The 138,605-nt window shown below is 54.9% G+C and overlaps 2 protein-coding genes and 1 long non-coding RNA gene across 16 annotated transcripts; 1 reads left to right on the top strand and 2 right to left on the bottom strand.

Annotated features, from left to right (window-relative positions):
- The first annotated feature begins 18,113 nt into the window (after positions 1-18,113).
- Positions 18,114-33,922, top strand: LOC139178245 (uncharacterized). Its single transcript, XR_011562688.1, has 3 exons — positions 18,114-19,135; positions 19,500-19,582; positions 33,818-33,922. It is a non-coding gene; the product is annotated as an uncharacterized lncRNA (long non-coding RNA).
- A 32-nt stretch (positions 33,923-33,954) lies between these two features.
- AHDC1 (AT-hook DNA binding motif containing 1) lies at positions 33,955-98,737 on the bottom strand. Of its 6 annotated transcripts, none has more exons than XM_019980327.2 (7): positions 98,700-98,737; positions 97,907-98,004; positions 54,983-55,160; positions 49,611-49,722; positions 49,442-49,479; positions 44,131-49,041; positions 33,955-34,388 (listed from the first exon to the last, which is right to left on the bottom strand). In XM_019980327.2, the coding sequence occupies exon 6, from the start codon at positions 48,965-48,967 to the stop codon at positions 44,174-44,176; it is 4,794 nt and encodes a 1,597-aa protein (XP_019835886.2). In that variant the 5' UTR covers positions 48,968-49,041; positions 49,442-49,479; positions 49,611-49,722; positions 54,983-55,160; positions 97,907-98,004; positions 98,700-98,737; the 3' UTR covers positions 33,955-34,388; positions 44,131-44,173. The 6 variants fall into 6 exon arrangements, with proteins under 6 accessions (XP_019835886.2, XP_070631668.1, XP_019835887.2 ...); XM_070775567.1 differs by lacking the exon at positions 98,700-98,737 and adding an exon at positions 98,249-98,651 and having other exon boundaries at positions 49,611-49,841; XM_019980328.2 differs by lacking the exon at positions 98,700-98,737 and adding an exon at positions 98,249-98,651 and having other exon boundaries at positions 49,611-49,827.
- Positions 98,738-105,943: 7,206 nt separating this feature from the next.
- Positions 105,944-125,954, bottom strand: FGR (FGR proto-oncogene, Src family tyrosine kinase). 9 transcript variants are annotated; one of them, XM_070775526.1, is made up of 14 exons: positions 125,749-125,954; positions 122,479-122,640; positions 118,049-118,111; positions 116,849-117,081; positions 116,273-116,375; positions 115,406-115,504; positions 111,761-111,864; positions 111,154-111,303; positions 110,318-110,473; positions 110,023-110,202; positions 109,174-109,250; positions 108,785-108,938; positions 107,815-107,946; positions 105,944-107,706 (listed from the first exon to the last, which is right to left on the bottom strand). In XM_070775526.1, exons 4-14 carry the CDS (start codon positions 117,066-117,068, stop codon positions 107,498-107,500), a joined length of 1,584 nt encoding a protein of 527 aa, XP_070631627.1. In that variant the 5' UTR covers positions 117,069-117,081; positions 118,049-118,111; positions 122,479-122,640; positions 125,749-125,954; the 3' UTR covers positions 105,944-107,497. The 9 variants fall into 9 exon arrangements, with proteins under 9 accessions (XP_070631627.1, XP_019835835.1, XP_019835856.1 ...); XM_019980276.2 differs by lacking the exon at positions 122,479-122,640; XM_019980297.2 differs by lacking the exon at positions 122,479-122,640 and having other exon boundaries at positions 116,849-117,078.
- Positions 125,955-138,605: the final 12,651 nt, after the last annotated feature.

The raw sequence follows: 138,605 nt of genomic DNA, 5'->3' as shown, positions 1-138,605 counted from the left end.
TAGGAAAATCCCACCTAAAAACTCGTACAAAGTGTATCGAGAGGCGAATTCTTCTTGTTAGAGTTCAAATAACCAGGATCTTTGGTAGAATGAATGGGCCAAACCTATAAAGTTTCTGTGGACACCCCTAAAGTTACTGATAGTTTTGTTCCTTCCCGGCCGGTCTTAGGCCGGCCGAAAGTAGGGTGGGGAGAGTGAGTCACAGGCTCTCGCCTGCCGCCAAGGGTCCTTCTGGGGTGAGGCCCGGGGTCCTGGGATTGGGTGCTGGGTGTGAAAGGCCAGGGTCAGGTGAGTTGGACCCTGGTTCAGCCGCCACCGCACTCTGCGACCTCAGGCAACTCTCTCAACTTACCTGGGTCTCAGTCTGTCCTGCAAAGTAGGAGCAGTCACGTCTGCCTCTTGTCCTGTAGTGTTTGTTAAGGATTCATGCTTGAGTGGGTATATGCGCGTCTTGCTCATCATAAAAGGTTGCAGGCCGGATTCACATTGTACCTCAGTTAGTTCTCTAGAGCAACTCTTAAAGGCAGATACTGTCCTTATTTTGCAAAAGATAAAACTAAAAACGCCATGACTTAACGCCTGGCCATGAGTCGCCCAGGGAATTTGAAATGACCCTGGGACTCAAACCTGTATATTTTGGCTTCCATTTCTGTATTTCTCCCTTCCAGGTCTGGTGTCCCCTGAGAAAGACCTCTCCCCCAACTTGTTAGCATTCCAGGGAGATTCTTGAGGGTGCCCTCAGCCAATCCCTCATGTCTCTGGTCACCATAGACTTAGGTGACCACTCCCCAGCTCCGAGGTTCCTGGGAAAAATAAGCCACTCCCAAGCTCCGAGGTTCCTGGGAAAAATAAGCCAAGGGATGTACCCGAACTGTTTCTGGGGGCCTAGGAATCAGGAGGTGGGTAAAAGATGACAGGTGGGTCAAAAACCCAGGTAGAATCCTGAGTAAGGACACAGAAGCTCCAAGAGGGGCAGTCTCCATTCCAGGACTTAGGTCCAGGTCTCTCTGCTCTCCGAACAGGGCTCTTTTCACCGCAGGATTGTTTTTCTCGGAACGACTGCCTTGGCTATAATTCCTAGTCCTTTTCCCTCTCTGGAAAGGAAGGAAGCCAAAAAGGGAGTGTGAGGGGGGAGCAGCCTAAGACATTAGAAGGACAGAAACCACCAAGTGGGTGGTGCCCATAAGGCCCCAGTGCCCGCTGAGTCAGTGACCTCCAGGCTCAAATTGGGCCATGTGGTCTGACGACCGATGACTATTTAAATCCTGACTGTGGCCACTGGGTGCTGGGAGGCAGCAGGTGCTATGCAGAGGTCAATGACTTTAGGGCAGACTAACCTAAGATTAGGAGAAGGCAATGGCACCCCACTCCAGTACTCTTGCCTGGAAAATCCCAAGGACGGAGGAGCCTGGTAGGCTGCAGGCCATGGTGTCGCTAAGAGTTGGATAGGACTGAGCGACTTCACTTTCACTTTTCACTTTCATGCATTGGAGTAGGAGATGGCAACCCACTCCAGTGTTCTTGCCTGGAGAATCCCAGGGACGGCAGAGCCTGGTGGGCTGCCGTCTGTGGGGTTGCACGGAGTCGAACACGACTGAAGTGACTCAGCAGCAGGAGCAACCTAAGATTGAATCCAAGCTCCACTACTTTGTAACTAACTCTCAGCCTCACCCAGGTCTTCTCTAAAATGGGGACAACATAGCAGTTGTGAGGATTCAATAAGTTACTTGTGGAATTAATGAGTCATGTGTGTAAAGTGCCTGATAGCTATTTATTCATTCATGGATTCATCCATTCAGTAAAAAAATGATTACACATCAACCATGTGTAGGGCAGCCTGCCAGCGGCGTAGCTACAGTGGTAAGCAAACCAGACTCATACCTTCATGGGGCTTACAGTTTGATGAGGAAGCAAGTTGTTAAATGATCAGACAAATCAAAACTTATGATAAGGAATAAGGAGGCAAAGTACAATGTGTTTATGAGAGTGAATGTCAGGAATTGAGATGGGGTCTCAGGAAGCTTCCTGAAGAGGTGAGTCGATGAATGGGGATTAACTAAGCCGCAGATGGTTGGAAGAAGTGTTGGAGGCCAAGAGAAAGCGTGCTGAAAGTATCTAGGCCCAGGCCCATGCGTGTGAATTGCAGCATTGGGGACAGAACTCTTGCTGTGGGCCTAAACAAATAAGGTGTTACAGGGTAAGGCAACTGGCTTTGAAAGTGAGGCCATTCTCCAAGGGTCTCTGTTCTTTTCTGGTAGTGCCTGAGTGTTGACATCAACCTCCCGGGCTTGAATCTTGGCTCTGCCATCTCACCTTGAACCATGTGACCTTAAGCAGTCACCACACCTCTCTGTACCTCAGCTCCTCTTCCAGTCAGTGGGGATAGTGGTAGAAGGGCTTAAGGTGAGGGAGTGAGGATTCAGTGTAGAAATGTGTATAAAACACTCTGGCAATAGAAGGCACTTCACAAATGATGTTTAGCCTTCACAGCATGGAGGGAGGTGAGCCTAAGGCAGCATATCCAGTAGATAAATCATGCTAATACTAATTAGCAATTAGTATTAACTGATTAATACTGATATTGGGAGAGAGCTGATGCAAGCACCTAGGCACCAGGCAAGTTGTCATCTGACCTTAATTGTCATAAAAGACTTTGGAGCCAGGCAAGCCTGTGTTCAAATCACATCTGTACCATTTCCTGGCAGTGTGACCTTGGGCAGGTGACTCCACCTCTCTGAACCTCGGTGGTTTCCTTGTCTGTAAAATGAGGATGATAATTGCTCCTGATTCTCAGAGATGTGAGGATTATCACAGCTTTATTTATCTCAAATGCGGGGACTTCCCTGGTGGTCCAGTGGTTAAGAATTCACCTGCCATTTCAGAGGACATGGGTTCAATCCCTGGTCAGGGAACCAAGATGCCACATGCTGTGGGGCAACTCAGGCACAACTACAGAGCCCACATGCTCTGGCACCTTCACATCACAACAATAGATCCTGCATGCTGCAACTAAGACCTGAGGCAGCCGTAAATAAATATTTAAAATGTGTAGTAATTAGCATAGTGATTGGCACATAGCTGCAGTTGTTGAATGTTCGCCTTAATAATATTATTATTGATGTCAGGAGTTACTGTCTGTACTAGGTAAGATTCTGGTGCTTTGCTTGAAGGTTGTCTGGCAACAGGAGACTTCGTTTCTCCTTTCAGGCAATGGAGATAGGTTACTTTCAGAAGGGGAGGTGCTATGCATCTTAATACTAATCTTGGGACTTACCTGACAGTCAAGGTACTGCCAAGGGCATGGGTTCGATCCCTGGTTGGGGACCTAAGATCCACAAGCCACATGGTGCTGCCAAAAAAAAAAAACAAAAACCATTACTGTTACTAATAATAAGCACTAACATTGAGCATTTGCTATGTGTCAGCCATGGGGTAAGTGCTTTACTCATACATTCTTACAGCAGGCCTGTAATTTAGGTCCTGTTATCATTTTCCAAATGAGATAAAGGAAGCACAGAGAGGTCAAGTGACTTACCCAAGGCCAAACAGTCAAGAAACAGTATGACTGTATTGCTGTTTTGGGAGAGGGAGGTGGGAGCGGGGTTCAGGATAGGGGACACAGGTACACCCACGACTGATTCATGTCAATATATGGCAAAAACCACTACAATATTGTAATTAGCCTCCAATTAAATAAATTAATTTTAAAAAAGAAACAATATGACTGCAATTTAAACCCAACCTTGGAATTTGAGAGGGCTTGGTGCTTTTGAGAGGCAAGCCCTCTCTCTAGTACCCAAGGAGTTCTCACCTGGAATGATGAAAGAGTTAGTCCCAGGTTCTGAAGACCAAACCCTGTTCCTTTCCCACCAGTTCTAAAAAATAACCCCTGCCTGTTCCCTGTCCTCGGAGGCTGATAAGATCAGGGAACCTAACTTCTCCCTCTGCAAGGGGAAGCAGGAAGACACATCGAGTCACCAGAACTGGATTTGAGTCCCAACTGTGCCACTTAATGGTTCTGTCCTAGCCAAGTCACACCCTGTCTTTGAGCCTCAGTTTCCTTGTCTATGAAATAGGGATGATAATAGCTCCGCCTCCAGGGCTGTTGTGAGGAGCAGAAAAAACAAGTCCTGTATGAACTATAAAGTACTCTTCAGCACAAGGCTTCCTCTCCTTGTTGCTATGGGGATGGTGAGCACTCCAGAAAAGCAGTCACAGCCAGTATAGTGCATAGCAGGCAGATTGCCATCTCTGGAAACAGTCCTGGATTCGAGTCCCAGATCTGCCTCTTACGCCTGTGTGACCTTGGGGCAGTCTTAACCTCAGTTTTCTCATCTATAAAATGGAGTGAATCGTACTGATCTTGTAGGGCTGGAGGGAGGGCAAGCACAGTGAAAGAAGGCACCAAACGCCATGAACCCGTGCCTGGTACAGAACTGCCAGAGCACAGGGATTCAGAGCAGAGGGACCACGGAGAATCACCCTGACCCCTCCACACAACCCCTGCCTGAGGGCGAGAGGGTGGAGAGGACTGTGCTCAGAGGCAGAATGGTCTCCAAGCCACTGCCCTGCCTGTGGCATCCTTAGCTCAGGCTGGGTCCACTGCATCTCTGTCTGTCTCCCGCCCTCCCTCCCTCTCGTCAAACAAGTTCTTCTCCACTGAGCAATCCCAGGGGGCCCCCGAACCTCGGTTCCAGCCAAGCTTGCAGGCTTTCCCCGCCTCCACATCCTGAATCCACAGCCTTTGCATTTGCCATTCCTTCCACCTGGAATGCTCTCTCCTCCCCGGAGCGACTTTGATGGGGGAAGGTGGGGGGAGGGGAAGGGGGGGCGGTGCTGGAAGGGAAGGATCTGGAATGATGCTCCCCCACCACCTCACTCCCCTTGCCTGCAACCCCCACACGGCAAGCCTGACCTCCCCCCCTCCCAGCATGGGGGATGAGACAGCGCTGGGAGGGGGAGGAGGAGGGGGAGGACTCAAGTGAAGGGCCCTCTGTGGGGTTTTTCACCTGCTCAGAAGAGGCAGACGGAAATGAAAGCTCTAGAAAAATGCCTGCCGCTCTGCTCCCGAGGCCCCAGCTCGGCAAAGCCTCCCTGCCTTCCCACTGTGCCATCTTCTCTGCCTCCCCCCTCCTCCTGCAGGCAGGTGCCACACAGTCAAGGAACACGGGTGGGCGGGCAGGCCAGAAAGCCTTGAGTTCAAGTCCCATTCCTGCCGCTTACCCAGGGAGTGGCCTCCACAAGCTGTTTGGCCTGCTTACACCTCATTTCTTGGTAAAAGGAGACAACAATCCCTTCTCAGGCCGCTGTGAGGACTAAACAGGGAAGCCAGGTGAAAGTGCCCAGCACAACCAAAGCGCTCAGCAATGGAGTTGGTAACAGTGATGGCAACACACCCAGTGCCCACGTGTGCCTGGCACAGCTCTCAGCACCTGGCAAATATTAGTCTATTTGATTCCTGGTGAGGTGGATCCCATTACTGTTAGGGGAAGCACACTGACTGAAACGTCCACCCTGGCCAGGCACCATAGTAACCATTTGCATGAGTTGTTTTATGACAGGAGGTCCTGGTAAGGAACACAGACCTAATAAGCCACCACCAACCAACCGGAAGAGTTCAGGAAAGGTCAAAAGGAGACACCACATGTCTGACCACCTCCCAGAATCCTTCTCTCTGGCATCCATTTGGCTGAACAAGGCGTGTACCACCAGGAAGGACTCTGACTCAGAATGATTGCCTAAAGACAACCCGGAAACTAATCCCATCACCATAAAACCCGAGACTGAGAGCCACATGGCAGAGCAGTTGTCCTGGCTTCCCTTACCTTACTGCTCTCCACCCGGGTGCCCTTTCCCAATAAAATCTCTCGCTTTGTCAGCATATGTGTCTCCTTGGACAAGTCATTTCTGAGAGTTAAACGAGAGCCCAGTTTTGGGCCCTGGAAGGAGTCCCTCTTCCTGCAACATTACTATCTCTCATTTTACAGATGAGGACACTGAGGCACAGAGAGGTTCTATAATCTGCGCAAGGCCACACAGCCCACGAGAGGCAGAGCTTAGCTCTGTTCTTACCCTTTGCACTCCGGTGCTCTCAGTGGTGGTGGTTTTATTTGCTGTTATCTGTACCGACTCTATGCCCTCGGTAAGTACATGTTATTCTTTTCTTTCCCTCCCACCTTCAAAATCCTGCCTTAAGTTTCTCTCCTTTGTAACGCCTTCTAGTCTATTCATTTAATGAGCCTCTACTGCTGATGGCTCTTGCCAGACAGACCTGGCAATCCAGGGATCCATCCACCCAGTCTCTGCCCTAGAGTGACTCCCAATCTAGTGAGGGAGAAAAACACATACATAAAAGCTACACATACATAGGACTTCCCTGGTAGTCCAGTGGCTAAGACTTTGAGCTCCCAACACAGGGCCTGGGTTCTATCCCTGGTCAGGGAACTGGATCCCACAGACCACAACTAAAGATCTGAAAGAGGCCAAGTGCCACAACTAAGACCTGGTGAAGCCGAATAAATATGTAAATAAATATTTTTAAAAATATAAATAAAACTCTCTAACAGCAAAAAGAAAAGTAAAGTATTAAAAAAAATACATTATTTGAAAAAAAGAGAGGAACACCAATTGCAGCAGGAGCTGGGAGCCCACAGAAGCATAGAACTTAACTGGAGGATTGGGGCAGGCTTACCAGAAGAGGAATCATTTGAGTGGGGTCTTGAAGGGTGGATAGGAGTTCCTCAAACAAAGTTATAATATAGAGACATAAAAAAAAAAAAAATAGAGAGACATAGAATATGATGTATAGTGCAAACCCTGCAAAGGAGATTGAATCTATAAAGGCTAGATACTAACATGCTGGGGTAAGTTCTATGCTAGGTCTTCTGGGCACCGCAGATACAGAGGTGGAAAGAAATGCCCCCAGGGAGTTTACAGACTTAGAATCAGGGAATAGAAAGCAATAAGTAAAGCAAAAACAGCAGTATTAAAGAAGAATCCAGAGAGGCTTTGGGACTACCAAAAAAGAAACCTAAACCTGTCAAGGGGTCAGTGAAGGCTTCCTGGAGGAGTAGTTGATGCCTGTGCTAAGTCACGTCAATGGTGTCCGACTCTTTGTGACCCTGTGGACTGTAGCCCATCAGGCTCATCTGTCCATGGGATTCTCCAAGCAGTACTGGAGTGGGTTGCCATGCCCTCCTCCAGGGGATCTTCCCAAACAGGGATCAAACCTGTGTCTCTTATGTCTCCTGCACTGGCACGTGGGTTTTCTGTCACTACGACTACCTGGGAAGCCAGTTGATATCTAGGCTGAGATTTAAAGGTCAGGGCCAAGGACTTCCTTGGCGATCCAGTGGCTGAGACTTGGTACTCCCAATGCAGGGAGCTCGGGTTTGATCCCTGGTCAGGGAATTTAATCCCAGAAGCCACAACTAAGAATTCACATGCCACAACTAAAATTCCGCATGCCGCAAAGAAGATAGAAGATCCTATGTGCCACAACCAAGACCCAACACAACCAAATAAATAACTTTTTAAATTTATTTTTTTATTGAAGGATAATCGCTTTACAGAATTTTGTTGTTTTCTGTCAAAGTTCAACCTGAATCAGCCATAGGTATACATATATCCCCTCCCTTTTGAACTTCCCTCCCATCTCCCTCCCCATCCCCCCTCTAGGTTGTTACAGAGCCCCAGTTTGAGTTTCTTAGCCATACAGCAAATTCCCCCTTGGCTATCTATTTTACATATGGTAATGTAAGTTTCCAATAAATATTTTTAAAAATAAAAAAAGGAAAGATCAGAGCCAGATTATGTCAACCTACCACCATCCAGCCCATATGTAAATTCAACATAAAAAACGAAGGTAACTATAAGAGTAAGGAACTCCAATAAACTTCAGATGTTTGCCATGAATACTATTTAAATGTTTTTTAAATTATCAAACATCAAATCATTTTTTTAAAATGTTTTTAGTGTCCCTGCTTTGTTGGTGTCCTGAATACACGTTGCTCTGCTAGTTGGGTAATCGGACAAGGTAATTGGCCAGAGGGAGTCAGCCAGGTGAAGAGCTGGGGAAGGGTGTGGCCGGCAGGGGGGAATTTCTTGTAAGTACAAAGGCCCAGAGGCAAGAGAAAGATGGCGTGTTGGGGGAAAAAGGAAATCCTTTGATGCGATCCGGCAAATGGAAAGAGGTGGGGGATGGAGAATTGGACTGGATTCTAAGGGTGCTGGGGAGGCACGGAAGGGTTTTAACTGGGATGTGAGGTGATCAAATGTTCCTTTTGCAGGATCACCCTGAATATTGCTAGAGACCTTTTGATGGTTTGAAATCATTCATGCAAGAGACACCAAGTACCCAGGATGTTTCAAGCACTGACCCAGGTCCTGGGGCTGCAACAGATAATTAATTAAGGGTTCCGCAGGCAGAGCAAGACCTGGCGGGCACATTGAGTGCCCCGCTACGGAGGAGTCTGAGTGGATAGAGGCTTGGAGTGTGGAAGTGTATGGCTTTCACAAAAAGAAAGCCAAGCCCTGGTGCTGGATGACGAAGCAGTGAGATGGGAGATGGCGCTCAGGGAACTTGCAGGGGACTTGTAGTGGAGAGACTACAATGTCTAGGAGAGGAGAATAAAGGAATGAAAGCGGGAGTAGAGGCAGTGGGTTAGGGGTGAAAACTCCTGCTCCGTGTAACCTCCCTAGAAAGTGGCCAAGTGGGCAGAGGGCAGAGGCCCTGGCCAACCCCATCAGCCCCCCATGCTTCCTGAGCTCTGCTGAGCCCTGCAGCTCATCTCCTCCTGGCTCCAGAAGTCAGACGAAACCCTGAAGGAGAGCAGAGGCGGGTGAGGAGGGGGTGGGCGGGAAACAAGCCCAGGCCTCTCACCCCAGCAGGGCCTTCCTTCCCAGCGGCTGGAGCCAACCCTGCTGAGGAGCCAGAGGTTACAGGGAAGGATTAAGGAGTTGGTTGCTTTTTTACCCAAATTGTGGCTGCATTTCTCTCTCTCTTTTTTTTTTTTTTAAAGAAAAATGTTCCTGTACACGCACCCGGAGGCTTTTGCAGGAGGCGGCTGTTGGAGAACTGGGAAAACAAGCCAAGAAACAAGAGAGAGGAAAAAGACCACGCCTCGCTTGGCAGATTCCTAATGGCCCAGGAGACCTGAGGCTTTACAGTGGGAGGCCGGTGGGGGCTGGCTCGGGTGGGAGGGAAGGGCAGGCCGAAGGACAGCCACTTGCTGGCCAGTGACCTTGGGCGGGATGCTGCCTGCTTCCCTCTGGTGAGAATGGGGAGGAGGGGGCAGGGGCCAGGCTGGCCCGCTAAGGTCACAGGAAGGCCCCTTCCAGCCTGAAACGCGATCTCGGGATGTGGGGCCTGCCAACCTGCAGCGACCCTGGGCCAGCAGAGATGAAAGGCTGCCTGTCCCCGGCTTCCGGACCCCCGGGGCCACAGTGCCTCCAGCTTGAAGGGCAGCAAAGCGGCTGCAGCTGGCTGAACCCGGTTACTGGGCTCCCCCCACCACCACTACCACCACCACCACCCTCCCCCACCACCTGATGTCCTTCAACCCTCCCTTCCCTGTTTTGCAGAGGACACTTGGAGCCCAGAGAGGGCTGGTGACCTGCCCGAGGTCACACAGCAAGTTGGAGGCTGAGCCAGGACTCACCACAAAGTCTTTAGATTCCAAGGCCAGGCCTCATTCCCTTTCCTGGAAACTTGGCTGCCTGGGGGGGCTTACCCTGGGGAGTTGGAGAGACCCAGGGTTAGGGAGGACAGTTGGGAGCTGTGTCTGTTTGAAGTCACAGCTTAATGTTGATTAAAGTGCCTTAAAAAAAAAAAAAAGACGAAAGGAACATTCCCAGCCCCTGCCATGAGCCTGGACTTGCTCTGCTGGCAGGGGAAGGAATGGTGGCCAGCTGCGGCCTCAGTTCCTGCTGCTCCCGCCCCAGCAGACAGAGGGACAAAGGCCTCTTCTCAGCCTGTCCCCTCCAGCCCCCTGGATCAGAGCAACAACCAGGAGGCTCTGTCACTGACCAGCTAAGTCCCTGTTTCTCTCTAGATCTTAGTGCCCTTTCAGGAAATGGGGGCAGAGTATCTGCCTGACCTACTTCTCAGCACCATTTTGAGGTTTCAAAGAGGGAAAGTTAACAGAAATACAAACCTCTCAGCACCTCCATCTGCCTAAGGGTAGGCCACCTCTGAGACCCCTCTCCCTTACCCTTAAACTGGCCAACCCCAGTGCTCAGCGGGGACCATCCCTCACTTTGGGGAGCCCTCTCTCACCTCCAGACTGTGCTGCTCCTTCAAGGTATTTATCCCTGTTGTAATTAAATAATTAATTGTGTAATTGGATCTGTCTCCCCATTAAAAGGTGAACTCTGTAATAATAATAGCTGACACAAAATGCTTACCCAGTGCCAGCGACTTCCCATGTATTAACCCATTTAATCCCCGTGCTGGGTACGGTTAGTTTTCCCATTTTACAGATGAGGAGACTGAGAAAAGGAAAGATAGAGTAATGTACCTGAAGTCACAAACAAACTGGAAGCTGAGCCAGGACTCGGTCCAAGAAGTAGCAGAACCAGGATTCAGATGCAGACCCCAGGTTGGAATCATTAAGCCACTAATGAGGCTAGTTCAGTTTGTTCCTTGTCCATCCTAGCTCCAGAATACCTGGCATACAGTAAGTGCTCCATATGTATCGGGTGAACAAGGGCAAAAGTAAGTGATGAATGCATTCAGGTATTTGGAAAAGACTAAGTGGTATTGGAGAAGACTCTTGAGAATCCCTTGGACTCCAAGAAGATCAAACCAGTTGATCCTAAAAGAAAATCAGTCCTGAATATTCATTGGAAGGACTGATGCTGAAGCTGAAGCTCCAATACATTGGCCACCTGATGTGAAGAGCTGACTCGTTAGAAAAGACCCTGATGCTGGGAAAGATTGAAGGCAGGAGGAAAAGGGGACGACAGAGAATGAGATGGTTGGTTGGTATCACTGACTCAATGGTCAAGTTTGAGCAAGCTCCCGGAGATGGTTAAGGACAGGGGAGCCTGGCATGCTGCAGTCCATGGGGTCGCAAAGAGTCAGACAAGACTGAGCGACTGAACACCAACAAGAGCACCATCCAGGGGTGAGTTTTGCAGGTGACATGTGTGGAGCAAAGCCCTGATTAAGGGAGGCGGTACCCAATATATTGTTAAAGACCTGTTATTAAGCTTCTTTCTGGAACATAACAGGCCCCAAACCTGGGACATCATCTGTGATTTCTCCTTCCACTTCATCTGCCGGAGCCATTTAGCCCCCAGGTTCTGCTTGCCATCTCCCAGTGCACCCCGTCTTCTCCATCTTTCAACCCCCATCTTTTCCTTGGATTTTTGTAGCAACTCTTACACAGGGTTCTCTGTCTCTAATTTCTCCTCCTTTGAGCTGGGGACTTCCCTAGTGGTCCAGTGGTTAGGAATCTACCTGCCAATACAGGGGACACAGGTTCCATCCTTGGTCCAGGAAGATCTCACATGCCATGCAGTAACCAAGCCCATGCGCCACAGCTACTGAAGCCCTCACACCCTGGAGCCTGTGCTTTGTGACAAGAGATGGCACCTCAGTGAGAAGCCCGTGAACCGCAGTGAAGACCCAGTGTAGCCAAAAATAAATAAATAAAGTTTAAAAGTGGTGAAAATGAACTCAGTCATTTAGGACTCTTTGCGACCCCATGGACTGTATAGCCTACCACGCTCCTCCATCCACGGGATTTTCCAGGCGAGAGTACTGGAATGAATTGCCATTTCCTTCTCCAGAGGATCTTCCCAACCCAGGAATCGAACCTGGGTCTCCGGCATTGTAGGCAGACGCTTTACCATCTGAGCCACCAGGGAAGTCACTTAAAAGTGGTAATAAATAAAAACAGAAAGCTAATTGTGTGTCCCATCCCTCTTTACTCCCTCCCTCACTAATGAACCTTGCATGGCTCCCCACTGCTCTCTGGATAAAGGCTGCACTTCTCACCAAGGCTTCTACCACCCAAACCTCTGCCTCCCCCAGCAGTCTCCCCACCCCCCAGTCTCACCGGCTACCCTTCTCCACATGTCCTTTGCCCAAACCACTCTACGTAGAAGTTAAGAGCATGGAAGACCTAGGTTCAAGTCTGAATTTTGCCATTTACCAGATGTGGAAGTTTGTAAATAAATCAGTTCCCTTCTCTAAGCCTCAGTTACCACATCTGGGAAAATGGGCATAATTATAATACTTCTTCATAGATTCATCATAAGGATTAAATGAATAAATAGGGTGCTGAGCACAGCACCCAACACTCCCAGTAGTTCCCTTAATTCTTACCCTTTCCTCTGCTATAAAGAGCATTTCCTACAGTCAGTCTTACTATTCTTTATGACCCAGCTCAAATATCACCTCTTGGAGGAGATCTTGCTTGATATTCACACTCTGTTCCCCAAGTAAAATCAGCCTGACTTTCCAGGCTCACTTGCACTTTGCACCTCTGTAAAGCACTTGTAATATGGTTGCACCCTTTCCCCCATTACCCCTAGAGTTCCGGGAGAGCAGGAACAACACCTTCTTAACTCTAGCCCCTGCCTGGAGTGCAGCTCAGAAAGTGTAGGTAATATTGAATGGAGGCACCACTTTCAGCGCCTTTCTCTTTTTTTTTTTGGTTGCGCTGGGTCTTTGTTGCTTTTGTGTGGGCTTTCTCTATTTGCAGAGAGTGGGTGCTACTCTTCTTTGGGGTACGCAGGCTTCTCCTCGCACCCACTACTCTCTTGTTGCAGAGCACAGGCTCTAGGCACACGGGGGTCTCAGTAGTTGCGCCTCTAGGACCATAGAGCCTGTGTTTAGTTGCTCTGCAGCGCATGGAATCTGCCCAGACCAGGATTCGAACCTGCGTCCCCTGCACTGGCAGGCGGATTCTTACACACTGCACCACCAGGGAAGATCCTCGGTGCCCTTCTTGAGCGCCTTGCAGGCAGGAGGCCTGAGTGATGCTGGGACCTGGCTGCCTGAGTCCCACTTCAGCTCTGGCGCAGGTATGTTGGTATGCGGGTGGGAGTGGAAGTAGGCAGAAGAAACCCCTGACCTCTGTGCTCTTTCCTCCTGCCGGGCCTCTGCAGTCCTCTGAGGGAGGACGAGATGGGAGGAGGAGGGGAGGAGGCACAGGTGCTGAGCAGGGGTGAGGTGGGGCTATAGCCAGAGCTGAGGCGTGAGTGGGAGCTGGCAGACTCCAGCTGCTCCAAGACCAGGGCTGGGCCCAGCAGGACAGAGCCTCACAGCCCAAGTCCCCACCTGCCATGCCCCGCCTCATCCTGGCACCTGCATGAAGTGACTTTTCAGGTTGTAAAACTACATCTTGATCTGCAAGGAAGCAGAATCCAAGCCTGGCCTTGTCTAGTTGCTGAGCAGGGAAGAAGGCGAGTGTTCCCTTTTATTCTCTTTTTTGTGTGGGCAACCCCTTGCAATCCCAGACACATCAAAAGAGGTAGCACTCTGCAAACCCAGGTTAAGGTCAAGTTATCCCCCAACTGTTGCTTCAGTTGCTTCTCCTGCCACTCCCCCTATTCAGAACCTTCCTTTCAGGGCCTAGCACCCTCAGGATAAAGTCCCAACTCCAAACCCAACCCATAAAGTCCTGGGTAGTCTGGCTTCTGCCTCCTCTTGCACTTTTTCTGCCTCCATGTCTTCTGGCCTTTTCTCAGTTTTTTCCAACACACCTTGCCCCTTCCTTCCTCTGGGCCTTCACACACACTGTTTCTCTGTCTTGAATGCTATTCCCCATGCCCTGATAATTCTGTTTCATGTTGAGTACTTTTGATGCCTAAGAAATCTTTGCCTATCCCAAGATCCTGAAGGTACGCCCATTTATTTTCTTCTAGGAGTTTATAGTGTTAGCTTTCTCATATAGGTCCCTGATTCATCGCGGTGTGTTGTCAGGTAGGGGCTGAGACTCATTCCTGCTCTAATTCCTAGTCATTTTTTCATTTTTTTTTATTTTTAATTTTTTGGCTGCCCTGGGTCTTTACTGTGGTAGGCGGGGTCTTTCGTTGTGGCATGCAGGCTTTCTCTAGTTGTGCTACAAGGGCTTCTCACTGCAGTGCCTGGGCTTTTCTTGTTGTGGGGTGTGGGCTTAATTCGGAGAAGGCAATGGCACCCCACTCCGGTACTCTTGCCTAGGAAATCCCATGGACGGAGGAGCCTGGTGCGCTGCAGTCCATGGGGTCGATAAGAGTCGGACACGACTGAGCGACTTCACTTTCACTTTGCACTTTCATGCATTGGAGAAGGAAATGGCAACCCACTCCAGTGTTCTTGCCTGGAGAATCCCAGGGACGGGGGAGCCTGGTGGGCTGCCATCTATGGGGTCACACAGAGTCGGACACGACTGAAGCGACTTAGCAGTAGCAGCAGTAGGTTTAATTACCTCATGGCATGCGGGATTTTAGTTCCCTGACCAGAGATTGAACCCATATACCCTGCATTGGAAGGCAAATTCTTAACTTCTGGAACACCAGGGAAGTTTCTCCTGCTTATTCCTGACAGTTGAGCTTATCCCTCACCTCCTCTGAGAAGACTTCCTTGACTGCTCCAAGACTAGATCAGTTCCTCCCACTCCATAGCCCAAAGCACCCTCTATTTTATTGCAGCACTTTTCACAATTGTAATTAAGCAATTATTTGTGTAATTAGTTGTTTAACATCTCATCTCCTCTTGCATGCTGTAGCTCTCTGAACTCAGTGCCTGTGAAGGTCTTCTTTAAAAACTTTGTATTGAAATAGACATTCCGAAAACTGCGCATATAGAAATATGCAGCTTGATAAATTTTCACAAAAGGAACACACCATGTAACCGGTACCCAGACCATCATGACACTAAACATTTTCTGTACCCAGGAGTCCCCGCATGTCTCATCCAGCTATGGCTGTCTTTTTTCACCCCTATATTCTTAGTACTCAGCACAGAGCTTAGCATCATTAAGCTCTCAAAATTTTTGAATGAATTAGTTGGTGATGCTTAATTCTCCTGCGAAGAATTAGACATGGAACCTGATCTCAGCTCTAGCTCCAGTTCATTGTGACCTTGAGGAGGTCCTTCTGCTTTCTGGGTCTCAGTTTGCTTGTTTATAAAATGGGTGGGTTGGGGGGATGGAAGGAGGTTGGATAATAATCCCTTTGGGACTTTTCCAGATATGGCATTTGAGGCAGAATTAACCCCTCAGGTTCTGACAATATATCGTCAGGGATGATTTTGGTTTCATGCCTGAAAATGAGGGCCTGGAAGGATTAGAAACTTGATCCAGATGGAGCATCAGGAGCCTGGGCCTAAGAGTCAGAAGAGCTAGGTCTGGCCTCTGGGTGACCCTCGGCAATTCCTTCCCGTCCCTGGGTCTCCTTGGTTTCTTCACTTAAAATGAAGAGTCGGTTGGCCTCCAAAGCTTGACAAATGGTGATGCTGGCTCCAGGCCTCTGAGCACCAAGTTTCAGTTCCTGGAGCACAGGAAACTGGCTCCGGGCTCCTCCCTTGCCAGGCACCATGGGGGGAGAGGAAAGCACACAATGTGATAACCACCCTAGCAAAGGGAACGCACAATCTGGCCGGGGGACCCAGTGTTCAGCCAGGAACCAAATGGAAAATGGGCTGATGGTCCAAGTGATTCTCTCTACGTGTGGGGCTGGAGGGGAGGAGTTGGAGTGTTCCCAGTAGGGGTAGGAGACCTGGGAGTGGCGGTAAGGGAAGACAGAGATGGCTTCTTGGGGGAGAAGCCTTTGGAAATTGGCAGGGCAGCCCAGGGTGCTTCCCAGAGATGGGAGGAGGCAGGAAGGAGGAAATTGGGTCCAGGTGACCACAGAGCAGCAACTTGGCCAGGGAGTGGGAGAGGCGGGAGCTTGGGCAGCCACCCCACAGCTGAGTCTTGAAGGGGAAGGCGGGGGCGGGGGCGGGGGGCTGTTGCCTCTGCCTCGGCCCTGGGAAAGCGCCATCTTCTCAGGCCGCAGGCTGCAAAGGAGAGCATGGCTGTGAGCTCAGGCTAGAGGGGTGTCTTTTGGAGCTATCCCCCAGGGCCCTGCCCAGCTATCCTAGAGCTGCATAAAAAGCAGAGTCCAGCTCCTTCCACAGGGCCTTCCCTTCAGCTTGGATCTCATTTCTGCCTCTTCCTGGCTTTACAACCAGGGGGCACTCAGAGCATCTTCCCTGAAGCCCGTTCCTCAGATAGATGACTGAGGCAGAGTGATTGGGAGCCAAGTTAAGGCACTGAGTTCTGCCTCTGCAAATGGTAATAGGCAGCAGAGCCTAGAGTTAAGAGCTTGATTGCCAGGGTTCAGCTCCCAGCTCTGCCGCTTGTGGGCTGTGTGACCTGAGGCAAATCCCTTAACCCTTCCGTGCCTCTGCTTCCTCATCTGTAAAGTGGAATGATCATACTACTTAAAGCATAGGGTTGTTGTGAGGATTAAATGAGACAGTGGGTATAAAGCATTTAGATATAAATCACTGCCACCTCCGAGGCAGCAAAACGAACAGACTTTGGAGTTGCTCCTCTGGTCCAAGCCTCAGTTTTTTTATCTCTAAAATGGTGTTAATAATGCCTGCCTTTCAGGTCATACGTGAATATTAGTCAGGATGAGCCGACCCCTAAGAAGAGTATACTGGAAGCCTCTCTCTCACATCCCCTCCCTGCCTCACCATCAGCCTGTTCAAGCTCTGTTCATCGGTCCCCAGCAGCAAACAGCTGCTCCGTGGCCAGCTCAAAGGCCTAGGAATCTACCCTTGCAGTGGGGTTTGGTTTAGGCTAGGGCCATTCAGGCTCTGGGACCTCGTTCAAGGGCTTTGGGGATCTGGGTACCCAGAGGTGGTCTAGAGGGGGTGGAGGTGGGCTTCAGGTGGGCATGGCCTCTTGACCTCTCTCTGACTCCTCCTTCGGTGAGGGAAGGAGCCAGTAGAGGAGGCTGAAAGTAGACCCTCTGAAATGTGGGGGTTCCTACTTCCCTGGTTGCCTGGGCCTAAAGATCAAACTAATTAAGAAGAAATGACAAAGCCTATCGTGGTCCCTTGGGAAATAGTAAGACTCTCTGCTCTCCATTATCTTCACAACAGCCCTGCAAAGCAGGCACTATTGAGCCCATTTTGAAGATGAAGAAACTGAGGCTCAGAGAGATAAAGTCACCTGGGGGTCACAGAACTATATCTAGGGGCACAGCTGAGATTCAAAGCTGGATCTGTCTGATCCCAAAGGGGCTGCCAGCCAAAGGATAGGAATCCCAAGGTCACCAGCACCTTGGTGACCAACTGGGGCTGGACGAGGGGCCAGATTTAGAATGGGCATGGTGTGGCCCCAGCATGATGACCAGATCCACTCAGGATAAAACTGTTTGATTTACCCTCAGAAACCTGTCTGTGAGCCCACTCACCACCCTCTAGTAGCATTCTTTTTTTCTTGGCCATGTTGGGTCTTAGTTGCAGCACGTGGGATCTTTTGTTGCCACACGGGATACTCTATAGTTGTGGCCAATCTCTAGATGTGGCACATCCCGCAGCATGTGGTATCTCAGTTCCCCGACTAGGGATCAAACCCAGGTCCACTGCATTGCAAGGTGGTTCTTAACCACTGGACCACCAGGAAAGAGCCAGTAGTAGCTGTCTTACTAAAGTTATTTATTCTGTCTACAGACATTTGCACACCTCTTCCATACATAGAGCCATATGCTCGGCCCTGGGGACCCTGGATGAATCAGACTTGGAGATTGCCGGCTAAGTGCTGCTAGTCTGCAAGGAAAGTCAGAGGCATGGCTAGAAACCATACTAGGGCAAGGTGGACTAAGGAATAAGCACTGAACTGTGGCCCCCAGCTTCCTGGGTTTGAGCCTCAGCTCTCTCTCTTATTACCTTTAGAAATGGGGCAAGTCACCTAACTTTTCCAAGCCTCAGTTTCATGTGTGTAAAGTAGAGATGATGATAAGATATTTTCTTTTAAGATATCCATGAGGATGAAATAATATCATGAACATGAAATGCTTACATATATAAAGTCTAGCATATAGAAGGACTTCCCTGATGGCTCAGCTGGTAAAGAATCTGCCTGCGTGTGGGAGACCTGGGTTCGATCCCGAGGTTGGGAAGATCCCCTGGAGAAGGGAATGGCTCCCCACTCCAGTATTCTGACCTGGAGAATTTCATGGATTGTATAGTCCCTGGGGTCACAAAGAGTCGGACACCAGTGAGTGACTTTCACTTTAGCATATAGAAAAAAGCATCCGATGACTATTAGCTGTCTGTAATTAAGTGGAATGGGGGTGGAGAGGAGAAATCTGTTTTTGTTGGGCAACAGGAATCAGGAGAGGCTTCTTGGAGGTGGGGACATCTGAGTTGGGCTCTGAAGGATGACTTCACCTGGAGAAGTGGGGGAAGACACGCCAGGGATAAGGCCCCAGAGACCAGGAGGATATGACCTGTTTGGGTGTGGCTGGGCAGAGTCAGCTGGGAGGAGTGATTGGAAATGAGGCTGGAAAGGCGGTTTCAAGGGCCTCCAGTGCCTTGCTGCCCGAGTTTGGACTTTAAAGGGCCGGGGACAGAGCAGGCCTTTAAGAGCTGGGAAGGGACATGATTGTGCCTATTTTAGGAAGATGATTCTAACTGTAGTGTGGATGGAGCATGAACCGGAAGGGGAGAGACTGGATGTCGGGGAGCGAATCTGAGCGTGTGCCCCGGAGGTTAAAGTCCCCCAGGGGCTCCCCCAGCAGCCTGCAGATCAGGCCCTGACCTCTTCCTTCCTGACTGCCCCCAGGCCCCTTCCTCTGCGTGGAATGTCTTCCCCCCTCCCTTCGTGGGCTAATTCCTTGTCCTCCCTCTGGTCTCCGTCTAGCCATGCTTCCTCCTGGAAGCCCTCCTGGGCACACCCCAGCCAGGCCTAGATTAGGTCTTCTCCTCTTGGGGACTCGTGACTAAACTCTGGCTGAGCGACCACCTGCTCAGGGACCACCAGGCCCAGCACATAGGGGGCGCTCAACCCTGAGCAGAGGAAAGACGGAATCTGTGAGTGAAGGGACAAGCCCGTTAGGGGGCAGGTGTGAGAGTCAAGTGAAAATGATGGGGCCTGCGGTGCAGTGAGGAGCGAGAAGCATTGACAAGACGCACGATTGATGAGAAGTGAGCACAGGGTGAAAAAGAAAGAGTTGGCGATAACTCAGAGGTTTCTCCCTCTGATAGCCTGCTGCCTTTCACCAAGAGAGGAAACATGGGTGGGGTTAGAAGTAGGGGAGGAGGGGCAGGCCAGGGCGGAAGATGGGCCCCCAGTGCTGGCTGCTCCCCGGAATGCCCTCCCCACTGCTGGGTCCCCATCAATGTCTGTGACTTGGGCGAAACGTTGCCTCCTCAGAGAGGCCACTGTGAGCCCCTCTAGGGAGGGTGGCCCCCCCTGTAGATTACTCTCTACCAGCATACCCGCTCCATGCCCTTCTAGCCCTCCGCAGAGCTGTCATCGGCTATCTACTGATTTGTATTTTGTTTGTAGTGCGTTTTTCTCAATAGATGGGAAGTTCCTCTGTCACCTTGTTGCATGGACCACGTTGCATCTGGCAGGCTTCCTGAAACACGGTAGGTGCTCAAAACAAGATGTTTTTTTTTGGTACGAATAAGTGAAGGAAAGAAGGAAGGCAGGCCTTGAATGCCATGATAAGGAATTTGACTCTTGGCCTCCAAGAAATGGGGAGCCGTGGAAAGTTCTTAAGGGAGGCAGTGTCAGGATTCAGCTTGTGTTTTAGGAAGCTTGCCCTGGGGGCAGTGTGGAAGACGGACTGGGGAGGGAGGGGGACGAACTGAGACAAAGACAGTACCCAGGCCCAGGCTTGGAAGCCCCCATGCCTGTGGGGGCCCTGGAGACCCTCCCCGTCCTTCCCCACCCCCGGCCAGGCCTGTTGTCTCTGAGCCCAGCGGCAGGCGGGTGGTGGGAAGAGCAGGGCTGGCAAAGCTGACACTCACTAATCACGGCCCTCACCCCAGAGCCGCACTGACTGTCTGGTCTCCATGGAGACAAGGCAACCTCCGGCCACTTGTTAATGGCAGCTCAACAAGGCTGCAGCAACCGGGACGGGCCTGACCAGCGTGCCCCAGCCCGGCACCACCTGTCCCAGACTGGTCTGCCGCAGCACACCCCAGGGGCGCCCGAGTTGGGGGACAAGACTGGAGGTCTGGTGGCTGGGAGGCCCCCCGCCCCTCCACGGCCCCACCTCCCTTGGCACTGCCAAGCAGGGAGAGGGCAGAGGCAGCCTTCTGCCCTGGCTGCCTCCTCCGCCAAGCTGCTGGGAAGCTGAGCTCACGCAGGTCACCCAGGCAGGGCCAAAGGGCTGCAGGGGGATGGTGAAGGGAGTATGTGGGGGGGACCGGCCTACATCCCACACAGGAGAGGAACGGACAGGGCGCTTCGCTTGCCCTGACAAACCTCTGCTCTGCTAGCCTGAGGCAGGGACCCGATTGGGAGCCATCTGTCCAGAACCTCTTCTCTGGTTTGCTGTCACTACATCTGAAATCTGAAATGCCACCATTAGCAATTCACTCCTTCAGGAGGCTGTGTGGCATAGCGCGCACACACACACACACACACACACACACACACACACACACACACACAAACAAAAACAACTCTGGCTTTGCAGTCAGGCAGGCCAGGATGTAAGGCCTGGCTCCGTCTTGCCACCTCTGAGCACTGACCTCCCCATCTGTAAAATGGGATAGTAATTGCACCCCACACAGACTCACATTGAAAGGCGCACACGTCTCCGGGCTTACCCTGATGTAACCTGGAAGGCTGAGCATGATACCTGTGAACCCTCCAACTCCTAGAGGCCTTTCTTCACTCCCACAGCTGAGCTGGGTGTCTCCTCCCTGGCCCCCAGGACTAATACCACAGCATTCACCCCACTCAGGTAACCATGTGTCCCACCTTTGTCCTCCCCACAGATTGTGCTGTTGGGCAGAGTAAGCAGCAGGAGTTTGTCCAGTAAATAAAGGCGGCCGGGTGGGGGGGGGTTGGTGGGGGGCTCCCTCCACCTTTTGTCCTCCTCCCTCCACAGGGGGTGCTCAGCCCCTGGAGCACTGCTTGAGAGTCTCCTTCCCCCTTCCTCCCCCGCCGCTCTCCTTCATACCTTTGTTTGTCCATCTGTCTGTCCACCCAGCCATCCTGCAAAGATGTGGGAGAGGGCCCAGCTGTGACCCCAGCAAGCAGGTGAGGCAGAGGCCAGATTCCTCAGGTCAGATACCTGAGGCCCACCCACAGCTGCCTGGACCTTGCCACAGCTGCCGCCCCCAGCCACTTTTCTCCTCCGTCACTCCCCAGGCAACATTCCAAGCTGAGAGGGCCCTTGGAAATCATCTAGTCCAATGCACTGCAGCCAGATGAAGAAACCAAGGCCCAGAGAGGACTGGGGCTTGCCCAAGAGCCCAGAGAAGCTCTGTTTCTGAGCTGACAATGTACCAATTATGTGGGCCTGTTTGGGAGGTGACTTTTGGCTCTCTTGGCCCTGCTGACAGCTGTGTTCCCAGTGGCAGCTGGAATGCTGGTGGGAGGCCTGTCTGGCCTTTGCACCCTGACTCCCCAGGGCAGAACCAGGTGGCTTTGGGAGGTGGGGGTGGGGGGTGCTCAGGGCTCCGTTGGGAGGGTAAGACGATTGGTGGGAGGGTAAGACGATGGGTGGGAGGGCCTTAGAGGGGCAGCCAGGATACCAGGGAGGGTGTGGGATGTCTGGAAGATAAAGGAGGCAACATCGATTTTAGAGACTAAATCAGAAGCCTTGAGCTGCTGTCCCAGCCCTGCCATATTCAGGGTGCATCATTTGACCTCCCTGAACCTTAGTTTTCTTATCTGGAAAATGCTGCTACCTTTGTAGAATGAAAACGTCCTGTCAACGGTGACAGCAGTACAGAGGGGAGGGATGTTTAACTGCTGGACTGAAAAGCTAAGTGTCTGAAAGGGGAAGGGACTAGCCCGAGGCCAAGGAGTGAAGCTACCTCTCCCTCCCCTGAGTTCTCTGCCCTGCATTGGATACAAGGTTTGGGAGCTGGAAGAAGCATACAGAGCAGACTGTTCACTCACTGAAGGAGGAGGAAACGGGATCAGAGAGGGGGAGCAAGTTCTCCAAGGTCACCCAGTGAGTCTGGGGCCAATGTAGGCCCAGAGCCCGGGCTGGGCACGAAGTCCCCCTGCCCAGCTGCCTTGCCTACTCATCCAGCCCCCTTGGCTTTTGTCTCCCCCAGTGAGTGGGCGCAGAACGGGCCCAGCTTCCTTCCTGCCGCCCTGCCCGCCGTCTGCCACGTTGGCAGCCGCCCGCAGCCTTCTCGCCCCTGCTGCTGTTGCTGCTGCTACGGCATCAGCCGAGACCAGCCCGCCGAGAGAGTTTGCCCAGAACAGCCAGGGCTGCCGGAGCTGGGGCTCGGCTGGCTTACTCTGCCAGACAGGAAGGAGCGAGCCAGCCGGCGGAGGGAGGGAACAAGGGCTGAGCCAGCCCCCAACCTTCCCAGTCCTTCCCCACCCTCACCAGCCAAGAAAGGGAGGCCAGGCGACTGGGGCTGCGGGCCTGGGGCTGGTGTGTCTGTGTGTGGGCTTTTAGCTGGGTCTCTCCGTGGCTGCGTGCATGCTTGTGTGTGCAAGCGGTGGGGGGCATGTGGGGGTGATTGGTGTGAGTCTGTTTGCCTCAGTGTGTGCAGGTGATGCTGTGTGGGGTGAGTTTGTGCTGGTTTGTGAGACACGGGGTGTGGGGGGGTACCACTGCGTTGTTTGTGTAAGCACGAGGAAAGACAACAAGACGACAACTGTCAGTGACAAGGAATTGGTGTGTGCATAAAAGGCTCAGCATGCGTGTCTGAGTCTGTGTACTCACCTCGTGTCTGGGTGTGTTGGCCCCCTGTGAATTTGTTATTGTGTCCAAGAGGATAACGATGATACTGTGAGTCTGAGCTCCTCTGTGTTTGCCCAGGGGACAGTGTCTGTGTGTGTACACCAGAGGGATGCTTGCAGCTGGGATTTGAGGCAGGTCCCAGGAAGACACTGTGGAACAGAGAAGGCTGGCCCAAATGTCCAGGGCATGGGCACGGAGTGTCTTTCTGTGCCCGGCAGGCTTTGTAAGCGTGGTTATCTCTGGTCACGCAGAGGATGACCGTGTGTGACTGTCGATTGCTGGGCTGTGTGTGCAGAGAAGAGGCGGCCCGGGTGTTGTGTTCCTGGGGTTGCATCCGCAGGGGCCGCAGCAGCCATGGTGGTGTGGCGGCTGTGTGGTGCAGGGAGACAATACGCTACGGGTTTGCACTTGTTTCTCTGCTCGGCAAGGCCCTGTGTGTGACTGTGTTTATGCGTGTTTGTGAGCACCGCGTGCTGGAAACGGCGTGCTTCGGGGTCTGTGGGAAGCTGAGTGTAGGAAGGGGGGAGCACATGGCTGTGTTTGTACTTGTCTGTGAGCCCGGGGTCAGATGCGCTCCATGTGCTACCTCCTGTGTGCACAGGTGGCCGCTGTGTCCAACCGTGTCTTTGTGTGTTTCGGGTCGTCTGAATGTGCACAGGAGGAGGACATGGCGGGGATGGTTTGAGTGCGTGCCTGTGCAGGCCCCTTTAACGTGGCAAGTCGAAGAAATGTCGGCCTTCTTGGCAGCAAATCTGGGCTTGGTTCCACTGGGGGTGTCTGCAGTGAGGGGCTCTTAGAAGGGACGTGCTTGAGCGAGAGAGACAGGAAGGGAAAGGGGGGCTAGCCCCAGCTCGGGGTTTCCAGGAGGGAAAGCCAGACATTGGAACTTGTCAACGCTACCTCCCTCCCCGCCCCCACCTCTCCTCCTGGCGCCTTAAGGCTGCTGGCAGCTGGACAGACAGACAGACAGCGCACACAGAGACTGGCTCACCGGCACAGAGCCCGAATGTGAGCCCCTAAATACACAAGCCTGGAAAGCCTAAGGTCCAGAGAGGGCGAAACACATGGCTCAGGCTTAGAGGAGCACATGTGTTTATAGGTACCAGGGGGCAGGGGGTGCTGTTGGCTTCAGGTGCTTCAACCCAGGGGAGAGTCCAGCCTAGAAGCGGGAGGAGGCTGCAGGGCTGGGGCAGCCCCTGAGGAGGGGCCTCTTATTACTCTAATCAGACTCCCAAGGCTCCCGGGCCCCCTCCCTGTTATATTATACAACTGCTGCAGAGTCTCTGAGAATTTTGGTTGCCTCAGAAATCACCAACTGCAGCTCTCTCTTTGTTAGAAGCAGAAGAGTGACCCAGAGAGGGGCAGAAACTGCTCCAGGGTAACACAGCAGAGTCAGAACTGGAACCCAGGGCTGCCGCTCTGCCTAGTATGTCTGCTGTGCGCGCTGGCCCAGGGGCCAGTCCATCCTATCCTAGCCTTCCCGTGACCCACTGAGCTGTTTCTCCCTCCTAGTTCTTCAGGATACGATAATGACCTCTGGCTTTTGCTTTGGTTTTTTTGTCCCAAGTGATGTGTCTGTCTGCTTGTTAGTCCGTCTGTTTATCACAAGGGCACCAATACCCTCTGGGGCAGCAGAACCTGGAAGAGAAAAGGAGAGTTTGGTTCTGGGCCAAGGGCTACTGGGATGGGGAGATGGACAAAGAGAAGGAAAGGAACTCAAGAAGAGATGGAAGGGACTTCCCTGGTGGTCTACTGGCTAAGACAGTGCTTTCAATGCAGGGGTCCTGGGTTCCATCCCTGGTTAGGGAACTAGATCCCACATGCCCTAAGAGCTGGTGCAACCAAATAAATATTTTTTTGAAAAAAAGGAGGAAGAGAGGGAGGCGGGGAGGAGAGCAAATTGGGGAGGGGCCTGGTGGCAGATCTGAGAAGCTTAAACTCTCCTGGCTCCACCTCCAGCCTGGGCACCAAGGGCAGACTCTGAGCTCCAAGGGAGTCTTGCCCCTTGCTGGGTTTCTCTAAGGCCTGGACTCAACCCCCCAAACCCTGGGGTCCGTAGGGTTGGAATCTTGGGGGCACCACACACGTGTGGTGTGCAGTGACTAGACTCACCTTAAGAGAAAATGGGGTGGGTGTGAACTTGGGTGTGTGGCATCTTTGGAGCTTGGGAGTTAGGTGTGTATGTGACCTTGTGAGTGTGATAAGACACTGCATGTACACCTGTGAACACAGGCACACAGGCTTGGACTTCCCTGGGTAGGGGAAGGATTGTGGGAATGTGTACATGTGTGTGTGCTATAGGCAGGAAGAGGAATTTTATTTACCCTGAGGTTGCGTGCCTGTGTGTGTGCGTGCATTCAGGTATGTGGAGGAGGCTGTATGACCTTGCATTTACATGCTGTTGTGGAGGCTGTATTCTGTGTACACTAAGTAAATTATATGGCTATGCACAGTGTGTGCGTGGCTGGATTTGTGTGTGTGGATCGTGTTTGCGTATTTATATGTGAAGTGTATAATTGGATATGAGTGCAGCTGTGTACATGTCTGTGATTGTTTTGAGGTACAAGGTGGAGTGGTGTGTGTGTCTTGACTAAGAGTGGCGTGTGCAGTTGTGTATTTGTGGGACAATGAATGTGAGGGAGCTGTTCACATATGTGGTTGTACATTTTGGGGGATTGGGTTAAATGTGTGGTTCTTGAAACGGTACTTTGTCTATTTTTTATTTATGGTCAAACATTCCCCCACCAGAATGTAAACTCTGTGAGGCTGGAATTTTGGTTTGTTTTCTTCATGGTATCTTTTGTGTTTAGAATAGTGCCTAACACACAGTAGGCATTGAATCCTATTTCTCCACTAAATGATGAGCGAATGGGCGCGTGCTGGGCTATGTGCGGGAAGTGTGTTGTATGTCTGAACTGTGTGTGCGTGTATCTGGGTGTGTGAACGGGTACATTTTGGTGTTGTCCAGGTGTGTGCAGTTTTAGGCTAAAGTGGCTTGTGAACCGAGTGTGTGTACAGGTGTGCCTGTGTGTGTCTAGATCCGCACGTAACTTGTGTACCTGAAGCTGTGCCCCTTCGGTGAGCGTTGGGAGTGTTGGGGGATGTGTCTGTGTGTGTGCACAGTTGTGTGTGCATGTGCACGGGGGCGGGAAGACGCTGGCGGCTTCTCCCAGCCTTCAGCACTCACTCAGCTTCACCCCAGGTCGCCTGCTGCGAAATGTCAGTGGCAGAGAAGCTAAAAATATCCGCTCTCCTCCTCCTGCTCACTGCTTGGGCTGATGGAGCTGTGGGGCCCCAGCAGGCCCCTCGGGCCCTGGGGGGAGGAGGAACCGCTGGGCGAGGGGCGGGTGTGGGGTGAGATAAGGAGGCCCTCCTCAGCACACCCCCTCCTCCTTCCCTCTTGGGCTCCCAAACCAGGCCCCAGGCTTACCTCTGTCAGGAAGCCCTCCAGAACCTCCCGGGAGCTGCCACATGCTGGGCTGTGTGTGTGTCTGTATCTGTAGTGTCCAGAGCTGCCTGGGAGGGAGATACGGGCTCCATCTGACCAGGGCTCCTGTGGGCAGGACCATGTCTCCTCTGTCAGTCCAGGCAGGGACTTGGGAGGGCAGAGCTGCCAACCGGGCGTTCTGGGGATGGGCTATATCTTTCCCCCTTAGCCTGGGTAGGGGGCTCCTGGGGAAGAAACTGGTGCTGTTTCCTCCCTAGCGCTGAGGGTCAAGGGTACAGCCCAGGCTGTGTGGGTTCATCTGGAGCTGGTCCTGGAGCCACTAGGGCCCTCTGACCCCAAGGCACATCTGCTGCTACTCAGGGCTTGTGGGCAGGGAGGAGTCTCAGCTCAGCTCACACCCTAGGCCGGCATGTTTTGTGTGGGTGTGGGCGGGACATGTCAGGGCCCGTGGTTCTTCAGGGACCTGTGTCCCATCACATGTTAGGCTCCTGGGTGTGTCTTCGCTTATGTCTGTGCTGTCAGCAACTGCCTGCCTTAAACCTTGTGGGCAATCAATGAAAGTATGGGGAGTTGGGTGTTCCCCCGTGTGAATGTTCCTCTGTATGTGAGGCTGGGTTTCTTTCATAATGCAGACCCGCACACCCTAGGCTGGAATGAACTGTGGTGGTGTGTTAGCTGCCGGTGTTACCACACGGAGAATTCGGCGTGGCGGTGTGTTGGAGTGTGTGTCTCTATCAAATGGTCAGTGCCTGTTTGTCCTCTCTACCAAGAGGTCCGCGAGTGTGTCTGTATGTTGGGATGTCCGCCACCTGATGACTCTGTTTCTGTGTGTCTGTGTGTGTCTGCCTGGATGTCATTTTGTCCATGGGCACCTCTGTGCCAGTGTGTGTGCCTGTTGTCAGCTTGATTTCGTGGGTCTGTTGTGGCCATGCGTTCCTGCAAATGCTGGAGTTGTCTGTGGGGGTTGAAATCTGTGCACAAACTGAGCACCCCTGTCCCTCAGTCCTTTTTCAGTCTTCCACCATTTCTGTGTTGAAGGCCTCGGGTTTTGTGCCATGTGTATGTGTGTGTGTGTCTATCAGTTGTCCCCAGCCCCAGTGCCTCCGGCTCTGAGATCTGCCCTCCCACCCTCTCTCCCGTTGGACTTGAGGTGGGAGCTGAAGTAGAGGGCAGGCAGGAACCAGGCACGGAGCCCACCACAGCCGGGAGCCGAGGCCAGGCTGCCACCAGGGCACTGCCTCAGCTTTCCTCCGAGCAAGCGGTAAGCCAGAGCCTCGGTTACATGTAAACACCAGCTGTGTCAAGACAGCGCAGCTTCTTCTAGGTCAACAGACAGCTGTGGGGTTGCTAGGCAACCGCCTGGCTCCCCCCCTCTATTAAGCCCCCACCTCCCACTGCCTCTACCTGCAAACCCTCTGCCGGCTCCCCCCACCCCGGGATACTGCCACGCCCCCTCCATGCCAATTAAAACAGCGGGGTTGAGAGGGTAGGGGGTCAAGGCTGAGTGAAAGGGGGGCTCTGGGACTGGGATTAAGGTGTAGGGAGGTGTAACCCTTCTGGTGCCGCTGTCCTCTGGCCCCCAGTCCTCAGCCCACTCTTCCACTCTCCCCTCCTCCTCACCCGTCAGACAAGGGCAGGACTGGAGGGAAGGTAACTGATGCCCCCTGCCAGAACTGGAGAGATGCTGGAAGCAGATGGAAAGTGAGGGGTGCAGACCGTATTAGCGATTGGTCAAGTCTCTTCCCGCTCCCCGTCAAGCCTGGGGAAGACTGGCTGGAGGACCCTCTGGCAACGAAAGGGTTAAATTCCCCCTTTATTTCCACCCTCTCCCAGGATAGCCACCCCCTCCTAGCTACCCTCCCCACCCCCGTTTCCAAGACAGCACCTGCGCTCCCAGCTGCCAATGCCCGTTTGGTGCCCGTGCCCAGGCCAGGCAGCCCCCGCAGCGCCCCAGGCCCTCGCCCTGCGCCGCCTTTCACCTGGCCTGGGCCTCCTCTGGGGGTCCCGCAGCGACCCCCCTCCCATCCCCGGGCTTCCAGACCGCCCCAGGCCCCAGGCCGGCGGGGTGTGTTGGCTCTCGGAGTAGGGTGCGCGGGCCCAGCCGCGGGGCCAGGGCTACTCTGGCTGAGCGGGAGGAAGGAGTGGGCGGAGGGAGCGGGCCGGGCAGGGGGCAGCGCCCGTGGCCGCCCCATTAGTATGCGGTCGCGCTCTGTGCTCCATGGCAACCGCTCCCCCCGCGCCGCGCCGGCCAGGCTGCCCCGGGCGCAGCGCGCACCTCTCCTCCCACAGGTGGCGGCGCGCGCGGGCCGGGCACGCTAGCGCGGGCACGCACAGGCGGGGCGCCTGGGGGCGCCCGGGGGCGAGCCATGGGCGCCAGGTGCGCTGGGCCGCCGGGTCCCCGCGCCCGCCGTCCGTGGGCGTGTCCCCAGGTGCTCCAGAGTGAGCCCGGGGTGGGGGGGTAGTGTACCTGAGGATGATCTGCTTGTGCCTGGGTGTGTCCCTCAGCGCGCCTGTTGTGCCTGTGTCTGGTTGTCCTTGAGGGTATTTGCCTGTCTGTGCTCATTTGCCTTCTTACTCCTGATTGTGGCTCTGAGTGTGACTGCCCCAGCGTAACTGTGTGCCTGTGCCTTTGTGTATCTGTGTTTCAGCGTGTGGTTGTGTCTGCCCTCTTTGTGCCTGTGCGCCTGTATGTTCCTTAAGGTGTGTGTGTGTGTGTGTGTGTGTGTGTGTGTCTGTGTGTATGCCCATGGCCCTGGGTTTTCCTGTGGAAGAATGCCATATGCCTGTGACTCTATATCCGGGTGTGCCTAGATGAGTATTTGTCATTGTGTACGTGTGATTTCTTTGCACGTGGCCCTCGGTGTTTGGCATCCTTGTGTGTGGTGGGGCGCAGCTGTGTGTTGAATTGTGTACCTGTGTATATGTCCTCCAGAACCTACTTCTCCATGTATGTTGTCGTGTGTTCCTGTAAGCACCCTGAGTTTGTGTCCTGGAGTGTGGCTGTGTCCAGGAGCTCCTGGCTCTGTGCCCTCCTCAACTTCACTCCCTGCTGCCTGAGTGAGCCGACACCTGCTCCCTGAGCACTGGACCCCCTCCTCCCACCTGGCAAGGACAAGGAAGGACACGGAGACAGAGGCAGACATAGAGGCAGAGACAGAGAGACTTGGAAGAGGACGCAGAGAGCCAAGCAGGCTGCAGAGGTGGTGACCCAGAGTCATGTGATCAGCCTCAGAGCCCAAAACCCAGAAGAGAGAAACAGAGATCCAAGATTCAGACATTAGAGAGACCCAGAGTCACACAGAGACCCAGAGCACCAAGTCCGGAACTGCTGAAACAGACCAGAGATCAAGGATGTGGCTCCCCAGCCTCCCTCCCTCTCTCCCTCCCTTCCTCCCACTCTAGAGTTTCCAGCCCCAGCTGTGCCTCCTCCACACACCCAAAGCAGAATTCTCTTGGCCCTGGGAGTTTGTGCCCTAGGACTGGAACCCAGCCTCCTCCTCGCAGCAGCTGGCTGTGTGTGTGTGCGTACATGTGTGCGTGTGCACATGCACGCAAGTGCTCCAGTGTGCATGTGCTACCATCTGTGTGCTATTCTTGGCCAGTGCCTACAATGGCACTCAGCCCTCCCAGGGCCATGGGCATACCACTGACATAAACACACACACACACACACACACCTCTTAAGGAACATACAGGAGCACAGGCACAGAGAGGGCAGATACAACCACACGCTGAAACCCAGATACACAAAGGCACAGGCACACACACACCTCCCCCCTCATGCACACACACTGTTGTCCGCATTTTCACTGGCCCAGATCATGTACACCTTTATACACATGTCACACAGTCAGCCACACTCATTCACACCCGGAAACATGCCCTCAGTCTCCCTCTCTCTACACATCTATACACAGGGCCAGGTGATCCACCATGCATACAGCAAGTGTCACCTTCTTAAGTTCCCCCAGGCTGCCATTCACCCTTCAGCAACCCCTGAGGGGTTCCCAACCCCTGTCACCCACAGGGAAAGACATAAGAACAAATCTGTCAATTCCATCAGACCATACACACACAGACAGGAACCCCATCTGTCTTGTTCACTGTTGTATCCCCAGGTGCCTGGGACAGTGCCTGGAATCTTGTAGATGCTTAAGAAATATTGGTTGAATGAATGGGTTCACATAGTGTCTCTAACAGTCACTGAGAGAACCCATGGTAATTTACAACCAGTCATTCAGTGAAAAACACTGACGGGTACCCTAGTGTACACACAAAGCATTTTATGCACACCTAGGACAACACGTTAAATACAGGTGTGTGCACACAAGTGGCTGCTTGTGTGCAAACATTCAGCACAACAGCTAGATTTAAGGTTCTCAACTTTGGCTGCACATTAGAACCACCTGGGGAGCTTTTAAAAATCCCCATGCCCAGGCCCCACCCAGGCCAACAGATAAAATCTCTCTGGGGTGAGAACCACTGATCTAGATGAATGGACTCGAAAATGTTGACGTAAGGGTTATTACCAAGAATGGGGGTAGTGTGGGTTTTCACTTTGAACAGTATAGTCAAACAGACTCCTGAAGGAGATTGCTTGGGTTTCAACCCTGGTGTCCTCATTGAGATGTCTTTATAAATGACCTCTCTGTACCTGAGTTTCCTGTCTGTAAAATGGGGATGATCTACAATAAAGCCTCATGGGATTGTCATGGGGACAAAATGAGTTTATAGATCTAGTTTAGAACAGTAACTAGTACATAATGTTATGTAATTATTTCTTGATCTTACTTCTATCATTTAAAATTTTAATCATAGAATGGATGAATTTGGGGATTAATTTTATAAGCAAGACTTTTTTCCCTTTGTTATGAAAAAGCAATGGTTCAGAGTCAGACTCTGGGTCAACCTACTTCTGCCACCTCCTGTGGGATCTTGGGACAGGTTACTTTGTTTCTCTGAACCTGTCTTCCCATCTGTAAATGAGCTGAGTATTTTTTTCTACCTCAAAGATTGTCCTGAGGAGTAAAAAACCTCAGGGAGGGGCTTAATAAACAGTGGCAAAATCCAAATACCTAGGAGCCAAGTTGCCTTAATGTATTGTGGGATCAGGTGTGGGACGGTGGCTGTGAAGGGCCAAACTTCTGAGCAGGGTCTCTGCTCCCCTTCCTTCAGAAGCCCGAGGGCCCAAGGGCCAAGAGAACCTTCCATCCCAAGAGCTGTGCCCTTGGCCCTGGCAGCTCCCCGAGTCTGCTCTCCAAATACACCTCCGGCCCCGCCCTCCTCAGCCCGGACTAAGCCACAGACCCTAGACTGAGACCCCTCCCCTTCCTGGGCTCCAGGAGCCTCCTTTTCACCTTTCAAGGAGCCCCTGTCCTCCTCACCCAGCCTCCCGCCCATCCCGGAAACCACAAGGCCTTCTCTGGGTTCCATCCCTCTCTGGGCGCCCCTCTCTTTTCAGTGAAACCTCACCCTTCCTACAAAGCCCTCTTCGAGTTACAGAGCCCCCTTGCTGGGCTATAATTACCTCCCTCAACTCCCATTTCCTTCCTGGGTCACCCCTCCCCACCCCCACCCCAATTCCTGGGCACACCACGGTTCTGTGTCCTTCTTCCTCTATCCCTGAGCCCTAACAATGCCTTCCACAGAATAATTCTGTTACCCCCTTCCCCCATGGCACCCCCATCGACCCCCGTCACCGGGGCCCCACCCTCTACCCAGCCTGCCCCACCTGGACAGCCTCCCTAGGTCTCCTCTGCTTCCTCAGCAGCCGATGAACGTACTCATTTTCTCCCTGCAGGAGACTCTTGGGGCTGAAAACAAACATCTCAAGGCCTCCCCCGCTGGTCGCTTTGAGGCCACCCACCCCTTCCAACCAGCCTGCCCCCGCCCCCCGGCCCCCAGCCCTGGGGTGACTTCATGAAAGCCTTCTTTCCTCCCCAAACAGACAAGTGTCTACTCCACCTGGATCTAGCCACACGTGGCTTCCATCCCCTGGCTCTCTCTCCTTTGGGAACTCCCTGGGTTCTTCTGCCTCGCACCTGGTCTTGGCCTCCAGGAAACCCTCGCCAGGTCTCACCACCCCTGCCAGTCCCACCCCACTGCAGCCTGATGCCTGGGCCCTCACTGCAGGAGGGGGAGTCTTGGGACTGCAAAGGAGGGAGGCTTCGTGGGAGAAATGAACCTTCACATCCACCACAGAGACTGAGGTTTTAGGGGCTGTTACTTGCCCCTGTCTGAACCCTCCGGCGTCTTCTTTCAGATAGGGATGCCCAGAAGTTGGGGGGTTTATCTTCTCTCAGATCGAGGGTTCCTCTGACTCTCCCAGTGCCTGGGCCATGCTGCTTGGGTGAGGAGCGGGGGCAGGTAGTACGGAGCTGTTCCTTGGGGGTCACCTTGAGCCTCAGCAGGGAGGGCCACAGACATAAACTGGGCTATGGGAAAAGTTGCCTGCTCAGGACCAGGCAGCCCAATGTGGGCATTATTTGGTCAAGGGCAGCCAAGAGCTCGTCAAGGTCAGGGAGTGGGACCCAGCTCGCCCTGCCAGGTCCACCAGAAATAGGCTCAGGATTAGGAGTTTTCTTTTTCCAAAGTTTACAGAAGCTGGGAGGAAATTCAAACCTGGCATTTGGGGTTCAGGATGGAAAGACAGGGGAAGGCAGAAATATTGGGGTCACTGGCCTAGTCAAACCCTGCAGTTTGCATAGGCAGGTGAAGGTGTGTTGGGGCAAAAAAGTGGGGAAGAGGGGTGCTGGAGACAAAGAAGACCCAGGCCCTGGGTGAGCAGGAAACACATGAACAGATACTCCAGTCCTTGTGGGAAAAGGGGGTGAACCACAAGGGTGCTTGCCCTTAGGATGGACTGAGTATCTCAAAGACAAGTATCCTGAACCGGAATATAACTGGGGGGCCCAAAGGCTGGGGGGACACAGGACAAATGAAGGGGCTAGAGTCAGAGACCCAGGGCTGAGGATGGAGTGAGGGGGTCGAGAAGCACAGGGGGACCCAAGACCTGATTTATAATGGGGGTTCCTCAGGGAGAGGAAACCTAGGACTTGGGGGAGAAAAGGGGTCTCAAATCAGGGGAGACCCAGGACCTAAATCAAAATGAAGCTCTAAAAGGCAGACTCCCTGGCCCTGGGACAGAATGCATCAGGGCCTAGGAAACTTTGGGGCTAAGACTGAGGAGCCCAGAGGCAGGGGAGACCCAAGGCCTGGTGTGCAAAGAGAGGGGCCCAGAGGCAAGTGACACTCATCTCAGGCAGAAGGAAGAACTCTGAGGGAGGGAAAGTGGCGGAGATATTTTAAGTTCTCTGGGGACCCGGTGGATGGTGATGATCCCCAGCTGTCACCCCTTCCATTCTGTCCACCCTTATTCATCCCCTTTCACAAGACACGAGGTTGTTTTTTTGTGTTTTTTTTTTTTTTTTTTTGCTTTTTTTCATTTCTTTTTAATACAAACTTGGATCTTTGGGTGTGTCCTGCCAACAGAAAACAACAACAACAACAGAAGAGAAAACCCAAAAGAGTGAAAAATAAGAAAGAAAGAAAAAAAAAAAAGCTCCCGCAAGAGGTTCTTCTCCCTCCCCCCCACCATGCGAATTTGCACACCACGGGACCACAGCAGGTTTACAGAATGCAATATACAATCCACGATTTATAATAAAACAGTATATACAATAAATAGGATATTGTTCATTTTTGTCAAACAACCTGTAGATAAATTTCTCAGTGCATACTTGCAGGGGCTCTGGACACCGTGAGGCCCCGCTCGCAACCTCTTGCACACTCGCGCGCGCTCTCTCTCTCTCTTTTTTTTTGTCTTTTTCTAAAACTGTGTTTTGTTTTTTTAAGTTTTGTACATTTTTAAAAAGTATTTACAATTGCTGGTTTTGTGCAGAAAGGGCTCACCTTCGGCTTCTGCGTGGAGGAGATGGGCGGGGAGGGGCGGGAGCAGGGGGCAGGGCTGCAGGGGGTGTGGGGGGGCGGCGGGAGGCAGAGGGGCAGGCAGAGGAGGACGATGTGGACACTGGGAGGGGTCTTGGCGTTGGTTTTCTGAAAGCTGCAAAGAAACACAAGAGAAGAGGCAGAAGTCAGTGGCAGGGACAGGCCCTGAGCTCTAGGAACAGGGAGTCTAAGAGCAGGACCCCCCCCACCCAGTTCACCCAGAAGTGAACTGCCTTGTTCCTCCTCCCAGAAAATTCCAAACGGCTCCGCTCATGAAACTCTGGCCTGCTTCGAGCTCAATTTCCCCACTGGTAAAATAGGTGTGTCCCCAAGGCCCACGCCACTGAGGGATAAAGGATGGGCTGGATAAGAAGGTGGAGTTTCAGGCAGAGCAACCTGTTAAGAACTTGAGCTCCTGAGTCAGACACAGCTGAGCTCAAATGCTAGCACCTCCATTTCACAGCTCTATGACCTTGGGCAAGTCAGTGGATCTCTGCGGGCCTCAGTTTACTCATCTGTAAAAAGGGGATAACAGAACTATCCTGTGTATTTGCTGGGAAGATTCAGTGGTTTGAGGCAGATTACAGCTGGTCCATAAATGCATCATAAGTGATGCTAATTAGCACGAGTCATTATCCTCTTGGGGCTTGGGCCAGCTAGGCTCTCCACGTCTCAATTTCCTAATGTAACAGTAAGTTTAGTAATTCCTCCTACTGAAGCTGTTCTGAGGAATGACATAATGGGAAGACAAGGCCCTAGCACAGCACAGGTGTGAACTGCGGCTTTTTTTCCAAATCCAACCTTCTCCCCATTCCCTACCATTGCCATTCTGTTCCTTACAGAGGTGAGGTGATGAGGAAGTCTGTCAGAATAAAGGAAAAAAGAAGACAACACAATAGCATCTGTGCTGTCTGCAGCCCCTGCCTTCCGGAAGCTCAGAAACTCCCCCAGTCCCTACAATCATCAGACACTAGAGATATGAAGTCACCCACTCCCCTAGATGGTCCTAATTATGTTTGCAGGGCTCTGGGGACCTGATTTCCTATCCAGACCCCCAGCTTTGCTGGGGTGAGCAGGAAGATGTCCAGTGGGAAAGAGGTGATATTCTCAAGACCTCTAGTTACTATCCTGGCTCTTTTGGGGCTCCATCTTCTCAGAGCCCTAAAATTCACGTCTCCTATACTTGGTGAGTGACCATGCCACTGAAAATGGGCAGGCATGGGAGGTGCTAGTACCACCTTCTGAGACTCCTCAGGGAGCCATCCACCCTCCTCCCCCCAACCCCCCCGAAGAACCAGCGGCCACTGAAAGCCTTTCCTCTCTTGTCCTCTTTCTTGGCTTCCCTTTCCAATGGGCCCACATTTAAATTCTGCTCAGCCCCGACTGCTGTCTGCTGGGCAGTCAGCCCCAGGGAAGACTTTTGTCCTGAGGCTGGACTTGCCAGGACTCCCCTCAAGGGCCAGGGGAGCCAGGTGGACCCCTGAGAGGTGGAACAGAATCCCATCCTGGTGCAGCAGCCCAGGTGGCTTGCAGAGGCGTGAGTGGGAGGGCAGGAGCTGTATCTTTGTTAGGCTGTCAGGTCTCCTGCTGGTGGGAGGAGGATGGAAAATTAGCCGTAGGGGTAAGAGGTGTGCTTGTTAGGGTGACAGCTGTATCACAACTGGGGTGGTGGGGACCTGGGGTGCAGTTGGGGTGGGTGCCAGTTCTCCAGTTAGGGGAGTGATAAACGGGTGGGGGGGCACAGGTTCTGTTGGAGGGCTGGGGGCATCTATCTGTAAGACAGCTTTACTGCAGTTGAAGAACAGCTGCCAAGCTAAGGAATGGCCGTTGGGGTGATAGATATCGTGTATTGGGGTGACAAGTGAGGGGGAGATTCAGGACGAGCAGCTCCAAACCACTTAACAAGCAAATTGTACCGAACCCCAGCCTCCCCTGCTTCCCCTGCGGGCCCCAGGGCAGGCTGGGAGCCTCTGCACAAATCCCTGTCGCCCCCGCCCCCCTCCAGCCCTTAGCCACTGCCAGTGACCCTCTCCAAGCCAGGTCTCCATGGTGATCTCAGCCCAGCAGGCAGCTCCTGCCAGAACCATTCCCGTGGTGCCGGCGGCCAGGCAGCGGGGAGGCTTTCTCACCCTCTGCTAAGCCACCGCTGTCTCACCTTCCTCCTCCCGCCACCCTCCCCAGCTTTCATGACTTGGCCAGAATCTGGGGGATGGTGGGGGGTGGGGGATGGGGAGAGAATCAAAACCAGAGGCTCCTGAGCCAGGAAGACAGAGTGCTGTGGCCATGTAGAACCCTGACCTTACTAGGTGCAACTCGCCCCAGCCCAGAACCAATGCTGCTGGGCCAAGCGGCCCAGTGCTGGGCACTGGGGACAAAGCAGAGAGGAAGACAGATCTGGTTCCTGCTCAGGAGGGGCTCACAGAGCAGAGAAGGAAGCAAAGCAGACCCCCAAACCAGGGGATGACAAGGCAGGGAGATGGGGGTATGGCAAGAAAAGCCCTGGGGGGCTCAGGGAACACACTTTACCCAGCTTTGGTGGGAAAGACTGACTCTTCCAACTCACTGCTGAGCAGGGCGCCCGGCACATGCTGGGCCAGTGGTACACAGGGACTGAATGACATAGCTGTGACCAGTCTACGTCCGATGGGGGACTCAGGGTCCAGCTCAGGTCTTGCATACCTCCAGACGCCTCCTCAGACCACCCTGTTACCATAGCTACTGGGGCACTTGTCATTCCCTTCCGAGCTCCTCCTGGGCATCCCGGATGCCAGCACGTGGCTAGCGCCCCAGGACACGGGCCATTGTTCACGAGACTTAACCTTTTAGTACCTCCATAATGAAGGGCTGCAGAGCTATATTCCACAGAGCCTAGTGCTCCAGCAGCTTTACCCGGTCTGTGGGGCCAGGTCTCTCAGTGGCCTCTGCCTGTCAGTGGGGGCTGGCACTGGGGACACCAAGGGAGAGCTGAGTTGAGCAGGAATTTAAAATGCTGAAGACCACGGATAAACCAGGTTGTCCAAAGAGAGCTGCTCTCCCCAGCAAAAGGAGCACAAGTTTGTGCATTCACTTAAGCAAACCAGCGGAGGGATAGTCTAAAGTATAGCCCCACCTTCAAGTCTCTACCCTCCAGAAAGGGGGGTCTCAACATCCAATACGACAGTGGAACAGAAGGCGAAGACTGCATGAGAATTTGAGAGACCGATTTGCTGTGTGACCTAGGTCAAGTCCTTGCCCTCTCTGGGCTTCAGTTTCTATGCAAAATAAGGGGGTTGAACAGGGAATGGGGGAAGATCTTTAGACACTGAGATAATGTGCCAAAGACAAGGGGTCAGAAACAAACCACAGCTGCCCAAAGGTGATCCATCCCTTGAGGTTTTTCAGGCAGTCAGGCCTGCGAGTCCCTTAGATGTGGAGAGTAGACTGCTAACCTGAGACCCAGAACATACCTGGCAGATGGGGATACTCTCAGGTAGGCGGGACCCAGACAGACATCTATGAGGGATAAAGCTTCCAACTGGGGGTGGGTAGGCTGTGGCGTGGGTGGGTGTGGCTCTCCCTGCCCCAGAGTTTTTCAAAATCCACCCACCAGTGACCAGAGGCATTCCTTAAACTCCAGTTCTGCCAGTCATTCCCTCTTTAGGGACCCTCCCTTGCTTACCCCACTACTGGGCACACGGAGGGATGCCAGTGAGACCAAGCGGGGTTTACACCCATGGCCGCCCACCCAACTTGTGGGACCTTGTGTGTATCTCTCACCTCTTGGAGCCTCACACTCCTTACCTCCTTACTTCTGGGAGGAGGCTATACATGTCCCCCTAACACCCATCTCTCTCTTCCCAATGGGAGATGCCTGTGTCAGGACAGGTGTCACCCACAGGTAATGTGTTGGGCATGCAACTGAATGGAAGCTGAGAAGTGGCAAGAACACGGACCTGGGTGATCCCGGCTCTTTGTTTCTGTGATTTCCTGCCTGGGTGGCTGGGTGAGTCCCTCTTCCTCTCTATAAACTTGGAAGGGGCTGCACTGGGAGAACTCCAGGAGCCATGAGAGTTGGAACTGGTTTCATTTACACACCCCACCCTTGCTCCATCCTTGGGAGCACGATGCCTAACCCGTTCTCTCACAGTTCTCCCTGGTCTACATGCCCTTCTTTGACTCAAGGAGGGGGGGAACCCTGACCCCTGAAATGTCCCAGGCACGATGAGACACTGAGGGGACAGTGCACAGAAATGAGTAACCCGCCTAAAGGAGCTGATGGCGCAGTGAGGAAGTCATTCCCAGGAAGAGCTGTCACAGCTGCATAAAGGGCTGCAGATTAATTGCGCCTGGGAAGGATCCTGGAACGCTTCTTGGAGGCGGCAGTGTCTGAGTGAAAGATAGGACCTGACAGGTGGGAGATGGATGGTGGCTAGGAAAGGGCGGCCCAGGCCAGGGAACGGCCAACGCAAAGGCACAGGCACGCTGGGGAGGGGCCTGGAAAGCTCTCTCCAGACCCCACAGTCTAGGGCTGAGAAGGGAGGCTGTGCGAGCAGGAAGTCGGGGCTGAAGAAGCGGCCTCGAATGCCTAGAACACCAGGATAGGAGGCTGAAGGGCTGAGGATGCAATCAGAAGGTGTTACGCAATGAAGCCACAAGAGCAGATATGTGTGAATCAATTCATCCAGTAAATATTCGGGAGTGGGGAGCTATCCAGACACAGCATCCCACAAAGCTGAAGGATATTTGGCAGCCACAACAGGGGTATGGGCCCCGGGGGAGGGGAGTGGGAGGACAGATATTGGGGAAGAGACCTGCCAGGTGCTGGCTGGGCTGACCCAAGTGGCTGAGCCAAGGTTATAGCTTCCGAAGCCTTGAGTTTGTTCAAGACCCATTTTGCTGCCCTGCCCCCCACCGGAAGCTCTTCCTGCCAGTCCTGCCCCTGGTTCAAGAGGGTGGTCTCTGGTACATCTGGTGGGAGTGTCTCAGTCCCTTCCTTGGTGAGTGATGCCCACATGGATGCTTGTAATGAACACCCGCTTAAAGGCTGCAAACTCCATTAGGGCAGGACACTGCTCATCTTGTTCAGTGGCTCCTTTAATGGCTGGCTCAGGCTAGGTGGTTCATTTGTGTGGGCTGAACCCAGAATTAACCTACTTTCTCCTGCCCTCCGGCACCAACGGAGGGCACATGGTAGCCAAAGTTAGATGACAAAGTGACAAAGAAATCTTTTTTTTCAGATGATCTGGACTGAGACAGAGAACTGGTGTGGGTAACTATGTGCAGAGTTTCCAGCCGACCTGGATCACGCAGCAGTCTGGGGCCTGTTGCCCATCAGGCTTTAGGTCCACTGGGGTGGTCCACTGGGTTGGGACCTGTGACTCACCTTGACTCTGGACACCCCCCAGGGAGGACTCAGCCCCACTGTTAAGGCATGTAACCAGGTGGCATTTCACAGTTTCCCAAACCCAAAGGCCCCAAACCTACACTAGAATACAAGCTCCTTCCAAGAGGGAAGCGGGGAAAGCAGGTGAAAGAGGGCTGGCTACAAGAGTCCTGAGCTTGGAGAAAAGGGTCAGAGGTGTGTGACTCATGCAGACTGCGAGGAGGTATGTTATTCACTCATCTACCAACCACTGATTACGTGCTTCCTGCGTGCCAGGGACTGGGCTAAGTGCTTCACGGGTAATCTCATTTAATTCTCACAAGAGAAGCAGTGAGGTGACATGATTCACCAGGTCACATGGCTGGGAAGGGATGGAATCGGGCTCTGCACAGAGGCCTGTCTGCACCCACAGGCCTGTTCCCAGCCACCACCCTCCAGCCTCCCTGGGTTCTTCCGGGTCCACAGAGATGCGGGGAGATGGGAAAGGAGGGGCCTGAGAGGGGATGCTCACGGAGAGATTACACTTCCAGGAAATAAGGGCTCAGAACAAGAAGGCCTGGCCTGAAAATGGCTGCAGGAGAGGCGAGAGACAGGCCGGGAGAGAGGACAGCACCAGACAGTGGGGAGAGGAGCCCGGGCAAGCCTGCCTGACCCCTGAGGTGTGGGCCTCTTGCTCAGGGCCAGAGGCAACATCAGGTGACCTCTTGAGGTTTCAAGACAGGGAGAGACAAAGCCCAGAGCGGCCAGGGCCTGGCCCAGGTCCGGACATGCCTGCTGACCCTGGCTGGCTGGTGGCCTTGGAAGCTGCTTCCTGCCCCAGCTGGTATAACCTTGGAGGACCTGTGACATTTCTCTTGGCCTCAGGTCCAGACCCAAGAGGGAATGGGGAGGAGAGGGGGACTCGAGATCCCTGAACACCTTGGAGGGGCCCTTCCCACCCTTGCAGACTGTCCCCAGAGTCTAGAAGGGGGTGATCTTCAGCTGTGAGGGCCCAAGGCGGAGCCAGTCTGTCTGGCTCTGCGTTCCATCTAAGGGACTAGAGATGTTTGCCGGCCGGGGCGCCCCCCGCCCCCCTCCCTCTCTGTCAGCTCAGCTCCCAGACAGTCAGGGCCCACATTCCCTGCTCTGGTTCCTCCCAGCTTTCTTCTTCTAACTCACATCGAGATGTGACCTGCCCCTGCCCGCAGTTTCCTCTGCCTGGAACTGCCCTTCCCCCAGTCTCCTGCGTGTCTACATCTTGCCTATCCTTCAAGGTTGAGCTCAGATGCAGCTTCTTTCACAGAACCTCAAAATCCATTTAAAATGTCAGACCCAGACAGAGCTGTGGGGACCATCCAACCACTCCGTCATCTTGCGGGTGGGGGAACAGAGGCGCAGGGGACCAGCAAGGCACAGTATCCAGGATCCATGAGGGTGGGGTGCTGGGTTCAAATTCCGACTCTGATGTTTCCTACCCGTGGATTCCCTGGGCAACCTTCGGAGCTGCACCTGCATTCCAAGAGATTTGAATCGCTGATGGAAGAGGCAAGTACCCCGACCCCTCAGGCTGCTGTGAAGGGCCAGCGAGGCTGTGTTGTACAAACGGCCCAGCATGAATACATGTCCCTTTTCTTACCAAAGGGACAGAGAGGTGACTTCGGGGCCGTGGCCCACCTTCCTGGTGCACAAGGTTTGCTTTTCCCTACCATCTCATGCCCAGACGCTTGAGGCTCTTTGTGGGCTTGGGTTAGCTTCCATGGGCCCTCGAGGACAGGGGCCGTGCCTGGCATCGGGACAGGCATCAGAGGGTAGGTGGGGGTGATGCTCAAGATGCGAGGTTGAGCTCAGTGACTGCTCCTGCACCCGGCCCTGGGTCAAAAGGGCTCGCTGCCCTGCTGGTGAATGAGTGTGTCACTGTCCTTGTTTAAGCCCTCTGTTGACAATGACACTCCCTGTTAACGAGCGCCACTCCCTCTGTTAACTCTTCTTCCTCACCACTCTCCTTCCCTGCATCCCCAACACTTCCTTACTCCCCACAATGCTTTTAATCAGTCCTTGGCACTGGGAGCGGGGGCTGCCTGAGATGAGAGAGTATATGCCATCCTGGATGAAGAAGGGGGGACAGCCTTCCCGCCGTCACGGTCCAAGCCAGCACCACTGCTCGCCTGAGCTACTGCAGCTGGTCTCCCTCCTTGAAGACCTGCCTGCTCCGCCACCGCCCGCGGTACCCCAGCTCAGAACCCTTCAATGGTTTCCCATTTGTCTTGGAACAAACTTCAAACTCCTTCCAATGGCTGCATGATCTGGCCCTGCCTCCTCACCCCGTCATTAGTGTTACTGTCTTCCCATCAGGTCGTCAAAGCTGAGCTGCTTTTGGCCTCCAGGCTTTACCCACTGCTGTTCCCTCTGCCCCGCTCCCTATCTAGCTGACGCCCCCTCATCTTTCAGACATCAGCCTCAGCACCTGGCCAGCCGGCTGCAGACCTTTACGGCCTCCTACCTTTTCTTCTCTTGCATGGTCCTTCCTATGGCCACAATTACCAAATGCTTTGTGTTCTTGTTTCCTGTCTTTCCCTCTAAACTGGAAGCCCCCTGAGGACCAGGGGCTCACTGTGGTGTTCACTGCTGTGTCCCCAATGCCTGGCAGGCAGTGGGTGTTGGATGGATGTCTCTGGAACGACTGAGTGCCTCGGTCTGAGGACTAGTGCTGTCAACTCCCAGCTCTGAGTGGGGAGCGGGCCAGAATGTGGGGCTGGATGGTGTCCCAGTTCCTCCTGCGTTCAGGCCTCGCTGGGTGGTTCCATTATGTATCTCACTGAGCCATGACCTGCCCAAACACCCAGCCCCCACATTGGTTTATTTTCCCACCCAGAGCCCGCGAGGAAAGGTTTTCAGATTATTTCACATTTTCTGGATTATCCACGAGACATCTTCCCTCCAGTGAGAAGGATCAAGAGTTTGACATTTTAAACCCTAAGCAGCTTCTCCCTGGCCTGCTTCAGATCTGTGGCTCTGCTGCTTGCAATGAGGTGCATGGGGAATGGAAGGCCGTTTTAATCTTGGTTTGGCTTTATTACGAGGAAAAATATGCTGCCCCCAAGAAAGTCTGGTCCTTTCTCTATGCCATGCAGAGTTTCAAGAACCCAAGAGAACACCAAAGTCAATTTCCTTGAACAGATGGGGAAACAGAGGTTGGGGGGCATGGGGAGGAGGAGGGGCAAAAGCTTGGTCAAGGGCACATAGCAAGTCGGCCAATTGAGGAATGGTCTTTCCCCAGGCCTCCTGACTCCCACGTGCTGCCCTTTGCCATCTCCATGCACCAAGGGAGCTGAGGTCAGGCGGAGAGGGGGTAATAAGTTTCCACTGACATGACTTCAGGACCCTGAGTCACCTTGGCCTCGAATGGCCTTCCGCGAGCAGGGATGGGGCTTTCCAGAAGCCCTGTCATTCCTTCTCCAGGAAAAGACATTCCCAGGAGGCTGCAGCAGTCACAGAGGTGTGGGGTGGGGTGAGAGGCTCAGACAGACCCCCAGCCCACTCCATCACTATGCATACACCATGTCCAGGTCAATGAAGGGCCACTAATGGCTACATTTCTGGAGCAGGCTGTTCATCAAGAAAATGATTCCTTCAACTCTGTCCCCTTAGACCATTTTGGGGGCATTTTCCCCCCTCTTTTATTTTCCTTTTCTTGAACACAAAATCTTAAAGAATACTGAAGGAGGTGACAGCACCTGATAAAACAATATCAAAATACCTAATAATACTTAACTGAATTCTTAAGGAATGAATTTGGTTTCAGGAAAGGGCCTGGGATTTTTTAGGTAGGCGACATCCTACGTGGGGACAGACCCACTGGCTGGAGGTTCCCAGACAGTGAAATCCCAATACCCCTGTGGAATAATAGCCTTTGGGGTACCCTGTGAGGCCAGAAAAGGACATCCTAGCCACACCCTCAGCCTGGCTTTTGTCAGACTGCATCTTGAATTAAATGAAGTTCCCAGGGAGACAAGGAAGCTGGCAGGATCAGTATCCTGGATGGGCCTTTGTGGGTAATTATCCAACCTGCTTCTTCCTTCATCTGTCTCATGCAGAGTGATGCAAACACCCTCCCTTACAAGAGGTCAAGTGATGAGTGTGTGCTGGGACTCAGGTGGTCCCTGCTCAGGACCGAGCATGGCTAAGGGGAACAGACACCTGATGAACCAAACCAGATGGCCCCACCCAGTCTACAGTCCTCCAGCCATTTAAAAAATGGGTCCCCGGAATGTCTAAGCCCCGTACTGGGTTCCCCACCCAAGCACTCACCTCCTCCCCAAGACTGTTGCCAACAGCTAACGCCAGACTCCCTGAATCCCAACTCCCTGTTCGGTTGTTGGGTCCCCAGTCTTGCCCTCAAGTCCTTCTGGCTCGCGGCCATCCTTCTGCCCCCTGCCCAAGCTCTAATGTCTTCACGCCTCCCCAGTCCCAGCCCCCAGGCTTCTTCTGCCCACTGCACCCACATCCTCAGACTCACCCAGGAACAAAACCTCGAGGTCCAGTCGGCACTTCAGTTGGCACTACAGGGAGGTGACGGTGAATGTGTCCTCAGGGTGAGGTTCCGCCATAGGCCCCAGGAAGCCGCTCTTGGGGCCCCCACCCAGGCCGGGATGCGCCTGCGGCATAAAGCCTGGATACCTGTAGGCAGTATCCTGCAGGGGCAGCAGCGAGTCCCTCGGCACAGGGGACAGGGTCAAGTCACTAAGAAGTGGGCAGCCATAGCCAGCAGCGGCTGCAGCGGGGCCACGGGGTGGGCCGGGCGGCCGGGCCATCTCCAGCGGCTCCTTGTCGGCCTTGGGTGTGGCCGGTGGGCTAGCCAGGTGTGGGGCACTGAGGCACGCGGCCTCCGTCCTGCCCAGGAAGTCAGCCAGCAGCCCCGAACCCACCTTGCCTTCGTAGGGTGGGCTGCGGGCAGCTGAGCCTGGTGGGTACCAATACGCAGTACCCTTGCAGCTGGGGGAGTCGTAGTGAGGCTGGCCCAGTGGCAGGTCCCGGCAGCTCAGGTGGGCCTGAGCTGCAGCCGCATGGCCCAGGCTGGCCCCCTGGAGCCCATGCTTGAGGGGCTCACAGGCAGCCAGCTTTGTGGGTGGCGGCCGCAGCTCTTCCTTGAAGCCCAGGGTGGGTGAGCAGGTAGGCGAGTACGCCTTCTGCAGGCCTGCGTCAAACACCGTGGGCGGGTGGGCCAGCGGTGGGAAATGCTTGCCATCCAGCTCAGGGGCCCCCAGGCTAGGCGAGTCGCAGTGGAAGCCTTGGCCGAAGGTGCCGTCGGATGGCGTGGATGGGTTCATGGAGTAGGGTCCCATGAAGTCACAGGGGTCTCGCTCACCCACGCTGAAGGCCCTCGATTGGGAGGGCAGCGGGGACATGCTGCTGTCCCCGCTGTAGTAGTCCAGGCCAAGGTCTGGGCTGTCCTGGAACAGGGGGTTGACGGGCTGCGGCTTGGGGATGAACTTGGCTTTGGCCGCCGCCCCGCCCCGCTCCTTCTTGGCCGAGCAGGCTCCACCGCCCCGGCCACCCCGAGGTTGCCGGGGCCCGGTGCTCCGTTTGGACGGGTAGCCCGAGGCAGCGCCCGAGGCGGACGACGGGAAGCCCAGATGCGAGGCCTCGAACAGGTCCACTTTCTTCCGCCGTCCACGGCCCGGCTTGGAGCTGCTCTGGAAGAGGACGCTCTGGTTCCAGTTGTAACCGGGGGCGGACGAGGCCTCGTTCCAGTCCATCATCAGTTTCTCCAGGCTGGACAGGCTCGACTGGCCCTCGCTGCTCGAGGCCTCGCTGTTGGCACGCCGGAAACCGCCGCCGACCGGCTGATTGAACTGGGTGCTGTCGGAGGAGGATTCGGAGAAGGTCTCGGACACGGCTGTCTGTTGCTTCACCTTCTGCGGGGTGTAGTTGGAGATGTCCAGGATCACGTTGGGCTCGCTGACGTGGCAGTCGAAGCCGGGATTGTAGAGCTGACTGAAGGCCTCCGAGGCCCAGTCCAGGCCTCCATAGCCCTGCCGGAAAGGCCACTGAGAAGCCCCCGCAAACTGCCGACAGTTCTCAGGCGAGGGCTGGAAGGACGAGGACGACGAGGAGGCGGCGGAGGTGGCAGAGGCCGTGGTGCCCTTGGGCACCATGTAGCCACCGGGCGAGACTGTGCTGGCCCGGCTGTCACAGCGCAGAGGTGTGGGGGCTGAACCAGAGAAGGGGGCCCCCTCGGAGCTGTTGAAGAAGGAGGCCTTGCTTGGTGGCAGGCATGGGCCACCGGTGGGCGGTGGGGCGTAGCCGGCACTGTGGGCGCTGCTGGGTGAGGCAGGTAGGCTGTTGCCGCTGCCATAGGCAAAGCTGCAGTCTTTGCTGTTAGCACAGTCCTGGCCCGTGAAGGGCTTAGCCGGGGCAAATACGCTTTGTCCGGCCCCATAGCCACCGTACTGTGGAGGGTAGGTGTTGGTGGGCGGGTGGGTGGTAGGTGAGCGGGCCACAGCGGAAGGTGGGGGCGCCAGCTTGGGGAAGGTCTCTGCAGCCCGGCATTCTGAAGTAGCCGGGGTGAGCCCATAGCTCGCTGCCCGGCTGGGTGGGAAAGTCTGGCGAGCGGGCAGCACCGGCTGGAAGGAGGGCTCAGCCCCAGCCCCACTGCTGCCCACGGCCACTGGGCTGGCCTTGGCTCCCCGGCTGGGGAAGGTGGCCAGGCCCCGCTGGGCAGGCAGGGCGCTGGTGGGGGGCCCTGCGTAGGTGCCTGATGCCTTCCGGGACTCGGGCCGAGAGGCCGAGAGGGCAAAGTCCAAGAGGTCGGAGGAGTCGTCGGAATCAAGCAGGGAGCGGAAATAGCCGGTGAAGAGGTTTTGGCGCTCCTGGCTGAGCTCGGCCTGGCCCGCGGGCGCAGCCGCGCTGTAGTAGCTGCCACGGCCTGAAGCCCCGCTCTCTAGCCCAGTGGAGGCAAAGGCCCGGGCCTCGGTCCCCTGGAACCCACAGTTTCGGCCAGCCTGCCCGCCTGGGTGCCCGTGGTGAGGGGCCCAGCCGCCACCCTTGTCCCCGACCCACTCAGTGCCCGCCTCCCCAAAGCCAGGGCCGCTGGGCACCTGCTCCGGGAACAGAGTCCCATTCTTCCGGGACCGTCTCTTGCGTTTGGGCTTCCCAGTCACAGCGTCCACCTCCCCCCGGCCTCGCTTGCGCGGATGCCCCAGCTCAGTGAGGCCGGGGCCCCCGACCCCCGCGGCTGCCACAGCCACCACCTTCTTCTTCTTGCCGATGCCCTCAAAGAAGTCACTGAAGGAGCACCGAGCGGCCTTGGCTGCATGGCCCCCTCCCCGGCCACCGAAGCCGCCCGCTTTGCCACCTCGCCGGCGAAAGCCCTGCACGCGATGCAGGAAGTGGGAGATGCTCTGGGTGTCAGGCGCCTGGTGCACGGACTCAGGTTCACTGGGCGTCCAGCAGCGGGGTGGGGAGCATCGCCCAGCGCACTGGCTCTGGCGGTTCAGGAAGGCGAGCTTGGCGAGGACGTCTGAGTACTCGGCCTTGCTGTCGTTGGCGTCCGCCGCGTAGGACGGCTGGGGGGACGCCAGCTTCTGCTTCCGCCGCCGGCGCTTCTTCACCTCTGGCATGGCCATGCTGGCTGTTGCCACGGTGGCCGCCTCGGCCGCCACCACCACCGGCTCCTTGGGCTTGCCGGGGCCCAGCAGCAGGTTCTTGGGAGGGCGGCCGCGCTTCCGCTTGAGAATGATGGGCATCTCGCCTGGTGGGAAGACCACCACCACGTTGCGGCCGTTGTTCTTCATCTTCAGCAGCGGGGTGGGCTCTGCGGACACGCGCAGGCCCAGCTCCTTGCCCTCCACGCTCAGGCTGCTGCTCAGAGACGACACCTTGTATGTGGTCTTGTTCCGCCGTCCCAGGGACACGGGGATCTTGGCCATCTTCACCACCATGCGCCGGATACCCCGGCACTTGCCTTTGCGGGGAGGGACCACCGGGGTCTGGGAGGCTTCGGGCTCCAGCTCCGGGACGGGGACTGGCCCGGGCAGGGCAGGAGGTGGCGGCGGCGGCGGTGGGGGTGGCTCCACCAGGGCAGCAGCCAGCCCGGTGGGCATAGGCAGGGGCAGCAGGCGGCCCTCGGGGCCAGCGTCTGCCTTGCGTCCCCGTCCGGCTTTCCGTCGGCGACACAGGATCTTTGGCCTATCAGTGCGCCGCAAGGCGTATTTGGGGTGACCCTCAGGCCCCGGAGGGCCATGGGGTGAGCATAAGTCCAGGCGCAAGGGCTCAGCCAGTGGGCAGGGTCCCAGGGGCTGCTGGGGCTCCAGGCGGCGGCCGGGGACGTCAAGCAACTTGGGCAGGGGGTCAAGTGCCTGGGGGTCAAGCAGCTGCGACTCCAGGGAGTCGGGCAGGGTGTCCAGAGCCTGTAGCGCCAGGCTTGGCAACCCCAGAGGATCAGCCAGGGGCTGCAGGGGCGGCAGCTCCAAAGCTTCCCCGAGCGGCTCTAGAGCCTGCGGGTCCAAGAAGCGGGGTTGGGGGTCCAAGAGCTGAGGCTCGGGCTCAGGCGACGGTGGCTCGAGGGCCTGGGCCTCCAGCAGCTGGGCCTCAGGGCAAGTGAGGGAGGCCAGCTCACTAAGGATGTCGGCGTCAGCGAGTTCTGAGTAATCGGGCCCGTCGGGTTCAGGCTCCGGTGGCAGACCGGTGGCCGCGGCCGTGGCTCCAGGACTGTGGCCTTGGCCGGGCTGGGGGCTGTCCTGAGGCTCAGGCTCAGGCTCGTACAGAGGGTGGCTGGGCCTCTCGGACTTGGCGTGGGGGGTGGCCCGCTCCTCCGGGCTGCGGATGCTGTTGGCCAGGCTGGGCGAGGAGAAGAAGCTGTACTGCAGGTCCCCAGGGGGTGGGGCGGGGGGGCGGCTGAGCCGGAGACCACCACAGTCCAGGTGCACGCCGCTGTGCTGCAGGTCCTGGGAGAGCCGGGTCAGGTCCTTCATGATGTCGATCAGCTGGACCACTGGACGCAGGGTCGCCCTCCCGTTGTCCCAGTGCCTTCGGGAGCTGCTGCTGTTGTCTCCCGCGGGTGTGGGGCAGCGGGCCTGGGAGACAGGACGGGCCGCCCTCGGGGGCAGCGGGTCGTCCCCCTTGGCAAGGACTGGTGGGCGCCGGGTGCTGGGGTCCCGGCGTGGGGGTGGGCGCGGGTTCTCGGAGAAGGTGTGGGCGAAGGCCTTGTCGGGTGGGCTGGCAGGGGGCCGGGCGGGAAGCAAGGGCCGGGGGGTGGGGGGGCCGCCGGGGTAGTACTTGGGCTCCCGGAGGTAGTCAGGAGAGCTGCACACGGCACTGGAAGTCACCACCAGGCCCTGGGGCTTCACACGCATCCTGACCTTGTCCTCCGAGGGCCGCCGGGCGGGGCCGGGACTGACATGAGGGTGCGAGAAGCCGGGACCAGGACCTGCTGGGCGGAACAGGCAGCAGGTCCCTCCTTGAACACCCAAGCCCCCATCAGTTTCCCATATCCCCTGTGGCCCCCTGCACCCCTCTCCTGAGACCCCTCCCAAAGCCCAATACCTCTGGTGGCCTTTAGCATTTCCTAAGCCACCAGGAGCACCGTGAACCCCCATGGGCCCCAGTTCCACTTCCTAATAGTGCACCCACTTTTGTCTAGACCCAGGCTAAGGACTGGGGGAGAATAATTCACCTGCTTTTGAGAGGGACGCTCATGAATGGGGTGGAGCAACCACTCCAGATCAATTTAAGGAGGGGGCCAGGCCCGTCTGAGGGCCTGGAGGTCCTGTCAAGGACACGGCCTCTTCCTTCTTGCCCCACCCCTGAGGCGAACCCTGGTCACTCACCCTCGGCTCTGCCGCCTGGGCTGTCACACTGGAGATGTCTGTGGGTAACAAGACAGACAAGAAGCCATCTCAGTGGTCTGGGAGTCATAGCCCAACCGCTGCCCACCTGCCCACAGGGCCCCGTCTCCACCCCCACCCCAAGCCCAGCTCCCCAGGAACTCTGGCTGACCTGGAAGAGAGAGGGCCCCCGTGCCTGGGGGCTCTGCCAGTCGCTGGCTGTCAGCTGGGGGTGTTGTGAAGCAACTTTGGCCCGAGCCCAGGCCTCGGGGCGTGGACAGCGCCTGGAAAGGACCATCGCAGCTCAGGTTTAGTGAGCACCTACTGGGCGCCAGGCACTGGGCTGGAAGCTGTCCAGGCATCGTTTCATTTAATTCTTCATATCAATCCTGTGAGGTAGGGGCTATTAATAACCCCATTTTGCAGATGAGGAAACGGAGGCTCAGAGACGAAGTAACATATTCATTCATTCATATACTCAGTATTTGTGAAGTGTCTACTGTGCACAAACACTGGGTAGACAAACACTGATGAGACAATCATAAGTGACGTAATTAGTGGAATAACAGCAGCAGAGAAAAACTGAAGAGCGCCTGAGGTCCGAGGTCCAACAGTCATACCAAGAGTCAACAGCAATAAAAGTTCATGCCCTGGGTGCATTACACGGATCATCTTATCTAACCCCCCTGCAAAGCTGAAATCAATACGATCATCACCCCCACTTTTACAGTCAAGGAAGCCATCCATTGGAAGGTGGTAAGCACCATGAAGGCAAGGATTTCCGCCCTGCTGTCAAGTATATCCCCCACCACGGCCCATAAATGTGCTTCAGAAAATATCTACTGAACAAATAAATGAATGAGACACACAAAACAATCAGCCTTTCTCCACGAGGCTCTCTCTCATTCTTCTCCAGACCCCAAAGTGGGACCCAGGTAGGATGTGGAAGGAGGGAGGGAGATTAAGAATGTGAAAAGGGACATTCTCTGCTCCCCTGCCACCTCTGGCCTCAGCTTGGCCCTGCCACGTACTTTCAGAGCCCCCCTTTATTTCACCTTCACAGTAGTTATCAGGACTGCAGTCAATTACTTGTGTGACTGGCTGTTCAGTGTGTCTTCTCCCGGAGTGTGGGCTCTCAGGGGCAAGGACCAAGTCTGTCTTGTCTACCGTTGTATCCCCTGGCCCCAGGGCCTGGGCTATGGATGCTACGTAAACATTTACTGAGCAACTCCCTGAGCTGGTCAGGCTGAGTTGGGATTTAGATCCAGGCAGGTCTGACTCCCAAAGGAGCCAGGGGACTCAGGGCCCTGGTTGATCCCCAGGAGCTGGTTTGGGGGAGCAGGAAGCTGAATGAGCCCTGATCACTGGGAGGATCACTTCGTACTCCACAGGAAGACAGCAGAGCTGACCTGGGGACAGGGAGGTATGGGCAGGGCCACTTGTCCACTCCCCTCTGGTGGGCAGCAACATGCCACCTACAAAGCACCTCCACCTATATGACCCACTGCATCTTCAGTGAACCGGGAGACGTGGATTATTACCTCCATGTTACAGAGGAAGCAGGTTCAGAGCAGTTGTATAACTTGCCTGAAGTCACATAGCTGCTAAGTGGCAAGATTTCTAATTCTGCCAAGTCCAAAGCCTCCTTCCACTCCTAGCTCTTGCAATGCTCCTCTGGACACTCCTGAAAGTGCTTCTTCTAGAGCTGTGGTCTAAATTAAGGCTGGGAGGAACCTTAAAATCACCTAACCCTTGGGCTTCTAAACCCTGGGCCTGGGGAGCTGTGCAACCTTCCAGATATGCAGACCCTAGTCCAGGGAGTCTGACTCATAAATCTGAAGGGACATCTGGGAATCTGGTGGTTTTTTTTTTTTTTTGGAGGCACTGTGCAGCCTGTGGGATCTTGGCTCCCCAACTAGGGATCGAACCTGTGCCCTGTGTGGTGGAAGCACGGAGTCTTAACCACTGGACCACCCTAGAGAAGGGGAAGGCTACCCACTCCAGTATTCTGGCCTGGAGAACTCCATGGACTACATCCATAGGGCTGCAAAGAGAGACACAACTGAGCAACTTTCACTTCACTTCACTTTACTAGGGAAGGCCCTGGGAATCTGCATTTTTAATCAGCTTCCCCCCAGTGGGTACACTGTTCCAGTGTCACCTCGTGCCCCTCCCATTTTTCAGACAAGGAAACTAAGACCGGAAGAGGGAAACAGACTGTGCCCAAGACCACAAGATAGCATGGGGAGGGGTGGCCCCCAGTGTGTTGTTCATCCAAGCAGAACACCCCCGTGTCTCTTCAGGTCCCAGGCCGCAGCTGCTCCTCACCGTCCCATTTACTAGATCGCTTCGGGTTCTGTTCTCTCTCATGCCCGCCTGCAGACTGTGGTCGGGCCCCTTCTAGGCCAGGCCCTCTCTGCTTGAAGAATCTCACAGCCGCTCTTGCGGGAAGAACTGTGAGTAAGACACTCACGAAGGAGGGAAGGGGCTCAGACTCTGGAATCTCCAGGTCCTATTTCCTGTTGCACGGCTGACCCGTGGATCCGCTGCCCTCTTCGAGATGCCTACCACAAGCCACCGCCCCTCTCTCGCTAAGGGTGGGGCTCACCAACCCTCCCTACTCTGGAGACCTCCCACTGGGGGCCTGAGGGTGTGACCTTGGCAGAAGAGACAAACCGCCTCTCCAGCGGCTGCTTCTGTTCCACCCACCCGTGAAGACCTCTGGGCGCGTCGTCCTGCCAGACCTCCTGACTGTCCGCGGCCTCCAGGATCTGAGGGAAGCAACTGGCTCCCCTCCCCACCACACCCAGGCAGACGTTTTCTTGGACCCCCTCCCAAGGGTACCACCTATCCCCACGTCTGTGAACAAAGTGGCAAAGGGTCCTCTGTCCGTCGTCTGTCTGCTTCTGGGTCAGTGTGTCTTGAGCCTGCCTGTGGGGACACCCGCCGGCTGGGAGGGGGGCTGGGGGCCCCAACCTGCTGCACACAGTGCCGGGAAGGGCCAGCCCACATCCTTGAGTCCCCAGCCCCACCCTCCCCCGCTGCGGCTCTGACCACCCCACCCCTTCCCCAGCCAGCCTCCCCCTCCCCCACCCGCAGCCTCCCCAGGGGAGCCAGGCTGCCAGCCCCAGCTCTCACTTCCGGCCTCATGACCCTCTCTCCAGCCTCCTCCCCACCCCCACCCCCCACCCCACACACACCATTTCCCTCCCAGCCCGGACTGAAGGCCCAGAGATGTCCTCAAATGGAAAACTCGGCCTCAAAGGGGGCTATCACTGCTGCGCTGAAACCTTCCCTCAATCACCTCCCTTGGGAGGGACCTTTATTTCCCAGGATCTGCACCCCCTCAGGAACTATGCATCACCCTCCCCTCTCAATTTCCTTCTCTTCAGCCCCCTCCCACCCACCCCTGAAGATCTCCTTCCAACCTGACTCTGGACCAGAATTGTTACCAAAAAAATAACGATGATGAAAATAATAACGGGCAGCTGTCACTTATTTGGCATGTAAATGGAGGCTCAGAGAGGTTAAGAAAAGCCCTTAAGGACAAACAGCCATGACAGGGAAGAGTGTCTGCACTTGGGTTTGCTGAGCTCCTCTGAACCAAACTTCTCCACTGTCCACAGAGAGTCAGCCCCCTCCCCTGCGGCTTCCTTGAACTGTCCTGGTCCCAACAACCAGGTCTAATTTTTGACTTCTAAATCTACCCCCTCCTCTCAGTTTCTTCACCCCTCCCACCTAGGTCATTCAATGCACTACCCTCCCTCGCCACTAGGTGTCCCCTTAGAGCCACTGATGCCCCCAAGGGGAGCAAGCCCCGCCCCGCCCCCTGGAATCATCAGGGCCAACCCCCCCAATAGCACAGCACACCCCACCCCACCCTACCCCCAGCCACACAGAGCTCCTTTGTGCAGCCCTTGTCCACCCCCTTCCTGCCCGGAGCAGGGCACCTGGCAAGCAGGTCTACCCTAGACCCGCCCCCTGCCAGCCCCCTGCCCTGGGTGCCAGGTGTGTGGGCACCACCCCCAGCTCTGGCTGAACCCGAGGGTCACCCTGCCGGGCGGCCCTCCCTTCCTCTCTCCGAGGTCACCCAGGGACTGTGCTTCCCGCCTGCTCCGCCCCCATCCCCTCCTGCCCTTGGCCCTTCCAGACTCCTGTCCTTGTCTTTCCTTCTGTCTCCCGGAGGACACCCCTCCTCCAGCCCCACCAGGCCCTCCCCACAGCCTCACCACCGCCCACCTCCTTCCCCTGAGAGCTCCTTGTTCCGCCCCCCCACCCCTCCCCACCCAGGTCTGAAAAACTCCTCCTCCTGGAAAGTTGCTGCTGGAAAGGAAGTGACTTCAGCAGTTTGGCCACAAGACTGGGCACTGCTGAGCCCAGCTCAGCTGAAGCCTTGCCCAGCCCACCTCCAAAGCACAAATGGAGCCACGTGCACACACATCCCCCAGTGTGTGCAGCCACTGAACACAAGCTTCCCTGGTGACACACAGAAGAACTTCTGTGTACATGATCCACCCCACCCAGTGTGTACTCGTGTATCACCCGGGTGTATTCAGAATCTTGTCTGCACACCTCTCCAGTGTACACTAGCACCCTGCCCAGGAATGCCACCCAGCATGGCACACACAACACTCTAGCCTCCCCACACCTGCACAGGACACACCCTGAGTCCTACACACTCACTCCCATGTACCATGTATGCAGCCAGTGAATGTCTCCCAGCCCAGTCCACCTAGACTTTTATGTACAGCACCCTGCACACCTCAGGACAGAGTCCTACACACGCCTGCTTGCACACAAGCTGGAGTACTTGCACACTAGATGCCCTGTACATTTACAACTGGGTACACCCAGCTCTGACATCCCCACCCTGACAATCCCGGGAGACTCCACCCCCCCAGACCTCAGGCCCCAGGAATGCTCTTTTGGAAGCTGGGTGGGGTCCCCATGCAGGCTGGGCTCTAGGGAGCTTCCTGGAGCCTGAGGCTTCATGTGTCAGTTCGGGGAGTTGCCTCTGCAGGGCAGGGCCGCTCCACCTGGCCTCTGCTGCTCTCTAGCCTGCCTGGGTGGGCTCATCTGGGCCTAGGCTAGGGAGATGGTTCCTGCCCCCGCCCCTGCCCCATCTCATCCCAGGAGGGCAGCCCAGCGTACCTCAACTCCCCAGGTCCTCTCAGCTTCCACAGACTCTAGGAGACAGGGGTCCTGGGGGGTCAGCATCACACAGCAGGCATTCTGGTTTCTACCTCTGCCCTGGGTTCTGATCACTGGGACAACCCCTTTCACTGCCCAGTTCTCTCAGGTCATCCAGGTGCAGGTCCCCCGACTAGGAGGCAGGACTTGGGGGAACTGGCTGTATATCCATGGACCTTGCCTTTCTGGATAACGGGGAGTCTGAGTAAGTGTAGTTACAGTATTTTGATACTAAAGGGCCTCTTTTTGGCCTAAGCTGAGAGGGGAGGGATCCCTGATAGGATTGAGAAGAAGTACCCCTGATCCCCACTTCCTGGGGTGGCCGGCAGACCCAGCTTCTCTGTACACTGTTACCTGAGCAAGCTGTGCAGATAGGCCCAGCTCAGCAGCCAAGGCCTGTCTTCGCCAGTGATTCCAGGGTGGTCTCTTCGGCAGCCTGAGAATCGCCCCAAACCCGGGGCCCTCTGCACGCACTTAGCTGGGCAGGCTCTGGTGTCCAGGCCAATGGGTAGACAGGTAGGCAAGCTCCCATCTGTGAAAACAAAAACAGCACCCCAGACATAAGCATGGATACAGGATGAACCAGACAGAGGGACCAGGAGGCCATCCTAGGTGAGTCTAGACGTACACAGAAAGTGGCTCCAACCTCATTTCACTGGGGACTACGAACTGTGTCTTGAATCCCCAGGCAGTATCTCTGCATGGGCAGATATGTATGCATGAACAAGAACACATACGCTATGGCGAAAAGAACCTGGTCTTGGGTGTCAGAATGGTCCTTGGCTCAACTTTCATCACCTGTGGGATCTCAGGCGAGTCAGTTAACCTCTCTGGCTCTCAGTTTCCTAATGTATAAAATAGGGAGAGTTTATGAACGGGGAGAAGTGCTCTAGGGAAACTATAAATGCTAAGAGCACTTACAATGCAGGTGTGAGAGTTACTGTTCAAAGTGATGGTGACTGCAGATCTTCACAAGGGGTGTATACGCAGCTAGCATTTACCCTTCTCCATCCAAGACTGGTTCTCTCTCTTATTTTCTTTAATAACTAGGGCCCTCCTCACCCCCTCTGCTTCCTGCCCATTTGTCTACCACCCTGAGGTTTGTACTTGAGCCCCGAGGGGTCTGGGAACCAGGCCTCATGGACTGCTTATAGGTTTTGGTTGCCTGGGAATGTGTGTGTGTACATGCGTGTTAAAGAGATCCTGCACGTCTGTGAGCATTCAGCTGTCTGGGCAAACACACCTGTGTGTGGCTTCCTGGGTCTACTTAGCCTTCTGTATGTTTCTCTGTGTATTTTTGTATGTCTATGCAAGTATATGTGTGTTTAAGAGTGCCCATGTATAGGACTGTCTCTGTGTGTGTGAGAGAGCTGCTATTTACTAGAGTTGGTGTCTTCATGTGTGTATCTGGGTCTGTTCAGTTCTCTGTGTGTGTCCAGCTGAGCCTATGTTCGCACACCTATGGGGACACACAGGTATATGTGCCTAATGTGTGACCAGTGTACCCAGCTGTGATTGAGGCATGTGTGCCCGTGTGTACACACTCTGCATCTGGCCGTGTCAGGAGCCGAACTGACTTCTGCCCATCTCTGGATGTGTGTGCATTGGGGTGGGGAGGGGAGTGGACCCTCTACTGTCCTCACAGGTTTCCAGTCTCGAGGCCAGTGACTGGGGGCACTGGTGTCACTGGATCAGTGCCATCTCCCTCCTTCCCTCTGCCTTTCTCTGGGTTTTCAGGCTCATGGTGCGACTGGTCACAGTGTCCCTGTGGGTCTGTTTCACCGCGGGTCAGTGTGTGCTTGACTGTGACCCTGCACGTGCGTCTTGTAAGACCTCATCACTGTGCACCTGTGTATGTCAGTGGGCCCTTGTGCCATGTCATCGTATGTCTGTGTCAGTGCAACATGTGAGTGTGTGCCATGGTGTGCCTGTCAGCACAGTGGTGCTTCAGTGCTCATGTGATACCTTTGTGTAACTTGTCGTGCGTGCGCGCGTGTATGTGAGACTCTGTGATAGTGTGTGTCTGTGTCACTGTGTCTGTATGCCTGCTTCCCTCCTCCCTCCCTATCTCCTGCTCTCTCTCTCTCTCTCTCTCTGTAGGAGCCAGACAACTCCCCAAGCCTGGATTAGGGACAATTTATCCACAGGCAGAGAAGGAGAATTTCAACCTGCCAGAGCCTCCCTCCTCTGATCCATCCCCCCTCCCCCCATGGTTGGGTGGGCACAGAAATGCAGCCCGGCAGCTCCCAAGCCCTCGGGGAGCCCCCACCTCTGCGGTTCCCCAGAGGCCCAGAAGGGTGGAAAAGATGGAAATCTGGGTGGCCCCAGAGCCCTCCAGTGGGGGTGGCTTGGCGGCCCCCCATTCAGGCCCCTGGAGCTCAGCTCATCTTGGCCCTGTTCTCCTACATATGGTGCTGGTGGTTGGGGGGGAGTCTGCATGAGGTCTGCCTGGCCCTGGGGGCTGGGGCGACCTGAGGAGTGAAGCTGCTCCCAGCCCCTCCCCAACCTGATATTCCCCAACTGATAATGGCCAGCTCGCCCGCCCCTTTAGATGGTAATGACTGAGGAACTTGTGACTGTGCCCACACGGGCTGGAAGGCAGGGGACAGGGTGGTGGGGGGAATGCGGCAAGGAGGGGGGGTGGGAGCAGGGGCTGAGCTGGGACTAAGGCTCCCTTCACGGTGCTCCAGGCGCAAGGCAGCATCACATGTTTCCCATTAGCTGCTCTGGCCTCCTTGTTCAGGGGGTGTTGGCTGGGGGAGATTTGTTCTGGTTGCAGACACCAGCCGAGACCACACAAGAGAGAGAGAGGAAAAGACAGAGAGAGAGAGAGAGGGAGAGGAAAAGACACAGGGAGAGAAAGACTCAACAGAGTCGCACAGGGAGAGAGACAGGAGAAGCAGAGACAAGGACACACAAACCCCAAAGCAGAGACAGGACTGGGTGATGCTGGGGGAGGCTTAGAGTGGGGGACAGGGCCGGCAACTGCTAAGGAGACCAGGGTGGAGAGAGGCTGGTCAGGGGCTGAGGAGCGTGTCAGCGAGGAGGCACAGGGTGCTAGTCAGGCCTGGAAGGACTGAGAGGGAGAGGGCGGGGTGGGGGGCGCTGGGGCTGCAAGCCTGATGGAGGGGAGACTCAGGGGGAACCTGATGCAGGGTCAGGGAGGGCAGAGGCGATGGGTGGGCAGGGGGAGTGGCCGCCCTGGAGCAGCCGGGCGGGGGCGGCCAGCGAGCCCTGGAGCCTCCCGCCTCCTGACCCTGGAGCCTGGGAGAGATAACAGGCCCGAATAGTGCTGACTTGCGGTTCAGAAATCCAATATCCTCCGCGGCGCACTAATCGACTACCTGAGCTCCTGGCCCGCGCCAAGCTGCCCCGATTAATCCTGCGGCTCCACAGCCTTAATTAGTTTAACAGTTTCAGGGGCAGGAGAGGCGAGGCACAGGGCCCCCAGACTCGTGGGGACACAAGCCCCTCCATGCCACCCCTGCCTGGTGCCCTGCCTACTAGGTCGCACCTGCCCCAGCCCACATCATCTGAAAAACAGCAAATTCCTTCCTCCCAGGGAACAGTCCCAAGGGCTGGCACCTGGGTCACAAGTTAGGTCTTGGGGAGCCCAGACCCTCCTGCCCTGCACCCCTGCCCCGATCCCAGCTTGTCCCTGTGCCCATGGTCTGCGTCCTGGCTCTGGCCTGCTTTTTGAGGCCCTGCCAACTGACAGCCCCATGCCACTGGGCAACATGTCGTCTCCTTAGAGTCAAGAGACAAGCTCCCAAGTTCCTGAGAGCCCCCCACCAGCACGAGATAGTCACACGTCACTCCCTACACTGGCATGAGATGGGCACATGGTGACATCGCACACACACACCCAACAGTCAGAGAGATAGGCGGATGAGTGGGTGACTACCCTCCTAACAGGAGGGGCTAAGCATAGAACCTGTCACTTCCTCCAAAGCCTGAGATGGGCACACCTGATAACTCCAGACAGTCTGAGACAGAAACACAGTTGTCACCCTCCAGAGGGTGGGACCGACACACAAATAGGACCCCAACAGGGTGCAAAATGCAGAGAACCTCTCTCTCACACACACACACACCTCACTTTCCAGGTGTGACAAAGGTACAGCCCCCTCCCCACAACACATCGAGTATAAGCCGGGGACACAACCTTCCCCGTGAGTCCTCCCCCTCCAGATTGCCGGGTGGGTAAAGGACATGTCACCCCGGGCTGCTCGGGACAGGTGACAGCCCACCGGCCCCTCCCCCATCACTGCCAGCCTGGTGGTGCCGTCCTCTGCCTGCAGAGGCGTCACAGCTCACAGGGCATGAATGTCACCCCAGCACTGCCAGCGCCGGGCACAGCCACACGTTGCCCCAGTGACAAACACCGCTGGCCCCAGGAGGTGGAGGCGCACAGGGCTCTGGGCGTGACCTTGGTCCCTGGACACCAGGAGGGGCGGCGCCATGGCCTTTCTCCTGGGTAGTCCGGGGCCAGGAGGATGAGTACCGGGAAGAAGGCAGGCCGCCTGGGCATGGACAACCTGAAAATGCCACCTTCCCAAGCAGCGCTCCCCCCCATTTCTAATAGAACGTAGTTGCTTTGGGGGGAATAGAATGCAGAGGCCAACGAGGTTGTCCTGGCCCTAAGGCCTGAGGAGCAGGTCCTAACAGGACTTCTCGGAGGCTGTGGAGTCAGGTGGGGTAGGGGTGGCTGTCACCACACGCTCGGGGGCCCAGGATAGACAGGGTGGGATGATCGCTTCAGACACCCACTGCGGCCAGAGGAGCCCCTCTTTCTTACCAAGGCCCCCTCTCCAATTCAGGCCACAGAGCCTGACAAGGAGGCCAAAGTCCAGGGGCATGACTCACCCAGGGAACAGGCCCAGCCTGCTGGCCAGAAAGTGAGGAGGACAGGAGCCAAGAGGCCTGGGTTCAAGTCTGAGCTCCTCCCAGGGCAAGCGGAGTGACCTTGGAGCAGAGGCTCAGTCTCTTTGGCTCTGGGGAGGGGGAAGAGGCAGTAACCCGGGAGGTGCTGAGGAGGAAGGACATGGCGGCTCACACCCTGGCCCACTGCTTGCTTCCTCACCAGGAACCTCTGCTTTCTGGAGCTCAGTTGCCTCAACTGGAGAGCAGAGAGGCTTCCCTGACCAGGGGTCGAACGCACGCCCCCTGCGTTAGAAGTGCAGTCTTAGCCACTGGCTCTCCAGGGAAGTCCCGAAATGGGAGCTTCTTATTGAAGAGGGGAAGATAAGACTAGGAAAGGGCAGGAGGCTTGCCCAAACCACAGGGCAAGTTAGTATCAGCTGAATCCAGCCTCTGCCTCCAGGCTTCCCGCCTGAAGCTGTTTCTGTAGGACTGCTTGGAGGGAGAGAGAGAGTGAGTGAGTGAGTGAGTGTGTGTGTGTGTGTGTGTGTACTGTTGCTTACAGAGCTGCTCTCCTGTCCAATGAAGATCAAGAAAATGGACAGGAGTTTGTCATATAGCTTGACCTTTACCCACGTGGTCCACCTTCAGACTTCAGACCAGAAGGCTAGGGAGGCAGCCTGCACCCCAGCCCCCGTGAGTGGCGCCAGCACCTGGTGCTTGCAAGGACTGGGGGGGGTCTTGGGATGTCAGCATCTGGGGCCCTGTTGTTGTACAGGAGCCCAGAGAGGGACAGGCCTAGACTGAGGTCACACAGCACGACAGCAGCAGTGTCCAGCATCCTGGCCAGGGACAGCCTCAGAGCAGAGTTCTCTAGCCCCTGGGGTGGCTGGAGCTGGGGGGCCCTGAGGGACTGAGCAAAACGTGGCGACAGATGGCCTGCCGAGGCAGCGGCGATCTGGGCGGCTGGCAGGCATGCTCGCTCCCGCGCAGGGAAGCGGCTAATTTTAGCTGAGGCCTCGATGCCAGCTTTGTTCCCCCCACCCACCCGCCGAGGGGGCCCGGCATGCCTTGCGTGCAAACCCGCCTCCCCCAGGCACCCCTACTCCCCCGCCTGGCCCCTTGGTGAGTAGTGCCCAGACCCAGGAGTCCTAGAACTGTCTGCCTGCCCAGGTCTCATCACACCCAGAGGCAAGGGCTAGGCCCTGGAGGCCTGGCACCGCCATCCCAGGGTCTGTTTCCCATGACTCCAAGCTCATTCCAAAGAGGGGGTGTGAGGAGGAGGGCCTGACAGCAAGGGCTGCCAGTCGTGGGTCGGGGGGGAGAGGGGGCACTGTCCTCCACCAGACACTTAAGGAGACAGGACCCTTATTCCACCCCAGCCCTGAGCCAAACCAATTCTTCTGTGCTGAAGTCCCCCTCCAGCACAGAAGTATTGGTGAGCAAGGGCGGCGGAAGTCACTCCACCCTTTCCCTGTTCTTTATAACCCTGATTTTGCTCCAGGAACTCAAAGCACTCAAGAGGAGTCAGAGATAGAGCAAGGGGACTATACCCTCTGTACCAGAGGGGAAACTGAGGCACAGTCTGAGGCAGCCATCATTGTATGAGGGGGAGAAACAAATCCCAGGAATCAGGGAAGGAGGCCTAAACATGCTTTTCGTGGAGTTCCTAGAGCCAGGGGGCTTCTTGGGCCAGTTCAGCCCCTAACAACTACCGTCTGCCCTTACCTAGGCTGGGTGAAGGTAAACTAGATGATGGAGCCCGTCCTCTGAAGGGAAGAGAGGCCTGGTAATCTTGGTTCGTTGTGCCCCACGCCCTGCTGACTCTTTGCCCTTAGAACCTCCCCATCTCATCTCAGGTTCAACTACATGTGCCGAATGAACACCAGGATTATCTTGAAAGAGGACTCCTTTGGGGTGACTCCGGAGAGACCCCCACCATCCCAGGGGCCATGAGGGGAATGACCCCTCATGACTAGGAAACAGAGAAAGAAGACTGGAAAGAAATCTATGAATTTAGAAGGAGAGAGTCGGAAGAGAGACAAAGGAGAAACCAAGGCAGAGAATCGGATTCAGGGAGAGAGAGGCGGAAACAGGAAGCATGTCGGGGGGCAAGAGAAACAGGGCAGAATGAGGTTAAGAAGACAGAGATGGGGAGACAAAAAGACAGAGAAAAGCTCGAGGAAGGAAAAGAGCCAGAAAGAGACAGGAAGTCTTCCCTTCAGGGAGAGAAGGATAGAGGAGGAAGAAAAAGACAAAGAGACAGAGAGACAAGCAGAACGAGGCAGAGACAAAGACAGAGAGAGAGAGCAAGACACCTGCAGAGGGGAAGGAGATGGAGAAGGGGCTGCCACAGACGGGGCAAGGCACAGGGGACTGAAGACACCACAGGAAGCTGGAGACAGAGGGACTGACTGACACACCCAAAGACCACTGGAGACAGAGGGAGAGGGGGAGAGGCACTCAGAGACTGGGAAGGCAGGAAGGGGGAGACACTAAGTGATAAAGTGTGTGTGTGGGGTGGGATGGGGGCAGCAGGAGTAGACAGAGGCAAGGAGGGAGGGGGTGTGAAGAGGAGGAGGGGGAGATGTCGTCGCCAGAGCTGGGGGGGACAGCGGACAGAAATGGAATGTGAGTCTGGGCATGAGGCTCACAGATGCGTCGGCTCCGGTTTCAGCTGGGGCAGTTGGTTGCTGGGGTGGGGGGGATGGTGGGGGGGAGGAGGAGAGCTCACAAGGGGGGGGGCTGTTGCCATGGCTGCAGGCACTGCAGGGGCACAGTCTGCTGGCACTTGGAGGTCTGGGCATGGTAGGGGGCTGACTTGGGGGAAAAACAGGGGGAGGGTGATGAAGAAGGCTGGCCCCTGCCCTGGGGGCTCTACTAGGAAGAAAGTTTCCAGACAGAGGATGGGAGATGTTGGGAACGGAGAAAAGCTCTGGGCCCTGCTCCACTCCATGGGGGCACACCATGCTCTGGGTTGCCTGTGGGCATCCCTGGTTCCCCACCTGTGCCTCAGGCTGGCCCTTGGGGATCCTCTTTCTTGTCCCCTCCAGTCTAGCTGAAGATCCCACATGCTGCCGCTGCTGCTTCTGCTTGCAGGGGAGCAGCAAGATTGTGAATTCAGGATCTGTAATCCTAACGCAGAGCCCAGGCCTACCGGGCTCCAGTTGCCAAGGCGACGGAGGGTCAGAGGGCAGCGCGGGGCGCCCGCTCCTCCAAGTCAGAATCCCAATTGTTAAAGCCCAAGAATAAACAGCTGAAGCGGCCGTGGGGGGGCCGGGAGGGGGGCTGAGGTCTGCATCGGCTCAGTGTGGTGTTGTCAAGCGAGATGTCACTAATTGTCTGAAGGAACGGGCTGAGGCAGCTCTTAACTGCTTCTGTACCACCGGAGACACCTTGGCTGCCTGGCCCCATCCCCTGGGCCTCCCAGCATTCCACCAGGCCAGCCTGGTGGTGGTGGGGGGGTGGTGCTTGCCCAGCACAAACCCTGCCTCCCTTGCACTGAATCCCTACATACCTTGGCTCCCAACCCTCCTCGCGGCTCAACTTGGAACCTCCCACCTGCAAACTAAATGCCTTATGTCCCCAGAACCAGTACCCCCAATTACTGGAACCACACTACTCCTTACAGCCCAGAGGTAACACTTTGGCCTACAAAAGCCCTCCCAGCTCCTCCATCACTGTTTCTTCCTCATCCTCTCAAGAGCCAGAGATTCTGGTTCAAGGTGTGTGAATTGCAGAGGAAAACAGATTTCGGGTTCCTCTGATCTTTGGTGGGGGGGTGGGGGGAGAAGCCCTCCTACGGGGAGAGAGGAGGATTATGCCATCCTTCTTTGCAATTCCCTACTCTTAGTCACACACCAGAACTAAAGGCCTGAATGGAGCCTGGATACCTCATTTCTAGCTTTGATTCTTCTACCTATTTGCTGTGGGACTTCTGCCAGGATATTTTCCCTCCATGAGCCTGTCTCTTCATTTATTATCCATCCTAAACATTCAGTAGTGCCTATTCTGAGCCATGCCATGTCTGGAACCACTTCCCAGAGGAACTTCCAATCCAGTGGGTGCGAAAGGCTCATAATACAAGGTGGAAAGCAATCAGAGATCTATCAGGTAAGATATTCCATGAAAGACCCGTAAAGGCCTGGTACACAGTAAATGGTTCAGTGGACAGCTGCTGGTGTTAGTAGCAGTCAGTACTGGTATGACTGAGGATCGCTAAAAGGGTGTAGGTAATAAGAAAAAAGATTGGTGGGGGGTGGGGGAGAGGTCGGTTCTGGAAGGCTTCCTGCAGAAAGTGGTACCTGGTAGGATTTGGACAGGTGGGCAAGAAGGTTGAGTGCTCCAGGAAGAAAGGAGGTCTTGTGAGGTTCTTCAAAGAGAGCAGCTCGGTTCGCTCTCAGGGTCGTGTGCTCAGCCCCGCCCAAGGCAGGAAGGGCGAAGCCTTTCAATGGTCTCCCCGCCCCGTGGGCCGGCCCTGCCGCCTCCTCCACCCACGGCGCCTCCAGATCTCAGAGCGCGGAGCCTGGAAGGGGCGGGCCGCCCGTGGGCACGGCTCCCAGAGATTGGTAGCACCTGGGTGACGTCACGTGGGCGGGGCCAGGACTCCAAGCACGCCCCCTGCCCCAGACCACTCCCCGCCCCCCGCACCCCCAGCTCCAGGCCCGAAGCGTGGATCCCCCGGGAGGGGGCGCTCAGGCAGCCTCGCAGCCCCCTTAGGTGGCCGGCGCGGCTGGGGCGCTGTCCCGTGGGCTGAGAGCCGGGCGCAGAAACAGGGGATCCCCCAGAGAGGGCCCAACCCGCCCCGGGGTTGGGCTTGTACAAAAGGCAACTTGTTCTTTCTTGGGATGCCTGCGCCTTCTCAAACATACCTACAGCCACACTCCGGGGACAGGCTACACCCACACATGGCTGCACAAACCCGCCGGGGTAGGCAGCAGAGGGGGCTGTCGCCAGCCTCAGAGGTCGGCTGTTAAGAAGAACCTTGCCCCAACCACCCTTTGCTACAGACTAAACATCATTTACCTCACCCCATCCAACCCCAAGTGACCTGGATACTCCCACAGCCTCACGCAGAGCCCTGGGGACACTGACCCCGTCACAGTCTCGTAACTCTCCTCTTCCTGAGACCAGCTGTAGCTCACCAACTCCTCTGGAGCCTTGGGACACAATGAGGCCCATTAAGGGTTACTTTTTACTGAGTACTTGCTCTCTCCCAACCCTCACGATTGCCCTTTATGATGAAGACGATCAGTCCCATTTTGTAGTTGGGGAAACTGAGGCTTAGGTTAAAAAGTTTGTCTGAGACAGAGACAAGGATTTGAACCCAGGTCAGGCTTGACTTCAGAGTCCATGTTCTTCTGTGTATTATCTCTGTAACGACCCCATCACACACAGCAAAGCCATTTCAGAGTCAGGGTAATTCACCACCCCAAACGCATCGTAATGTCACTGTCTAGTAGCTGGCAGTTTCTCTCACTAATCAGTGTGTGTGTTGAGGGCGGGTAGTCTCCTAACTTTAAGCTTCCTCAATCCTCAGTGTTGGCCATCAGAGTCATAAATGGAACACAGAATGGGAGCAGGGCCACAACACGCTACCTCTAACCTTTCCAGCAAGCTCACCTCCACCTCCCCTGACCTTAGGATGACAAAGCACTGCCATACTGGCTGGGGCTCCAGGCCTGGAGCTCTCCCTGACCCCTTGGGCCAGGACCCTCCCCTACCCCTCATTGCCTGCTGAGAACAAGTCGAAACAAACTCTTCCTGGGGATGTCAAAGTACCTTTCCTGGGGGAGGCAGCTCTGTGATCCCCTGAGCAGGACTAGGGAGAAGGATCGGGTTACTCCTTCCCCAGCTGTGCCTGGACTCCTTGGGGCTGACCTTTCACCTCATCCAGGCCAGGACCCAAAGGGGACTGGAGTCCAGCCCTCACCTCCTGTTAACCCTCTGCATTCTTCATCTTAAAATTCCAGAGCCCCCATGGGGTGGGGGTGGGGGGGTCCTCAGGAAGTCCAGCCGGGCATGCCAACCTTTCCCCACCATCCCATCCTGGGGTCTGGTTTCCCAGAGAGCTTTACAGAATGCTCCTCCCTGCCCCCTGCCCAAGCTGCCCTGCCCTGGCGGGATCAGATACCTCCGCCCAAGCAGCTGAAAATGACCTGGGCTATTTTCGCTCTGGGATCACATTGCAAACTCCCCCTGGAGCTGGCAGCTTCCCACAGTCCCTCCAGACCACTGCCCCTCACTTCCTCATCCCTCACCCAGAACCACTGACCAACAGGACAGGAGGGCTGTTAGAGACCACTGGCCTAAGCCCCTCACATGGGGAGACTGAGCCCACGGGGAGTCAGGCACAAGGTTGGGCAGAGAACCAGGCTGTCTGTGTCCCCGCCCAGGTCTCTTTCTACTGTCAAGCACAGCCTGCTCTGTACCCTAGATCTTAGAGCCTCCGACCCAGCCAAAAATCCAGCCGACCTCCTCCAAGCACCAGAAAGTCACAGTGGAGACTACCCACAAATCTCTGCGCCATCCTGCATGTGGGAAACTGCTTCCGCAACACACTTTTCTTTGTTTAGAGTTGGGACTGCATCTGTACCTGTGTCACAGTGACAGGGACCACGGGAATGTTCTGGGGGTGCAAACTAGGAGGAAAGACAGGGAGACAGTTCCAGAGGGACAGGAGGCTGATACAGGCTTCCAGAGGTTTACATTGCACAATCCTTCGAAGTTCCCAGCAGCCCCGTGCCCCACCTTCTCGGTACCCCAACTCCCCAAATCCTACACACCCAGCCCCCTCCAGGTCCCTACCTCTCCACCTCAAGCCTCATCCTCCTGGGCAGGAATGTGACTGGTCAGGTCTGAGTTGACCACATGAGTGGCTATAAGGCGACAGACCCCCCCCTCTTCCTCCCATCTCCCCAGCCTGGAGGGGAGCTTACATACCAAGGTGGGGGGGAAGAACTGCTTTAACCCTTTGCAGCCAGGCTTTCAGGGTGAAAAAGAAGGGTCCTCCTCTATTTCCAGTGGCCCCTCCCCTACAAGTGCTGCCAGCCTGGGCGGTGCAGGCAGAACCTACTTCACCCAGGAGGTAGAATGGGGGTATTTGCCCTGCTAGTCCCTGTTAAGGAAACTTATCCTTTGCTACCCCAAGTGTTTAGTCTCATCTCCCATGACATTTAGAAAAACAGTCATGAACTGGAGCTGAGGGAAGAGAAGGAAAGGAGGTACCATGAACCCCAACCTCAGGAGCTCCTAGTCTGATGGGAGAAATACAACCTCGCCCTGGGGAGTCTGAGGGGGGAGACCAGGCACAGAGGCTGGGACAAAGAGCTGAGAGCAGAGAAGAGCACGGAGCTGCGCAGAAGTGGGAGGAAGCCAGGGCAGGAGCAGAACAAGCCAGGTGGGGTCAGATCGGGCAGGCTTCCCGGAGGCCCCTCGGCCCACACCCCTCCCCCTAGGCTCTGGAATCTCGGGGGTCAGGGCTGAGGGACAACCCCGCCCCCTGCTCCCCTCGGGCTCAGGAATTCCACCAGCCAAGGGTGGGGGGGGGCCTGCTTCGGCCTGAGTCCAAGTTGGCTCTCACTGGACCGGGAACTACAGCTCCTCCTTGGCCCCCCACCCCCACCCAAGCCCCTGGGCTGGCCCCCGGCCCCCTCCCTCCCCCTCCCTGGCTGGCACGGTGTGTGCCAGGCACTGGCAGAAAACAAACCCGCCGGGGTGGGTTTGCAGGGAGCGGGGTAACCTTGACACAGTTGCGGCAGTCGCTAATGGCAGACACACACTCCGCCTGTTCTGGGGGGACTGTTGCCGTTGCTAGGAAACCAGCAGCCGCGTGAATGGAAATGGGTCAGTAAACCTGGGGAGAGATAGTGTGACACTCGAACCACTGCAGCTGCTCCAGCCCACACTGAAATCCCTCTTCAATATTTATCACTCCCGCCTGGGCCCTCAGCTCCTGCCAGGCCCTGCACCAGCCTGGACCTCAGCATCCACCCCGTGCCCCCCCCACCCCTGCCAAGGCTCTACAGAGGAGGGGGAGAAAAGAGATGGTGGGGGCTGCTTATCCACTCCTTGGGGGTCCCCCCCAGGAGGGATGGAACTGGCTCTGGAGGAGATTGAACAGGAAACAGAGTCTAATCCCCTGGCGGGGAAGGGGTTAAAAGGTCAATTCACGCCTGGTCCTGATTTAGGCACCGTGGTAAAATTACTGCGAGTGTGAGCGGGTTGTGACTGCCTGCTAGCCTACCTGCGGAGGGACTGATGAAGACAGACCGCTCTCCCAGTGTGTAAGAGATGGAGGAGGAAGAGGCACCTAAAGCATGGCCAGGATGCTCCCACAGCCTAAGAACACCCTCCCTAGCAGCCTGGCAATGTCCCCAAGATGGCTCAAGGCTTCCTAGCAGCCAGAACCAACGCCCCTCGTACAATCTGATAGCACCCCAAATGGACAAAAGCTGCCTAACTGCCTTATAATGCCATCCTGTACAGATACTCTCCGAAAACAGCCAGACTCTTGCTGATGACTAAACCTTGACAACACCCTTACACAGATACCCCCACATGAGAATGTGACAACAGCAATTCCGAACAGTGCGGTTCAGCACAGGACCTATAAACAAGCTGACAATCCTGGGCACAGGCAAAACTGTGTCAGACTGTTGAATATTCCAACACTTCCCCGTGAGGCTGGTGCCTCCCCAACAGCCTGCCCTAACCTAAAGCCTGACTCTGTGGTTCATCTGGTTTTTTTTTTCCTCCCTCCCATTGTCAGCCTCCTTGTCTTGCATACACCAGTAAACTGGCCCTGTGACCACTCTTCTGGACCGTCCCACAAGCTAACTGCCTCATGCACCGCGCCCCCCATTCCCTGGAGGCTGACTGGTCACTGACACACACATTCCCTTCCCCTAGAAGCAAGGAGTCTCACAGCCCCGCCTGACACCAGCTCTTGTTCTTAGGCACAGGCCTCTCTATTGACAGGGAATCAGTAGCACCACTTGGGTGATATGCCCCCCTCCACCCACCACAATCTCAGCCAGTATCCTTGGAGGGTGTGTCTTAGGGAGGGAGGCACTCCAGCTTTCTGGGGTGGGGGGGCCGGGTGGAATATACCTCAACAAGAATCTCCCAGCTGACTCGGTTCTGTGTGCTCCTATCTCCTAGGATACATCAGTCAACACAGGCTCCGAGCCTGTCAGAGCTGGAAGGTGCCTTAGGGAGTCACTAATCCAGCCTCCTCCTCTATGCAGGAGGAAACCGAGGCCCAGAGAGGGGAAGCAGCCTGCCCAAAGCCACACAGCCCTTCTTTTCTAGTCTCTGAGAGTCCTCTGTGATAATGGGGGTTGGGGGTAGAGGACACTCAGCCCAGAGTGAGATGGAACTGGATTAGCTGGGAGAGGGAGGGTCTGTAGTCCTGGAGAGCTTATGAGAACTGCCCTGCGGTGTCTTCAGATACATGGGACCCCGGCAGCCTCAGAATCTGGGGTCCACATGGATTTGCTCAAATTTGTACTTTGCCAAAATGATCTGGTACACATTCACCTCCAACCCACTTTCTATTCCAGGGCTCCAGAGAGCTCCCTCCCCAAATCAAAGGTGAAAGGAGGCTGCTCTGTTCCCTATACCTCGCCTAGAACGTCTAGGGAATCCCTGCCTTTTTTATTATTATTACTACTTTTTGGCAGTGGCACATGAGAGCTTAGTTCCCAGACCAGGATCGAACTTTCTCCCCCTGCAGTGGAAGGGCACCATCCAGAGCACTGGACCACCAGGGAAGTCCCTGCTTTTTGTTATTTAAATAGATCTCTGCCACGGAGCCTTTGGGATGCTGCGAAAGAGATTTTCTGCAAGGTAATTTTTATTTCAACTCCACTTTGCAGAAAAGCAAAATGAGGTTCACAGAGGTGGTGTAGTTTGCTCAAGTTCACACAGACAACAAATGGAGCCTTGAGTTCCTTCCAGTACACAGGGAAGGCCCATCCAACAGGAAACAGGGAGAACTGGGGGGAGGAGGGGTAGGAGGAGAGGGAAGGGTGGGAGTTGACACAGGCCCAGGCCCAACATCCTGGGCTGAGGGGGAGCCAACAAGCATTTGAATTTGAATCTGGGTATCTGGGTTCCACCCCCACCCACTCTAGCTGAGGTGGAGTGAAAGGTCAGCAAGAAGATGAGAGGGAGAGGAAAGCAGAATTCCATCAGCTTCCCAGCCAGCCTGGACCATACTCCAGGGAGCTGGGCCAGGGGCTGCCCCAACTTCTCAGGCCCAGAGCTCTCTGCCAGCCCCTGCCCCCACCCCCATCCCAACAGTAGAAGGAGTGAGAAGACCCCACCCCTTCCCTGGACCTCAGTTTCTCCATCTGTACTAAGAGCTAGCCTCTGGTGGTTTTGTCGCTAAGCCGTGTCCGATTCTTGCAATACCATGGACTATAGCCCACCAGACTCCTCTTTCCATGGGATTTTCCAGGCAAGAATCCTGGAGTGGGTTGCCATTTCCTTCTCCAGGGGATCTTCCCCACCCAGGGATTGAACCCAAGTCTCCTGCATTGCAGGCAGATTCTTTACCAATTGAGCTACCAGGGAATTCCCAGGTTAAAAAAAAAGAAAGCCTAGCAGGAAGGATTTCTAAGGGCCCTTCCAGCTTTAACAATGTGGTGACCACCCTGATTCTCAGTCTCCAGAGCAAATGTGTAAGTCTCTCCCCCAGACTGGAGCTGAGAATAACGGTAAGTGTGTGTTCAGTAAATAAATGAACACTCAACAGAACCAAGCTCCTTCCATCTTTCCCAGCCCAATTGAGAGGCACTACTTACCTTGCAAGGCCAAATTTCTCAGGGCTTTTGGAGAAGAGATTCAAACACTTTTGAAGGCTCTGAGTGGGGCTGGCTGTCTCATACACAGGTGCCCTTTATTTCCTGTCCTGACTGTATGCAGACACTATGGGAATTGCTTTAAATATTGTGCAACTTTAAGCCCCACCACAAGGCCGCGGACTACCTTCTAATTCGTTTTTGTTTTGTTTATCTTTGTTGTGGCCTACCTTCTACCATCCATTTCAAATGAGCAAAGGGACTAAGGAGTGAGGGGGCTTGCTCAAGGTCACTCAGCCAGGGAGCGACAGAGAAGATATCACAACTGTACCTTCGATCCCCTCGGCTTCTTTCACGCAGTGAGGGTTTGCTGGGTTGGGGCAGGACATGAAGTGGAACAGGGACCACTGGCAAGTGCGGGGGGGCGGGGGTGGGGTCCAACCCAGGACGGGGAGGTGCCTGCTGAGTTGCCAAACGGTTCCACGGTTTGCAGAGCACCAAACGGTACTGGAACTAGCGAAGTGGTGGGAAAGCATCCCTTCCCCTCCCCCACAAAGGGTAAGGTAGACCTCTTTCCCTCCCGCAAGCCAGCGTGCCAAGAGTGAGCCCTAAGGGGTCACTTACCTACTCCCCTGGATCTCAGGGCTCCTTGTAAAAGGAAGCCCTCCCGGGAGCCCTTTTCTGGATTCCCAGACCTGCAAGGTGCAGAGCCGGCCCCCCAAAGAAAGCTGCCGCAGCCGTCGAGAAAACTATCCAGGATTTTTCTGGCCCATCCGACCCCCACCGGGTCCGCAATTGCGAGGAATGGGGGTGGGGGTTCTTGTGAGCTGGCTGCCTCACCTCCCTCCTAGAAGCCCTCGGGGGGCCATGAGCTTGAGCAGGAGGCTCTGGTCTGCAGCCCCAGCGGTTCTCGGGCCGAACGGTCCGCGGCTTTTCCCGCCGCCGCCTCTCCGGCTACCTGGCAGGCCTGAGCGGCCCTCAAGCCTTGCCACCCCCCGCCCCCCCATCCCTCCCAGATGAGGCCTGAGCTACTGACTCCTGGAGGAGGTGACGGGCCGAGAGGGAAACCAGGCGGCTGGGGGAGGGGCGCCGCCTGCACCTGGTCCCTCTAGGCCGCCCCGGCCGGGAGGGGGCGGGACTGGACCCCAGCCAGACCCCCCGAAAAAGCACGGCGGGACACGGAGGCGGTGTGTGCAGCTCGTCTCGCCTGGTGCGCCGTGCGGAGGCGGGGCGGGAGATCTCTTACCCTCCCCACCCCACCCGCTATTACCCTCGCCGCGGGGGCGCCCCCTAGGGTCGAGCTGCAAGGCGCCCCTTCCCGAGCCGCGCGCTCAGCCCGCTCCCCCGGCCGGCCGCGCTCTCCAGCTGCAGGAAATTCCAGAAGCTCTCCATCATCCCGGCGCAGCGCGCAGCCCGGGCTGCCAAGGCTCCCCGAAGGAGAGCCACATGCCGGCCGGCCGCGCGGCCCGCCCTCGGCTCCCCCCGCCACCCCCGCCCCACGCCGCCTCCAACCCGGCCGGGCAGCCACGTCGGGCCGGGCGGGGGGCCCGGCCGGCCGCCCCTTCCCGCGCCCCGGGCCCAGCGGAATGCGTGGCAGCCCCGGCCGGGGGCTATTTTCAGCGGGAAGGGGAGCGGCCCGGCCTCGGTGTTTTTTGGCTTTTTCCTGGCCCCCGGCCCGCCAGCCCGGGCCCTCGGCTGCCCGCGCAGTGGAGAGGGGGTCACGTGGCGGGGGGAGGCTGGTGGAAAGGGAGGGCCGCCGCGATCCGGCTTGGGGCTCGGGCCCCGGCCCAGGCCCGGGAGGCGCCCGGCGGCGGTGCGGACCTGCGCTTCTCGGCCGAGGCAGAGCGGCGGGATTATTAATAGAGCGCCTGGCTCCGGCTGCGGCTCCACGGCGCCCGCTACCTGCACGCCCCTCCTCCGGTGAACACGGGCGGCCAGGGCACTCCCTCCCCAGCGACGGACTCAGGCCTTACTGGATGGCGCGGCTATGCACCAGTGGCCAATCACCGGCCTCGATTTCCTTACCTGTAACTTGGGGATGAGCCTTACCTGGCTTTACAAGAGGGGTTACGGAAATAAAGGTTTTGCTCGCCGTATGCCTCTCCTTGGCCAAAACGCCTTCTCTTTTGGGAGCCTCAGTTTTCTCGTTCATAAAATGAGGGAGTCCGAAAGAACTCTTAACAGAGGAAGAATCCCTTATATTTGAATAACGCATTTTCACTACAACCTACTTGAGCTCATGGACTACCCAGGGACAAGAACCAATACTGGGCACTTGCCCTGTATAATTTGCATGCAGTAAACGCATTTAATTAAAAAGTTCCCATAAAGGAGGTAATGTTCCTTTTTTGCTGATGAGGAAACTGAGGCTCTAAGTTAAGTGACTCGCCAAAAGTCACACAGTGGCAGGGGCCAGAATCAGATAAGCTCTGGCTCCAGAGTCTGAGTAACCACTGAACTAGAATGCCCTGAGACAAGCAGGACAAACACTGTCCCCTTTTCATCGAAGGGTAAACTGAGGCTCAAAGCGATCTGTCCCAAGTTGCCTTTGCCCAGTTAGTGGCAGAGCTGAGCATCTAACACAGATTTCCAACTCCTAGTCTAATGCCCTGTGCAGCACTCTGAAGCTGTTCAACACTCTGAAGCTGTTCAGTTCCTGCCCTGGCCCTAAGATGGGATCTAGAAATGGGCACAGAACTGTGTCCAGGGCCCTGAGGGATCACACTCTGCTCCCAAGGGTCAGGCCCAGACTCCCAGGCCCCCAGGATTTACTAATCCACCAAATTCTAGACTTAGCCCAGCCTTCCCATGAGAATGAAGACACGTGAGGGTGAGGAGAGACGACATGCAGGGGTAACAGCCTGGGAGAGGGCCTGGAGTTGCTTCCTGTCCCCCTCCACTACCCCTTAGCAAGGAAGCACAAAGGTTGGCAGGCCCCCTACTCCGCCCCGGAAACCTGGCAGTTTATTTCTGTCTCTGGGCCCCCTGTTTCCACAGAGTCAGTCCAGGAAGGCTGGCAGCAGCTGGCTTGGAGGGGTGGAGCTCCTGCTCCCTCAAGGGTCCAGCTGCTACCCTGCCCCACCCCCACCTGCCAGACCAGACGGGACTCAGAGGTGACGCTGGGAGGAAGGAGGGAGAGCTGGAGGCCAGTTGGTCAGGACTCCAAGGGAGGGACACCACCAGCACCACCACCTCCTCCTCCCAATCCGGAGCCTAGATGCTCTCCCAGGATAAGCCAGTCTATACCCAGTTCAGGTCTGCTAAGAATATAACTTCCGGTGTGACCAGCTCTATTTACTCCAGGTCATTCTGGCTCATCACTCCTCTGGACCCTGGTCCCAAAGAAAAGCCTGCTTCCAAACTGCCCGACGTTGGAAGAATATGCACCCAATGTGGTATAAATTAACTACTGGGCACTGGGAGTGTGGCTAGTTGGAACTGGGATGTGCTGTAAGTATAAAATATACACTAGCTTTTGAAGTCTAAATATGAAAAAAAGAATATAAAATAGACAATGATTTTTTACAATGGTTTTATGTTGAAATGATTACATTTTTGATATATTGGGTTATATAAGATATATGATTAACATTAATTCACTTCTTTCTTTTTACCTTATTTAATGTGGCTACTAGAAAATGCAGATTCATATGTGTCCCCTATTACATTTCTATTGGACAGGTCCTGTCCTAGATCATATGGTGTTCTGGCTTTGGACCAAGACTTTGCTTGCTGTAGATCAATATCTGTGTGGCTTTAGCTCATCCACTTCCCCATGTTCAGACCACAGCCTTATGTGTGGGTCTAAATCTTACCACCCCACACCAGCCCTTCCCAGCTTTCTGTGAATCTGGCTCAGCCAGAGATTATGCCTTAGTCTGTTTGAAAGCACGGTCTAGTACATTTCTTGATCACCAGTTCTCAATATCTAGATCCAGCAAGAGAGTGGCTCTAGATCACCCAGTCTTGTTGCTTAGATTACTGTCTAGTCATGTTTGAGATCTAGCCATCTACAGGAAGAATAAGGTTCTAGACCAGGGGTTGGCAACTATGGCCCAAGGGCCAAATCTAGCTTGCTGTTTGTTTTTAGGATTCAAATTTGATTGGTTCAGAGCCATGCTCATTCCTTTTACGCACTATGAATGTTTTCAAAGTACCGTGGCAGAACTGAGTAGTAATGACAGAGACCCAGTGGTCTATAAAGCCCAAAACTTTTACTATCGAACTATTTACAGAAAGTTTCCAATCCCTATTCTAGATGACCAGCAAGTCCCACCCACCATAAATCTAGATTCCAGCCTGAGATGATGGCCTGGTCTAATCCAGAAAACCTCCCCCTAGATGGTACTGCTGATCCGGTTCTAAACCAGAACCTAACACGCACCCATGCTGATTGGGTTCCAGATTCCACTCTGATCTCAGGAGAGGGGCCTCAGTACTCTTTTCTGGGTTGGAAAGGGTATTCCCTCTTCCGAACTTTCCTAGAGAGATCAAGGCTCATTGGCCCTTGTCAATGGCCTTGGGAAGGGGGAGGGAGGGTAGATTCCAGAGACAGCACTGGAGGCTGAGTCAAGAGTCAGGGGTAAGCTCTTCCTGCCAAGGGGGCAGGACATAATCAAGCCAAGAAAACAGAACAACCCCTCCCCTTCCCAACAGGCTCCAGAGCAGGTCACTTAGCTGGGGGTTGTGTGGGACAGCTACCAACACCCTGGAAGCTAGACAAGGCACCTCCAAATGGAATCTTTCCCTACAGCCACCTGTGCCCATCATCTCAGGACTCCATGGTTTTACTCTTGCGCTGCTTCTCCACGGCTTTCTTTGAAAATCCCCCCGCATCTACTCTCCTCTTGCCATTTCTCCTTACTCCATCCAAAAATCCTAGCCCTTAACCTAAGGAGCTAAGATCTCAAGCTCTAGAGCTGACACAGCCAAGCTTCAATTCCAGCTCTGACTTTGGGCAAGTCACTGCACCTCTCTAGGCCTCCTCAGCTTCCTTATCGGTTAACAATAAAACAATGGTACCTGCCTCATTGGGTTGTTGAGCAGACTTAACAGGATTATGATGTATATAATAGCACTTTGCCCAGCACCTGGCCCATAATAAGCATGTAATGCTAGGGACTTCCCTGGCAGTCCAGTGGTTAGGATTTCATGCTTCCACTGCAGGGAGCCTGGGTTCAATTCCTGGTCAGGGAACTAAGATCTCACATGCCGTGGCATGCCCCGCCCCCCCGAAAAAAGCATGTAATGCTAGTTGCTATTTTTTCTATTATTGATGATCTAGCTTGTTTCCATGAATGGTCTTTGACAAGTTTGTAAACCTCAAGCAAATTTTAACCAAAATTTGCTTTAGTATTTTTTCTGAAGAGGTCCATCATCTTCTCAAAATGGATTCTTAGCCCACAGGGTTAAAAAAAAGGAGGGGGGTGGTGGGCGGCTTTAGTTCAATCCAAATAAGGAAACAGGTACAGAGGGAAAAGGACTAGCCCTGGGTCCCTCAGAAAATGAGAGGCAAGGAGTACTCCGGTGGACTCGGTGTTTTCACTGCTGAGGGTCTGGGTTTGATCCCTGGTAGGGAAACTAAGATTCCTCAAGCAGCACACGGCAAGTCCAAGAAAAAAAAGTAAATGTGAGGCAGACCCAAGGCTAGCACCTAGAAGCAGGGTCTCCCAGGCCCCACTCTGTCCATTAGTCCAAGCGGTCTTTCTGGTCTGACTTCCTCATCACTTCTTGCCCAGTCAGCTATGGCAGTCCCCCAGAGGGGTCCTCACTTCCAAACACCTCCCCTGAATCTGCTCCACCTAGTGCTAGATTCTTCTTCCCCAAATCTCATTCTCATGACACCCGTGTCCCTGCTCCAGAAACTTTTAAGAGCTCCCCACCGCTGAGGACGACATCAAGGCCGAGGTCTCCATCCTGCTATTCAAGAGCTGGATGGCTAGCTCCGGCCCTGCAACCTCCTCACTGTTCTCTCTGGTCTGGTCAGCCCTCCCCCCTCCCCCATACTCTCCATACCACCCCCACACTCACTCAGTTCTGGACAGCTTCTGCCCCTCTGTTCAATCATGCAGTGTCTCAGGGCCAGCCTGCTGCTGCCCCCGCTCTGCCCTCAGGGTTGCCCCTGGGTCCGGCCACTTCGAACTCACTCTGATCAGGCCATGCCGAGGTATGCTGACCACAGCTCTGGCCCTGGAAGGAGGCCCCTGCTCCTCCTCCCCAGCTCCGCCCCACCCCGAGATGCTAACCCACCTTGGCCCCTGTCTATATCCACCCCCTGTCCCCCTGCCACCCCAATTAACCTCTCCTCTAGACTTTTAGGAACAACACTCTTCTTGTCACAGGGAGTCATTAGGAGTCAGGCACTGCAGCCTGTCCTCAGAGTCATGATTCCAAGGTCAGATTCTTTTCTTTGAGCCTCAATGTTCTCATCTATAAAATGGGAACTGCAATACCTACACCTCGAGTGATTCTAATGAAGGATAAATGCCTCATAAACTGCAAGGCACTTTTTTCTGCTACAACCTGTTCTGCAAATAATGTTATAATATAGCCATACAATAATTCTACACAATAGCCTCTATTTATAAGTTTACTTCAAACTACAACCAACCCGTAACCCTGGCAGTCCCCAAGCCCTTTCCATGTTTTGTTTTTCTCCTTGGCACATATCGCCATCCAGCAAGCCATGTATTTCACTGGTTTTCGCGTCGTTACCCTCTGAATATAAGCTCTTTGAGGCCAGCGATTTTTATCTACTTTGTTTTCTGCTGTGTGCCTAAGGGTGCACTTGGTAGCTGAGGAATAAATGAATGAATCAAGCACTTTCTACGTGCCCAGCACTGCACGAAGCCCCCCTCACAGATGGTCTTGTCTTAGGAGAGAGGTACCTCATTTTGAGAAGGAGATATCAAGCGACTTGCTCTGACCACACGGTAGGAAGTAGCCTGACTAGAATGTCCAGGACCTGCCCTCTTGATCACTGTGCTCTATTTCCTGTCCAGATGGGAGGTTATTTCTATTTCTACATTAGCTAGGCCTCTAGAATCTGTCACCCTCCCTATCTCCCTGGGGCTGTCACTCTCCCTGTGCCCCTGAGGCCTCCAGCCCTCCCAATCCTCTTTCTGACCTCCCTTAGCCATCTCCGGCAGCTTCTCAGCCCTATGCCATGCTGCGTGCTGACCTCAGGGCCTTTGCTGATGTTGTGCGCTTTGCCAGGAAGGCACTGGCTTGTCATCTCTTTCAACTCGGCCTGTTTCTTAAGACCCACCTCTTCTGAGAAGCCTGGCAGCTAATCTTCCCTCACTGTCTTCCCTCAGTTGTTTACTGCTGGGAAAACCCACCAGAGAGGCAGATGCTGACTTGGTCCATTCCTCACTATCTGCCCAACCTGGAGGCTCTGCCCATGTCTGTCCCTTTCCTGGCCAGGTCTCTCCCTCCTTCCTCTCCTGGATCACGGCCCCCACCCCATGCCATCTCTCAATCAAGTTTAAAGCTTTGTAAATCAAGAGCCTGGCCTTTGAGTCTCTCAAACCCCAGCTCCACCTCCACTAGCTGTGTTTCTTTGAGCAGGTCACTGCACGTCTCTGGACCTGTTTGCTACCTGCAAAAGGGGGATGACATGATCCCCTGTCTCATGAGCTGACCTGCCCAGCACATAGTAAGCACTCATCACCTATCAGCTTGTGATCAGGATGTCGTGCCTCCCCATTTAGGCAAAGATCCTGAAAACCCTCAGCCCCCTTTTTCTCCTCCCTGAACAGTCCCCTGCCTTCTGAAAATGACTGATGAAGATAATAAGATCACTAACGTGTATTGACTGTTTATTATTTGCGGTGAATAGAGATATGTCTGGCACCCAGCAGGTGCTCAATATTGCTTATTATTTGTTTATTTATTTATCTGGCCACGCCGGGTCTTAGTTGCAGCACACCGGATCTTCGATCTTTGTTGCGGCACGCGGGATCTCTAGCTGCAGCATGTGCGATCTAGTTCGCTGATAAGGTATCAAACCCAAGGCCCCCGCATTGGGAGTGAGGAGTCTTAGCCACTGGACCACCAGGGAAGTCCCCTCAATATTGCTTATTGAATAAATGAGTTAACTAGTTTAATCCTCAGAATACCCTTTGGGGGGGGGGGCACTATTATTATACCCATTTTACAGACAAGGAAATCGAGGCCCAGAGAGGGTAAGTGACTCGTCATGGTTGGGATTTACACCTAAGCAGTCTGACTCCAGAGCCAAGACCCTCACTGGCCTCCTCATCTTCACTATTCCCATCCTGATCTGCTCCAAAGCCAGCCCCAGGGGCAGGTCCCTTTCTTTCTCTGGGTGTTGAGCCTTTCTCGGGTGCTCACTGGGCTCCAGATTCAGAGCTCAAACCCTTCATATTTTGTCTCATTTGAGCCTCACAAAACGCTATGGAGTCAGTGCCATCATTATTTCCCCATGACAGGTGAGGAGACTGAGAGTGGAGGTCAAATAACTAAGGCCACACAGGATTCCAAGCCCAAACTCTTTCAATTGCATCGGATTTTATGCTGTTTCTCTCCCACTTTCTTACACAACTGTTGCTAACTGGTCACACATGCCTGCCTTGTTTTTCTAGTCAGTCAGACGGCAAGCTCTCTGAGGGCTCAGTTTGAGGCCAACACTTTCGTCAATGTCTCCGTGTCCCCCACCCGCTACCGTGGCCAGCACTGTGGCTGCAGGCCCACGCTCTACAGAGGCTTCCTAACTACTGACCTGCGCCTCCCAGCCAGGCCCACTTGGACACTCTGCCAGCTTCCCCCACAAAGCAGCTGTTGATTTGTGGGCTCTTTCTGCCCTATGAGATTTGGGCTTGGCGAGTAAGGGGCTAGATCTCCCTTCAACTGAGACTAGAGGCTCCCCGAAGATGCCACATCTCCTGGGAATTCAGGGCTCCCATGTAGAGCATCAAGGGGAGTGGGATGGTTAGGGTGGCTCAAAACAAGGACTAATGGATCCCACTGTTGCAAGTTCCAAGGCTGCTCCACCAGGTACTGGCTGTGTGACCTTGGACAAGTTACTTAACCTTTCTGAGCCTTACTTTTCTGATACGTGAAATAAAGATAATAATAATGCAGCTACCATGATGACTACATGAATATCTATTTATAAAGTTAGAAGAGTATCTGGGACACAGTAAGTGCTATGTGTTTGTTAAATAAGTAAAAGTAGACTTCCACCTAGCCACGGAAGGGTCACCCTGGTGAAGTACAGTACAAGTGACAAAGCGAGCCCCAGCTCCAAACAGATAACCGAAGACACCGAGGGAAATGGAAACAGGTGGCAGAGACCTCACGCCTCGGGAAGCCCCTTGTGCCAGGGACCCACTCTCCTCCTCTCCCCACACCCTCAAGAGCCAGAGGACCCCATTTCCTGGCCTCTTCAGTCTTCGGGACCTAATCCCCCTACCCTAAGCCCCAAGCCACTTCCCCTCCCTTCCCTCTACCTATTAACTCTTTCTATATAGCCAGATTGATTATAGACAGAGTCCAGGCCCTGCTTTCCTTCGTTGCTGTGTGACCTTGGACAAGTCACCTAGTCTCTCTGAATCTCACTTCCTCCTCTCTATAGGGGATAATCCTCCCTTGGAATTCTGTCCTAGAGATTAACTAATAACTGACATCACACCCGTGGATGTGTTCACAGGTATCTGAACATGTGAGTGTCTCACAGGCCTGACCACATGGGATGGGCGAGCTGTTTGGCACCAAGGTGGTGAAGGGAGCTGCCATTTAAAACCGACCCACACTTTATACGAGTTTCCCCAACGGCCCGTAAGCACCACTTAGGTTGCAAGCCAAGTGCCCTGTCCTTTAGTCCACGACCTATGACATAAAAATACAATTCTTGGGGGACAGGCAGGGGCTTCATGTTGGCCTCTCTTCATGAAGTTACAGCATCTGAGGTCCTGAGGCAGGCCTTAGGGGAGAGGAGGAAGAAGTAGGAGAGGCTACCAGTGAGGGGGAAGACGAGAGCCCCGCTTTGGAGAACTGGGGAGAACAGAGAAGACCCCTGGAGTGAGGGACAGAGGGGCAGAGGGGCAGGCCCCCAAGGCTGTCCAGGGCCCCCACTGCCAACTCGGCAGCTGCCTGGCCCGGCCTTCCACCCTTCCGAAAAGGAAGAGGAGCCAGCGGCAGGCAGCAAGTTACGATAGACCATTACCCGCCGTTAATTAATTAAAATAAACAGCAAATTAAATACAGCAAAATTAAAATAGCACAGGAAATTAATTCTCTGCCAGCCCCACCTCACAGGTGAGATGCTTAAAGAGCCCCTTGCAGCCAGGATTCCGGGTGGCTGGGGGGTCACCAGGACTCGCCTTAGATCACAGTTCCAGGCAACACCAAGTACCCATGAACCCAGCCACCCGGGGGTGTTCACTGGCTCTGCCACCCTGAGATTGGCCTCCTGGCTCCTGAATCTCAGGGGACTCTAAGCCCTGGGCCACATTCCTGAACCCAAGCTCTGCTCCTCTGTCAGTGGGCAAGAAGGGTCCTGATGCCCTCTGGGCCAGGGACTGGGCACTGTGCCCTCCTGGGCACATGGCCCACATCTGCCGCCATACGGGTCAAGGCAGGAGGGAAGAGGGACCTTGGCCTTCTCTTCCGGGCTCCCTCTGGGGCTGGAGTTGGGTCCTGGTGCATACCTCTCCCTTCTGTGCGGGGCTCCTGGCCCCTCATTTGGAGTGCCCAGAACCTCCTCCGGGGAACCCCTCATTTTGCTCCTTTCTTTGGCAGAGAATGCTCAGGAAGGAAGCACTGCTGAGGCCCAGAATCCCATGTCTAGCAAAGCTGGCTGGACCAATCCCAGGACATGATACTGGAACTCCCTCCTAAACAAGACTAAACACTTCATCACACAGATGGGGAAACCGAGGTCAAAGAGGGCAAGGCATCTGTTCTCCGTCACCCATGGCTTCCTGGCAGAGCCTGGAGCTGAGTCTCTAATGGACATATTCCATGTCACCTCCAAAACATGGCATTTCTAGAGTGCAGCTCAGTCCTGTGCTGACCTCCCTCTTAGCCTGGCCACCACGGTCTTGCCTCCATAATCCCATCCCACGACCCCCCTTTCCTGTGTCCCACACAACAGCCGGATTAGACTCCTTGCCCTTGGGCTGTTGTTCACATGGCTCCTCCTTGCTGAAGCTCCTTCTTACACTTCTGCCTGCTTAAGTTCAACCCCGCCTCTTTAGGGTCCGGGTCAGTGCCAGCTCTTCTGGGAGCCCCCAGAGCCCTCCTTCTCTTTTAACCTTCCAAGGTGCTCCACCCCCACCCCACTCCCCACTCTCTGCTGTCCACGTGAGCTGTGGCTGTGGCATGTGAGCTTCTTGAAGCCGCAGACCACCTCGCCTCTGGGCCCCAGCACTTGGCACGGTACTCAGCACTCAGTAGGTGTGCAGTCTCCTCTTCATCTGATGCTCTGCCATGTCCTACTGCTAACTATCGTTTATTGAGCATCTACTACAAGTCCAGCCCCTGTCCTGTCCCATCCTCCCATGATGGACCCAGGGCACAGAGGTTGTGTGACTTCTCCGAGGTCACAGCTCTGAAGCTGGACCCCTACCACGGGCCTTGCTCCCAGATGAGTCTCCTTTCCTTCCCACTCACCTCTTCTAGGTCAGACCACCGTCATCTCCGCACCCTGTCCTGTCACTGAAGACTTCCCATGACTCCGTGGGGCCACTGGACAAAATCCAAACCCTTGAGCATGGCCTCTGAGCTCTGTGACATCTGGCTTCTGCCCTCTTGGCAGCGGTTCCTCCAGTCTCTGAACATCACCTTGGTTTCCAGCCTACCATACCCTGATTCACTGGTAGGTCTGGCATATGCTGTTCCCTCTGCCTAGAACACCTGCCGCCTGCTTCTCCTCCTGTGAATCCCTACTCATGTCTCAACATCGAAGATCAAGGGTTACCTTAACAATCGAGTCGGACGAGACAAGCAGCCAACAAACTGGCCACAAAACCGGGAGCTCAACGAGGGAAGGACCTCTGTCACCACAGTGTGTGCGTGTGTGTGCTCATGCTGCTAAGTCGTGTCTGACTCTTTGCGACCTTATGGACTGCAACCCGCCAGGCTCCTCAATCCATGGATTCTCCAGGCAAGAATACTGGAGTGGGTTGCCACGCCCTCCTCCAAGGGGATCTTCCCGACCCAGGGATCGAACCCGCATCTCCTGCACTGCCAGCAGATTCTTGATCGCTGAGCCACCAGGGAAGCCCATCTCCACAGTAGTCCCAAAGCTTAACCCATGATCAGCGCTCCATCAACATATGCTGAATGAAGTAAATGGACCCTCCGTGTATTATTGTTGACTAAACAGAGAAATGACGGAAGAGCACAAGGCCCCAGGATGCGGGTCTGGAGGTGGAAGGGAAGAGCCTGAGGCCAGGGAGGACGTGATGGAGAACAGTGACAAACACTTCGGGGGCTGCTCTGCAGCAGAGCCACCCTCTTGGCAGAGGGAGTGTTTGTGAGAGACAGAGGAAGGCAAGTGATGGTGTGAGGGAGGCTCTGAAAGTGTGTGTGTGTGTGCACGCATGCATGTGAGAAAGTGGTGGGGATGTATGCGGGGGAGTGTGTGTGTGTGCGCGCACTGCATTTGTGAATCAGCCTGTGAGCAGTGGCGAGGAAGGTTGTGCAGGGGCGCACGGACGTGGCTCGTGGGTCTGGGACGGAGAGCCCGTGCGTTATCCTTGTGCACAGGGGTCTGTGTGAGGGGCGGGGGTGTGGGCCATGACGCCGTGGTGCTGGGGGTTGTGCATGCCTGTGGGGGTGGGGGCAGTGACTGGGGAAGACAACCAGGAGGGGGACACCTGAGGGGTGTGAGTGAAAAACTGTCAGCGTGTGGGCGTGGAGGGCGTCGTGAGCGTGTGCAGAGGAGACGGTGTGCCCGAGAGCGTGCACAATGAGGTAAGGGACGTCAGGCTCTGCTGAGGGTGTGGCTGCCACGGCCTCGGCCACGGGCCCAGCGCCAGAGGTGGGGGCTGGCCCTGGGCCCAGGGTGGGTGGGTGGGGGGGCTTTGACTGAGCAGAAGATTCCTCAGAGTTCTCCCCCGAGCCGCAGGCGCCAGCTGACCACGTCCCCAGGCAGGCAGGTCGAGCAGGAGGCCCAGCTGTGTGTGTGTGCCTCACATGTGTCCACAGCGAAACCTCTGGGCATGTATTTGTCTTTGTCTGTGTCCGGGTGTGCACGCCTGTGCTTGTGCGCGCGCTGCCGGCTGTGTGTCGCTGCCTGTCTTTGTCTCTGTCTGTATCTGGGCCTTTGTCTCGGTGTGTGTGGCTGTTGGTCTAGGCCTGCCCACAGGACTGTCTCTGGGGCGGTGTGTGCATCTAGGTGTATCTGTGTCCGTGGAGCGCTGTGTGTCCTTGAGCTGTGCATGTCTCAGGAGGGCTGCCAGCATGCCCTGGCCCGCCTGTTTGCGTCTCTGATGGGTGGCCTTGGTGTGAGTGAGAGAACTGTTGTGCTTTTGAGGCTGTGGGTCTAGACCGTGGGGTACCCCAGTTTGAGTGTGTGCTTGTGTTTCTGTTTGTGAGACTCTTGCCACGCATGGTAGTGTGGAAATGCTCCTGTGTGCCTGTGGGATGTGTGTTTGTGAGACCAAGGATCTGTGTGTGTGCCTCTGTGTGTGGATGCGTGTGTTGGATGTGAGGGTGTGAGGGGTTTGTCACAGACTGGTGAGCAAGTTAATCTCAGACTCCGTGACACGTGGAATAAAATCACGCTCCCATAATGGGATCATTCGTCTTCCTGTCCAAGGAGAGAACCAACTCTTCACCCTCCGCCCTGGGGGAGCCCGTGGGGCCAGGGCCAGGCTTAGGCCTCCGTCCAGACCCCCTTGTGGCTTCAGCGCCCCACCCCCACCTCTCCTCTGCCACGCCAGGCCCATTCTGCCTCCAGAGTGCCCTGGTGCCCACTGCGGGCTGGGCTAGGCTCCAGGACATGTGATGGAGCCTTAGAGGCCTGTCCTGGGCCCCCCCAGCCCCACCCACTACTTAGGAGGGCCCTGCCCCAGATGGGAGGGGGGGTGCAGGAAGGAATCTCTGGGCCCCTCCTCCTCCCGGAGGGGAGGGATGAGCTGCAGGCCCGGCCGGGATTTTCCATCTCTCAGCAACAAGATTCCTGGTGAGCAGGCTGCGGGGCTTGGCAGGGCGCCTCCTGGAGACCCGCCCTCACCCGCCAGGACGCCTGGGTCCCTAGGGCCAGGCAGCACCGGGTTCCCTGGGGAGCTTGGAGGGCCCCAGAACTCGAGGCTACAGCTGTCCAGACCTATGGGAAAGCCAGACCCTTCCGGGCTCCAACCCCAACCATCAACAACGGCTCCCCGGCCCCCCAGGCACAGCACCACCCTTCTCCTGGCGTCTCCCCAGCTGCAGCCTTTGCTTCAGAGGGCCCTTGCGGACCAGCCACCCAGCACCATCCACTCCCTGCCTGAGCCTCTGCACACGCCCAGCCTCGGTTCAAGACCTCACCCCCGGGGTCTGAGGGCTCCAAAGGCCAGGGCTGTGCTGCTGACCTCATTGGGACTCCTGAGGACAGGGCTATGTGTCCCGCAGCTGTGACATCCCACTTAATCTTAGCATTCCTTCCTGACTGAGCAGTCAAGCACCAGGCAAGGATTTCAAACCCAAGGCTGGGGAAACTGAGGCAGTGGAGCCTTCTGCCCTGCCTGTCATCATGAAGAAGAGGCCACAGCCAGGAGTTTAAGACACACAAGTTCTTAATTCTGCCCAACAACATTGCTGGCAACACATTCTTCCCCATAGGGAGTGCATTTGCATGATGGGGGAGGCATCTGTTGGAGGGAGAAGGGAATGAATGAGCCAGGTGGACTCCCTCAACCCCCAGCCTTAGAGGACGAGCAGCCGGAGAGCAGGTTTGGTAAGAGATTAAGGTCGAGGAGAAGAGAACCGAGAAGCTCCAAGATTTATGAGCCTAATTCTTCTCCCTTAAATTCCCCTCCAAGCCCCCCAGCCCTAGCCTGGTCCCTCCAGGGTCATGCTGTGGCCCCAGGCCAATGTCAAGGCCCTAACCCATCCATCAGCTATTGCCAGGGAGTTTCCACCCCAACGGGTCCCAAAAGGAGGGGGCTCAACTGACACGCAGGGCCCAGATTGATGGGGATGGGACAAGGCCCTAAAGAAGCAGCCGAGAGCCCCCTGCACCCTCCCAGGAGGTAAGGGCTCACAATTTCCAGGAAAGAAGCTAGGCTAGAGGGTGGGGCCCAGGAGGAGGTGACCTCCCAGCCCTGGCACCACACCCAGCCCCGCCCTTCCAACAAGCCAAGAGACCTGGGATCCAGGGGGGGCCCTATAGTTCACAGGGTGTGTGGCCTTGGGCAGTTGCTGGTCCTCTCCAGACCTCAGCCTCCCCACCACATGACGCAGGAAGTGGTTCGGATCCCAGGTGTCTCCCCTTTAGCTCCGCTCCTCAGGGCTAAGACTTGACCTCTCTCCAGTCCAGGGCTGTCACCGACCATCTGGGCCAGATGGGGTGAGGCCTCGTGGTTACCTGGAGGAGTCCCTGAAGGCACCCAACTCAGAGCTGAAGAGCCTGGTGATTCCCCCCACTCAACGATGCATCTGTTTTCCAGAAGAGTGAAACTGAGGCCCTGAGAGAGGCTTGGGGTCTGTACCAAGACCTGAGCTTTACTGGTGGGATGGTTAAGAGCATGTGCTCCAGGGTCAGAAAGACCTAGATTAAAGTGCCAGCTGCAACAGACACTTGCTGTGTGAAGTCCCTTGCCTTCTCAGCCTCAGATTCCTCATCTGTAAAATGGGCAATAGTGCCTTGCTCCTATGGGCTGTTGCGTTGAAATGAGAAAAAATGCACGTAATGGGCTCGGCCAGTGTAGCAAACGCTTCGACAGTGGTAGCTATCCTGACTGTGGGTAGTATTAACACAAAGCCAAGTGGCCAGGGGGGGAAGACAAGGAGGGGTCCTGACCTGGCTCATCCTCCGGCCCAGGAGGGCCAGCCAAATTCCTGGAATCCCCCCAGCCGTCTCCCCTGTTCGTTAAAGGCCTCTCATTAGTGAGCCTGGGCACCTGCCCCTCTACACGTAATAAGCCTCATTAGTATCTTAGCCCCAAGCTCTGAGCCCAGAGTCTGTGCATGTGCACACGCATGCGGGTGGGGGGCTGCAACAGGCCACCAGCCAGGAGGCAGCATCCCCGCCAACCACACCCCCTGCCTGTCATCAGCAGGGCCCGTCACCACCCAGCTTGTCACCTGCCTGCCTCGCACCAGCACCACCTGTCACCCACCCAGCTCGTCACCCACCCAGCCCATCACCTGCACCACCTGTCACCCACCCCGCCTGTCACCGGAGCTGCCTGACAGGCATCTGGGTTGGGGGACAGGAGCTGGGGAGGAGAAGACCACAGGGGTGTGGAGCTGGGGGCCCCAGAGACCCTGTAGGACCCCCACTTCAGCTCGGCATCCTGCAGCATTGCCATGGCAACCTCTCAGCCGCAACCACTTTCCCAAACATCCCCCACCCCACACACCCCCCCCCCCCCAGGCCCTGCTCTTAGCTGAGCTGAGGCTGAGAAGAGTCTTGAGTGACAGCAGAACGGGGCAGGAAGGAGGCGCTCATCAGCTGGCTGGCCTTGGCCATCCTGCCCTCCCTGGACTCGGCTACTCCATCTGCAAAATGGAGGGGCTGGGGACGGGGGAGGTTCCTGTATGGCCAGTCACTCCTTCCCAGCCTGGATGTGCTGAGCCAGTGGCCAGTTAACCTGTGAAGCCTCAGGGGGAGGTGGGCGGCGTACAAGAGGACAGGGGATTCTAGGTTCTTCCACACACCTTTGCCCCTGGTCCAGTCCAGAGAGGCTGGACCTCTGGCCCAAGCTCACACAGCCAAAGAAGAGGAGCAAGCTGCAAGGGAGAGGACCGCCAGCTGGAGCCGATGCCCCCAGGGGGTGACTCAAGGTGACTGGGGGGTGCTGAGTTGGCCCCCACCTCCAAGCTGCTTTATTTATAAAACCCAGCGCTCCAGGCCCAGCAACAGCTGCAGTGCTGCCCCTCCAGGGGGCACAGGCCGCAGCGGAAGGGAAGGGTGGTGCCTCCCCCAGGAGAGGGGCGCCCTGGGGTCCCAGGCTCCCTCCACCACTGGCCGGGGCAGGGGCTGAGGTGGGAAGGGGGCATCCGCCCGTTCTTTCCTTCCCTGCCCCCCTCCTCTCCTCCAGGCAGGCGGCGATAGGATTACTTCTGCATGACTGCCTGCTCCACAGGGTTCCTGAGACCCTCCTGCCTGCAGCAATCTTTAAAATTCCTCCAGCCCGGCCTCGCTCCCTTTCTCCCCAAGGTAAATGCTCCAGCTCCTACCACCGTGTGCCCGCGGCCGCCACCGCTGAGCCTGCTGGAGGCCCAGGTCCCTGGACCCATCCTCGGGGTGTAGCCTGGTGTCCCCTAGGAGCCTCTGAAACCCAGGCCCTGGCCCATCTCCTCTGGCCCCTGGTGCCCCTCCAGCCCCGTAGGGCGAGGCTCAAGCTGGGGTCAGGCCTGCCAGTGGCGCCAAGGCAGCTGGGGCACATATGCACAAACACACCTGGGGGGTTTTGACGCGCCTGCTCTCGTCCTCTGCTGCCAAAAACCCCGATGTCCCCACCTCTGTTCTAACTGCCCCCTCCCTACCTCACCAATTCCTTGCTACCCCTGGGGTGGGCAGACAGCTGGGCCAGGCCAGTGCCTGTGTCTCCCCAGGGCTTAAGAAGGCAGGCAGGAGATCGATCCACTGAATTTTTTAAGGCTCTAATGGAGCCTGCATCCCAAGACTTGGGGCCTGGGACGCGGGCGATGTCTCAGGGACCCCTCCCGCGGCACTGCAGCTGCTTCCTCTTTCAGGTCTACTGGGTCAGAGCACCTTGCTAGGAGCCTTCCCCCAGCAAGAGAAGAGGCACAAGGGGCCCCTGGGGAAGAGGTGGGGTTGGGGGGCTGTGAGCAATACCCAGAACCCCCCCCACCCCAATCTCCTCAGCCCTAATGCAGGCAGAAGCAGCTCAGCCTCTAAATCACTTCCCTCACGCTGCCCTCTGAGGCGGATTCTGTGCATCTGTAATTAGGGGGTGGAACAGATGGTGGAGATTCCGTTTAAAATCATGCATCTAGTAAAGTAACCTTCACTGTCGGAACTGACTCCCAGGGAGACCAAGCCCCAAGCCCGGACCTGGTTGGGGGGGGGCGGTGTTTGGGGAGGGGGTATCAGGTCAAGCCAGCACTTCCCCATGTTTTTCCCTGAAGTCCCAGGCCTGATGTCCCCCTTCAGGTGAGCCAAGGAGGAGGGGGATTTGGCAAGCACCTGACAAAGTGCAGGCTGGGGGTAAATCCCCCTGCCCAGCACCATGCCCCCACCCCACCCCTACCACCATACTTGCCAGAGTCAGGGCAGGGCTGGGTACGAAGAGTTCTTGGCTGAGAAACCAGGATGACCAGGTGCCAAGAGCCCCCAAAGAGGCCTCAAACCCCCAAAGCCCAGGCCAGGGTGCCCAGAGCACAGGGTCTTGGGTGGGGCAGCTTTGAACCAGATGTACAGCCTCACTGTCCAGGAATGAAAGGCCTGGGGCAATGAGGCGGGGTGGAGATGCCTCCCCAGGCAGAGGAGGCACTGGGAAGTGGGGGAGGACTGGGCAGCAGAGTAGACAGCACAGAAGAGTGGGCGTGTGTGTGTGTGTGTGTGTGTGTGTGTGCGCGCGTGTGCGTGTGTGTGCGCGCGCACGCGCGCGCATGCGTGAGCAAGGCTGAGGCTATCCAGAGGGGGTTTGGTGGGGGGGGGCGCGGGTTGGGAAGAACAAGGAAAGCTGTGCTGGAATGTGCGCCAGTGGGAGTAAGGGCTGCAGGCTGAGGTGGGGGTGCAGGGGGTACAGGGCAGAGCTGCTCTGAGGGGTGAATGGGTGCAGGGTTGTGATGGAGCTGGGGCTATGCGTGTGTGTGTATGAGTGCGGGACTGGTCTTTGGAGAAGGCTGGAGGCTGTCCCTGGGCCCTTGGATGGCAGAGCAAGGTGCTGGAGCTGGAGCTTGTTGGGATGTACAGAGGACCGCTTGTTTGAGATGTTGTGGGATCTGGGGTGTGTGTATGTGTGTGTGTGTTGCACACGCATGCCTGGGAAGGTATGAGAAGCTGGGGGGACACTGCCTGTTTAAAGATACAGTAGAACTGAAGCCATATTTGTGTGTCTGGGGTGAATGGCGTGGCCACAGGAGGCGTTGCCATTTGAGTGGTTGTTGCGGCAGCCTGCGTGAGGCAGTGTGCATGTCTGTGTCTGTGTGAGGGGTGGGAGCTGTGAGTTTGGAAAGGTGTAGGGAGCCGTACTAGGGTGTCTACGGACATGCTGGGCTCCAGCTGGGGGAAACATCGGGGCTGTAGGGAGAGTCCATGGGTATCTTGTTAGGTGTTGGGGCTCTGAGAGTCTGGGTGTGTGGGAGGTATTAGAGCTGGAGTAGGGTCCTGGGTGTATCTGGGGAGATGCTGGGGTTAGAGAAGGGAGTTGATACATTTGAGGATGTGGTAGAAGCCATGTGTGTGTGTTGGGGTGTTTGGGGATATACTGGGGGTCATAAAAATCTGGGTTTTCAGTACTAGAGCTGTGACTATGTGTGTGGGGGGGTAGGCATGTGGTGGTGGTGTGTTGCGGCTGAGTGCATGGAGCAGCAGATATGAGGAAGGTGTTGGAATGTGGAGAGGTTGTGTGTTTGTGGAGAAGCTGGGGCTGTGTGTTTTGGGGTGTTGCCACCGTGAGTGGGGAAGTAGCTGTATACTCAGGAGGCATGAGGGGGCTGCAGTTGGGTCCCCCCGGCTGTCCCGACAGGTGGGGGGCTGCAGGGTGAGGTGGGGTACCCCTCTAAGGAGGTGAAGGGCAGAGTTCTGGCCTTTGCTCAGGGACCCACCTGGGGGCTGCCTGCTGCTGGAACCCCTCTGCTGGGGCAGGGGGGCGGTGCCTGCCCGCCCTCAGACCCCTGTGTGGGGGCGTCGAGACCGGCTGTCCATCTGTCTCAGCCTGTGCCCAGCCAGGCCGGAGAAGCAGAGTCGCCTCCTCGATCCCCAGGGTGGGGGGGTGGCAGCAGATCCCAGCCCACCCATCTGCCTTCAGACGGTCGAGGCAGGAGCCTCCACAAAGCTGCCTGGAGGGCATCACTGTGTTTGAAGAGACAGGCTGGGGGCTGGGGGCTCTGCAGAGAAAACAGCTCTCACGGAGGCTCCTCTGAAAACCACCGACGCAGGGAGGGAGGGCAGGGGAGGGTCTGTCTGTCCTTTGGGCGCCTGTGTGGGTCAGCACCCGACTGTGCGCCTTGGAGCCCCTTCTTCGCATGTGTTCATGGCGGCGGCCTTGCCTTGGAAAACAGCCCTCCCTCCAAGCCAGGCTCCACACTCACAGGCTCACACAGGCAGCTACCCCTCACACATGCACCCTGCCTACACTCCCGCACACACGGCCCCCACACCTCCACATCTGCAGAACAGTGCACCCTGGCACACGTGTACCTGCGCCCCAGGGTCCCAGTCCTTACACACGCATGCCCATCACACCCCACCCCACGCTGCAAAGCCAGGTACGACCACACACACCTGTCACGTATACATGCCTACACACATATATACCTGACAAGTAGCGATCACACCCACACCCACACGCCACACACCTCAGATCTCCCTGTCACACCCATACCCCATCTCACATGCATTCAGTCTCTCACACACACCGTAACAGACACTCGCCATCCCTTACACCTGCATGTATGTGCCCTGGTTTATACATGTGCACACATGCATGCACACACACTCTCACCAACTCTCAGCTCTTTCACACCAGCCAGCTGATCAGTGTTCAGGACAGGCCTTGTCACTTCCCAGGAGGGCTCCCACCAGCTCAGAGGGCCTCCACTCCACCCAGCCAAGTCAGAGTGGGGGGTAAACCCCCTCCCCTGCCCCCACAACACCATGGCTCCCTGGGAACCCTGATCTTCCCCTCCAGAAAGGGTCCTCTCTCTGCTGTGGGGTGACTGCTGCTGTTGTTTGAGTGTGACTGTATATGGGGGTAGGAACAGGTCCTGAGAACCCATGATGAGTCCTGGTGTCACTGCCCACGTGGGTAAAAGGCCCAGGGACAAGTTCACTGGGTTCTGTCTGTGAGATTCAAGAGGAGTGCGAGAGCCACAAAACGTGTGTTTGTGAGTGTGTGTGATGCCAGGCCTGTGTGGACAGGTATGAGTATGGGGCGGGGGGTGCACTTGTATGAAAAGACACACACCCAGTGAGTGGGGAGGATTCTGGAATATTTCCTGAGACAAGAGGTATGTACATCTGTGAATAGGGGTCAGGGCCAGGAGAGGTGCCCTCTGAGACTCCCTGCCCCCACAAAGAGATCAACAGGGAGGGTCTCTGGGATCTGGCGAGTGTGTGTGTGTGTGTGTGTGCGTGCGCGTGTGTTTCTTTCTCTCTTCCTCTCTCTCCCTTCCTGACCTCTTTAGCAGCTGGAAACTGAGCTGGGGGTGGAAGGAATGGAGACTTGGCTGGCCTGGGGGTTTGGGGAGGGAAGCAGGAGAAAACACCTTCCAGATTCTCATCAAATCCTTGTTTGTGGTTTGCAGCCTCCAGCCTCTCTTTCTCTCCGTCTGGGTTTCCCCCTCTCTCTTTATCTCTTCCTGCCTCTCACTCTCTCCCCGTATCTCTCCTTCTCCCATCTCAGTCACCTTGTCTCCTTCCTTGGATCTCCCTGTCTCCAAGTCTCTTGTCTGTTTCTCTCTCCCCAGACCCTTCCATGTTTCTGACTCCTCTCTCTGCCAGCACCTCTGTCTGTCCGTCTCTCCCTGTCCTGGTCCATCTGTCCGTCTCTCTCCGCCTGCCTGTGCGTGGGTGTCTGTGTCCATCTGCTCCGCCACCCATCTGTCTGGTTGTCTGTGCGAGTCCTTCGGAGGGTACCCGCTCGCTCACCAAGCCACCCTCCCCCAGGTCAGCAAAGGCCTCTCCTGGCTCAGAAGGTGGGGAGCGGGGTGCAGAGCTGCAGCTTCTGGAAGCTTCAGTAGCAGCTGGGCTGAGCTGGGAGTTCGGGGCCAGCCAGCTGCAGAAGCGGTCCCTCCCCTGGGCTCCCAAGCCAAGGACCCCAGAGCAGAGAGGAGAGAAAGCAGGGCCTCTTGCAGCTGAGTCTGTGTGTGTGTGTGTGTGTGTGTGTGTGTGTGTGTGTAAAGAGGAGGCAGGGGGCCTCACTTTGCCCTCATTTCACCATTTCCCCCCCAAAGCCAGGCCCTGGAGGAGAGGAAGCTTCTATGTCCACCTTCCTCATCCCCTCACCCATGCAAGAGGCACTGGGGGATCCAGGAGGGAAGGGTTGGAGGATGCCAGGCCTTGGGTAAAGGAGGGGCTGGAGCTGCAGCTTCCTGTCAGCTTGGTGGAAGGGGGGCTCCTCCCCCCCTCGCCTCCCTTCCAGGCAGTCCCTGGGGACCCCTCCAGTTCTGGTCCCAGCTCCAGACACGACACGAGGGGCTGCACATGCAGTTCTCATCAGCTCCACAGGGGCCATTCCCACCTCCCTGCTGCCCTACAGCCTCTGACCCACAGGGATATGGCAGGCAGAGTTGGGGATGGGTGGGTGGAAATCACTCGAATGTCTCCCCCCTTCCCCAAATGGAGGTTGGTTCTGGACATGTAGAGATCATTGCCCTGTCGAGGCACTGGCCATCCTGAGAGACCCCAAGCAGTCCACCTACCACAGCCAGCCCAGCACCTCACACCCACATATACACACACGGCCCCCCCACCAGCACTCACAGCCCAACGCCTCCACTCTGTGGCCCAGCGACTCAAGAGGGCTTAATAGGAACCCGACCCCAGAGACCTGCCTCACCCTGACTGGCAGCGGCCTCCAACAGGGTCTCCCGGCGGGAAGCCAGCAGCTGCAGGAGGTAGCCCTCAGACCCCTCTCAGGAGGCTCTGTTCCCCCTACTCCTCTGAGAAGAGCTGCCGTCCTGATCTCACGCTAGATGGGGAAACCGAGGAAGGGAAGGGGACGACACAGTCAGGAGCTTCTGAGACCCTGGGGTGGGGTCACAGATGACGAGAGGGACCTGCAGGGGCAGGACCTGGCTCCTTCCTGACCTGCCGTGGGCAGAGTCCATGTTGGCTGCACCCTCCGCAGGGCGCACAGCCCTGTGCAGCCCTGCCGCTGGGCTGGGGCCAGAGGCTGGCTCCCTCCCTCCAGAGCTCTCCTTGCCCCTGGCTGGGCCCCCTCCCTCCCCGCGCTTCGGAGCAGCCCTCCCTGCCCTCTCCCTCCCAGCTCTGGCTCTCTCATCCTCAGCTCTTGGAAGCCTGACTCACTGTTTCCCTCCTCTCTCCCCTCCCTCTCTCTCTCTCTCTCTCTCTCTCTCTCTCCCCCCCGGCAGGCAGCGGCGCCTCCCCCTCCCCTGGGGGGGCTCTGGCCACAAGGGTGCCCGCCTGCTCCTTTCCCCAGGCTCTGGCCCCCACCCCCGCGCACCCAGGAGGCCCCCCTGCAGCTGTTCCAACTCTAACTACAGAGAGGTGGAGGGAAAGAGCCTAGGTCCTAGATCTGGCTCTGCTGCCTGTGACCCCTGGCAAGCGGCGGCTGGGGGGTGCTCTCTAGACTGGGTTTCCTCCCGTCAAACAAGGAAGGGGGGATGCAGTTGCATGGCACCCTGGTGCCTCTAATGCTCCTGATGTTCCCTGTTTTTAAAATCCCAATGCCTCCTGGTGCAGAGCGCCCACAATCTGTGGGGCACTGTACCTGCCTCCGGCCCCGCCCCCAGGTCCAAAGAAGAGCCAGGCTCCATCCACAGACATCTGGGCAAAGCAGTGGGGAGACCCTGCCCTGTGGGGCAGCAGCCTCAGTCTAGTGACCCTTGGAATCCCCCAGTCTCCCCGTTCTCCCTCCTCCTGTGGGAGTCCTCCCTTCTCCCGCTCCCACCTGTCTGTCCTCCTCCCTCTTCCCTGAGACATTTGCTTGTCTCGCCTCCAAACACAATCCTAGCAGCATTTGATCTTGGGCGAGAGGCTCTCAAGTGCCCGCTCATTTCGGGCTTTGAGGTGGGGAGTGGCACACACCTAGGCCTTCTAGGTCCCCTGGACGCGTCTCCTGGGGTTTGATCCTGGCTCTTCCTGACTGTTTTCTCTGCTCCCCCTCTCCCTGCTCCCCCTGTCACCATCTTTCCCTCTCTCCACCTCGTGTGTGACTGTCTGGGTCTCTTTCCTCCCCACCTCCCCCTACCCCAGCTCTCTCCCTGGGGGGCCCATCTGCTGACATTAGCAACAATGTTGCCCTTGCTTCCCCCCCTCCTTCAGTTCCCAGCTCCACCCCCTCCCCGGCTCTGTCCCAAGAGACCCAGGGGACCCAGCGACTGAGCTGGGCTCCATCCCATAATAGTGAGTCGGCTTGACCTCACGAATCAGACCAGAAGCGCCTGGGCATCTGGTACGAAGGCGGCAGGGCACCCTGTGGTCTTGGGTGGCTGGCATGAGACACAGAGCTCTGTATTCCACAAACCAAAAAAAAAAAAAAAAAAAAAGTTGACCTGGGGTGGGGCAGAGTGGAGAAGAGGGGAAGTGGAGGGGATCAGGTTTGCCTGGAGGAAGCCCCTGTCCAATGAGGAACAGAAGCGACAGGAGGCAGTGGCTCCAGCCAGTGCTCCAGGCTGACCTGAAAACCAGCAATGTCCCTTGGGGGCTCTGCCGGTCCACAGCAGCAACCCCCACCTTAAAAAAAGGGTCTTCTGCCAGAGACTGTCTGCCCCTCAAGTCTCCAGCACAGGCACACCAAGCAGGTAAAGATCCCATTTCTTAATCTCCTTTAGAGTCCAAATCCATCCTCGCTACAGCACACCTCCACTTAGCTCAGCAGGGGGTTCCAGAAGCCTCCCAGCCAAAGTCTAACCAGGTGGAATTATGTGTGTGGGGGGGGTGGGGAACAAATCCCTCAGCTCCCAAGCCCCCTCACCAAAGGCCCCATCGAAGGCTGGGGAGCAAGGAAAAAGAGTCTTGGAAACCACACACCTCCAAACTGAGAAGCACTGCTGTCCATCACGGCACCTGGGGGTGCTGGGACTCCAGGCCCCCACGACCCTGTTTCAGACCCCCCAGCCCAGCAAACATAATAAACAGCAAGCTCTTTTTCTTTATGACACCAAATTCCTCCAAGCCCAACAGCTCCTTCCATCACTACCTCAGCCATAGATCACATTAAAAACTCACAGAGGGCAACTTAAACACATCACATTTGTTTCTCTCTATATTATTTCAAAAGTAACGGCATTAAAAATGGATTTTACTACAGAAAATAAATATCAGCACGTGGGCCAGGAGCCCAGAAAGGGGGAGAGAGCCCACCAGGAGAACGTCCCCTGAGGGCTTGGGCACAGCTTAGGTGCTGACCAAGGAGGTGGCTGAGAGGACAGACTAGGGGGAGTGGGGGGGGGGGGGATGCCTGGGGAGGGGGCAATGCCTCCCCACCTGGGTACCTGCCCCAATGCCAGACAGAGAGGGACAAGAATCACCAGTTTGAACTGGTGCCCACTGGCCCCCCAAAGCTCATGCGCTCACTGATCTCTGCAACCTCAGGAGGGTGGGAGCTTTGGGGCAAGAAGTTCACTCGTCTCTGGGGGTTATTCCAACTATTGACACAGCAGAAGAGAAAAAAAAAATGAATTCAACTTACTATCCAGTTTGATTTTCCATTACTATAAAAATAAATATACATCTGTTCAAAGGAAGGAGATGGCAAGCTGCAGGCACATGCCACCTGGGGGGGTCCCCCACAGCTCACCACCACAACCCAGCCTGCCCCCAACAGGCAGGGGGTGGGGTGGGGGTGGGGGTGTGGGTTGGGGGGGGTGGACTGACTGGTAATCTTTCACTTACAGCCCCAGCTCACACAGCTACACACACCGGGCCACACGGAACAGGAACAAGCCAACAATAGAAACACCCCAAATGCTCCTGGCAGGACTCTGCCCAGGCCCGGGTACATGCCCCCGCCCCGCTGGCGGCGGCGGCGGCGGCGGCGGCGGCGGCGGCAGCAGCAGCAGCAGCAGCAGCGGACAAAATGTGGCCACCCTGACCCAGAGGCAAAGCTTGTCCTCACACCCTGAGCTCTGCCCAGGGAGCTGGGGCCAAGTCCCGCCTGACACCAACTGGTCCGGCGGGAAACGCCTGCCCAGCCAGACAGGCATAGGCCCCCCAAGGGTCCCTCCTTGTGCTCAGGGACCAGGCTGGTGCAGGCTGGCCCTGCCTCCCAGGGTGACGCCTGGGCCCAAATTCAGCTGGCCCTGCCAGTCAGGCACTTGGTGCAGAACCCAGGGCACTAGGCTCAGCCCCTCCCAGCCCAGCCCCCGGGGCCCCCAAGCTAGCAGGGAGGGGGACTCCCCGCCCCTCCACATCTGGCCCCGGCCCCCAGGGTCTGCGGTGGAGAATTCCCGCCCCCGCTGCTCTCCGTCTCCCTCCTCCTGCTCGGTGCCCGCTGCCCGCCTCGGGGACTGCCCCAGCGCCCGCCTCGGGCCAGCAAGGCCCACATCCTCCCTCCCTCGGCCGGCCCCTGCGCCTGGCAGGAGGCTGGGGGGTCAGGCTGCCGGGGAACCCCTCCGGCTCCCATCAGTCTTCATCCCCAGCCCCCAAACTCTCTGGGTTGCCGTCCCTTTTCCTGTAGAACAGGAAACAAGGTTATTTCCTAGACTCGGAGCCATCCCCCTGCCCCTCTGGCTCTGCCCGGGGACCAAGACCCAGCAGGGGAATGCGCCCGGAGCCAGAAAGCGGAGGGATTCAGCGATTCACCCCCCAGCGACAGGCCCAGGGGGCTGACAGCTGTCACTCAGCACCCCAACCCCTGGGGAAGAGGGGGCCCCCCGATTCAATCAGAGCCTCAGAGGAAACGCATTGATGGGCGATTATTTATTTATTTATGCAAAAGTGAGCCGACTTTGTTCGCCAGGTAACCGGGCACGCGGCCCAACCCCTCTGGCCCCGGCCGCCCCCAAATCCCTCCTCCGCCCCACACCCCCTCCGGGTCATTAGGTCCCCGCCCCTCAACTCCCAGAGCACAAGCGGAACCTTGGGATTTGGGGGTTGGAGGGGAGGGGCTCCTCCCCTCCGCAGTCTCCCCCTTTCCCAGCGCCGTTCCTAAAATCCAGCCTTGTTCTCCGCTCCCACGGTCCCCCCCCCCTTCACCCACCCCCCCACATTCTCAGCAAGCTGGAGAGCAAATTGCAGTTTTAAATCCAAAGACGGAGGGAGGGGGAAGGAGGAGGGGGCGCGCGGCAGCGCTGGGCGCGCACCTCGCCCCCGAGCCGGGGGAGCCGCGGGGCGGCCAGGAAACCCGAGAACCCCCCCTCCCCGCCCCCCCTTCTCGTCCACCTCCCCCTCCCCCTTCCCGGCGCTGCCTGCCAGGCTTCGAGCCGAGCCCAGCCGAGCCGCGGGCCCCGGTGGAAACAAAGACCGATCGCACCGCGGGCACCGCAGCCACGGGGTCCGGCGGACCGGACCGGGGCGCGCGGAAGGGGCGCGGGGCCCCCCCGGTGCGCTGCACAAAAGAGCCCGGCCGGCCGGTCCCCAGCGGGGGTCTAGGGCTGGGGAGGAGGCGCCACTCACCGGAGTGCTGGGCTGCCGGCTCCGTGGGTCCGAGCCAGGCGAGGGGCTTCGGGGGGCGTCTGTCTTCCGGCGGCGGCAGCGACGCGGGCGCCCGGCAGCTGGGGAGAGGAGTCGTGGAGGAGCCCTGAGCCGCCCGCCGTTGCTGACAGCATGGCTCGCGCCTCGGCTCACATTCTCCGCCGCTAACTCCGCTGGACCCGGCCCCCCAGCTCCCGCGGCGCCCCCCACCTCGATCACTCCTTCGCTCTCTCTCTGCGCCCCCCTTTCTCCCCCCACCACCACCACCGCGCACACACTCTCACAGCCCTGGACACCCCCGCCCCCACCCCCCCAATTGCAAACCTGGGAGGGAACGCGCCCCGCGTAGTCCTCCTCCTGCTCCTCCTCCTCCGCCCTCCTCCCTCCCGCTCTCTTCTGGCTGTCTGTCTGTCCCTCTGACTGTCTCAATCTCTCGCTCCCTCTGCCTTTCTCTGCTCTCAGAGCTGGGTGGGAAAAGGAAATGAGGACAGAAAGCAGACGCTGGCTTTGGGTGGTGGTAGCTGGATTCCCTCTCTCCCTCCCTCCCCCTCCTCCCCTCCCTCCTCCTGCCTTCTGCTCTCTCCGCGGCGAGCGGGGCTGAGCGCAGCCTGGCGGGTGGCTCGCGTTGCCCGCCCGCCCGCCTGTCTGTCTGTCTGGTCTGCCTCGCTCGCTCCCTCCCCTCGCCGTCTCTCGCCCTCGCCCTGCCTGCCTGCCTGCCTGCCTGCCTCTCTCCGTCTCCGCCGCCGCCGCCGCTGCCTCTGCGAGCTCGCCTTACCTTCGCCGCTCACCATCCGGAACCCCAGGGGGGAGCGCGCGCGCGGCTCGCCGGGACTTGTAGTCCCCGCCTCGGCCGCTCCGCGCGCGGGGCGGGCGGGGCGGCGCCGGGAGCTCCGACGGCGCGGCCGGGAGCCCGCGGGAGGCACCCAGCGCCCGAGCCCCGAGGGCGAGCGTCCTCTTTTACAAAGGGGGATTGCATTCTTCTCTAAGGATCACCAACGTTCCCCACGTTCCTTGTCCTCCCGCGGGGGTCTCTGGCCGGAGCGGAGGTTGCCGGTGGGAGTGAAGGGGCGGGGTCTGAGAATGCAAAGAGTAGAATGGGGGAATCGAGGGACTAGCTAAAAGGGCCTGAGACTTTCTGGGGGCGTCCCAATTAAATGTGAGAGGAAGCGAGAAGAGGAGACGGCCGGCTCCCTGAATCTGGAGGCGTTCTCCCTTCATGAGGTTTCCTATTGAGTAAAGCGCAAGGGTTGATGGAGAGAGGGCTGCTCCAGAAAACTCAAAGCCCGCTCGCACCTCCTCCTCCTCACTCAGGGACCCCAGTCTCAAATTCTGAGCTCTGGGTTTAGCCACCCCCACCAAAGACTAGTTTTTCTAGAAGTCCGAGGAAGACAAGAGCATGAAGTCCTGGATTCTCCACAGATCTCTCTGTCACACACACACACACACACACACACACACACACACACACACACACACAGCCTTGCCTTCCTGAATTCGACTGAGCTTCCTGGTGTCAGGAAGCAGCATTCAGATTCAACAGTTCAGAGCTCCTGCTGGGCCCAGGGGGCTGGACTCAGCACTTTCACCTACCTCCTCTGCAGGTCACATCTGTTATCCAGCCCCTAGCTCTGGCCCCCTGCCTGGCCTATCCCCACAGATGGGAATGTGCACTGCCAGGGCCTGGTTACCAAGGAGAGGTCTCTGGACAGTGCAAGAAGGAGAACTGCTGCTGCTGCCACTTACTGAACACCGCAGGGCTCTTGAGTCCTGCGCTGGACCAGGGTCTGTTCGATTCCAAAGCTCACTGCTTAACCTCTGGATCAAGCAGGGAGCTGCGACTTCCCAGCTCTCCATCTGACCTTCTCTCCCGGCGTCTGTGTGTCCTCCCTTGGCACTTAAATTCGACAAATGTTAACTGAGGTGTGCAGGGCTCACAGGGGACACGGAGATGAATAATGCATGGTGGCTGTCCTGTCCCCGGCATCTCCCAGCACCGGCCCCACTGATCCTGTGCTAGTCCCACTTCATCTGTGTGTCTGGCATTCCTTTGTCCAGTGTCCGCTGGCTTTTTCTGTCCTGCCCTCCCTGTGTCTGAAGTCCCTTCAGCAGTGCCTTTGTCCTTGACCCACCTGTTTCGGACTCTTCCTTTGGCCCTGCAGGGTGATACGAGGTGATGGCCAGCGTGTGACAAAAGGCAGGTGTTTTGCCAACGGCAGCTCCCTGTCACCACCTGCAAGCCCCTCCTCTAAGACAAAAAAAGGAGGGGCTCTGGGGGACACTGTTGGCCCTTTGCAGGGACTGGGGGCACCACGCCCATGGCAGAGGTCTAGGGCTCTAAATAGTTCCATCTATTGATCTGGCATCATGGGGCTGCTGACCAGCCGCAGAAGCTCCCATTTGGGAGCAGCTTCTCCTTATAGGCAAGCCCTGGGTTCAAAGATTTATCAATTAAATGGAGACCATTGTAAGATCAGATATTAACGAAAGCAATGGTTAAAGTTGTTAGGGGCCCTTTGCAGCTCCCAAGCCTGGCCTAAAGTTATCACAAATAGATGAGGCTTTGGCATCCTGCCCCAGCTGGTCCCCCACCGGTGAGACTTTAGCATTGGGGAGGCTAGGAGAGGCCCAGGTTCCCTTTTCTTTTACACCTTCACAACATCCTTACGTATTAGGCTCTGCCCCAGGGAATGAAGACCCCACCTAGGCTGAATCAAGTTTGAGGCAGGAACTGGGGGGCAATACAGGATGGCTTCTGGGAGATAGGGAGCCCCAGGTGGAGAGGGATGAAGAGGAGTTTGGGAAAGACACGGGAGGGGAGAGATTAGGTGATGAGGTACAGGGGCCAAGATTAGTAGGGCCCATGGCTCTGTAAGTGAGAGGGGAATAGAACTTAGGTAGGGTTGTCCATGCACACTCTCCCACCCCAGGCTGCTTGAGCAGCCTCCTTCCCAGGGAGGCTGGGTGTTCTTAGCCCCCAAGGTGTTGGGCATTGCTGGAAACCAAGCACTACAGGGTTTCCCAGTCATCTGGGAACTGGTCTTTCTCTTGGAGCCTCTTTAAATTGTATTGTGGAGAGGGTGGGCGGGGGTCCTCCCCAAACTCAAGCAAAGTCTTCCTGTGGGTGGCTGCTGCCACCTAGTGTCCAATTGCTATATCTGTTTACCAGCCTAGTCCGAAGGGGTCTCCGTTCAGCTCAGTGGTGTCCGACTCTATGCAACCCCAAGGACTGCAGCAGGCCAGGCTTCCCTGTCCATCACACCAGGCTTCCCTGTCCATCACCAACTCCTGGAGTTTACTCAAACTCATGTCTATTGAGTCGGTGACGCCATCCAACCATCTCATCCTCTGTTGTCCCCTTCTCCTGCCTTCAATCTTTCCCAACATCAGGGTCTTTTCAAATGAGTCAGTTCTTTGCATCAGGTGGCCAAAGTATTGGAGTTTCAGCTTCAGCATCAGTCCTTTCAATGAATATTCAGGACTATTTCCTTTAGGATGGACTGGGGGCTACCTGGTCTTTAAAAACAGCATCTGGAGTAGCCACAGGCTGGGCAGGGTACCTGTAAACTCCCAGAGAAAGCAGACTTGAAGGACAGGAAGAACCTAAATCATCCCTTTCTAGGTTCAGCTCACTGCAACCACTTTTGTCTCGATGTAAGCAGAAGGTGTTATGTAGCTAGACCTAGGAAATAGAAGTGAGAGTCCAGAGGGGCTAAAAGTTGTGGGGCCTAAGAGTTTGGAGGGCATGTGGAATAGGAAGCAGGCAGACCTGGTTCTTTTTATTTTTCAGCTGTGCTGAACAGTTTGCAGGATCTTGGTTCCCTTCCCCCAAAATTGAACCTGGACCCCCTGCCGTGGAAACGTGGAGTCCTAACCACTGGACAGCCAGGGAATTCTCCAGACCTGGTTCTGATTCGGCTTTTGCTTGCGTGTCCTTAACTCTCCGAGTCTCCATTTCCACATGTGTAAAACTGAGAGCAACCCCTTCTCTGTATTACAGGCAAGGCTGTTGAGAAGATTTACTGAACACATGGATATGAAAGCAGTTTGAAAAACTGGCACAGGCGTGCTGAGGGATTATTGAGCTATATAATAATAATAATAACAGTAACTGAGGTCACAGCAGCCTGGAGCCACATCCCTGGAGCTCCTGGAAAGGGCAGAGTGAAGTGAGCCTTGGGTAGGAATGGGCACCGCCCTCCCTGACTACAGAAGTTCTGGGGCTGGCCTCATTCTTGGAGCTATCCCCAGGAAAGGTCTGGATTGTTTCAGAGGAATTCAACCTAGTCCCTAGAAGGAGAAACTGAGGCCCAAAGAGGTGGTGGGCCTGTCCTGAACCACTGAGCTACAGATCCAGGAACAAGAGGCCCGTTGGACTGCAGCCATTGAGGCCTTGGTTTTCCCCTCCTCTGGATGGGAACAGCTCAGAGCTGAGGCCCCAGAGACAGTGGAAGCAGGAAGCTCTCCTTCACTGTGGTACAGTGGGAACCGAGGCCCCCAGGTCTCCATTATCCCTCCTCCTGTGCTGGCCTCCCTGCACTCACCCCTCCCTGAAAGTCCTCCCACATTCCTCCAGGCAACAGGAAACCCCAGCTGCAGCCCAGACTTCAAACAGCTCCTCCCTCTGGGCAGGGGGTGTGGGAGGAGAGGCCAGAGGCCAGGGGGCAAAGGTCAGCTTTGTTCCTGCCGGAGGTGGTGAGGGACCGGGGGTGGGGGTGGGGCGGGGCAGGGTAGAGCCCTTGACAGCCACACAGTACATGCGGGTGAATTCCTGCGTCCATCAGTGTGCTCGGTCTCACTGTCAGCCTGTGACTGGGAGTGAATGCGTGTCCTCGGCTTCCTTCTGGTTCGAGGTCCTGAGCTCTGGGTTTGCGTGTATGTCAGTATGTGTGTGTTTGTCTGGGTGCTCAGCCTGGGGTCCCACTGACAAGTCTGTAGGTGTCGTCATCTGTGCTCTACGTCTAGTTCACAGGCTTGCCCAGAGCTCTGTGTCCTCCTATGAGTGTGACCTGGTGTGATTCTTTGTGTCCAAGAAGGGTGTTCCTCTCCCACCTCTTCCCACCTGGCCTTCCTCCGTGTGGGCCACCAGTGGGTTCCTTTTGGAAAGTGAATCTGACTCTCTTACTCCCCAGCTCAGAACTCTTCAGTGACTTCCTGTGACGCAAGGTTTGGAATCCTAGCTTGAGGACACAGCAGACAACCCCTGCCGACCTCACCATCTTCATCTTTAGCCACAGATCCCCCTCAAAATTTTCACTCCAATCACAGCTACTTAATTTTAACTCTCTTCACAGTCCCATTTCCTGCCTCTGAGCTACTCAATTCTATCAAGTATGGATGCCCCTCTCTTGCTTTTATCAAGCAAACTTTTATTCCTTTTTCAAGTCTCCAGTAACACCTCCTGTGAGAAGATGTCCCCCTACCCAACTGGGTTAGGACCCTCTCCTGATCTCCAACATCTGCTTTGCCTGTGCCCTTCACACTCACTACCAGTAAACTGTGAGCTTTCTGAGAGCATAAACTGTACCGAATGACTGTCTCTCCCATCCTGAGGATGGGAAGGTTCTGAAGGTTTCTTCTATCCCAGAAAGTTTCCTGCAGTGTTGGATGTAGTGCCCAGAATGGCCGCTAGAGAGAGTACAGACATCACTGCAAGACCATCCAGGGGTGGGTGGGTGGGTGGGTGTGTGTATCTCCCGGAGTGGGAGGGAGACTTTGATATGGTACCTGGGAGAGAACTCCTGGAGTGGATAGTGGGTCCACCCAGCTCAGTACCGGAGCAGTGGAATCCAGAATAGACTCATCCCAATATGTCCTAGGCCACCCAGACTTTTTCTCTCTGACTTTTCTCAACTCAGGGATCATAACCCTTGTTTTCCTGACCCCCCAGTATCTTTTGTCTCTGGCCTTCCAACCTCCTTCTTCCATGCCTCATCCTTTGCCTCAACCCTCCCATATATAATTATTTGTACTTGCCTGACTTGACCTTGCTCTACAATACCTCTGGACCTTTGCACAAGCTATTCCCTCAGTGGGAGATGATCTCACCCTCTGGCTGCTTCATCAGGCAGACTTTTCTTTCACTTCCTCCAAGAAGTCTCCCTTGGCCTCCAGACTGACCTTGCCCCTAAGTGTTGTAATTGTTTACTGTTCTGCCTCCTGGTCAGGACCAGCCTACAGGAGACATCAGTAGATGTTTGTAAAATTAATAAATGAGTCGGCTCTTTTATGAAAACAGTCCGGCACATGTGGGGCTACCCCCACCCCCAGTCTGCAGTATGTCCTCCCTGGGCTTGACTCTGGGTTAGTATCACACTTTCCCATGCTGTTCCATCAAATAAGGGAATGAGACACAGAGGGATGCCTGAGACTCTGAAGTCACACAAATCTGGGTTCAAATCCTGACTCTATCATCCGGCTGAGTGACCTTGAGCAAGCGTTGTGGCCTTTCAGAGTCTTTGTTTCCACTTTGGTAAAACGGGAATAATCCTACTTCTGCACTGCCTCATGGTGAGGCTCGAATTAGATGATGCATGTGAAACACCCAGCATTAGTCAATTAGGTGTCCTCCTCCCCCACCATGAACTTGGAAATAAAATTGCCCTCTGAGTCTTAAGCCAGTAAAATCATGCATCGCAGAGGAGAAGAGCCAGGTGGGGGAGTGAATGAGGCGAGAGATGGTTTTGTAAATGACTGAAGAGTTTTGTGAACGGTGGAAACCGCAATCAAGGTGACCCGCCTGTAATCTCAGGGAGGCAGGGCGAGGATGTGATTGAAATTGAGAAAACAGAGGCCTAATCAATTGCATTGTGCTCTATCTGACGGGAACAGAAGAATGCACAGAAAAGGGGGTGCAAGGGAGAATTCATTCGGCTGCATCAGAGGGAGGGACGGGGAACCAGTAGACAGAGGGATTCCAGGCTCAGGCAGCTCTGGTCTCGGCTGTGGAGTCACAGGGACCTGGGGGACTCCAGGTGGCTCACTGCCCTGCTAGGCCATCATCTAAACTAAATGGATATCCAGGTACCAGGCAGAGCCCCTTGGGGGCAGACAGGAATAGTCTGGTCCCAAGAAAAGACTCTAGAGACTAAGAGCACTGATTTTGGAGTCAGAGGATTTGGTTCAAACCCCTGCTCTGCCATTTATGTCCTATAGTCTACTTCACTGTGCCTCGGTTTTCTTACTGGTAAAATCAAGATATAATAGCTATTTCCTCATAAGACTTTCCGAGGATTAAATGGCAACATGCATGTACAGGATGCCTTACATAGAGTGAATGATCTATAAACGGTAGTGACAAAGACAACTAACATGTATTGTGCATTTTATTGCCATTTCACAGAAGAAGAAACTGAAGCTTGGAGCGATTAATAGCTTGCACAACATGACACAATTAGCAAATGGTAGAGGCCAGATTCATAACATTACACGACAGTTCCAGAGCTGTGCTCTTATTATGTGCTTACTCCATGGCAAATGGAAACACTGGGCCTCTGATTTAAACATCAGGTTCTTGTGAATTCGGTTGGCCAGAAACCATGGCCTTCTGGAAGCCTTGGCCCCTGAGACTTGGAGTATGCAAAGCGAAGGCTCCCAGCGCTGTGACCACTTCTCTAAGCAGTCATTTGGCTTCTCTGCATCTTATTGCTCCGGTTCAGCCATCCCTAGCAGAGGGCTGAGCGCAGGGAAAGCTCCATCTACACTGGCCACCTTATTCTGTTTCCTTTAGGTCACTCAACTTGGGGAGTTTCCAGAGAATCCTTCTACCAATATTTAGAGACAGAAGCATCCCCTAAACATCCACTGGGGCAGACAGGATCCTTTCCCAAAACTCAGAGGTAGCAAGGTCTGATAGACAGATCATGGGCCTTGGTTCAGATCCCAGCTCTGTCATATATATGTGTGACCTTGGTACATCAGGTAATCCCTGGGCCTTAGTTTCCTCGCCTGTAAATGGGGGTGCTAATCATGGAACCAGATTCAGGACTCGATTAAATGAAAAGATAACCGTAAACACATCTGGCATTCAGTTGACATTTAATAAATGAGTTATTATTATTACTACTGTTTCTCCCCAGCCTGACTGTGAACTCCTTCAGGACAGGGACAGATCTTGTTCAGGTCTGTGTTCCCAGGCTCCTGCCTAGCAAAGGGCCCTTCACAGAGCCAATACTTAGTCATTGTTTGCCAAGCATGGGCGTAATTCCCAGCTCCCAGACTCTTTCCCCTGGCTATTCTTTTTGTAAGTTAAGGGTCAACACTTGTTGATGGGAGAGGGGGGAATCCTTATTCCCTGTTCTTGTTTCTACCCAGAGTCACATCAGCTGCAGGAGTTTCTCAAAGGGGAACCCAGTGGGTAGGACAAGTCTTCACTGCACAGGTACATGTCAGGATGTTAAGTACCCCACTCCCTGTCCATTACATGCCAGCAGGACCCCCCCACCCCCCCATCACTGTGACTAACAGAACTGCCTCCAAACCTCTCCAAAAGCCCCTTGGGGGCAGAGTTGTCCCAAGTGAAATCCAAGGAGCTAGACTCTCAGGCCTCTGCCCACCCAGCCCTACCCCTGTCCCTTCTGGGGAGTTGCAGAGGATCCACTGTGGTCCTCCCCCTGACCTCAGTGGAGGAGGCCTGAGGTTCTGCTGAGGTGCCTGTGATGAACAGTAAATCTGCTGAAATCAAGTAAAGACTTAGTGAAACCACTGCATGCAGACTGAAAGCCACATCAGTAATGAAGGGGATATTTTGATTTCCAGTTACTTGATTCTATATCCATCTCTCAGTTCATCCTGAGCTCATATGAGGATGAGATTCAGGACTTTGGGGTGTCCTAGAACACACCTTGGGTGCCCTGTGATTAGCAGGCATTACGGCTATCTCTAACCTCCTCCTCCTTCCAGCAGCCAAAGCAGGCCCACTCACCTCCCACTGACCACCATCCCTCCCACAGGAAAAGATTTTCATGGCTCAACGATTCATATGGTCACTCTTCTTATTTACAAAATCAGTAAACACACACATGATTCAGAGAGGTGATGAGCCCTCAGCAACCCTCTCCTTCACCCTGGGCTTGGACCCCAGTCGTGTATTACAGCATCCACCCAGTGGGAAAGGGATCCGACAGAGACTTTCCCTGTTTTTGTAAATTACAGATATGAGAGAACTGAGTAGGTGAATTCTGGGGGTCCGGACCAGGGTGGGTTGACAGGTAGGAAACCAGGGACAGGAGCTAAGTGAGGGAGAGGATATACAATTTTATAAATAACTAGAAAAAATCTCAGCATTTCCTTTTTGGGGGGAAGGGGCACAGGCAGGAAAGCTAGAGGCATGTAGGGGCTTAAGTGGGAAGAGGAGAGAGAGAGCTTGGGGCCAGAGTGGGTGAGGGATGATCTCTGAGCCTCGATTTGCCCCATCTTTAAAATGAACAGGTTGCCCTAGATGAACCCAAAGCAACTTGCTTGCTCTGACATGCTAGGACTCTATAGGGTTCTAGGCCTGGGAACCTAGAAATAGGAACCTGGGAATAGGAAGGGCTTGGCGGGCACCCCCAGAGAGGTGGTTGATGCCCAATCAGGCTATGTGTCATCCCCAGGCTGGTACTGGGGTTCTGTGGAGGTGAAATAGTCCTCAAGGAAGGACTGCAGGTACTCGAAGGTGGGTCTCTCCTCTGGGTCCAGACGCCAGGTTTGTTCCATGACCTCGTACAGGGATGCTGGGCAGCCTGGGGGGCACGGCATGTGGTAGCCATGCTCCACTTGTTCCAACACTTCGCGGTTATTCATGCCTGGAAGGTAGGGCTCTGTCAGTCAGAGGGCCTAGCCCCTCCTGAAGAAGCAACTAGGAGGAAGCTCTTCCCATGCCCACCTTTCCACCTCCCCATCCCCCAGCAAACCTGGGTAGGGGACTCGGCCCTTGGTGATGAGTTCAGTGATCAGGATCCCAAAGGACCACACATCTGACTTGATAGTGAATCTGCAAAAGAGGGCAGCCTCAGGGGCTGTCCACTTGATGGGGAACTTGGTCCCTAGAGAGATTGAGGGAGAAGAGAAAGTTAATGAGGAAATCCCTGGGAATAGCTGGATTAGAGAATGGCATCTTTGGGAACGGGAACCCTAAGCACAGAGGTCTCTGGGCATAACAGGAAAGACCTGGTATCTAGCCAGAACTTGCTAAGAGTCTAGTATAGTGCTGGGCACTTTGCAAACATTGTAATAATTCTCATCATGATTATAGCTCACACCTGTATAGCCTCTACCATGTGCCAGGCACTGTTTTAAGCAATTTATATGCATTAACTCATTTTAACCTTCAGGAAAACCCTGTGAGTTTTATTACTATTTTTTTTTTTTTTTACTATTATTATCCTTATTGTACAGAAGAAGAAAAGGTGGCACTAAGTAGTTAATAACTTGCCCAAATCATACAACTTCCAAGTGGCTAAGATTCAGACCCAGGCATTCTGGCTACAGCGTTTTTGCTATTACACGCTATGGTCTTTCACTTGAGATTTATAGAGGTGCCTGGCACATAGGAGGTGCTTGATAAATATCTATTGTCTGAGTATTTTCATTGGGATTGTTCACTGAGAATTCCATTATGAGAAAAGACAGCTCCCAGAGAGGTTAAGTGACTTGCCCAAGGCCACATGGCTGGTAAGTGGAGGAGCTGGGTTTGAACCCAGAGTTGCCTTTTATGTTATATCGGAGTAGGAGCTACCGTCTATGGGGTCACACAGAGTCGGACACGACTGAAGTGACTTAGCGTAGCGCAGGAGTGTCCTGGATGGTCTGGGAGGAGGCGGGGCCCCATGGTAGCCCCTTGGTGCACTGGAGAGCTCTCAGAAGGAGGGGTGAGGCAGGCACCTTGCTGGGGGTTGTACTCGTCATCTTCGATGAGTCGGGCCAGCCCGAAGTCAGCGATCTTGCACACCAGCCGCTCCCCGACGAGGATGTTGGCTGCCCGGAGGTCACGGTGAATATAGTTCATGCGCTCCATGTAGGCCATGCCCTCAGCAACCTGGGGGCGAAGGTACAGAGAGATGAGGACACCGTATTTGTGTAAGCGATTATTTGAAAAATCCTGTTTCAGACTGGGGCCCAAAGAGAGGGGCAGGGTCCTGCCTCAGGTCGCACAGATGGTCCAGGCGTTGGGGCTGCAACTCCCAGGAGCAGGCTAGGTGCTGGAGGGCCCAGGGGTTTGTGGGAGATAATAGGAGGGGCTCTGAGAGATAAAGGTGGCTGTCTCAGTTTACCTGTGCCGCCATGTCCACCAGATGGGGCAGCTTCAAAACATGACCCTCCGGGCCCTTGAGGAACTCCAGCAGGCTACCTGGGGAGAAGAACTCGGAAAATCAGCAGCAAGAAGGAGAGGGTGGGATGATTTGAGAGAATAGTATCCAAATATATGTATTACCATATATGCAAAAGAGATAACCAGTGCCAGTTTGATATGGGAAGCAGGGCACCCAAAGCTGGTGCTCTGTGACGACCTGAAGGGATACAGGTGGGGAGGGAGGCGGGAAGGACCTTCAGGGTGGAGGGGACACATGTATCCCTATGGTCGATTCATACTGATGCATGGCAAAAACCATCACAGTATTGTAAAGTAATTATCCTCCAATTAAAATAAGTTGATTAAAAACAAAAAAAGAAGAAAAGCAGCCGTTAAGACCCTACTCCCAGCCTTGGGCCTGCCTTCTCTCGCTTGGCCCCGCCCCCTGCTCCCAGTCCTTCTCACCCTAGATCCGTGTCCCCCCAACCCCACACACACACCCACTCGGGATCCCGCCAAGTGCCTCAACTCCTCACGGATTTCGCCCAGACCCTATTCCCACCGACAACCCTACTCTGCCCACATGTCTTGGACCGCCCCACGAGGCTCCGCCCCCAGGCACAGACCCCGCCCCATCTAACTTGGCCCCACCCAAAGTTCCAGTGTTTTTTTTCTCATTCCGGGGCCCCTCACTCGAACTCTGCCCATCATTCCTCGTCCCTTCACAAATCGCCACCCCGGTTCCTCCCCGAGATACACCCACCTAAAACTGGGACTCCCCCTGAAAACCCCGCCTTCCCAGACCCCGCCTCCTGACCCCGCCCCTCACCGTGGCACATGAACTCGGTCACTATGTAGATGGGCTCCTCTGACACCACCGCGTACAGCTGCACCAGCTTGTCGTGCCGCAGCAGCTTCATGATCTGCGCCTCTGCCAGGAAGGCCTTCGGGGACATGGTGCCCGGCTTTAGCGTCTTCACCGCCACCTTGGTGCTGCCGTTCCACGTGCCTGTCGCGTGGAAAGGCTTGTCTGGATCAGCTTCCTGCCGCCCCCAGCCCTCGCCCTGGCCTCCACACACCCACCCCCACCCACACCCCTTCCTCCGCTCTCGGGACCTCCGTACCCAGCCACACATCCCCGAAGCAGCCGGTGCCCAGTCGGTGCTCCAGCGTGATGGAGCTGCGGCTGATTTCCCAGGCGTCCTTGGCCAGGCCCAGCGTCTGCGGCTTCATGGTGGTGCAGGCCGCCGTGAGCAGATGGCACAGCCCATCGTTCACCTCTGGGCAGTGGGGCATTGGGAAGTTGAAGGTCAAAGGCTGGCCAGGATGGTCCACATATTCCTCATCCCCACCCCAGCCTCCAAGACCAGTTATAAGGCGCTAGGGCAGCTGAGGGTCACAGGCCAGGGCAGAAGGCACCCCAGCCCACTGAGTAGGTGAACACGTTGGTGGCCAGGGAAGGAGGTGGCACTGGAGGGAGAGATGATTCCTGTAAGGATTGACGGCCTTCCCATAGGAGGTGGCCTCCAGCTGGGCCTCCAAGGATAAGATGGGATTCTGACAGGTGGAAATGGACTTGGGAATTCCAGACAAAGGTGTGGACATGAAGCCTTCACCCTTCCACACAGCTATGCTTGGCCTAACCAACCAAAGCAAAAACCAGGGTTGGATGCTAACCTGCTCCTCCACCCTAGAGCCCATCCTCCAAGTCAGGTCCATTCAGTCTCTTACTCAGCTCAGACATTAGGGGGGGCGCTCTCCAGCCATGCAGAGCTTCACGCCTCAGTTTCCTCTGGAAACTTACAGAGCAGGATCCTGGGCCAGGCGTCCAGACACCTGGGTTCTAGTTCCGGTCCAGGCACAATTGCTTTGGGAGCCCCTTCCCTTCCCTGGGCACCTCAGTCTCAGCCAATTGGTTCAGGAATCTCAAACGCACGCCAGCCTGAAGGGCTGCCCTCACCAAGGTAGTGCTGTACCAGCTCCTGCACAGTGTCAAACTGGGCCCTCGTGGTGATGTAGTAGCCACCGGTGTCCAGTTTGCGGATCTTGTAATGCTTCACATGATCGCCTCTGGTCTGGTCCCAATCCCGGATGGACAGGGAGTAGGCGCCTGTGGGCAAGGGTCACCTTTGGGTCTGCTTTCCTCCTCACCAGCCCCAGTCTGGGAGCCTGGGGAAGCCCAAAAGGCTGGGGACTCTGAAGTTGGATGGCCACACCTCTTGAACCCAATCCCTGTCTTAGCACAGTCCCTCCAACCTTGTCCCAGTCTTGGCCCTGACCCAAGCCCCACCCCACTGCTCCTGAAAGTGAAGTGAAAGTGAAAGTTGCTCAGTCGTGTCCGACTCTTTGCAACCCCATGGACTATACAGGAATTCTCCAGGCCAGAATATAGGAGTGGGTAGCCTTTCCCTTCTCCAGGGGATCTTCCCAACCCAGGGATCGAACCCAGGTCTCCCGCATTGCGGGCAGATTCTTTACGAGTTGAACCACAAGGGAAGCCCACTGCTCTTAGCCCCACCCAAATGGCTAGGCTGTCCCCATTGGGTGGGCGGTGGCAGAGCCCTCACCTTTGGTGGTCTCGCTCTCTCTAATGAGAAAGGCCCCGCGGGAGTTCCCTGGGGAGAGCAGCTGCCTCTCAGCGTCCTTCCTCCCGATCTTTCCGAAGTACCACCTGTTGGGAAAGGCCAGCAAGAGTCAGATACACCTGACTCAACCCCCAACTCAGCCTCCCGGGAAAAGTCACCTCACTAGCCAAGATTCGCTTTCCTCACCCATGAAAAGGGGATCACACACCCGATTTGCAGCCTGACAAGGAGGATCACAGAGCAGGGACATACAGCATGCCTGGCACACAGGAGGTGCCCAGTGAAGCTTAGGCTTCTCTTCACTCTCCGGGTTTCTCTCTTACTTATTTATTTGGCTGCAAGGGATCTTCCTTTCGCTGTGAGGGCTTCTCCCTAGTTGGGGCTCACAGAATCTAGAGGGCAGGCTCAGGAGTTGTGTGCATGGGCTTAGTTGCCCCCGTGGCATGTGGGATCTCAGCTCCAGGACCAGGGGTCGAATCCCTGTCCCCTGCATTGGAAGGTGGATTCTTACTCACTGGGCCACTAGGGAAATCACCTCTCTGAGTTTCTCTTGAATTAAAATTGCTAGACTTCATCAGGGGGTCACTACAGCTCCTTCCATAGGCTCATTTACAGATGAGGAACTTGAGGTTCAGAGAGGGGAACTGACCTTCCCACAAGGCTAGCTGATGAGCTCTATCTAAAACCTTTGCCTCCCACCCTACTTCTTTACCCACCAACCCACACAGTCACTCAGATTCCTCTCTCCACATACTCCTCAAACACTTTCCTCATTTGGCATCTAGAACAACACTCTTTTCTGCTACTCTTCTTTTTTTTTTTTACCCCCTTGGCCATAGAGCATGACTTGCAGGATCTTAGTTCCCTGCCCCAGGGATTGAACCCAGGCCAAGGCAGTGAAAGCGCCGAGTCCTAAGTACTGGACCACCAGGGAAGTCCCCTTTTCCCTCTTTTGGACTGCTCCTGCCTAGTTCTGACTGCTGCTTTCCCTCCACTCTCTAAAGCCTGGATGTTGTTCTAAGTCTCAACTTCAACTCAGATCTCAAGCATTCCTGCTGTCTCTTGGTAATACTTCCTGGGACTGAGCTGTAGCCTTGAACCAATGGTGAGACTACAATGGGAGGAGAGCCAAAGTGACCACAGGTGCCACAGAAGACTCAGGTGTCATTTGATCACTAAATTGGCTTGTGATCACCTTGGGCTGAATTAAAAGGAGCACAGTTTTCAAATTAAAGGAGGTGGCGGTCTCAGTGAACTCTGGGACTGTCAAGCCACACCTGGTTACTAGGCACAGTCTGGGGAACAAGGAAAGGCATTGGCAAGTAGTGCCCAGAAGGGCAGGCAGGGTGGGGAAAGGAGAAGCTGTGTAGACAGATCACATTCTCAAGTGTTTCCAATGCTCTGCCCCTCCTCACACCTTGACATTAGCTACTTCTTTAATCATTGACATAACAAGAACAGCACCTGTTCGGTGTCAGGCTCTGCTGTCTTACATGTGTGTATTTATTTCATTCTTATAACAATATTGTGAAATAAGTACTGTTATTAACCCCCACTAGACAGATGAGGAAATTGAAATGCCTAGTGGTTAAGCAACTTACCCAGCTACGCGGCTCTTAAGCTGTGCTGCCAGAATAGGAACCCAAGCTGTCTGCTCTCGGGCCTGCACTCTTAACCACGACAGCGCTCTTAACCACGATGCTGCCCGGAGCGCCTCTCAGAGCTGCACGACACTGCCTCTAAGATGTGGACCCCCAGACCTCTCACCTGCCTCATCACCTCCTCTCCTCCAAGAAGCCTCCTATCACCCTCTCCAGATGAAGGCCTCCTGCCATTTGAGCTCTGGAGCCCATCCACTGGCCTCTGCTCAGGGACACCTCTCCCCCACCGACCAGCCCCATCTGCCTCCTCTCCATCCCACCAGCCCCTACATGTGGCCACACTTCTTCTTTCCCCAAAGGAAACCATTCTAAGTTCTATCTTACCACCAACGTTCTGCTGTATCTCGCACCTTCCTTCACTTGAAAAAGCCCTTCGCACTTGGGTCTCTGCTTCCTCACCTCCCACTCCCTCCCAGGCTCTGCTGTCTGGCCTCCACCCTCACTTCATGCGGAGGGATGTCTCACCAAGGTCAACCCTGTTGCCAAATCCAGTGGCAGCTTCTGACATTCCCTCTCTTGTTTCCTGAAACCTCCCCGCTGCCTTCTTGGTTGTTCTGACTCGGCCTGGCCTGGTCTGCCAACAGCTCCTTCTCCCTCACGCCCGGCTTTTTCCAGAGTTGGGTCCTAGGACCAGTCTCTTTCATTTTCTTCCTTCACACCTCTGTGCAGCTCTGATGATTCTTTCTCCTCTGAAGAGTCCTGAATTTCCACCCCAGCCCAGGTATGACCTCTGCAAAAGCCACAGCCAACAAACTAAGGAATCTCAGTGCTAGTTAGAAAAGGATGCCCCTTTTCTGGGCTAATGCAGGCACATGCCTTAGCATGGGCTGGGCAGCTCTCATGCAAAGCACACCCAATCTAACTGCTGACCTAATTGTGGGTGTTCCTCTCCATGAATTCAACCTCACAAGCCCCTTCTCATGTATTTGTACCTGTTCCTGGGTTCCCCCACTTTAGCAAACAGCACCTACTTGGCTCCATAAGAAGCCTGTGGGTCACTTTGGATCCTTCTCACTTCCCACAGCCCAGCAGCAAATCAGTCACCAAGTCCTGGCGACTCCCACTCTGAGGTCTCTCCAATCTCTACTTTTCCTATATATGGATGTATATGTGAAGCTAGATTAAAAAGTGTTTGTGAACCTCAGTTTCCTCATCCTTAAAATGGGATAATAATAGTGTCCACAGAGAATTAAATGAATCAAGTATGTAAAGTACCCATCACAGTATCTCAATTTCATCAGGGTATTAAAAAATGATATTTCTCTGATTGCTTAACAGAATTAATTCTAAGTAATGTCTCCTTCTATGTGTTTAGCACTTCCCAGTGTTTTAAAAAGCTCATACATAGTTGTTATCGCTGAGAGAATATATATCTATATATAGCTTCCCTAGTGGTTCAGTTGGGAAAGAATCTGCCTGCAATGCAGGAGACCCGAGTTCAGTCCCTGGGTTGAAGGAAATGGCAACCCACTCCAGTACTCTTGCCTGGAGAATTCCATGGACAGAGGAGCCGGGCAGGCTATAGTCCAAGGGATCGCCAACAGCTGGACACGACTATGCGACTATGCGACTTTCACTTTCATAAATAAATAACGTTTAGCAAATGTAGCCAGACTAACTGGGTTCAAATACCAGCTCCACGTACTTACTAGCCATGTGAACTTGGGCAAGATATTTAATTTCTCTCTGCCTCAGTTTCCTCATTTGTAAACCAGTATAGTATTAGTTTCTGACTTTGTTAATACACAGAAAGCACTCTGAATAATGCTCAGAACATGGTACGTGCTGGATAATATTACCTACTATTAGTATCATCTCTCTTATCTTCTCGTATCCTCACAATGACCTTACTGGATTATAGATAAGGAGACAGGCTCAGAGTGTAGCTGCGACTTGCTCAAGAGTGGCCTTGAATCTGGACTCCAGAGCCCTGCCCTTAAGGCTGGCGTCCCCCCACCTTACTCACTCTTCAGCCTGGATGGAGTCCACGGGGGCCACGTAGTTGCTGGGAATGTAGCCAGTGTGTCCGGAGCTGAGGGACCGAGCCTCCCACCAGTCACCCTCGCTGGAGACACAGAACAGAGGGTTTCGTTGGCAACCTAGCCCCTGGGGCACCATGGGGCCAGGCAGGGTCACGTCAAAGATCAGGCGAACACTGGCCCTGCCAACCCCTCACCTGGAACACACCACCCCCAGGGCTTTTGCCTGTTTTGCCCCCAGCCACTGCAGCTGCCCTGGGAGCTTTTCCCCGCAGAAGGAGTATGTGTGGGGACATCTGGGCCTCCTGGCATTCTTTTCTGGCACCTCAGCTGGGCTGGGGTTTGGGCAGGCAGTGAACAGCTAACTAGGTCACTTCCCCATTAAAAACCCCTCCAATGGCTACATTTCCTTCTTGATAAAATCCAGACTCCTCAAGATGGCTTAAAAAGCCCTGCGGACTCTGTTCCCACCCAGTCCTCCAGGATCTGTTCCGCACTTCAGACTTTATGACCCTCCTAATCTGAACCACTTGGTGGTTTCCAGAAGTCATCATTTAGTTTCATTCTAACTCTCTTCCTTTTTTGTCACCTCTTCTTTCAATGTCTCTTTGTTTTTCTAGTCTCAGCTTAGAAATCTTCTCCTCCAGAAAGGCTGCCCTGATCACTGCTACCCTAGAGGCCGTGGTTGGTGTTCTTTCCGTGCCCATAGTTCCTCAGGCTTCCCCTACATAGTAGCAGTTACCCAGACATTGTTATTGTCATGTCTCCTTCTCCAGTTAGACTGGCGTTTCCTGAGAACAAGGACCAGTAAGATTCCTCTCTGGGTCCTGAGCTGGGGAGGCCCGATCACTTACGTGTTGTTCAGGATGTGGAACTTCTCGCCCTTGGTGAAGGTGAGATCGTCCTCCGTTCGGGCCTCATAGTCATAAAGGGCGATGAACATGGTCACCCCAATCCCTGCAGAGTCAGGGTTACTCATCAGGGGGCCCCCGGAAGCTGCACCCCCGGAGTCCTGTTCCTCAGACAGGCACTCTGCCTCCCCACTGCGGCAGTGCCCTGGAGATCAAAGGTCTTTGGAATCCAGTGGATTTCTGATTTGGACCCCATGGATTCAGGACACACACCATCGAGCTCATCCCTCCTCCCTTGGGGGCTCCCTGCGAGTCCCTTCTGCTCTTCCCGACCAAGCAGACATCCCACTGGTAACTGTCTTCGGAGTCCTTTTGTCAGACGGGGAACAGAGCTCTGTCTGCCCCTCAGATGGAAGTTTCTGAGGGTAGGGCTGGACGGGCTCCCTCAGACTGTGCGCTAAAAGCAGGGCTGTGTCTCCCAAGTCATCCTGGAGGCTCCGAAGGACAAGGCCAAGCCTCTTCTCCCCTGAGGTCCTGTGAGGGTCCAGTCAGGGCTTGCCTCCAGCCCTCTGGACTCACCTGAGATGCCCCGGATGGTGCCCGCATCGAGGAAGGCGGGGCTGGCGGGCTGAGGGGAGAAGCTGTTGTAGTTGGGGATGTGGGAAAAGGAAGATGCAGGCCGGCTCTGAGTAGGGTCGGGGCCATAGCGGTCTGCAGCCCCATAGTTCCTGAAGTCCCCTTCTAGGCCACCATCCTCCTTGGCCCCTGGCTCCAACTTCTTGCAGAACACACAGCCCATGCCAGGTGCCCTGCTATAGAAGGGGTGCATGCTTCACTCAGGGGTCCATGTGAGACATGCCACCCTAGGCACACCTGCACGCCACTGACATACAGCGTGCAGAGGCGTGCAGCTGCCTCACTCAGGCTTGGGGGGAGGAAGTCCTCCCTAAGTGAGGGACAAAGCGGGGCAGGGTCACCATTCTGTCCACCCCCGCAGCTGCTTTAGTGTTTCTGGAGAGTATATATCTCCTCCACAGGACTGGTTTTCTGTTTCGAGATGTTTCTGTGTTTATTTATATGTTTTTGCCTCCTATTGCTTCAGTGTGTTGGGTTTCTATGACCCCCATCAGAGTGCTTGCATGTGTGTGTGTGTGTGTGTCTTTCATGTGTCTCTTAGTATTGGTGAGTTTGCTTGTGGGTGCATGTCTTTGTGTGTGTCTAGGCAGCTCTTTGTGAATGTCTGTGTCTGTGTGTGTGTGAGTGTGTGGACGTTCTTGTATGAAATGACTCTGTGTGCTCATGTCTGTTGGAATGTGTCCATATGCATGCGTTTCTGTATCAGCATGTATGTGTGTGTCTCTGTGTTTGCAGGTGTGTGTGAGTGAGTGCATCTGTGTGTCATGACCATGCATGTAGCCCTGTGTGGGAGTATTTGTGCCTGCCTGCGTGTGTGTATCTGTGTGTGCAGGTCTGCGTCAGTCCGTGTGGGTATGTGCATGTCTGTGCAAGTGCGCATGTCTGTGTGTCGATGCATGTTTATGTGTGAGTGTGTGTGAGGGCTGTGTGCCTGCACCTGGAGAGTCCCTGCAGAGGGGGATCAAGGCCATTTCCTGTCGTGGGTCCAGCCTCTGGCCTTTCAAGCTGCCTCACTCTCGCTCCCCCATCTGTTACCTAGCAACAGGGCCCTTGTAGGAAGAAGGGGCTGTGAGGAATTGTGGGGCCCAGAAAGGCCACCGCCACCCCATTTCCTGACCCGGGGAGCCCTCAGCCCCCACTCACCCCTCAGGCCTCTACTCCTGCGTCAGTGGGGCTGTGGCATGGTCCTTGGGAGGGGCCGGAGACCTGAGGGCAGGACAGAGGACACGGAAGATGAAGTCCCTGCCAGGCTTCTGGCGGCCAGATGCCCACACCCGTCCTCTCCAGGGAAGCCAGGGGCCTGGGCTCTGCCCCGACAGGACTCCTCCTTCCTTTTCCTCCTGGCCTCCATGGCTCACTTAAAGACCTCACACAAGACCCACCACCCACACCAGCCCTCTCACACTCATCTCCATCTGACACATCAACACATGAGCAGCACACACGGCAGCACAGTCACCCGCGACACTCACAGCGCACCCCTGCGTGAGTGGGCTCAGCAGCACCAGCACACAGCAACACAACTAACGCACACCAGCCCAAGCTCCGGTACACGGCAGCGCGCACACGCGCACGTGCACACAGGTTGCCTGCTCAGGCTAACAGACTCGTACACTCACGTATGCACATCTCTGGGTTAGACCCAGGTCTCTAACAGGACTTCTGTCAGCCCTGTTCAGTTCCCCCTAGGCCTCTGGTCACTGTCTCCTAAAACCAAGCCCTCCCTCTGAGCTCTGCCTTGGCACCCCTCCTGGTCTGGGTAAACCCCAGCAACCCCAGGACTACATTGAATAGCCGGGGAAGGTGGACACATACCTCCAGAGCTTGTTCCACACCATGGAAAGGCCCAGGTCAGAAGTCAGGACCACCAGGTCCCTTGGGAAGCCCCCAAGGGAGCCAAGGCTTTCCCGGTAGCTGTGTCTTCTGAGTGACAGGGCAGGCAGGTCATTGAGCAAGGGCTCTCCACGCCCTGCCAGAAACTCTGCCATTGCAACACTCAGAGAGGAACTGCCGGGGAAAGGGCTCGACTTCCTCAGATGTGAGCTCTGCTGCTGCTGCTGCTAAGTCACTTCAGTCGTGTCTGACTCTGTGCGACCCCATAGACGGCAGCCCAGCAGGTTCCCCCGTCCCTGGGATTTTCCAGGCAGGAACACTGGAGTGGATTGCCATTTCCTTCTCCAATGCATGAAAGTGAAAAGTGAAAGTGAAGTCGCTCAGTCTTTGTCCGAATCTTAGTGACCCCATGGACTGCAGCCTACCAGGCTCCTCCGTCCATGGGATTTTCCAGGCAAGAGTACTGGAGTGGGATGCCATTGCCTTCTCCGGATGTGAGCGATAGGGTGGGGCTAACCCTGTGTGCCTTCATTTCTCCCAGAGGACCCTCAGGACAGGTGTCCCGCCTTGCCTTTCTCGACTCCCGAGTTCCGTTCCCTTTACAGATACCCTCCTTCTTCTCTCTGTGGGTCCTGCCCCACCTGTCCAGCCAGCACCACTCACCTCTTCCAGGAAGCCTTCCTGGATCCACTGGATCTAGCTGCTTGGCTGATGGCTCTGTCACATCAGTGCCTTGTGATCCCCACTTTAGACCCACCAGCCTGTCTCATGCTCCGCTGCAACCATTCTCCCGTGTATGTGTAGGGGGTGACACCCATGTGGTGAACTATGAGGCGGGCTGTGGTTTGAGCTCCAAAATAGCCCCTGTTCACCAAGCCATTGAGGAGGTCTTCACCTCAGGACCTCAGGACCCCTCCCCTGGGGTGAAGCCACTGTCTGAAGGGCTCCAAGGTGCTACAGGGCTGGTTAGGCTCAGGGAGAGAATAGACGCAGAGGTGGAGGAGGGGCATCTCGAGCCAAGGGAGGGGATTTCAGGCACTCAGGGGACAGATGGGGGTAAGAGGAAAACACAACCTACAGGGTGAGAATGGAGGTCTTCTCACAGGAAGACACACGCACATCTCAGATGGCACAGAGCCCTCCCAACACATTCTCAGACACCCCCGCCACCTCAGCTACACAACAGTGCCTCACATGGACTCTCTGAGCTCCTCTGTACAGATTCACAGACACAGACATCTATGAACAGACACACACCTTCAGCCTTCACCCATCTACACACACACACACACACACACACACACAGAGCCTCTCCCATTATAGCCTTCCTCTGTGTCAGCCACTGCATTAAACACCTTATTCATATTACCTCATTTTATCCTCACGACAACTCTACGAGGTTAAGAATTATTATTAATGCAAAGGCATCCGAGGCACAGAGTGGTTTAGAAACTTGCCCAAGGCCGCACAGATGAGGTATCCTGGCCCTTGGTTCCAGGATCTGAACCACTTCTCTCCACTGCCTGGTCACAGACACAGAGGATTCCAGCCATTCCTTCAAGCACACACAGGTGTACTGAGCCTCCACTGGGAAACCCAGAGATATATGTAGTCCTCCCCTCCCCCAGTCACAGACCCACACAGAGCTCCTCTCGATAAGAGTTTCAAACTTATACAATCTCTTGAGTTCCCATTAGACATGATGCCGCCACTTCCAACAATACACAGGTACATGTTACCCCCATCTTTAAAAGTCAGCCTAAGGGGATCCCGGAATTCTGCAAGCCTGGAATGGGGAGGGGGTCCAGAGACCCTCCAAGAAAGAGGCAGAGGGAGAGCTCTGGCAAGGCTGACCGTGTGGGCAGAGGGGGCAGGGGTGATGCTGTGCTGGTATACTGACTCTTAAACAGGGGAATAAAAAGGCCCAGATTTGTAGCATTTGCTGATTTCCATGGTGTAAATATTCCCACCATGGCCGATTTCAAGTTACTGAAGTGACTTGCTGAACGCTGGGCTGGAAAGAGATTTGCAGAATCAGCTCCCCAGGGCCGGTACTAGGTAGCTGGCTCCAGCACAGCACTGCCGGAAAGAAACAAAGAGACAAATAGAGACTGAAATGAGAGACAGAGAGACGGACGGACAGAGACTGAGAAAGAGAGGGTGGAGACAGAGAGAACTAAAGAGACAAAGACAGAAAAAAGAGAAAGGGAACGCAGAGGGTCCTCTCTGCTCAGCATCTGCATGAAAACAGCCCCCAGGAATCTTTGTCCTCGGCTAGCTGTCATCTCAGCTACAAGCCACCAATGCCTAGGAGCATAATTTGACTTCCTAGAAGTCTGGGGAAGCGGGTGGGAAGGCAAATAGCTATTAGTTTTAAAACGTTAAAGTATTAAACACCTACTCTGTGCCTGGGGCTTCCCTGGTGGCTCAGACAGTAAAGAATCCACCTGCAATTCAGGAGACCTGGGTTCCATCCCTGGGTTGGGAAGATTCCCCTGGAGAAGGGAATGGCCACCCACTACAGTATTCTGGCCTGGACAATTCCATGGACAGAGGAGCCTGGCAGGCTACAGTCCATGGGACTGTAAAGAGTTGGACATGACTGAGTGACTTTCACTTCACTTCACTTCACTCTGTGCCTGGCACAGTGTCAAACAAGTCCCATGACTGATTTCATTTAGTGACCCTGTGAGGTAGGTTTTATTATTACCCCTATTTTACAGATAATGAAACCGAGTCACAAAAGTGTTAAATAACTTCCCAAAGACTACCTACACAGCGAATAAGGGGAAGCTAAAACACAACCCCAATCAATATGGCTCCAAAGTCCATCATAAGCACTGCTGTATTTTGAAGTCCCCGTGAAAGCAATACAGTTATGTACCCTCACGAGCCCCCACAGAGTGCCAAGCCCTGTGCTACACACCCTGAATCCTCATTATAGCCCAGTGAAGGGGAAGTGACCTGCCCAGGGTCTCTCAGCAACCACTGATTTTCAATAGCCCTTAGAATCTGAATCCAAGTCTCTTTTCTCCCTTTGCCTGCTTACAAAGGGAGTGGCTCAGAGACCCGCCACAAGCATTCTGGTCACTGCAGGGACTTGAATCTGTTAATAAACAGGTCTCTTGAACATCTGGTTGACAGGAGTTGGCTTCTAAAGTCTGATCTGGGTCAAGATCAGGTTGTAGATGTCAGAACTGAGGTCCAATCCTGGACCATGGTGTTCCCACCTTCAGCATCTCTCCCTCTGTGTGGCCCTCCCAAGTTTTGGGGCCTTAATTGGATGACATCAGCCTTCTGAGCATCTGTTTTTGCATCTGTATCTTCTGTGCAGTTATTGGGAAGGCTCTTGGCCAGTGTGGTTAAGGGAGGCTGAGAACCACAAACAGCAAAGCTAGAAGGGCCCTCAGGGAAGATTTATCAGTCTACCTCTCTCGTGTGGAGAGGGGAAGTGAGTTGCTGGAGGTCAAACAGCCAGACCTGGGATTCAAAGCCAGGACTATTAATTCAAGTACAGAGTTCTGTTCCCAGCTGTGCTCTCCAAAGCCTGAGCAGGGGGGTCACGCTCTCCTTGATTGGTGAATGTCATATTTCCTACCCAGTCCCCAGACAACTGATCATACCACCCCTGCCATATATATGGCAGCTGGCCATAAAGCGGAGAACCTGCCCCCCTCCCACCCCTCCTCCTGGACATAGGAGCCCCAGATGCACCCATCCTTTCTTTGGTCTATACTTGCCAACACTACATCAGGGCTTTGATGTAGACACAGGATGTCCTGTTCCCCCCTGACTTCTGCCAAGTATCTGTAGGATCTGGAGACTGGTTTGAGCTCAAATTCTACCCGACTTGAGACATTGGGCAGGTTGCTTCACTTCTCGCTGAGCTGCAGTTTCTTCGCCTAGAAAATAGGAATCAGATCTCTGCCTCCTGGGGTTGCTCCTGAGCCTCAATTGCGGTCAAGCCCCTGAAAGCACCGGGAGCACTGTAGTTGCTCGTCGAACTTTCACTTCTGGTCCCTCCCCTTGAGGAAGCCCCCTCCAGGGCCAAGGGAGGAGAAGTGACAAGGCAGAGAAGAAAGAGAAGTGCTCAGGGTGAGGTGGGAGGGCTGAGCCGGCCCAGCCGCCTGGGGGATTTCACCAAAAGGGAACTGGGACTGAACAGGGGCAGGAAACCACCATCCAGCAAGAGTTCCGGCTTCTCCTCAGGGCTTCAGGCTGGCCCAGTGGGCAGGCCCAAGTCTCAGGCTCACCGCACCCCATCCTCACCAAGGCCTGGCCCTCTGATGAAGGCTTCCATTCCTCACTGAGACCTTCCACCCCTCCCTGGCTCCAGTGCCCTTCCTGAGCCTCCATCTCCCTCACTGAGGCCTTCATCTCTCATAGAACCTCCAACCACCTCACATCACTCAGGCCTTATCACCCCTACCCCTAACACCCAGGGGCTAAGAAGACACAGCCGGCTCCGATTCTATCACTTTGGTAAGGCCAGTGTGTGGGGGTGAGGGAAGGGCCCTCACTGGCTTTCCCCTCCACAGGGTCCTCACCGTGTCAGCTGAATTTTCTCCACTTCTTGTGGGTAAAAGTGTTTTCTCATCGGTTGCTGAAAACCTACCCACTAGCCTCTAAAATAGAGATCTTGAGGGACTTGAGATTCTCGGGGGATGGAAAGCCATGAGTTGGTCCAGGGGGAACTGAGGGAGTAGGAGTCTGAATTTCATAGCACGCTCAGACAGGCAGTCCCCTTCCCCAGGTCTGGTCAGAGGCCAGCCTGGTTGACTCTGTGCAGGAAGGGCTCTGGGTCCTCTTTCCCCAGCCCTGAGGTCCCCCTACCCATCCTGCCAAGGTCTGGCCACTTCCTTTGCCACAGCCCCAGGTGGCTGCAGAGAACACCCAAACACCCACACACATGCTCACACGCTCAAGCTCATTCACTCAAAGCCCAAACCATACTCAAAAACACTCTCCACCCTCACTCACAGCTTCACACCCACTGGAAAGCAAGAACCAGCCACACAGCCCAGGAAACCCATATGTTCTTTCACCACTGCCCCCCTGGCTCCCCTCTCCTCTCCAGAGGGCAACGGAATTTGATAGGGATAAGGAGGGAATGTAGGCTTCAGTTCTGTCTACATCCTTCACCACATCAGGGACAGGATGCCCAGCTTCTGGGTCCCTACTGCTGACCTGTCAGTTATTCACTCCCGAACCTCCATCTTCCCATCTGAGAAGTGGGAACAGAGCCTCACTCTCCCACCACCACACTCACAAACGGAAGGATATTAAAAGACTCAGGGATCACTGGTTTCAATAAAATGAAGTTTCAGGACTTCCCTGGCAGTCCAGAGGTTTAGACTCCACGCTTCCAATGCAGGAGGCATGGGTTCGATCCTTGGTTGGGGAACTAAGATCCCACGTGCCGCGCAGCATGACCAAACATTTTTTTTTTTAATAAAACAATTTAAAAAAAGAAAATGAAGTTTCAATAAAATGCATATTCTTGAACTTTGCATTATTTGGAATTGAGAAGAGCAAAACTTGCTGACAAACCAGTGTTTATACCATAAACACACACAAAATCACCAAAAAAATAAAAATAAATAAGGGGGAGGGTCAAGGATAGTCTCAAATCGGCTGACTTTCCCAGTATGGGGCCTCAACAGACCCACAAATATTTATTTTATAAGAAGTCACCTGTGTTTTGGTCCCTGGAGGCCCTGTCAGGCTTTGTGGTCCAACTCTATACTTATGAGAAACTGAAGAGGCTAGCCCCCAGGACACCGGGTCGGGTGGGGAGTGGGGGTGGGGGAAACTGCTTAGTGCACCCGAGTCCCACGACTGGGGATAAGCTGGGGGATGGAAGCTGGGTAGGGGCAGGGATAATTTCCTACATAATGCAAATGAGGAAGTTAAGGCCCAGAGAGGCCCCATAATTTGCCTAAAGTCACACAGCAATCAAGGTTCCAGTCTGGCTAAGACCTGGAGATTGCAGATCCCCCACCTTCCCAATCCCTGAACACTTGCACATCCTCGCCTTACTCCTCTGCCCCGCAGCTCGCCCCGAACTAAGGACTCAAAATGGGGGCGGGGGAGGAGACCACAGAGGGTAGCGCGGGCGTTGAGCCCCGAGGCAGCCCAGCGCTGGGCTCGGTCCCTCCGCCCTCTTGTTACCATGGAGACAGCCCCTCCCGGCAATCGCGGTCAAAGGCAGGATTTCCGTCGGGGCGGCCAGCAATTCCCGGATCCCGAGGAACGTGGACCGAGATCGCCGCTGCGGGCGGGGAGGGGGCACCCAGAGAGGCCCATCCCTGCCGAGGGCGGGGACTTCCCCAGGAAACCAGGACCCACGCCTCCTGAGCGTTGCAGGACTCCCCTCGCCAGCCGGAACCCGCCCACCTGTGCGAGGCTGGAGCGTCTAGGGGGGCGCTTGTGACAGTCTCCCCTCCCCTCCCGGCCGCTGGCCTCACCCCACCTCCGACTTCTGCCGATTCCGGATAGAGGGACTTCCTGGACCCTCGGGATTGCGACCCACATTCCGCGTCCTCCAGAAACGGTTTTCCTTGACTCCTTTCTGGCAGACCCCCTCCCCACCCACCTAAAAGTCGTTCCTCTCTTCCAGAGCCTTAAGCTTCTCCCCAGATTCTCACTTTCAAGGTCCCTTTTAGTTTCTCAACCCAGACCCTTTTGGGGATCCCCTCAGTTTCCCTCTTCCGACTCAGCCCCTTCCCAGCTTCGTCTTTGCAGGTTCCCACCAGATCCTTTTAGTCTACTTTCCCCGCCTTCCCTCAGCCCTCTCCCCAAATTGTATCAGTTTTTCACTTTCCAGGGTTCCTCCGTTTTCCTTCTTATGTCCTTTTCGGGGTGAGGACCCTTTGGCCTTCAACTCCCTCAGCTCTCCTCCCCAAGTTTAGGGGTTCCTCTCCGCACCCCACGTCCCCCTTTCTTCCCAGCCACGAAGGGACTGGGGGCGGGGCACCGCCGACCCTTCCAGCTCCCCCGACGGCTCCTACCTGGTCCCAGGCGAGACCGCTTCTGACTGACCCCGGGGCTAGCCGGCCGGGGCTCCCAGCAGCCACGAGTGCCGACAGGGGTGGGGGCGAGCAAACGGGGGTGCTGCTCGCCTCTGACCGCGGCCCCCTCTGGTTAGGGAGGAGGAAGCCGCCTCGGACTTCTCGGACTTCTCTTATTGCAGCCGCGGCAGCGCGCGCGGTGGCGGTGGCGACGGGGAGAATTTGCAGTCACGCCCCGGCCCCAAGCCAGCTGCCCGGCGGCAGCGGGGAGGGGCCCTCACATCCCAGGCCCTCCCGCCCCCGCTTCCCACCTCCCCTGAGTTACCGCTGCTCAGCTTTCCCAGGCCTCCCCCGGACCCCCGACCCCACCCCGGCTCCTCTCCCCAGACCTGAACCCTTAGCACAGACTTCCCGGAGACCTCCTTCAAAGGGGCAGGTTCCTCACACCCAGAAGCACCTGCTCATTTAGAATTATTGCATTTGAGGTTAAGAGGGGACATTTCTCCACCACTGCTCTGCTCTCTGGCCTTTGCAACTGAGAAAACTCGAGGACCACACCAGGACAGGCCTTAACCCAAGTTCTCACAGCCAGTTGACCCAAGGCTGCTGTTATTAGAGCCACTTGGTCTTCAGTCACCATGCTCTGCCATCCTTGGAGACTGGGCACTGGAGAGGTTCTAGGACAGCAAGGAGCAGCAGAAGACCCTTCTTTGCTTTTCAAAGGAATCAGTCATCCCGCTACACTGAGCAAACAAGAAGGTGTCAGCCTCCCTCGACCCCCCAACTTTTAGAAAAACTAAGTATAGCAATTTCTATCACAATAGTTCTAGCCTTTCCAACTAGCAGGGTTCGATGCCCCTCCCCTCAACCTGGGGTTCAGCCTTCAACCAGGACCACAACAATCTCTCTTGTCAGAAGAGGATGAGATGTGTGTGGGAGGGCTGTTTGGTGCAGTATGTGTGTTGGGATATGGTGGGGAGGCCGGGAGGGGGCGTAAGCACAGATGTGTGAGTGTGTGGTTGTAGGCAATGAACACGATGACTGCAATTTTGGAATCAACAACAGGGACGCATTATGTAGGCATGTGTGTTTCTGTGTGTGAGCAGGGATGGCTGTGAATGCCTGTGCACATGCCTGTGTTCAGGTGTGTCTCAATATGATTGCGGGGCAGCAGAGAACAGAAGGGTACAGGTAAGAATGCCTTTCTTATTGGAGGAAGAGTGGGGAAGAAGGCACAGGGGAGGAGCTAGAGTTGCAGGGACTTGTGGAGGGTGGCTTCACCTTGGCTGGACACTATCACCTCCTGGACACCATCAAGTACTTCCTGCCTGACCATTGTCCCACCTGTTCAGTTAACAAACAGATATTTATCATTGCTGGTCAGGTGTCAGGCTTAGGGACCATAGACATGAAGGCACTGGTCCCTTCCCCTGGGGACCCCCCCCCCCCCCCGCCCCGCCAATCTATCAGGCTCTGTCATCCTTCAAGGTCTGGCTTCTCATCTCCAGCAGAACACTCAGCATCATTTGCTTGGTGACCACTGGTTCCTGGGGTGTGGGGTGTGGGATATGTTTTTCTCAAGGGCAAGGACTGTGTCTGGCTCTTGGCAAGGCCCCTGGAGTCCGGGCAAGGTTTGGCACAGAGAGGCAGGTTCTCTGAGTACAGGAGTGCATGAGTCAATCAAGAAGCAAAGGAACTAGCAGGCAAACAAATGAAAGTCCAGTGAAAAAATAAATGAATGTAAGAATTAAAGAACAAATGAAAATATCGAAGAATCAATGACTGACTATCCAAATGAATGGAAGAACAGAACTGTTGCTTTTAAAATACAGATCAGACCACATAAGTTCCTTGCTTAAAACACTAATGGCAAAAAATCAAACAAACTAAAAAACCCAACTCAAATGGCTTACTTCCCATTCTGCTTAGAATAAAAAAAATACAATTCAATAATAGCGAAAAATAACTAAATCCAAACCCTTTTCGTGGCTTCGGAAGAGTCGTGGCCCCTACCCACCTCTTAAGTTCCTTTTGGGCCCTCTTCCTCTTCAGTCACACTGCAATCTTTTTCAGTTCCTAGAATACATTGACTTTTTGCCTCAAGATCTTCTTATATGCAGTTTCCTCTTCCTAGAACACTCTTTCCCTTGTTTTCACAGCACTGGCTCCTTTCTATCCTTTACCTGAAGTGCTGCCTCTTCAGAGAAGCCTTCCCTGACCACGTCATCTAAGGAGGTCCCTTTATTCTTGCCCTTAGCACCGAGTTTGTCTCCTTCATGGCAGTTGTCAGAATCTAGAACAGAGTAGTTCTCAGTTCATTGTTGGTTGACTTGGCTCTCTCTTGACCAGATCTGGGCTCTGGCCTCAAGAGATACCTGGCTTCACCCAGGACAGAGATAAGCCGATTCTATGACTCTCATTCATCCATTCAGAATATCCTGGTCATGAGGAATACGGACTCTCTGGGCCCAGACTGCCTGGTCTGTAGATCAGCTCTGCCTCTTTCTAGCTCCATGACTTTGGACAAATTATTTTAGCTTTCTGTGCTTCTGTTTCTTCATCTGTAAAATGGGGGGGTCTACCTTCCAGGAGTCTTGGGAGAAATCAGCGTGCTCGTACCTAGCAAGTGACTTGTGCATATGTACTAGTGACCTGTACATAGTAAGCGCTGTATAAAGTGTTTGCTGTCCTTCTTTCATTCAGCCAATCAAACTCAACTTTCTCCGTCACTAGCCCGTGCCAGGCTGGGTGGTAGAGGCTTGAACAGGAGTCAGGTCCAGTCCTTGCCCTCCGTGTGGCACTTGCTCCCCACGATGGGCGCAGGACACAGAGGCCATAGGAGGGGCCTGTTGAACACCCTCTCTCACTGTCATTAGTGGTTGTAGTTCCCATGCTTGCATGTTCCTTTAAATAAATTCTGAAAACTGATATCAAAACTAAAAACCAAGGGCCAGCAAGTAGCTGAGCACTCCTATCCATTTCCCATCCAGCCATCACTCTTGCTCTCGCTTCTGTTTTCAACCATATTGGATTCTGTGGTCAGTTGTGGTGGTGCCCCTTTGCCACGCCCCTCACCCCCCAGGGTGCTTGCCTGGAAAGCCCCAGACCTGCAGCAATCAAACTATCTACCTTTTCTGGGTGTGGAGGAGAAAAACACCTGCCAGACAGACAGGGTGACAGCTCCCAGATTCCAAGAACACTAACGAGGCCCAGCGGGCTTCCCAGGCGGTGCTCATGGTAAAGAACCTGCGGGCCCATGCCAGTGACATAAGAGATGTGGGTTCAGTCCTTGAGTCAGGAAGATCTCCTGGAGAAGGGCATAGCAACCCACTCCAGTATTCTTGCCTGGAGAATTCAGAGGAATTCTGAATTCTGGACAGAAGAGCCTGGCGGGCTACAGTCCGCAGGGTTGCATAGAGTCAGACATGACTGAAGTGACTTAGCATGCATGCAACCAAGCCCAGCAATCCTCCGGCACATTTCTTAGTAAGCTGGCCTTGTACATCCACCCAGAGGGCCAGTTCACACCGTTTCTTCTGTCCTCCCCTTCCTTCCTCCATTTGTACTCCACATCCTCACACCTTTTTAGGACTTCACACCTTCTGTGACCTCTTCTCTTGCACCCTGTCTCTCCCTCTCCAAAGAATTAACCTCTCAGCATACAAACAGAAGTTCCCACCCAAAAAAACACACAAAAACCTCCAAACTTTCCCTTGGAAAATGTAGCATTTATCCTGCCTTTCTTTGGAGAGGCTGCTGTTCATTGCTACTTGAAGGAAAGCTTTTCTTTGTAGAAAAATGTCACCTGATATACTGTGAAGAAAGCTGAGCACCGAAGAATTGATGCTTTTGAACTGTGGTGTTGGAGAAGACTCTTGAGAGTCCCTTGGACTGCAAGGAGATCCAACCAGTCCATTCTAAAGGAGATCAGCCCTGGGTGTTCTTTGGAAGGAATGATGCTAAAGCTGAAACTCCAGTAGTACTTTGGCCACCTCATGCGAAGAGTTGCCTCATTGGAAAAGACTCTGATGCTGGGAGGGATTGGGGGCAGGAGGAGAAGGGGACGACAGAGGATGAGATGGCTGGATGGCATCACCGACTCGATGGACGTGAGTCTGAGTGAACTCCAGGAGTTGGTGATGGACAGCGAGGCCCGGCGTGCTGCGATTCATGGGGTCTCAAAGAGTCGGACACGACTGAGCGACTGAACTGAACTGAAGTGAATATACTAGAAGGAATGTGAGAACTAGAAAAACTCCATCTTGTAGCCTCAACTGATAGTCGATTTAGGCAAAAACTCTCAGTGATGTTGCATTAGTCACCTCGGTCTGCCATACCAAAGCCATAGATTGTGTGGCTCCAACAACAAGCATTTATTTATCATGGTTCTGGAAGCTAGCAGTTCCAGATCAACGTGGGTTTCTGGTAAGAACCCTCCTCCTGGCTTGCAGATGGCCAGCGTCTCTACATGTCCTCACCTGGCAGAGAGAGAAGGCACTCTCCACTGTCTCTTCTTATAAGGATACGCTTTGGATTAGAGCCCCACCCTTATGGCTTTGGTTATATGAATGCATGCTCAGTGTCTGACTCTTTGCGACCCACCAGGCTCCTCTGTCCATGGGATTCTCCAGGTAAGAATACTAGAGTGGGTTGCCATTTCCTCCTCCAAGGGATCTTCCCAACCCAGGAGTCGAACCCAGGTCTCCTGTGTCTCTTACATTGGCAAGTGGATTCTTTACCACTGTGCCACCTGGGAAGCCCCTTATGGCTTATTTAAGCTTAATTATTTCCATAAGGGCCCTATCTTCAAAGATAGTTACATTGGGGTTCTGGCTTTGACTTATGAATTTAAACGGAGGCCACAGTTCAGTGCATCGAAGGTACCAAAAACACCAGGTAAAGGGATTTCTTTTGAATTTTTAAAAAATTATTATTTTTTTTGGCTGTGCTGGGTCTTCATAGCTGCATGTGGGCTTTCTCCAGTTGGAGAGAGTAAGGTCTACTCTGGTTGGAGGTGTTCGGCCATCTGGTTGTGGTGGCTTCTCTTGTCTTGGAGCATGGGCTCTAAGGTATGTGGGCTTCAGTAGTTGTGGTGCACGGGGCTTAGTTGCTCTGCAGCGTGTGGGACAGGGATTGAACCCGTGTCCCCTGCATTACCAGGCAGATTCCTAACCACTTGACCACCGCGGAAGTCCCTAAGTGAAAGGTTGTAAAGAACGCAGTGTTCACATGGTGCAGAAGGAGTCCTGCACAGCTGACCGGGCTTTTGCAAAGAGGCTCTCTCTTTTCAATGGAGAGATCTAGTGGACATCCCGTAACTCACCCATAACTCGTGTAAGTTGGCCCTTGTGCCTCCTCCTTCAATAACTGTTAGACAATCACCATCATTATGAAGAATTCTTGTTACAGATGCTTAACCTAAATCCAATCAGGGCTTAGCAAACCATGGGTCAAAGATGGTCTCTGCCTGTTTTTGTGCAGCCCATGAACTGTGAATGGTTTTTACATTAAAAAAAATTATTTTTTTGGTTGTGCTGGGTCTTCATTGCTACATCCAGCTTTTTTCTAGTTGCAGCGAGCAGGGGCTCCTCTTTATTGCTGTGCTCTGGCTTCTCACTGCAGCGATGTCCCTTGTTGAGGAGCACAGGCTCTTAGGCATGGGGGCTTCAGTAGTTGTGGTACGTGGGCTTAGTTGCCCTGCAGCCTGTGGGATCTTCCCAGACCAGGGATCGAACTGGTGTCCCCTGCATTGCAAGCAGATTCTTAACCACTGGACTACCAGGGAAGTCCCAATTTTTACATTTTTAAATGGTTCCCCCCAAATCAAAGAATAATATTGCGTGACATACGAAAACTACATTAAATCTCAGTTTCAACATCCTTAAATAAAGTTGCACTGAAACGTAGCCATGCTCCATTTGTGTGCTGTGTACATGCTACAATGGCGGTGCTGAATGCTTGCAACAGAGACTGTATGCGCTGCTACTGCTGCTGCTGCTAAGTCGCTTCAGTCGTGTCCGACTCTGTGCGACCCCAGAGACGGCAGCCCACCAGGCTCCGCCATCCCTGGGATTCTCCAGGCAAGAACACTGGAGAGGGTTGCCATTTCCTTTTCCAATGCATGAAAGTGAAAAGTGAAAGTGAAGTCGCTCAGTCGTGTCTGACTCTTAGTGACCCCATGGACTGCAGCCTACCAGGCTCCTCCGTCCATGGGATTTTCCAGGCAAGAGTACTGGAGTGGGGTGCCATTGCCTTCTCTGGTATGCGCTGCAAAGCCCCAAATATTTACTTTCTGCTCCTTTCCAGAAAATGTTTGCCAATCTGTGCTCTCCACCTAACTTCCACTTACAAGTGATACCGGATTTAGAGGAAGAGGATAAACAACACTAGAGGGAACCTTCACACTCAGCTATAATGTGGAATATTCTGGAAGACCACTGACCTGGTCATTTTAAAAACTTGTCTTTTTTTTTTTTAAAGGCAAGATGGGGGTCACTGTGTTATATGAAAAGAGACCAAAGAGACAACATCATTGCCAAATGTAGCATATAAAACTTGGCTAGAGAGTTCTTGGGAAAAACACAGCTATCATGGTGTGTATTGGTCAACGTGTTTTCCTCTCTCCTTCCTAGGCTTTTGGCTCCACTAGGGCAGGGGTTTTGTCCCTAGATCTTCGAAGCATATCAATAGTTCCCAGCACATCAATAGATAGACACTGGTTGAAAATAAGAATGAAAGGAATGTCCCTGGTGGTGCAATGGATAGGAATCTGCCTGCTAATGCAGGAGACACAGCTTTGATCCCTGGTCTGGGAAGATCCCACATGCCTCGGAGTACTACGCCCCTGTGCCATAACTATTGAACTCTCGGTCTAGAGCCCATGGACCATAACTACTGCTGAGCTAGTGGCTGCAACTGTTGAAGCCCACGTGCCCTAAAGCCCATACTCTGCAACAAGAGAAGCCACTGCAGTGGGAAAGCCTGCACACTGCGACGAAGAGTAGACCCCACTTACTGCGTCTAGGCAAAGCAACAAAGACCCAGCGCAGCCACAAATAAAAATAAGTTGAATAAAGGAAGGAATGAACCTTGCTTGAGGGAGAAGGATGACTCCTTAGAGGAGGGAGTGTCTGGTGGGTCCTCAAGCAGAAGTAGGAGATGGCTCACTGCCGAGAACTTTGATAGAGCCGCTCCCCTACCCCAGTGGCTCTGGGCTGATGCTCCTGGAGACCCGGACAACAGAATTCTGACCAGCGGTGCAGCCTCGGGCGGCCGAGTTTCAGTTCAGGAGCAGGAAGAACCACGTTCTCAGAATAGCTCAGCAGCAGAATGGTTGGTCTCAGGAGGCACCTGGGTGAGCCACAGAGGGCATCCTCGTGGACTGTCCTCATGTATGGGTAGGGGATGGACCCCCTGGTGATGCACACGAGACCGATTGCCAACCGTTGGCCCAGAGGTCCCCCTGACCGGCAGCCTGTCTCTCCTCTTTTCTTGCCCAGGCTCAGTCTTATAGGCAGGCAGTATTTTTTTCCCCTTCTCTGGCCATTGAGCACTTCTGGTCTGTACTGTGCTAAGTCGCTTCAGTCCTATCCAACTCTTTGCAACCCTATGGACTGTAGCCAGGTTCCTCTGTCCATGGGATTTCCCAGGCAAGAATCCTGGAGTGGGTTGCCAAGCCTGCCAGGCTCTTCTCTTCATGGGATTCTCCAGGCAAGAATACTGGAGTGGGTTGCCATCCCTCCTCCAGGGGATCTTCCCGACCCAGGGATCAAACCCATATCTCTTATGTCTCCTGCATTGGCAGGCAGCTTCTTTACCACTAGCACCACCTGGGAAGGAGGGCTATTGGCATGCTCTGTCTTTTACAGTGGAGAAGGAAATGGCAACCCACTCCAGTACGCAGCAAGTTTTCACCTGGGTAAGAGGCAGGGCGCCTCATGGGCTGTGTGACCTCGAACAAGTGTCTACCCACCTCTGGGCCTCTGTTTCCTGATCTGTACAAGGACAGGGTGGGACAACATGCCCTATGAGGGCTATTCAACCTCCAGATGTCTGGCTTGGAGTCTAGTCTTCTTGTCTTGTATGGACCAGGGACTCTCAGAGGACAGAAGTGGTCCTGGCTCCAGGAATAGACCTGGTTCGTGGAGGGCAGCAGGGTGTGGTGCTGCTCTGACCTCTTCTTTGTCAAAGGCAGGATGGACCAAAGTTTAGGCCCCATAAATTACTATATTATCTTAGACCATGACTTAACAACTCTAAGCTTTAGTTCTACATCAGTAAAACCAGAACTCCTCATCTTCCAGGATGAGGAGTAAAGGATATGATGCCTTTGAAAGTACCTTGTACATAGCAGGCGTACAACAGGCTGTTAGGAGCCGGAGAGGGATGTCTGAATTGGAGTTTTGGAATCTCTCCTCTATCACTCTATACTTTACCTTCTTCATGCTCATAGACTGGTTGGTGCAGGGAGAAATAATAAATATATTATGTCTATGTCTGATGCAGATCTGGTACATAGTAGGCACTCAATAAATATTTATTAAATGAAAGATTCATTCTCTAACTACTAGTTCACTTGAGCCTTGAAGCAAACTGGTACAGGGCAAGATAAGGGTTATTATCTGGAGACTCTCCTGGTGGTCCAGTGGTTAAGACTGTGCTTGCAATGCAGGGGGCCCGAGTTCGATCCCTGGCCATGGGACTAGATCCCACATGCTCTAAGACCCATCACAACCAAATAAATAAATAAATATTAAAAAAAATAAAAAAGAATCTACCTTTCAGTGCAGAGGACACGGTTTAATTCCTGGCCAGGGAACTAGGATCCCATATGCCATGGAGCTACTGAGCCCTAGTGCCACAAGTAAGACCCAATGCAGCCAAATAACTAAATATTTTTTTTAAAAGGGATTATTACCTGTTCCAAAGGCTAAGCCACTGAAGCTCAAAGAAGGTAAGTGATTTACCTAAAGTAACACAACAGAGCTGGGCTTGGAAACTAGTTCCTTTCATTTGCTAACCCATAATTAATAGCGCCTTCCATGGGGCCACCTTGTGGTCAGGGACTTGCTAGATTCTGGCTACATTCACATAAGGGTGACCCAGTGGGTGACACTTACATAAGCACAGAAAAGGGCCGGTGGCCCCCCAAACCTTCCTCATGGGCCCCGTTCTGCTCCCTGGTGGGGGGCCACAGTGGGTCACTGTGTTTTTTGAACAGAGGCAACTTGGTCTTGGCCTATCTGCCTTATTATCTTAGACCTATGGAGCCACAGGACAGGTGTCTCAGAGCAGCACGAGGGGGAAACCGGCCAGGTGCTAGGGCTGAACCTGTAGGATTACCCTGGGTGGCTGACCCAGGCAGGGAGCTCCTGACCAGTCAACCAGGCAGGTCAGCAGTGTGCTGTCCCCCAGACCCTGGGTGCCCCTAACCCTTGGGGACTACAATCATGTTTGGTCAGTGGGGCTCTTAACTTGGGCAGAGCCGGGGGAAGATTTCTAGAAGGAGAGTCTGTTTGGCTGGAGGACTGTGAGGAAGCTGGTGGGAGCCTCCTCCCAGAAGGGATACTGACACTGTGCACTACGCGGACGTCCAGGAGCCATATGAGGCCCTGGAGGGCATCGGAACCAGCAGACTGAGTGCCAGAGCAAGAACTACCTTGCAGTGTGTCCTAGGCAGGCCTGGGAGTCCATCTCTGGGGCCAGGCAGAACATTCCAGAGGTTTTGGGCTATAGAGTGGGCTTGGAGTGTTACTGAAGGGGCTGGAAGATCTTCACGGGGGATGGAGATTATAATGAGAGTTAGGACTAAAGTACTCTAGTGGGGTGAGGAGTATTAAGGACGTTGGCATATTGCAGATAGAAAACAAGAGTGCTGAACTTGGAGCACACATTTAAAGTTGAGCTGCAGTTTAAAAGTGGAGTGCAGTTTCAAAGCAAGGGCCGGAGTACTCCAGAGACGACTGGAATATTGTCTGATGCGGAGCGGGTGAGCTACAGGACTTCACCAAGGGCTGGGTTATTTCAGAAGATGCTAGATCAGGGGTCCCCAACCTCTAGGATCTAATGCCTGATGATCTGAGGGTCGAGCTGATGTCATAGAGATAATATGAAATAATTACAGAAATAATCATAGAAATAAAGTGCATAGTAAGTGTAATGTGCTTGAATCACTCTGAAACCATCCTCCCACCCCTGGTCTGTGGAAAAATCGTCTTCCGTGAAACCAGTTCCTGGTGCCAAAAAGGTCGGGGACCTCTGTGCTAGAGTATTATGGGGAGTGAGGAGGATCTACAGTATTTCAGAGAGAAGCTGGAATGTTAGAGAGAAGGTTGAAGTCTTCTGGGGGAGGCTGGATTATTTCAGAGGGATCAGGAGTTCTTCAGAGGCAGCTGAAGTCTTTTCATGGGGTGGACTGGGATATTTCAGAGGTGAGTGAGAATAGTGGTGGAGATGGTGTATGGCCTTGGAGGTTGCCAGAGAACTCCTTCAGCCCTGAGTCTGCAGTCCAACGATTCTGGAGTCCCTGGAAGTCCAGTCTCATGCTCTCTCCTGCCCCTCAGGGCTGGTTATCGAACTCCAGTTCAGCCACACGCAGTCCCTCAGTATGGCCTCCAAGGTGATGCTGGTGACCAGGGCCTTGGGGTCCAATATCCAATTTGCCTCCATGTCGGTGGCACCAAGAAGAAGCCCGTCCTTATGTAGCATCCCACTGGCACCCTGGAGCTTCCAGATAAGGGTCAGGTTAACTTGGCCATCCCTCTGCCTCTGGGCAGGACTCCTTTCCTTTCCTCAGCAACCCTTTCTCAAGTATGGGACTCCTGGTTGAAGTGGGGAGCGTTGCTGAGTACAGACCCTTGCTTCCAAGGGTGTGTCTGCAGTCTACCTGCAGCCCCTCCTGTTTTATGGGGGGCTTGTTTATTTCCTGAGTATAGGAGCCCTCCTGGGGTGGGGGAGGTTACTCTGCCCCAGTGCTCCCTGGTATTTCCTGCAGCCTGTGAGACCCGAGGCCCTTGGGGGCCAGGGTGCTAAGTGAGGCGGTGACAATGGGCGGTGGGCGGAAGAGAGTGGGCCAGTATGGGTGGCTCAGGCCCTCAGGGTACAATTCCTGTTTGCTCCACCATGCGTAGCTTTAGCAACCTACTGGGCTGTCACTTGACAAGTACCAGCTGGACCTTGCCAACAGACGTCCACACAACACACTCACCTCCCAACAGGTTGTGGCCCCAGCAGGTCACTCAACATAGAGCAGAGGGTCAGACACTTCCCCCGCACCCACCCCCTGCTAGAGTGCCAATGCTTCTATCTCCTGTGTGCACACCGCAGCCACACACATGCTGTGCAACAAGGTGGCACAATGCTCTGGTTTCCGTGTCAGGCCTGGAGCTGGGCTCTCCCCTTTTGGCTTGGGCTGTGTGTACATCAGACTGGAGACCATCCCCAGATGGCCGCAGGCTGAGGCTCCCTGGGAATGGAGAGACCCTGGGAGTGGGTATGCCCCCAGAAGTCCTCCGATCTTCATCAGTATGGGAGGAGGGAACACCAACAATGTCTCAATTCAGCCAGGTTAGCCCACAGGCCTGAAATCCCTACCAGACAAGGGGAAGAAGGGAGGGAGAGGGCAAAGAAGGAAGGGGGCGGGGATCCTCTTTTATTGAGCACCTACTGTGTGCCAGGCCCTGTTCTAAACATTCTACCTGCATTATCTCCCTACAAAGTAGAGTCATTCTTCCAGTTAATAAGGTTAGAGGCCAGAGAGCTCCGGAGACTTATCCACGGTCACACAACTAGTGAATGAATGGACAAGCTGGAGTCTGACCCAGGGTCTGCTTGAACTGATTCACACTGCCTTCTCTCCATAACCCTGACACGGGCCTCTAGACAAATCCTGACTTCTCGATTTACCGACCAAGTGACCTTGAACAAGCTGCTTAAACTCCTTAAACCTCCTCATCTGTAAAATGGGTATATTAATAAAATCTGCTTTGTGATGAAGTGAAACGATGCATGTGAGGTGCCTGTTGGGTTACTGTGCACAGTAAATGTACAGAAAGGTCAATCTCATTGTTCCTATTTTACAGATGGGGAAACTGAGGCCCAGGGAGGCTGAATTATTTGTCCAAGAATATAGAGACTTGGTGACTATTGTCCCTCGGTATCTGCTGGGGATTGGTTCCAGAACCAATGAGAAAACTGGAGCACAGAGAGGCTGGCTAAATAACTTGCCCAAGATGACACAGCTTCTAAGTAGCTATATTACCACTACAGCTTCAAGGGTTGCTAGAAGAAATTATCAAAAATGGGGTAGCTTAAAACAATAGAAATCTATTCTCTCACAATTCTGGAGGCTAAAAGTCTAAAACTGAGGGGTCAGCAAGGTTCAGTCCTTCTTGGAGGCTCTGGGGAGAATTTGTTCCAAGCCTCTCATCTCCTTGTTTCAGGTGGTTGCCAGCAATTCTCGGAATTCTTTGGCTTGTAGATGCATCACTCCAGTCTCTGCCTCTGTCTTCATATGTGTGTTGCCTGTCTCTGTGTCCAAATTTTCTTCTTCTTATAAGAATACCATTCATACTGAATGTAGGAATGACCTTGTCTTACCTTGATTACATCTGCAAACAAGACCTTATTTCCAAATAAGGTCACATTCATTCCCAGGTTCCAGACGGACATCAATTTTGGTGGGACACTACTGAACCCAGCCTGGCACCCAAAAGTACATTTGCACTCAGGCAGTCTGGCTTCTGAGCCTGTGCTGTTAATCAACTGGTTATACTGCCTCTCAGTAAGATTATGACTATACAGTCGGCATTTGAACAACATGGGTTTGAGATGTGTAAGTCCACTTACACATAGATTTT

This window comes from Bos indicus, chromosome 2 (assembly GCF_029378745.1).
Source record: "Bos indicus isolate NIAB-ARS_2022 breed Sahiwal x Tharparkar chromosome 2, NIAB-ARS_B.indTharparkar_mat_pri_1.0, whole genome shotgun sequence".
Taxonomy (NCBI): domain Eukaryota; kingdom Metazoa; phylum Chordata; class Mammalia; order Artiodactyla; family Bovidae; genus Bos; species Bos indicus.
This window is presented reverse-complemented; position numbering and strand designations above follow the sequence as displayed.

What these genes read in the sequence shown, in the direction of transcription:
- AHDC1 (XM_019980327.2), bottom strand. Translation starts at nt 48,967, where the DNA reads ATGCGTGTGAAGCCCCAGGGCCTGGTGGTGACTTCCAGTGCCGTGTGC.
- FGR (XM_070775526.1), bottom strand. Translation starts at nt 117,068, where the DNA reads ATGGGCTGTGTGTTCTGCAAGAAGTTGGAGCCAGGGGCCAAGGAGGAT. An exon ending in CGAGTACAACCCCCAGCAAG is followed by an intron (nt 107,947 to 108,784) that starts GTGCCTGCCTCA and finishes CAATCTCTCTAG; the next exon opens with GGACCAAGTTCCCCATCAAG. An exon ending in GGGCCGAGTCCCCTACCCAG is followed by an intron (nt 107,707 to 107,814) that starts GTTTGCTGGGGG and finishes CCTACCTTCCAG; the next exon opens with GCATGAATAACCGCGAAGTG.